The following is a 144,179-nucleotide window of genomic DNA, read 5'->3' as shown; positions in this document are numbered from 1 at the left end:
GAAACCACATACTTAACAGGTCATTATCACTGTTGCCAGTAATATGACAGAACTAGATGGTAAGTCATTTTTGTTGTAGCTATGATGGTGATGGGATCTCTGGCAGAAGGACATAAAGAAATATAATTTGGATTGAACAGAAAGTTTGCTTTCAGCTGATTATCATCCTCCCTAATGGAAGGTATTATGTGTGTGACTAGGGAAGAATGGCCACAAAGTTCTGTTCAGGTATGGACATGGCATTCGAATCTCTCAGCATGCCAAGATGTGCTCACTGGTGCAATGATGGTAGGAATGTTATGGGTACAACCAAAGTTTTCCAGTTGAATTGAAGGTTCACTCCAGAGGGGCCCCACATTTGATATTGTAAGACAAAAACCTCTGGCTGTGAAGATCATAGACCCCAGAGGGAAAGTTGCTGCTCCTGTTTTGTTGGATGATATGTAAGAGAAGCCATCTTGAAAAGGCTAAGACATGCAAGTATGTTTTCTTGAGATGGCCCACTGTTTTGTATGGTCTGTGATCTGTGAGCTCTGAGATATGTGGTCACTAGAGACTCAATCCCAGGATTGATTGATGCCCAATGATTCTTGGGCATCAGCCTACCATATTGAGCAAATTTCCTTCAGCTCAACATGAAGATGTCCTCTTATGTAGAATACTGTATAGACAAATAATGATCTCACAGCTACTGATAATGATTTTATAGAACTCTTTAGTTGACAAAAATAATCTCAAGCCCCCTATAGAATAAAGCTACAAGTAGAGCTCATATGCCTTCACATGTCACATTCTAATTATACTAAGATAGGAAAGCAAACTTGAAACAAATTTGTGATCAGGAAAAACATTCATTCTAGTTCAGGTCCATGGAAGAAACCACAGATGTGCATTAGATAAAGCAAGGCATGTGAAACCATTGCTTTGGACTTATAATGCTAGAATGAAATATGAATGATGGAATGAATATAGAATGAAACACTGTTTTGAATTTACAATCCACATCCTTCTGTAACTCCTCTTTTCTGTAAGACTTCATCCATGAGGTAATTTTATAGACAACTTTTGTCTAAGAAGTTATAAGAGGGCCAGAGAGGAGAAATAAAGTATAGCTTTTGGGGGCTCTGAATATGTCTGTTTGTTTATATGTATGTGCATACACAAATGTGTATGTATATGTACATGTATGTAGGTATGCATGAACACTTGTGGAATTCTTGACATAGATGGTCAGGCTAGCCATAGTTTGTATGTTTGTGTGGGTCTGTGTGTATGTGTATGCTTGAATTCTCCCTTTCTTCCTCTTCTTTTCTTGCTGTCTCACAAAGAGTTGACAAACTCCAAGCCTCTTAACTGATCAGTGAGGGGTCTGTAAGTTGTAGAACACAAAGCTAGAGTAGTTAGTTTTTTTTCCCTTAATTTGCTGCAGCTAACAGCAGGAGTTATTTGCCAGAAACCAGCAGTTTTTAGACACAAAATAGCAAGAAAGTAAAATTTCTAAAGGCCATAGTTTTGACCCCCAGAAAAATGTGAGAGTTACAAGGCCAGAGATCACCAGTCTTTGGCCTTCATCCAACCCAGTGTTGTGTTCCATCTCGGTACCTGTCATGCTGAGAAGGTCCCTGGCAGATATGATATGCCTATCAAATTGCATTTTAAAGATTTCTCTGTATGATCATCAATTGTTGCTTCTGTAGCTTGTTCCATGGAACTTTTTGTAGTGGGCAGTAGTTATTGTAGAGTCTTATAACCAGTCATATTTCTCATTAGAATAATTGACTATTGCTTTGTCATGCTGGCCCAATGATCATCCTTCAATGGGAGAAAAGATCAACCATCTCTATCATCCCTCTCAAGGTTCTGGAGTGATTGTGGAAGGGAGATAAGAAAAAGTGTAAGACATAGAGGAAGGGTGGAATGTGGCACACTTTCCACATGACACATAGCTGTTTTACTACTGTGAAGTGAGATCAGCTGTGAAGACCCACATGAAACCTTCACAAGACTGGGGCCATTGGTGTTCCATTTTTTTTATTAACTTGAGTATTTCTTATTTACATTTCGAATGTTGTTCTTTATCCTGGTTTCCGGGCCAACATCCCCCTAATCCCCCTCCCCTTCTTTATGGGTGTTCCCCTCCCAATCCTCCCCCCATTACCGCCCTCCACCCAACAATCACATTCAGTCTTAGCAGGACCCAGGGCTTCCCATTACACTGATGATCTTACTAGGATATTCAATGCTACCTATGAGGTCAGAGTCCAGGGTCAGTCCATGTATAGTCTTTAGGTAGTGGCTTAGTCCCTGGAAGCTCTGGTTGCTTGGCATTGTTGTACATATGGGGTCTCGAGCCCCTTCAAGCTCTTCCAGTTCTTTCTCTGATTCCTTCAACGGGGGTCCTATTCTCAGTTCAGTGGTTTGCTGCTGGCATTCGCCTCTGTATTGGCTGTATTCTGGCTGTGTCTCTCAGGAGAGATCTACATCCGGCTCCTGTTGGCCTGCACTTCTTTGCTTCATCCATCTTATCTAGTTTGGTGACTGTATACGTACGGGCCACATGTGGGGCAGCCTCTGAGTGGCCGTTCCTTCAGTGTCTGCTCTAAACTTTGCCTCCCTATCTCCTACTATGGATATTTTTGTTTCCCTTTTAAAGAAGGAGTGAAACATTCACATTTTGATCATCCGTCTTGAGTTTCATATGTTCTGTGCATCTAGGGTAATTCAAGCATTTGGGCTAATAGCCACTTATCAATGAGTGCATACCATGTGTGTTTTTCTGTTATTGGGTTACCTCACTCAGGATGATATTTTCTAGTTCCAACCATTTGTCTATGAATTTCATAAAGTCATTGTTTTTGATAGCTGAGTAATATTCCATTGTGTAGATGTACCACATTTTCTGTATCCATTCCTCTGTTGAAGGGCATCTGGGTTCTTTCCAGCTTCTGGCTATTATAAATAAGGCTGCTATGAACATAGTGGAGCACGTGTCTTTTTTATATGTTGGGGCATCTTTTGGGTATATGCCCAAGAGAGGTATAGATGGATCCTCAAGCAGTTCAATGTCCAATTTTCTGAGGAACCCCCAGACTGATTTCCAGAATGGTTGTACCAGTCTGCAATCCCACCAACAATGGAGGAGTGTTCCTCTTTCTCCGCATCCTCCCCAGCATCTGCTGTCACTTGAGATTTTGATCTTAGCCATTCTCACTGGTGTGAGGTAAAATCTCAGGGTTGTTTTGATTTGCATTTCCCTTATGACTAAAGATGTTGAACATTTCTTTAGGTTTTTCTCTGTCATTCGGCATTCCTCAGCTGTGAATTCTTTGTTTAGCTCTGAACCCCATTTTTTAATAGGGTTATTTGTCTCCCTGCGGTCTAACTTCTTGAGTTCTTTGTATATTTTGGATATAAGGCCTCTATCTGTTGCAGGATTGGTAAAGATCTTTTCCCAATCTGTTGGTTGCCATTTTGTCCTAACAAAGGTGTCCTTTGCCTTACAGAAACTTTGCAGTTTTATGAGATCCCATTTGTCGATTGTTGATCTTAGAGCATAAGCCATTGGTGTTTTGTTCAGAAAATTTTTTCCAGTGACCATGTGTTCCAGATGCTTCCCCACTTTTTCTTCTATTAATTTGAGTGTATCTGGTTTGATGTGGAGGTCCTTGATCCACTTGGACTTAAGCTTTGTACAGGGTGATAAGCATGGATCGATCTGCATTCTTCTACACGTTGACCTCCAGTTGAACCAGCACCATTTGCTGAAAATGCTATCTTTTTTCCATTGGATGGTTTTGGCTCCTTTGTCAAAAATCAAGTGCCCATAGGTGTGTAGGTTCATTTCTGGGTCTTCAATTCTGTTCCATTGGTCTATCTGTCTGTCTCTGTACCAATACCATGCAGTTTTTATCACTATTGCTCTGTGATACTGCTTGAGTTCAGGGATAGTGATTCCCCTTGAAGTCCTTTTATTGTTGAGGATAGTTTTAGCTATCCTGGGTTTTTTGGTATTCCAGATGAATTTGCAAATTGTTCTGTCTAACTCTTTGAAGAATTGGATTGGTATTTTGATGGGGATTGCATTGAATCTGTAGATCGCTTTTGGTAGAATGGCCATTTTTACTATATTAATCCTGCCAATCGATGAGCATGGGAGATCTTTCCATCTTCTGAGGTCTTCTTCAATTTCTTTCTTCAGAGTTTTGAAGTTCTTATTGTACAGATCTTTTACTTGCTTGGTTAAAGTCACACCGAGGTACTTTATATTATTTGGGTCTATTATGAAGGGTGTTGTTTTCCTAATTTCTTTCTCGGCTTGTTTCTCTTTTGTATAGAGGAAGGCAACTGATTTATTTGAGTTAATTTTATACCCAGCCACTTTGCTGAAGTTGTTTATCAGCTTTAGTAGTTCTCTGGTGGAACTTTTGGGATCACTTAAATATACTATCATATCATCTGCAAATAGTGATATTTTGACTTCTTTTTACCAATCTGTATCCCCTTGATTTCCTTTTGTTGTCTGATTGCTCTGGCTAGAACTTCAAGAACTATATTGAATAAGTAGGGAGAGAGTGGGCAGCCTTGTCTAGTCCCTGATTTTAGTGGGATTGCTTCAAGTTTCTCTCCATTTAGTTTAATGTTAGCAAATGGTTTGCTGTATATGGCTTTTACTATGTTTAGGTATGGGCCTTGTAATTCCTATTCTTTCCAGGACTTTTATCATGAAGGGGTGTTGAATTTTGTCAAATGCTTTCTCAGCATCTAATGAAATGATCATGTGGTTTTGTTCTTTCAGTTTGTTTATATAATGGATCACGTTGATGGTTTTTCGTATATTAAACCATCCCTGCATGCCTGGGATGAAGCCTACTTGATCATGGTGGATGATTGTTTTGATGTGCTCTTGGATTCGGTTTGCCAGAATTTTATTGAGTATTTTTGCATCGATATTCATAAGGGAAATTTGTCTGAAGTTCTCTTTCTTTGTTGGGTCTTTGTGTGGTTTAGGTATAAGGGTAATTGTGGCTTCATAGAAGGAATTCGGTAGTGCTCCATCTGTTTCAATTTTGTGGAATAGTTTGGATAGTATTGGTAGGAGGTCTTCTATGAAGGTCTGATAGAATTCTGCACTAAACCCGTCTGGACCTGGGCTCTTTTTGGTTGGGAGACCTTTCATGACTGCTTCTATTTCCTTAGGAGTTATGGGGTTGTTTAACTGGTTTATCTGTTCCTGATTTAACTTCGATACCTGGTATCTGTCTAGGAAATTGTCCATTTCCTGAAGATTTTCATGTTTTGTTGAATATAGGCTTTTATAGTAAGATCTGATGAATTTTTGAATTTCCTCTGAATCTGTAGTTATGTCTCCCTTTTCATTTCTGATTTTGTTAATTTGGACGCACTCTCTGTGTCCTCTCGTTAGTCTGGCTAAGGGTTTATCTATCTTGTTGATTTTCTCAAAGAACCAACTTTTGGTTCTGTTGATTCTTTCTATGGTCCTTTATGTTTCTACTTGGTTGATTTCAGCTCTGAGTTTGATTATTTCCTGTCTTCTACTCCTCCTGGGTGTATTTGCTTCTTTTTGTTCTAGAGCTTTTAGGTGTGTTGTCAAGCTGGTGACATATGCTCTTTCCTGTTTCTTTCTGCAGGCACTCAGTGCTATGAGTTTTCCTCTTAGCACAGCTTTCATTGTGTCCCATAAGTTTGAGTATGTTGTACCTTCATTTTCATTAAATTCTAAAAAATCTTTAATTTCTTTCTTTATTTCTTCCTTGACCAGGTTATCATTGAGTAGAGCATTGTTCAATTTCCACATATATGTGGGCATTCTTCCCTTATTGTTATTGAAGACCAGCGTTAGGCCGTGGTGGTCTGATAGCACGCATGGGATTATTTCTATCTTTCTGTACCTGTTGAGGCCCATTTTTTGACTAATTATATGGTCAATTTTGGAGAAAGTACCATGAGGAGCTGAGAAGAAGGTTAAGTCCATTTGGCTCATGACTTCTCTTAGTCTGTCTACATCTCTGTTTAATTTCTGTTTCCATGATCTGTCCATTGATGAGAGTGGGGTGTTGAAATCTCCTACTATTATTGTGTGAGGTGCAATGTGTGTTTTGAGCTTTAGTAAGGCTTTTTTTTTTTAACGTATGTATGTGCCCTTGTATTTGAGGCATAGTTATTTAGGATTGAGAGTTCATCTTGGTGGATTTTTCCTTTGATGAATATGAAGTGTCCTTCCTTATCTTTTTTGATGAATTTTAGTTGAAAATTGATTTTATTTGATATTAGAATGGCTACTCCAGCTTGCTTCTTCCGACCATTTGCTTGGAAAATTGTTTTCCACCCTTTCACTCTGAGGTAGTGTCTGTCTTTGTCTCTGAGGTGTGTTTCCTGTAGGCAGCAGAATGCAGGGTCCTCGTTGCGTATCCAGTTTGTTAATCTATGTCTTTTTATTGGGAAGTTGAGGCCATTGATGTTGAGAGATATTAAGGAATAGTGATTATTGCTTCCTGTTATATTCATATTTGGATATGAGGTTATGTTTGTGTGTTTTTCTTCTCTTTGTTTTGTTGCCAAGACGATTAGTTTCTTGCTTCTTCTAGGGTATAGCTTGCCTCCTTATGTTGGGCTTTACCATTTATTATCCTTTGTAGTGCTGGATTTGTAGAAAGATAATGTGTAAATTTGGTTTTGTCATGGAATATCTTGGTTTCTCCATCTATGTTAATTGAGAGTTTTGCAGGATACAGTAACCTGGGCTGGCATTTGTGTTCTCTTAGGGTCTGTATGACATCTGTTCAGGATCTTCTGGCTTTCATAGTTTCTGGCGAAAAGTCTGGTGTGATTCTAATAGGTCTGCTTTTATATGTTACTTGACCTTTTGCCCTTACTGCTTTTAATATTCTTTCTTTATTTTGTGCGTTTGGTGTTTTGACTATTATGTGACAGGAGGAGTTTCTTTTCTGGTCCAATCTATTTGGAGTTCTGTAGGCTTCTTTTATGCTTATGGGTATCTCTTTCTTTAGGTTAGGGAAGTTTTCTTCTATGATATTGTTGAAGATATTTACTGGTCCTTTGAGCTGGGAGTCTTCACTCTCTTCTATACCTATTATCCTTAGGTTTGATCTTCTCATTGAGTCCTGGATTTCCTGTATGTTTTGGACCAGTAGCTTTTTCTGCTTTACATTATCTTTGACTGTTGAGTCGATGATTTCTATGGAATCTTCTGCTCCTGAGATTCTCTCTTCCATCTCTTGTATTCTGTTGGTGAAGCTCGTATCTACAGCTCCTTGTCTCTTCTTTTGGTTTTCTATATCCTGGGTTGTTTCCATGTGTTCTTTCTTGATTGCTTCTATTTCCCTTTTTAATTCCTTCAACTGTTTGATTGTGTTTTCCTGGAATTCTTTCAGGGATTTTTGTGACTCCTCTCTATGGGCTTCTACTTGTTTATTTATGTTTTCCTGGAATTCTTTTAGGGATTTTTGCGATTCCTCTCTGTAGGCTTCTACTTGTTCTCTAAGGGAGTTCTTCATGTCTTTCTTGAAGTCCTCCAGCATCATGATCAAATATGATTTTGAAACTAGATCTTGCTTTTCTGGTGTGTTTGGATATTCCGTGTTTGCTTTGGTGGGAGAATTGGGCTCCGATGATGCCATGTAATCTTGGTTTCTGTTGCTTGGGTTCCTGTGCTTGCCTCTCGCCATCAGATTATCTCTAGTGTTACTTTGTTCTGTTATTTCTGACAGTGGCTAGACTGTCCAATAAGCCTGTGTTTCAGGAGTGCTGTAGATCTGTTTTCCTTCTTTCTTTCAGCCAGTTATGGGGACAGAGTGTTCTGCTTTCGGGCGTGTAGTTTTTTCTATCTACAGGTCTTCAGCTGTTTCTGTGGGCCTGTGTCTGGAGTTCACCAGGCAGGTCTCTTGCAGGGGAAAAGTTGGTCTTAGCTGTGGTCCCGAGGCTCAAGTTTGCTCATGGGGTGTTGCTTATGAGCTCTCCGTGGCCGCAGCAACTAGGAAGATCTGTGAAGCCCTTTCCGGGAGCTTCCGTGCACCAGGGCTCCAGATGGTGTTTGGTGTTTTCCTCTGGAATCAGTGATGTGTGCAGAGTGCAGTCTCCTCTGGTTTCCCCGGCCTGTCTGCCTCTCTGAAGGCCTAGCTCTCCCTCCCACCGGATTTGGGTGCACAGAACTGTTTATCTGGTCGGTCCCTTCAGGTTCTGGTGGTGTCTCAGACGCAGCGGATTTCCCGCTCCTGTGCCCTTATCCAAGGGAACCCAGAGGCCGTATACAGTTTCCTCTTGGGCCAGGGATGTGGGCAGGGGTGGGCAGTGTTGGTGGTCTCCTCCGCTCTGCAGTCTCAGGAATGCCCACCAGCCTCAGCGGCGAGCTCTCTCTCCTATGGGGTCTGGGAGCAATGAGCTGGAGGCAGGGAGCACGAGATTGGGACTCCTGCTAAAAACTGGAAGTGTCCGGTCCCAGAGGAACCTTGCCTCTGTGTGTCCGGAGGCCACCAGTCTGGTCGCCTGCAGCAGAAAAGTTGGTCCTACCTGTGGTCCCAAGGCTCAAGTCTGCTCATGGGGTGTTTCCTATGAGCTCTCCGGGGCGGCAGCCTGGTGTTCCATTTTAAACTGTGGTTCTCAACCTGCCTAATGCTGTGACCCTTCAGTATAGTTCTTCATGTTGTGGTGACCCCAACCATAAAATTACTTCATTTTTACTTCATAACTTTAATTTCACTTCTGCTATGATTTGTAATGCAAATATTTGATATGTGTTGAACTCTATGAGGGTTGTGGCTTTTAGGTTGAGAATTGCTATTTTTTCACTTTCTTTTTTATTGGTTATTTTATTTATTTACATTTCAAACGTTATCCCCCTTCCCAGTTAAGCCCCCTATCCCCTGCCCTGTCCCTCCTGCTTCTATGAGGGTGTACCTCCACCCACCTACCCCCTCCTGCCTCAGCACCCTAGCATTCCCCTACCCTGGGTCATCAAGCCTCCACAGGACCAAGGGGCTCCCCTTCCATTGATGCCAGATAACGTAATTCTGTACTACATATGTAGCTGGAGCCATGGGGCCCTCCATGTATACTCTTTGGTTGGTGGTTTAGTCCCTGGGAGCTTTGGGGGGGGGTCTGGTTGGTTGATACTGTTGCTCTTCCTGTGGGGTTGCAAACCCCTTCAGCTCCTTCAGTCCTACTTCTAACTCCTCCATTGGAATCCCTGTGCTCCGTCAGATGGTTGGCTGTGAGCATCCATGTCTGTATTGGTCAGGCTCTGGCAGAGCCTCTCAGGGGACAGATATACCAGGTTCCTGTCAGCAAGTGTTTCTTAGTATCAGTAGTAGTGTCTGGGTTTGGTGGCTGCATATGGGATGGATTCCTAAGTGGGACAGTCTCTGGATGGCCTTTCCTTTAGTCTCTGCTCTATTCTTTGTCCCCCAATTTCCTTTTGACAGGAGGAATTCTGGATTCACATTTTTTGAGATGGATGAGTTGCCCCATCCCTCAAATGGGGGTCAACTCTACAAGTTCTCTCTCCCCCTTTGTTGGGTATTTTGGCTAATATCATCCCTGTTGGGTCCTGGGAACCTCTTCAGTCTCTGGCATCTGGGACTTTCTAGTGGCTTCCCCCAAGTCCCCATCCCAAACTGCTACACACCTCTGTTGAAAGTAACTATTTTAGAAGAAAGGGCCAGGTACAGTAATTAGAATCTCACTGAGATTCCAGCCACTTCATCTTGCACCCATCTTTTATGTGTATGTAATTCTGTGTTTTATACTCATGAGGTTCCATGAGGTGCTAGAACATACAGGAAACATAAAATTAACTAATGTGGGAAAATCCATCAATGTGACTTTTAGGAAATTACCAACCTTATCTGTTTGGTCCATTTCAGGTTTGTTATTTATTTTATCCTACGTCATCGTCGTCATCGTCATCATCATCATCATCATCATTATCATCATCATCAATTTAGGATGCTTGTTTCTTCTAGTCTAATGAGAGAAAGAGAAAAGGTGTGGGTTTGGGTAGGTACGGGAAGTGGGAAGGATCTAGGAGTAGTTGGGAGAGTGGAACCATAATCAAATTGTATGAAAAATAATTAAAACTTAAATATTAAAATTAAAAACTGAAAGAAAGCAAAAAAAGCCAGAGCAAGGCCAGAAATTTTGATGTGTGCCTTTAGTCCTAATACTCTGGAGGCAGAGGCAGGATCTATGAGTTTGTGTCCAATCTGGTCTACAAAGGTAGGTCCAGATCAGGGATAGATAATGAGATCCTCTCTCAAGAGAAAAACAAAAAGACAGGGCAAAGTCAACAAAATGGTTCAGTGGATGAAACACGATTAGCAAGCCTGACCACCTGAGCTCTATCCTAGAACCCACGCAATGGTTGAAAGAGGGAACTGATCCCACAATACTGTCTTAGTCAAGGTTTCTATTTCTGCATAAACATCACGACCAAGAAGCAAGTTGGGGAGGAAAGGGTTTATTCAATTTACACTTGCTTGTTGCTGTTCCTCACCATAGGAAGTCAGGACTGGAACTCACACAGGTCAGGAAGCAGGAGCTGATGCAGTGGCCATGGAGGATGTTACTTACTGGCTTGCTTCCCCTGGCTTGCTCAGCTTGCTTTCTTATAGAACGAAAGACTACCAGCCCAGGGATGGTGCCACCCACAATGGGCTGGGTCCTCCTCCCTTGATCGCTAGTTGAGACAATGCCTTACAGCTGGGTCTTATGGAGGCATTTCCTCAACTGAGGCTCCTTTCTCTGTGATAACTCCAGCTTGTATCAAGTTGACACATAAAATCAGCCAGTGCACCTATGACATCTACAGACTTCATATCAATCACAAATTGCACATCACATGTGTGCACTGGCACATGTATACCCACACATATGTAACATCATACATAAAAGTTAATAAAATCATTTCAAAGGAGAGAAATTCATCAAAGAAGCCATTTCACAACTCAGTATCCCCACTCTAGTTCTTAAAATGTGAGCAGGATGAGCAGTTATGTGGCTGAAGGAACTTGGCACTCAGGACTACATGTACTTGGAATAGGCAAGCCTAACAAGGGACAATGTTCCTACACATGCAGCCAAATTCCCTTGATTTACAGTGTTACACAACTGACTTTAAGCAGTTCAGACAGATATTTGCATGTACACACAAGCACATTCTTTGAATGAAAGCCCATCATATAACCTCACTTATCCATGCAGGTATTGAATAGCTATAAATAAAGATTTGGTTATTTGGAACATTCTCAGTGTGTGTAAATGTATAGAGACCAATAAGAAAAAGACACATGAGGGACAAGACACTTGCAGTTGCTGTCCTCATGGAGAGCTGAAAGCCAGCTGCCAGGAGTGACTACACGCCTGAGAGCAGAGAGAAGGCCAATTTTTCTGCTCCAAGTGACCTGCCTGGTGGATTCAGGATACACAAAGGCAGAAGTCCTCTGGGACTGGGCCCTTCCAGTTTCTGGCTCTGGCCCGAACTTCTCTGATCCCAGCCCACAGCTCCTTCCTCCCAAATCCTGTGCCAGAGAGAGCTGATCAACCAGAAGTGTGGGCAATCCTGAGACTGCAGGGCAGGAGAGACTGCCACTTCTGCCCACCTTTGCCCACATCCCTGGCCCAAGAGGAAACTGCATAGTGCCTCTGGACACAGGAATATAGGAGCAGTCAAGCTGCAGGAGCGCCACGGTCCAGATCTGTACCCAGATCTGAATTGAACTGGTCAAACAGCTCCCTACACCCAAATCCCATGGGGAGTGGGGGGAGAGCTAGACACTGATGAAGTGCAGATACTCCTGTGAAACCAGAGGAGAATACTCTACCCACATTCCTGACTCAAGAGGAAAATGCCTTGTGCTATCTGTGGTCCCTGTGCACAGGGTCCTAGGAGAAATGGGGGCAGGACTCTTCCGGTTGCTACCCTCATGGAGAGCTGAAAGCCAGCCACTGGGAGCAGCTACATGCCCGAGAGCAGAACACTCTGTTCCCATAACTGGCTGAAAGGAAACATGAAAACAGGTATAAAGGAGTGCTGGCACACAGACCCACAGGAAGGCCAAGTCACCATTAGAAACAGCAAGAACAACTAACACCAGAGACAACCTGATGGCGAGAAGCAAGCACAGGAACCCAAGCAACAGAAACCAAGACTACTTGGCATCATCAGACTCCAGTTCTCCCACCAATGCAAACACTGGATATCCAAACACACCAGAAAAGCAAGATCTAGATGTAAAATCACATTTTATCCTGATGATGGAGGACTTTAAGAAGGTCATATATAACTCCCTTAAGGGAGTACAGGACAACACAAGTAAACGAGTAGAAGCCCTTAAAGAGGAAACACAAAAATCCCTTAAAGAAAAACAACAAAAACTGGAAAAAACAACAAAACAGGAGAAGTAAATGAACAAAACCATCCAGGAGTTAAAAATGGAAATAGAAACAATAAAGAAAACACAAAGGGAGGCAACCCTGGAGACAGAAAACCTAGGGAAGAGATCAGGAGTCACAGATGAGAGCATCACCAACAGAATACAAGAGATAGGAGAGAGAATCTCAGGAGCAGAATATTGCATAGAAATCATCAACACAACTGTCAAAGATAATGTAAAACAGAAAAAGCTCCTAGCCCAAAATATAATAAAGGAAATCCAGGACACGATGAGAAGATCAAACCTAAGGCTAATAGGTATGGAAAAGAATGAAGACTCCCAATTTAAAGGGCCAGTAAATATCTTCAACAAAATCATAGAAGAAAACTTCCATAACCTAAAGGAAGAGATGCCCATAAACATACAAGAAGCCTACAGAACTCCAAATAGATTGGACCAGAAAAGAAAATCCTCCCACAATAGTAAAAACACCAAATGCACAAAACAAAGAGAGAATATTAAAAGTAGTAAGGGAAAAAGGTCCAGTAACATATGAAGGCAGACCTATAGAGGACCCAACATTTTTGCAGCCTACAGAAAACACACCTCAAAGAGAAAGACAGACACTACCTCAGAGTAAAAGGCTGGAAAACCATTTTCCAATCAAATGGTCTGAAGAAGCAAGCGGGAGTAGACATTCTAATATCGAATAAAATCAACTTTAACCAAAAGTCACAGAAAAAGGTAAGGAAGTGTACTTCATGTTCATCAAAGAAAAAAATCCACCAAGATGAACTCTCAATCCTAAATATCTATGCTCCAAATGCAAGGGCACCTCCACACATAAAAGAAACTTTACTAAAGCTCAAAGCACACATTGCACCTCATACAATAATTGTACGAGATTTCAACACCCCACTCTTATTAGTGAGCAGATCATGGAAACAGAAATTAAACAGAGACAGTAACATAAGTTATGAATCTAAAAGATTTAAAAGATATTTATAGAACATTCCATCCTAAAACAAAAGGATATATTTTCTTATAAGCATCTCATTGTACCTTTTCCAAAATTATCCATATAATTGGTCACAAAACAGGCCTCAACAGATACAAGATGATAGAAATAATCCCATGCATCCTATCAGATCACCACGAACTAATAACAACAATAAAGAAAGAATGCCCACATATACATGGAAGTTAAACAACGCTCTCTACTCAATGATAACTTGGTCAAGGAAGAAATAAAGAAAGAAATTAAAGACTTCTTAGAATTTAAAGAAAATGAAAGTACAACATACCCAGACTTATGGGACACAATGAAAGCTGTGCTAAGAGGAAAAAATCATATCTCTGAGTTCCTGTAGAAAGAAACAGGAGAGAGCATACATCAGCTGCTTGACATCACGATTAAAAGCTGTAGGACAAAAGGAAGCAAATATACCTAAGAGGAGTAGAAGGCAAGAAATAATCAAACTCAGGGCTGAAATCAACAAAGTAGAAACAAAAAGGACTATACAAAGAATCAACAGAACCAAAAGCTGGTTCTTTGAGAAAATCAACAAGATAAATAAACCCTTAGCCAGACTAACCACAGTGCACAGTGTGTACAAATTAACAAAATCAAAAATGAAAAGGTAGATATAACAACAGAATCAGATGAAATTCAAAAAAATGATCAGATCCTACAACAAAAGCCTATGTTCAACAAAACTTGAAAATCTGGAGGAGTAGACAATTTTCTAGACAAATACCAGGTACTAAAGTTAAACAGGAACAGATAAACCAGTTAAACAACCCCATAACTGATGAAGAAACAGAAGATGTCATTAAAAGTCGCCCAACCAAAAAGAGCCCAGGACCAGATGGGTTTAGTGCAGAATTCTATCAGACCTTCATAGAAGACCTCATACCAATATTATCCAAACTATTCCACAAAATTGAAACAGATGGAGCACTACCGAACTCCTTCTATGAAGCCACAATTACTCTTATGCCTAAAACACACAAAGACCCAACAAAGAAAGAGAACTTCAGACCAATTTCCCTTATGAATATTGATGCAAAAATACTCAATAAATTCTTGCAAGCCAAGTCCAAGAACACATCAAAATGATCATCCATTAAGATCAAGTAGGCTTCATCTCAGGTATGCAGGGATGGTTCAATATTTGGAAAACTATCAATGTAATCCACTATATGAACAAATTCAAAGATAAGATCCACATGATCATTTCATTAGTTGTAGAGAATGCATTTGACAAAATTCAACATGCTTTCATGATTAAAGTCCTGGAAAAATCAGGAATTTAAGGCCCATACCTAAACATAGTAAAAGTCATATACAGCAACCAGTAGCTAACATTAAACTAAATGGAGAGAAACTTGAAGCAATCCCACTAAAATCAAGGACTAGACAAGGCTGCCCACTCTCTTCCTACTTATCCAATATAGTTCTCGAAGTCCTAGGCAGAGCAATCAGATAACAAAAGGAGGTTGAAGGGATACAAATTGGAAAGGAAGAAATCAAAATATCACTATTTGCAGATGACATGATAGTATATTTAAGTGACCCCAAAAGTTCTACCAGAGAACTACTAAGCCTGATAAACAACTTTGGCAAGGTGACTGGGTATAAAGTTAACTCAAACAAATCAGTAGCCTTCCTCTACACAAAAGAGAAACAGGCTGCAAAAGAAATTATGGAAACGGCACCCTTAATAATAGTAACAAATAATATAAAATACTTCAGTGTGACTTTAACCAAGCAAGTAAAAGATCTGTACAATAAGAACTTTAAGCCTCTGAAGAAAGAAATTGAAGAAGACCTCAGAAGATGGAAAGATCTCCCATGCTCATGGGTTGGCAGGATTAATAAAGTAAATATGGCCATTTTACCAAAAGCAATCTACAGATTCAATGTAATCCCCATCAAAATTCCTATCCAATTCTTCAGAGAGCTAGAAAGAACAATTTGCAAATTCATCTGGAATACCAAAAAACCCAGGATAGCTAAAACTATCCTAAACAATAAAAGGACTTTGGAGGGAATCACTATCCCTGAACTCAAGCAGTATTACAGAGCAATAGTGATAAAACTGTATGGTATTGGTACAGAGACAGGCAGATAGACCAGTAGAATAGAATTGAAGACCCAGAAATGAACCCACACACCTCTGGTCACTTGATTTTTGACAAATGAGCCAAAACCATCCAATGGAAAAAAGATAGTATTTTTAACAAATGGTGCTGGTTCAACTGATGGTCAGCATGTAGAAGAATGCAAATTGTTTCATTTTTATTGCCCTGTATAAAGCTTACATCCAAGTGGATCAAGGACCTCCACATAAAGCCAGCTATACTCAAACTAATAGAAGAAAAAGTGGGGAAGCATCTCGAACAAATGGGCACTGGGGAAAATTTCCTCAACAGAACACAAATGGATTATGCTCTAAGATCAAGAATTGACAAATGGGATCTCATAAAGTTGCAAAGCTTATGTAAGGCAAAGGACACTGTCCTTAGGACAAAATGGCAACCAACGGATTGGGAAAAGATCTTTACCAATCCCACAAGTGATAGAGGGCTAATATCCAAAATATTCAAAAACTTATGAAGTTAGACTCCAGAGAGCCAAATAACCCTATTAAAATGCATGGGTACAGAGCTAAAGAAAGAATTCACAACTGAGGAATATCGAATGACTGAGAAGCACCTAAAGAAATATTCAACATTCTTAGTCTTCAGGGAAATGCAAATCAAAACAACCCTGAGATTTCACCTCACACCAGTGAGAATGGCTAAGATCAAAAACTCAGGTGACACCAGATGCTGGCGAGGATGTGGAGAAAGAGGAACACTCCTCCATTGTTGGTGGGATTGCAGACTGGTACAACCATTCTGGAAATCAATCTGGAGGTTCCTCAGAAAATTGGACATTGCACTACCTGAGGACCCAGTTATACCTCTCCTGGGCATACACCCAAAAGATGATCCAATATACAACAAAGACACATGCTCCACTATGTTCATAGCAGCCTTGTTTATAATCGCCAGAAGCTGGAAAGAACACAGATACCCTTCAACAGAGGAATGGATACAGAAAATGTGGTACATCTACACAATGGAATATTACTAAGCTATCAAAAACAACGACTTTATGAAATTCATAGGCAAATGGATGGAACTGGAAAATATCATCCTGAGTGAGGTAACCCAATCACAGAAGAACACACATGTTATATACTCATTGATAAGTGGATATTAGCCCAAATATTTGAATTACCCAAGATGCACAGAACACATGAAACTCAAGAAGGATGACCAAAATGCGGATGCTTCACTTCTTCTTTAAAAGGGGAACAAAAATATCCATAGTAGGAGATAGGGAGGCAAAGTTTAGAGCAGACACTGAAGGAATGGCCACTCAGAGCCTGCCACACATATGGCCCATATATATTCAAACACCAAAACTAGTTAAGATGGATGAAGCTAAGAAGTGCATGCTGACAGGAACCAGATATAGATTTCTCCTGAGAGACACAGCCAGAACATGTCAAATACTGAGGTGAATGCAAACAGGAAACCACTGAACTGAGACTAGGACCCCAGTTGGAGGAATGGACTGAAGGATCTTGCGACCCCAGAAGAACAACAGTGTCAACCAACCAGAGCTTCCAGGGATTAAACACTACTCAAAGTCTATACATGGACTGACCCTGGGCTCCAACTGCATATGTAGCAGTGAATATAGCCTTGTTGGTGTACCAGTGGAAGGGGAAGCCCTTGGTCCTGCTCAGGTTGGATCTGCTGTGTAGGGGATTGAGGGGGTGTTAATGGGGAGTGGATGGTGAGAGGAGCACCCTTATAGAAGGGGAGGAGGAGGGGTTAGGGTGCTGGTGCACAGGAAACCCGGAAAGGGAATAACATACAAAATGTAAATAACACCCAATTTAATAAAAATGGAAGAAAAAAGTGAAAAAAAAAGACACACTTCTTAGGGATAATAGCTTCCTTCCACTTCATTTACGTCTTTTGAATAATTTTTAGCTCTCAAGTCTAAGTCAAGGAAAGCGGATCATATTTCCTAATTCATGCTATCAGATTAGAACAAGGAGAGCCAATATTCTTGGCAACTCTAAAGATGTGTGCCACAGATGCACGTGTGGCTCTGCTGCAGTAACAGGAAAATAGATTAATCTATTTGCTCTTTTCTTGTCTACAGCCTACTCAAGGCATTTCACTCATTCATTCATTCATTCATTCGTTCAGTACATTTTTTGGGTATAAATGTGTTTGTGATAAATGTATCTGTGTGCATTCAATCGAGTGTGTTCACTTATAGGCTTATGAAGTTCAGAAGAGGACTATCGAGTGCTTTGCTCTAAAATTCCCCACCTTATTCTCTTCATACAGGGTCACTCACTGAACTTCAAGCTAGCCTGGTATCCAGGAAACCCTGGCGATCCTCTTGACTCTGTATACCATTGTGTTGGGGTTACATGCACATAATGCCATGCTTGGATTTTTACTTGAGTGCTTAGCATTTGACTTTGGTCTTCATAATTGCACAGTAAATACTCTAATCAACCGTGCCATCTCTTTACCCCTCAACCAACTTTTTAAGGTTCCAATCAGAAGTATGTTTTGAATATTTACAGTGAGACAAGTAGCTGAAAAGTTGGACTTCTTAATGATGCTTCAGAAGTGTATAGTTTGAATTGTATAAATCATCATTTCTTCTCAGTTCTAAGAGACATCACACCCTCTGAAGCCAAAATGTTTAGTGCTTAAATCCTAACTGGGCCATGACCAGTGTCAACCATTGGCAAGCCATCTTTCTCTACAAGAAGCTTCAAGTTTCTGGTTGAATTTCAATTTCCAAAAGAATGCACATACTTGAAGCTGACTATATATTTATCCATTTCTTCCTAGGCTATGTAACAACACAGGTAATAGAGAGTTACTTTAAAATCTTAGGCATTTAAAGGATTTATATAGCTGTCTTCATCTATGCCCCAGACCTAAGGCTGTCTCACAGCCCTCTGGATCCAAAACCTTCCTGCAGAGAGCTGGTCTCCCATGAATGCTCTTGCTTCTAAGGCCACAGCACACAGGTGAGACCATTACTTTATTGGAATAACTTTGGACAGTTATCCCAATAACTGTCCAAAGAGGGACCTGTCAGGAGCGACTAGGGCACAGGAACCATGGAGAAAGTTGGGACACGATCCTTCAGGTTTCTATCTGTGCCCAGAGCTAAGGCTGTCCCTAAGCCCTCTGTACCCAAATCCTGCCTGGAGAGAGGTGGTGTCTCACAAGTGCTGACACATCTAAGATCATAGGCTCACAGGCTCACATCAGAAACAAGCTCCAGCCAGAGACAGCAAGTCCAAATAACACCAGAGATAACCAGATGGCAAGAGGCAAGCACAAGAACCTAAGCAACAGAAACCAAGACCACTTGGCATCATCAGAACCCAGTTCTCCCACCACAGCAAGTCCTGGATACCATAACATGCCTGAAAAGCAAGATTTGGATTTAAAAATCACATGTCATGAAGATGATAGAGGACTTTAAGAAGGACATAAATAACTCCCTTAAAGAAATACAGGACAGCACAGGTAAACAAGTAGAAGCTCTCAAAGAGGAAACACAAAAATCCCTTAAAGAATTACAGGAAAACACAACCAAACAGGTGAAGGAATTGAACAAAACCATCCAGGATCTACAAATGGAAATAGAAACAACAAAGAAATCACAAAGGAAGACAACCCTGGAGATATAAAATTTAGAAAGAGATTAGGAGTCCTAGATGCAAGCAACACCAACAGAATACAAGAGATAAAGGATTTATATAGTGGAGCATGAATGAAATTGGTTTTAAGTCTAACTTCATTGGAATGCTTATATTAGATCATTCTTAAAATTAAATAGAAAAGGGTAATTAATTTTACATGCAGTGGGAGAAGATGTGGACAGAATTAAAGGACTTACTGGAGATAGATTCATCGGGAGAAGAAAGGGGTAAAAGGAATTACAATTTGCAAAGCAGCAGGAATCCATACATTCATACTACCCAGGATGACAGTGGGGCCAACTGGAAATGACTCCAGGTATTTGGGCTCACAGGCCAATGATTCCTATGATATTCCTATCCAGAAAATGGAAAGATACTTCAAGGAACTAAGTATCCACTTGAATGAGTGTAGACAATAGACCAGAGGGCAGTATCAAATGTGGCTCATATTTTTTTAAACTTGTAATGTAATTTTAAGTCACTGAAAGAACTTAATGTAGTCAGTTTTTAAAATCCATTGTATTGATTTCTGTTGCAATTCAAGAGACTTGGCTTTCTGGTATGGTGTGCTTGTTTTAATAGCTTCTTTCCTGTATACAAGTTAAATAATTTACCTACTAGAAAGGTGCCTTAAATAAATGCATGGGATATATTTGTTTATAGTAACATAATATTTGTGGATGAAAACATTCAAGAACATATTTAAAATGTCGGGAAACACACATATCTCAGGATGTTACAATATTGGTATAAAAGAATCTCATTTAAAACCAATGTTTATCTTTAGTCATAAGGGAAATGCAAATCAAAACAACCCTGAGATTTCACCTCACACCAGTGCGATTGGCTAAGATCAAAAACTCAGGTGACAGCAGATGCTGGCGAGGTTGTGGAGAAAGAGGAACACTCCTCCATTGTTGGTGGGATTGCAGACTGGTAAAACCATTCTGGAAATCAGTCTGGAGGTTCCTCAGAAAATTGGACATTGAACTGCCTGAGGATCCAGCTATACCTCTCTTGGGCATATACCCAAAAGATGCCTCAACATATAAAAGAGACACGTGCTCCACTATGTTCATCGCAGCCTTATTTATAATAGCCAGAAACTGGAAAGAACCCAGATGCCCTTCAACAGAGGAATGGATACAGAAAATGTGGTACATCTACACAATGGAATACTACTCAGCTATCAAAAACAACGAGTTTATGAAATTCGTAGGCAAATGGTTGGAACTGGAAAATATCATCCTGAGTGAACTAACCCAATCACAGAAAGACATACATGGTATGCACTCATTGATAAGTGGCTATTAGCCCAAATGCTTGAATTACCCTAGATCCCTAGAACAAACGAAACTCAAGACGGATGATCAAAATGTGAATGCTTCACTCCTTCTTTAAATGAGGAAAAAGAATACCCTTGGCAGGGAAGGGAGAGGCAAAGATTAAAACAGAGACTGAAGGAACACCCATTCAGAGCCTGTCCCACATTTGGCCCATACATATACAGCCACCCAATTGGACTAGATGGATGAAGCAAAGAAGTGCAGACCGACAGGAGCCGGATGTAGATCGCTCCTGAGAGACACAGCCAGAATACAGCAAATACAGAGGCGAATGCCAGCAGCAAACCACTGAACTGAGACTAGGTCCCCTATTGAAGGAATCAGAGAAAGAACTGGAAGAGCTTGAAGGGGCTCGAGACCCCAAAAGTACAACAATGCCAAGCAACCAGAGCTTCCAGGGACTAAGCCACTACCTAAAGACTATACATGGACTGACCCTGGACTCTGACCCCATAGGTAGCAATGAATATCCTAGTAAGAGCACCAGTGGAAGGGAAAGCCCTGGGTCCTGCTAAGACTGAACCCCCAGTGAACTAGTCTATGGGGGGAGGGCGGCAATGGTGGGAGGGTTGGGAGGGGAACACCCATAAGGAAGGGGAGGGGGGAGGGGGATGTTTGCCCGGAAACCGGGAAAGGGAATAACACTCGAAATGTATATAAGAAATACTCAAGTTAATAAAAAAAAAAAAATAAAACCAATGTTTGTATAAACCAGCAAGAAAATGTCTTATTGTGTGACGCTTGATGTGAGTAAGAAAACTTTGAAATTACCTATGTATGAGCCTTGAACTATGTAAAGGTTGCCGGGTTTGTCCTCTTTTCTGAGGTAAACAGTAATGAGATTATTATTTTGACCTATCTTTAAATTTTAGGTTTGCGAGGATTTTTTAAATTTAACCATAACGTGCCATGGCCTAGCAATCATAGGGACAGAGATGAAACTTTGATGAAACAACAAATAAGTGAATTTCAAATGGTTGAAAATAATGAAAGCGTGCAGGATACTCTCAGCTTCCCACTGCTGAAGTCCCTAGTTGTACTTTACTTCACGCATTTACTGAACATCTTTCCCGAGGTAAGTCCCAAATGAGGCGTTTCAGCATACGAAGTAGTAAAGCTGGGAAACAGGTCCAAATGTGGCTTTCTGTTTGCCCACAGTACTGACTAGTTTCTAAACATACATCCATATAGGTCCAGTTTATTTCCTCTCGAACTACTATTTGAATTACGCTGATGAGTTTATGAATGAATATGAATATACATGACATATGGAAATGCCATGTTTACACTCTTTTCTGTATGCTACTATTGGCTTTTACGAAATCCTTTTTTTTTTTTTTGATCACTAATAAACTTGAAATGTGTACTCTTCTCTTTGGATAAGGTTCCTACTTTTCTCTCTCCAGCAGACATGCAGATGCTGGGTTGGCATGATAGTTAAGGTAGTATTGAAACTTGCTTGAGTTTCCCCATACCACATGACTCTATGCCACCATAGCGTTCCAAAATGTGTCTCCCTCTATCCTATGCGATTCTATGCCTGTATGTCCCAAGTATCTAGAAGAAATGCTATTAGTTTCTAATTTCACAAGTGTAGCCTCAAAGAGCTATTTGGTGGGACAGTGTATGTGTATGTGCATGTTTCCTGTATGGGTTCATGTTCATTTGGAGGATGTAGGTTGACATTGGGTGTCTTCCTCAGTTGCTTGCCACCTTATTTTTTATTGTACTGAATCAGAATCCCTGATTTGGCTATACTGGCTGGCCATCAAGCTCCCGGGATCCACGTGTCACCCCTTACCCCAGTGCTGATTTTATTAGCACTTTTTACCAGTGCTCTGATGCTTGAATGACAAGCAGTTTCCTGACATATACCCCTCTGCCTACAGAAAGAGTTCTTATTAGATAAATACACCTCTCCTTGGCCAGAACCCTTAACACAGAAGCCCTCTAGCATCCCCTAATTGTTACATCCTTACCTAATTTAAAGAAATTATTATTTCTCAAGTGAACCCAACTTTCAGGGCATCGTGCTTGTATATCCCAATAATGACACCAATCGATAACTGCAAATTTTTATTTAAGAAGCCAAACAATGATTCATTACAGAGTTTCTGGTCAAACATTCCATTTCACAGAGTAATTCAATACAAGTTGAGTTTAAGTGATGCAAACAGGACCATGTCTGGGAACAATCCAAAACGTACTTAAAAGATCCCCTTTGGAGTGTGTGGCATTATTCTGTATCTTACAGAGACTGTCTCAGATGAATGGAGTGGATTTCATATGTATCTTTGCATGTGTGTGCATGCGTGTACTTGTTTTTTTGTGGGTGTGTAAATGTGTTTGTATCTGTGGGACAGGGAGGGAGGGAGGAATGGGAAGGAGGGAGAGGAGAGGGAAACGGGGGGGGGGGCGGCAGAAGATAACAACCAGTGTCATCCTCAGGAGTTCCATCTATCACCTGTTTGGAGACAGGGTTTTACATTGGCCAGCAAGCTCCAGAGATCTACAAGCACAGAGATTCAAAGTATCTATCACTGATTAGAATTTGTATGTGATTTCTGGGGGTGGAATTTACAGCTAGAAGGCATGGGCTTTAATTACCTAGCTATCTCAAATGAATCTTGGAAAAAAAATCACTTAGCTATCAATTTAGTTCAGAAATGGTGATATACAAAGCACCAAATATGATGCATTCTGAAGATCCCATGAAGGGACAGTGAATGGGGAATACAGCTTTGCCTGATCTTTCCCTTCTTGCTATTTGCTCTTAGGCTCTTAATTAGTGTGAATTCATTCATTCATTCATTCATTCATTCATTCATTCATTCAGTAATTTGGTTACCAACCCTATTCTCATTTTCAAACTTCTCATATGACACATTTTATTACCAGTGCTTTGGTAATACAACTAAACTGCTATGAAATCAAACCAAACTCTCACCAGTGCTGCTCACAACCTGCCAACGGCTTCACACTTTGAACCATGGTTCTAGTTAAAACTGGCTTTCTGGGCTGCCTCTCCACACCTGTGCCATGCACTGGGCCCTGCAGGTCTTGTTACAAGGTATAGGGTATATGCCATTTCTTCTATTACAAAGTGTAACGAGGGTGAAAGGGCATAGTTCCACTCTGTTTTATCACCTGTCAAGAGGCTATACAAATCCCACACAAATTTACACCTCAGTTGAAACTATCCATTAGTGACCTTTGTGACTAATGAACTACTTTACATGTTTCAATCTTTCCTACTTGAGCACCCAATGCTTGGATCTCTCTTCTTGCTAGGTGCCAAGTTCTGTTTCTTCACTAACACTTTAGCCTTGAAAGCCCAGCACTACATTGATAATCATTCCTGTATAATTGCTTAGGGGCAACGTTGTAGATTCTCTTTGCTATTTCCCATGCTTGCTGGAGTGAATGCCACAGAGAACAATGGGAGTTGAGTTGAGTTGCTCAAATAGATTTTTGGTTTAGTGTCTTACTGCCTTAAACATATGATTTTAAGATAAAACTTATTATAAGCTTATTTTTGAGTAAATATTATAAAGAACAAAATTCTTAAAAGGTTTATTCCTACGTACTACTTAAATGAGAAAAAGTTCTGAACCTCCAACATAGCAAGCTCCATTTCCTCAGCAATGAGGTACTTGCACAAAGTTCCTCATGGCCTTTTGGTGTACAACTTTGTTTTTTTTAAAAAAGAAAACTACTTCTAAGGTATTAATTTGACATTAACGTTTGCTTATTTAAAATAACTACTGAACTTAAAAAAAGTAATTTGAATTGTAAACACTCAAGGATAAGCCTGTTTTAAGATCACATTAGTGTGTCACAGTAACAGAAATGCAAATCACATTTAACTTGTGGACTCAGGTTCTCCTATAATCTGAACACTGAGTTACTACACTCTTGATAGAAGTCATTAGGAAAATCCAAATCTTCATTTCTAGCACAAAGGTACCAGGAAATGATACACTATCAGGAAATCACACACAGTCAGCTGCTTTTGGTTTTGGTTAATCAGGTAGTTTAAAAATTATTATCCCACTAGCACCGTCCTCAGATTTGAGAAACAGAACTAGAGGACTTATTGAGGTATACTTTGTGGTACGTTCTGTAGCTTTTTCCATTGCCCCAGAACTAACCATGTCATTGAGGATGGATAGGTATAAATCACGCTTTGAAAAAATCAGGTAGCAGTTCCCATAGGTGACTAAGTATCACCTATTTTTGGCGTCTATAAAAATAATTGGATGTGGACTGGCATGAATTTCTCTACTTCACTTTTGCAGACTTTGATATACAAGGGATGTTATATTTTTCTAAAATTCTTATAATTTACATATCTAGAACAAATGCCTCTAAATTTGAGGTTATCACCCTAATTATCTTAATTTCTGAATTTATAGTGATAAAAATGTGAAAATATATATTATCCATCAACATTCATTTTCTTTTGTTGCATTGCTTTGCTTGATAACTTGAAGGGCATTTTATATAGTTTAATTATTTAAAATATATTTAAATATTTAAAAACATTTAATGCTATCTGATGGTCACAGTATTGGCTAAATAATAAAATTCAAAACTCAGTCAATTTGGGGGACAAAATTTGACGCCTACTTTGATGTATTAAAAAAATTTCTACAGTACATGTGCATTGGAGTTCAGTCCTGTATTCAAGATAGTAAATATATTGTTCGGTAGTTAGTCAAAACAGATATTACACATATTTGTGGCTTTTAGGAGGGCAGAACCAAGCATCTGAGATTTTCTTCTCTTTTTCTTATGTAGAGAAAACAAGTTTAACAAGGGGCTTGAAAAAAATTGCAATTGGTCTCCAACTGTGGATTTATTGTGAAAAGGAATTGGGTCGAATGTTCCCTTTGATCAATGTAATTTTCCTTGGGCACATAAGTTGTTCAACCTTAGTCTGGGTTGTAAAATTCATTGTTTTGTCTTTTAATCTAACCTTTGCTTAGAAAAATTATATATATTAGTTTTGAAAAAGCTTAATTAGGGCCAATTCCTTTGAAAGTTGCTGGTGATGTAATTTATAACAGGTTCCTTTACTCCATGCTGTAAATCTGAATACAGATACTGTCCAAACTGTCCTAAGAGAAATGTTTGAATTCACAGTAACAAAAGTTACAAAGTTTGTGCAAAATAGATTGTACACCACTGGAGTACATAGAGCTTGCTATAGTTAATTTTATGTATAAAGCTGCATTTCTTATCAAACTATTCTGTGCTACATTAAAAGCCTCTGGTTAAAGTTTTCTCTAATGATAAAAGTCAACTGTTAAGATGAGATGGTATGTTTGGGATGGATGTTGTGACCGATCACTGGAACCTTTTAAACAGCATATCTTCTTTGGAGCGCTTCAAGTTTTGCAATGCTCACATAGTAAACCAGGCTGTGCTCATTGTTCAGTAGAGAAGCAAAGAACAGCTTTAAAAAGAAAAAAAAAAACAAGAAAAAGGCATCATCAGTGACTTTCTAATCCATTTAAATTAGATACTTAATAAACAAAAGTGTTAAGTTCCAGTTTATAACTATAATTTGATGTCATTAAAATATTAAGCCATCTTGTTTAGAGCAAATTTTCCTTATTTTAAGGAACATTCATTTTGTTAGTTTGTAATTTAAATTACATATTTCGAAATAACTTTTCACCATAGTCTACATAATTGTAATCTATATACTTCATTATTTTTGCTTTGTTTTCACTTTTAAAATTTATTCTTGGAGCCTTCCATACATCTACACAATGAATTTTGATCACCTAGTCACTTCTCCTTCAATTACCTATGGACCCACCAACATGTTTCTCCCTAGATTCCTGTCTTCTTTTTAAAATTTATAACCTGCTGGATCCACTTAGTAATGACCATATGTGCATAGGTGTGAGGCGATCCACTGGATCATGGGAGGACACCAGTGGCCACTCCTTCCCTTAGCAGCTACCAACTGCCATACATATATTTATAGTAGATGGTGTTAATCTCTAGAAGTTTCTTATTGTTGACATGTGATAATTTTGCTATTTTCCCTGATATCAATTTGAATTCTATGTAACTTTAGTAATGATTCTTAATTATATGCAAGGTTATTTTTTCACAGTATTATTTCTTAAAATATTAACTTAGGTGATGAACTTTCCCATCTAGCTATTTTGATACTTAACACTGATCAAATTTCACAAGAAATTTCTGAGTTTCAATTTTAGTGTTTTTCCTTGTAAAACAGTCATCATTATACCTACTTGTGAGGATAAACTGAAACAAGCTTCCAAAATATCAGGCATATAGCCTAACATATAATTATATGTTCAACAAATGCAAGTCCTTTTTCTTTTAGTGTTAGAATATGCTGAAAGCTAAAGATGGAAGATTTTCAACAAGCAAATAAATTCTGGCAAGGAGATGGCTGGAAAGGACTTCTTACACATTGTTGGTGGGAGAGTAAATTATTCTAGCCATTAGGGAAAATACTAAGAATGAATGTTCCTCAAACAAACAACAAAAGCCCCAAGCTAATAAACTTGCCATTTGATCTGATTCTCACATATCTTAGTATCTGCCCATCAGAATTGGTTACCAGCCTACCAGAGATATTTATATACCCATGGTTCTAGCAACAGTATTCACAATAACTTTTGAGTTAAGCTAGGCAGCAACGTACAAATGAATGGATAAAACTAATGAAATCATTCATTTTCAGCAAAAACTAGAGAACTTGAGGGAAGCTAAAAATGGAATGTTAATGGTTTCTTTTTATATATCAAAGCTAAACAAAAATCAATCTAGAGATTAGGGATAATATTGGGAGTGGGGCAGGGAAAAAGATTGCAGATCCGAGTAGTGCACATGGATGGTGTGCATGGAAATATCACAAAGAAGGTAATTCAAACGTGTGACTAAATTACGGTAATCCAAATAAAAATACTTAAAACATTCTAAGAAGGCAGATTTGCTCTCATACTTTTTGCTTAAATTTCTTGGCATGAAAACGAAAAGGACCATGGATCAAAAATAAGGAAAGAGTCCATGCAAAAGGAGATAGCTAAGTTTAATTAGGATATAACTAGATTTGTACTTGGAAAATGGGTTCTGTCGAAACGAAATTACATTATTTACCAAATATGTTTCTATTGCAAAAACAAAAATTGTTTTTATTAATAGCGTGCCAATTTTTTAAAAACAATCCTAAATATGTACAAGCAAAAGGAGAAGGTATGAAGTCTAATTTCAATGCTTAGTTTGTTTTTACTCTACTGAAAGGTGTAAACTATACCTTGTCCCCACGAGAACACAGAAATCTCAGCTTCTTGATTGAGCGGCGCTTCAGCTCATTCTCAAGAATAGTTGCCTGCAGAGAGCGCACTTCAACAGCCTTTTGGTCCCATCCAGTGATTCTCTGTGTACACTCAAAAGCTACAATACAATTGGAAATGGCAAAAGAACATTTTTTTGTAGCAGTGATAGGAAAAACATACCTAAAGTTAACTATTAAGGAGCTCATAGTTCTAGGTTAAGTTAAACTCATCTGTTCTCCATCTTATTTTGAAGTCTACCATTTTGGACATTTGCTGCTTAGGGCTGGTTTATAGGTACTGCAGTGATGAACATTGACTGTCTAGATCTTTCACGTTTGTATCCATGCACTGTCAAGAACACAGACAAACCCGAGAGGGAATGACCCTGGTTTTAGTTGCTTGGATCAATCCATGGCTTTACATTTTTTCATGGTGTCGGTGAGATACCGTATCACACCAGATACAAATGGAAGGCTCCTAATATAGAAGTACAGCATGGAAAACTGACTTTTCAACAAATTCAAACAGGGATTAGGGATTTAGCTAAGCGGTAGTGTGCAAGGATTAAAGTTCAGTTCTCAGTCCTGAACAAAGTAAATCTGTTAAATAATATCTTATTCAAATAATGACTTTAGTAACCCTAATTAAATTAAATCTATTTTTTTTTTTTTTGCGGTAAGCAGAACTGACGGTAATTTTATACACTTAAGGGTTTTTCCTTCTGGGAAAAATGCATTACATTTTTGCCCTTTTAGACATGTTTTATAATTCCCCATGGCTTATCATTTATGAAAGCATAGCCCTCATTATGAAAAGTCCATATACTCCATTGATTCTGTGAAGTATTTTATAGCATAAGGAACAATACTAGTAAATGTTGAACTTTCAATTTTTCATCCTTTATGAAATTTACAGGGAAGAAAATTTCCATGTATAAAAGAAATGGTAACATTTGAAATGTCATGAATTTTAACTGAAGTGAAAATACAAAACATGGCACTGGGTTTGAAATAAGAATTTGTTAATCTGACTTTCTGTTTTCCTTTACTTTAAAAGAGGGAACGTCAGCATTAGTATAGTTGTCTTTTAAAAGAAATCTCCAATTTCTATCAAATGCTCTCAGGTACTCTTGCTTAAACCAAATTTACCTGCTATATGTGGACATTAAATTTACATAAAATAACGTATGGAAGACTACATACAATCTTAGAAAAGTACATAGCAAATACATAGTGTGAGTAATGTAGCTTACGTCAAAGAAAATGACAAAGCATTTATGATCCTGTTTTTTATTACAATTCAATCTACTCACCTGCATGAATTTGATATCAAAATTGAAATTAAATTTCTGTCACATTTTGACTAAGAAAAAATAGCAGTTCTTAAATAACTTCAGTAGTGTAATGTCAGGCTAGAATTGAAGTGGCCACAGAAAATATGAGGAACCAGTGACCTGACTTAATAGTAACAGGCCAATGAATTCAATTTTTTTATCCTATGACTGCTTTATTAAAATACTATTCTTCTCAATAGCCACATAGAGTACACCTTTCTAATCTAACAGCCTCTCTACTGAGTTGAGAACCCAGTGTATATGTCCTCATAGACCTGCCCCTACTAACTGAAATGAAACTGTGCTTTCTGAAATGGAATTCTGAAATAACGAAGTAGATAATTTTGGCAAATATATCTGCCATTCTTAAACTCTGACACATTTATTTGGGAATATAAGACATTGTCCTTGTTACTGAAAACATTAAGTTTAAAGACATGTAAATTTTACTCTAGGAAAACCTGGTTTTTGCTATTTGTAAACTGCAAGTTGTTGAAGAAGGAAACAGATTGAATTATTTCCTTGATATCAGTGTTACAATATGATATATGCTAAACAAAAAAGCATGTGTTTGTAGTGCTATGTGCTATTTAATGCATACATGTCTTTCAAATCCTACCAAGCTTTTTGATCTAGGTTAGAATTCTTCTTGCCTAAGGACAAGAGATGTTGTAGACAACGTTTAAGGTCCCTTTTCCATCTATGATCATCTAGCAGCTTGAATATTACGGTTCTACTTACTTTGCCCTTTGAACTTAGCTACCTGATTTTCATCTGTGACTCAAATACTTTCTAAGGTTCGAGGGATGGAAGCGACTCCTTGCAGATTGCCTCATTAGATCCTACTTCACATACCGTTCCCAGATGTATCAATATACAAGATATAACATGAGTCCTCCCATTTATGTTCTTTTGCCCTAAATTCATCAATTTGTACTATAAGCATTAAGTGTTTGTCACTTGTAATGGTTTTAAACCCTCTGTGAATTCTCTGTGAAAGAAATCAGAGCAGGTTTTCAGGACAATCCTTAACATTGACCATGCATAAAAATAATCGAAAGATTCTGAAGATACAATGTAATAAAACCTTATCATCCCATAAGAAAGTTGTTCTTTCAAATTGGTCACTAAAACAATGTGGATGTCATCTCTACCCACAGACATTTGAGATGGTTCTGCCCTCAGGACAAACAACCTTTCTTTCCTCTCTCTCTTTTCTATAACCCACTCTGACTCTGCAAACACACACACACACACACACACACACACACACACACACACACACACACACACACAGAGAGAGATAGAGAGAGAGAGAGAGGCACACACACAGAGGGAGAGAGACAGAGACAGAGAGAGAAACAGAGAAAGAAACAGAGAGACAGAGAGACAGAGACACAGGGAAGGAGAGAGAGGGAGGGGAAGGGAGAGGGAAGGAGGTGGGAGGGGTCATTTATCTTATTCTACCCTTTACTCTCTTTAATATTTTAACTATTTGTATATTTTATGTCCTCTTGTCACTAAATCTTAGGAATATACAAAAGAATCTCAAATTAGTGATCTAATTCCCAAGACCAGCAGTCCTGCACTGTTTATGGTTGTACTCTGAAAAAGTAGAGTTACACTCATATTGTCATCAGGGTAGCAACTTACAGGGATAAATGACTTCACACAAACACCATTCTATAAAGTGACCAGACAAAATAGAAGTACTTTTTTTAAAAAATGTACAAGACTTTAAATTTTCCCTCGGTGCTTTAAGAAAAGAAACAATCCAGGAAACTCAATTTAGGACATATTTATTTTTTATCCTGTTAAAGCGTCTCTGGATCGTTTGAGAGCAAAAGAAATTCTGTACATACCCGCAGAAGACGGTATGTCTTTCCACACGTCCAGGATCTTCTTGAGAAGCTGTTCATTTGCTTCCTCAGGGGCAGTTTCATCATTGAAGGACAGCATCACTCCAACTCCCAAGGAATCAGGTAAAAGGATGACATTCTGTGGTATAATGATTTACAGTGACTAAGATTATGTTTCATAAAGATCTGTTTGTGTCTAGCATTTTATCACTATTATGTTAAGTGAAGCAACTATTACTTTATTGGAGAGCAGAAGATGTTCAAAGTGCAGGGGGCAAGGTAACCTTGATAAGATAAATTAAACATTTTAAAAGAGTCGGTTTCCTTCATGGCTCAAAGCCATCAATTTTAATAGTCTCTCTTTTTTTATTTAGGATAATCATTTGGGGAAAAAAGGAGAGATGTATTTCTAACGCAGAGAAATTTCTTGAAATGCCACAAAAGTACTGTGTATTTTAATGGGAACCATAATACAATCCTGAAATTCAGATTTATTTCAGAAATTAAGCAATATTTTCATAATGAATGCATGACCCAAGCGATAAATCGTATACATAATTCTTGCTCATCAGCAAATTCAGGAAGAAAATAAAAATAAACCTCAAATAGCTAGAGCTTAAATATTTTAAGGGGCAACCTCTAATATTGTTCATGGCTTATTTTATTATATTTGTCCCCTTTACAATAAAATGTAGATGTTTTTCATGCAAGTCACATACTAAAATAGGCTAAATATAGAGTTCAGAAGTATTTGTTGCAGAATAAGGGAATATTAAGAGAAAACTAAGCATTTGTAAACTTCCAGATTCATAAATGGGACAAAATCTGTTTAGAGCACAGATATTATGACATTGATGGTATTTCTCCGAGAAATAGAAGAAATATGTTCTTCTGCTCTTTCTCCAAATTAGCAAGTTACGGCGGGAGGGGGAGGGAAGGTCAGAAACTATACTTGCCAAAGCCAGCGTACTCAGGCCAAGTGCTTGAGGCCATGTCTCAGCAACAACAATCCTCAAAACTAAAATGGGAATCCAGAGGCGAAACGCAATTTTAATGCGTTCCCTGGGTACTTGCATGAGCAGTGGAATCAGAAAACAGATAAGAAAGAAGAAAGAAAATGCAAGAAATACGGTTTTCTCAAGAAAATCTGTTTGTAATAAAGCGGGCCTGCTGCAAATCCGGACAGCCTCTGAGGTAATTCCCTTGCTTTCTCAGATGATTTCTGAAGAAACTGGATACTTTTCAGCACGTGGAGCTCTTCGGCACCACCAGAGTCTTTGTAATCTAGCACTTCTGAGAGAATAGTATTTTTAGGACAGTCTCTTTCAGATGACATCCTCCTCTCCTATAGAGTAGAGTCCTTTCTATTTTAGTGGGTCAAGACACTAGGGAATTTGTCTAAAAATATGTTTGCATATCTACGAGGTATCCTAATTAGGTCAGAAAATGATTTGTTACATATTTTCTCATTCTAGGCTCTATAGTTAATTAACTGTTTCTAACGCAAATATTTTCCCTAGTTATTATTTAGATCTAAGTGTCTTTTATTTTTCAAGCCAGTGAATCCTGACTGGCCTCAAATTTGCTAAAAAGCTGACACTGGTTGTATTTCTCCCATACTTCCAGGTAATGCGTGCACTGACGTGCCTGTTTGGTTTTCAGTAAGTGTAAACTTAAACTACCTTTTGAATATTCCTTATTGCTTCTGAGGAAAGGTTATCTGTTCTGATAAATCTAAGGGGGAGGAGGCTCTAGAGGCAATTTAACTGAAGACTAAGACAGTTATAGCACAGTTATTTGGTGGGTTTGGCTGAGGCTGTATTCAATATTTTCGCAGTGCAAACAGAGTAAACTGTCTATATAGGCAGCTACCAGATCATTAGCTAATGACTGGTAGCTTCATCTTTAAAGATGTCTTCACTAATGTTTTGATGCTTGGTTTCTGTAGTCTTTAAAATTGTATTCTTTAGAGACACAGATTATATTACCAAAAAGTTCAAAATATCACACAAATGGGGTGATTTAAAGTCCACACATACTTTGCTCATGGATTTTACATAAGGATAACCTGCTGAAATTTTTATGTTCAACAAACTAAATATCAAGAAAGAATGAAGCAAAAAACTGCTAATAAAGGCATTCTTTTTAAATATAAATTTCAACAGGAAAACCATCAATTCCATCATCAATATTTTGTATGATGCATTTGGTGGACTATGATGTTATGGTCAAGATCTTTACATTAATTATGTACAACCAATTCATGATTTGACTTTATTTACATGTTAAAAATTTTGGTGCCATTACTTTAAAAATACTAAATCTTTCCATCAGAAATTCTGGAATATAATGAATATAATAAATGAATTTTCAATTAATTTGCTATTATCTATAGTTAATGCAATAAAGAGGGGAGCACATATAACTATGTAATAGTGTTATTGATTTCTTAACAAAATGTATTCATATATTATGGGAATAGAAATACTAAAGTCAACTGAAAAACATCTTAGGACCAATTAGTATGAATGCACAAAGATGAATGGATAGTGAATGTAGAATTCAATGCCATTAAAAGGAGGCAGACCTCAATTAGTTCCACTTGATGGTGGCCAGATGGTGGTGTGGGTCTGAGATTATCAGATCTGGTTAATCAATAGAAGTCTGGATTTTAAAGGTTACAAAGTCATTATGGCCAAATAAAATCTGTCTGCAGGCCACATTTAGATATCAGAAGTATAAAATAATTAGTGAATTTTCCTTGTGTGTCAACGTTTTCTGACATACTCAGGTTCCATGTTAGATCTCTTCTGTAGTACAAGTTGTACCTTAAAACTTTTGAGAACTTTGATAATCAGAAAAAATCAAAGTGTTTTACATTAACTTCTAAGGATCTGAAGTCTCTTACATTACTTGGCAAGGTCACATCAGACATAACTTCAGATTCTGCATCGATGATGTGGTATCCATTAGCTGAGCTGAAGAAAATCTTCAGTGTTTTCTCAGAACCAACAGCCAGGTCAACTGTCACTGGCTTAAGATCATGAGTTGGAAACACCTGAAAACAAAAAAACAAATATGGCCCATAGGCCAAAATGACATTCTGACTAAGGCGAACTTTCCCTATTCTTTTGCAATATGTACAAGTTTATAAAAGTCAGATGGCTTCTTTGATTGAATGATTATGATCCTGGGGTCTGAACCTAGGGTTTTCATACAGCCTACAATGATCAAACTCTTACGACCCTCAGAAACAAATATGGTCTTGCTCTCTCATTAGCTGTCCTTAAATTCTTGCCTTGAGCTTCAGGAAATGAAGGAGCTCATCTGGTCTCTTAAACCGGTTCGCTGGATCAGCTGCCTGTATTTTTGCCAATATTCGTATATAGGCTTCATAGGACATGTAGTCTCCTTCGGAGTCTGCTGATTGATCAATGCATACTTGGTAAGGAATGAAAAAGGCCATACACATTAACCTCTGATAGACAGACTATACTCTAAGACTCCTAATGTTGATAGTCCAAGGAAACAACAGGCCGAACAGGATTCATTGCTGAGATCAGATGATGGAAAGGGCCGAGCATCATAGCATTCACAATAACATGGTCGTGCGGTGGGCATTAAGGACGGAGTGAGGGCTTGGACAGAACAGGCTAAATGAGCAGTTGGTACTTATCTCTTCCACTTCCATACTAGGTAGCACTGACAAGTCAGCAGACACCCAAGAATCAATCCATATCCCCAAGTTGACAGCTGAGCCAAGACCCAATTTAGGTAGATCAGATAAGGGATGCTATATCTGCCATGGTAGACTGTCTATCTAGTAGTCTAGTATCTATACGAGGAGCAGTCACACGCAATATCCATGATCAATGTATACATGCAATGTTCAGGCCCAAAAATTAGAACAGACAGATCCTGATGTAACATACAAATGCATTTCATGAATACCTTGATCAGGATATGCTCCTATCAGTGCTCTGTGACATTTGTATGTAGACCAAGTAGTTCAGTATCATTGAGACCATTTGTTAAAATCAGACTCTCAGGCCCCACTGCAGACCACTAACTCAGCCTGGGGTTGGGTCTGAGATCTAAATGTTTAACAAAATGGTCCCACTGATTCTGATGCCTGCAATAGGCAAGGTTAAAAACCTATGTGGGTTTTCTAAAAATCTATCTTATTTAAATAGGATTCTGGAGCACTCTATGTAATTTCTCCACAGCCCTCAGTATATGGAAGTGAACAAAACCAGCAGCAGTTTGTTTGGGCCACTAGATGGTTCGTTTCCATAGCTGATCCATACAAGTTCAGTTTCGTCAAGATATCAAGAACATTGGTGGGTCTACCCAGTATGTCCCTGAATAGTTCTATAGAGAAGCCTGTATCACATTAGAAGAAATATAGACCCCCGTTTCCTTCTCCCACCCGTCTATTGTTGTAATGATAGTTGGAATACAGTTCTTGTCTTCCTCCTTCTGAAGTAGCTTCCTTAGCATCATCACATCTCTTCTTACCTTTCCTCTGCTCTCCATCCCCCCACCCCCACTAAGAGAGAACACAGACTTTCTGTTCAAGTCATTGGGATGGCACCTGAAGCCTGTGTTTGGGCCTCTAGAAGAGAAGATCTTCATGTTGACTACAGGAAATGGGAGTGTGGAGCTGGTGGGAATGTCCTGTAAGGGGAAGGGTTGGGGAATTCCCTCAAACTCTCCCTTGCTGTGGCACCTGTGGATTGTCTAAAAAAGGGTTAAATGATAATTATTGACATGGTATATTCAAATTGCAATAACTATAGCCGAATGGTATTTATCTCCACATCTATATTTCAAACTACTATTTTGTTTACAATGTCTTCTTAAGAGAAAAAAACAGCATGACGTAAATGAAATGGCCACTCACTTTAATGGCAGTGCTTTCATTGAAGGATTTTGGTGCCCACGCATACAGGTGAATTGATGATTTCAAAGCAATTGCAATGTATGTTGTTTCTTCATGATGAACTATAATGGCAACATACAAAAATGTTATACCTCATAATTACCAAGAATAGATGGGTGTTTATTATCACAAACAACACATTAAGAGCAAAAGTTACATTATTTGTAGAATAGTCATACAAATCAAATATTTTTTAAAACAATAGGAATACAGATAAACTGAATACATTTAATACTCACAAAGTAAACTCTGCTCATATGAGCTCAATGGCTCCAAGACCATTCAATAAAAACAAACAAAAAACCCACAGAGCCTTAAACACAAAGTGCTGCGACATGTGGTAATGTATATGCAAAAGAATACAGTGGGTCACTCCCTCATAACATACACACACATTAGGGCAATATGAGTCAAAGATCTAAATGTTATTGCTTATGCTATAAAAGTCTATGTAGTAAACAAAAATAGCATAAATCTTAACTTTCTATATGGCAATGTATTCTTACATTGGACAAAATTTATATATAAATAATACAAGAAAAAATAAATTAAGCTTCGTCAAAATTTAAAACTTTTGTGCACCTTAGGGCATAAGAAAGTGAATCTGACCCTGGTAGTGTTCACCTGAAGGGCCAATTGTTTCCGAGTAAAATGAAGCTGAGACTAGAGTGGATTTGATTCAGAAATGGAAGAGAATGGGACAGTATTACTTCATAGTCATCGACATCTGAGAACAGAATTCAAAGGCCAAAGGGAGTAATTACTATGTTTACAGAGACATTCGCGGAGAAATACAGGACACAAAAACATTCGGTAGTGAAACTAGTGAAATATTAGTAGCAAGAGTCAACAGATCACAGAAAACCTCCTTTTCAGATTCACGATAAAATTTCCCAGTCAGCATTGAATGGGTTCATAGTTTATTGCTATTCAAAGGAGAGAAAACACCATACGCATCCCTGCAAGTAGCTGAAGATGTGCCAAGTGCATTTATAGTGAGGAAATTTAAATCAAAGACTAAGAGTGACTAGTAAAGGAAGAAAGAAGTCAACCAAATTTAATTCCCAGAGCAATTTTAGCCAATAGGTCTGAGTATCTAGAAAAGGCCTGGGAGATGTCTCCATGACAATCCCTCTGGGAATTTTTTCCTTTCCTCATCTTGTCTTTTGCAATTATGAACCTCTCCACGTGAAGGAACGCAGAAACTATAGGTAGCAATGTTCAATGTTTGAAATGGACTTACGGATACTGAAGTGTTCACAGCCAATCAACTTATCCAGAGATTTGCAGGCTTTCTCTCTCTTCAGCATTGCTTTCTGCCTTTTCTTACTTTCTGGATCATTATTCAGAATCTTGTTCCTCAGCCAAGTCAGATGATACACGCGAAGTCTGTTCTTGCGGCCTGGTAGGAAAACATGATGCTATTCTGATTGTTTTATTTTCTAGAAATGTGAAGGAGGAAGGCGCACTGCTCTTTAAACAAATGCTCATTAAATAAAAGTCACTTTTAAAAGCAGACAGATTACTAGACTCTTCTAATCCAACTCAAGAAACAGTTGGGTTCTACTGGCTACCTCTGTGCCTGTCTGAAGTGGATCTAAAATAATCCACTAGGACACATTCAGACTGTCTTTAGGAAGCAAACCCAACCACTGTTATTATTACAGAGCTTGTTTTTATATATTTATGATGCACGATGTTGTATTTTAATTCATGTAGGCATTGGGAAATGAGCATATTCATTACCTTAATTTAAAATTTTTATTTATGGTGAGTACATTCAAATTCCTATCTTCTGACTATTTTGAAATATAAAATGCCTTATTTTTATTACATTTACCTATTGTGCCATAGAACAACAAAATGTTATACTCTCATTTAATCTTTACCTATTATGTACCTGTTCTACATCACGTTTCTTTCCCCTTTCCTTTAATCCAGCCTTTGGCAGCCATCAGTCTAGTCTCAGTTTCTTTGAGACAATGTTTTAATTATTTCTTTTACTTTTTAAAGTTATAATATAATCACATCATTTCCCTCTTCCCTTCCCTCCCTCCAAGCGTTCCCTTACAACACTTTTTTCTCTCTTTCACAGCTATGAGGTAGTTGTCATTAATTGTTATGTCGAGATATGCATATACATGGCTATTCCTAATATATAAATAGAGCCTGTTGAGAATATTTTTATATCCTATTCATGAGTGAGATTGTCTTTAATTTTATTTTCCTAATAACTAAATCTATCAAGTTCTTATAAGAACTAAAAGTCCTATTATTGAATTTATTTACATTTTCTTAGCCATTTTTAAGATTGTTACAAAAGTTCCAATAATAAGAATTTTTTTTTGAGACCATGTTTGCCTCCAACACAGAGATATATCTTCCTGTGTCCTGCTGAGTGCTGAGATTAAAGTATGTACCACACTCAGCCTACAAAGTAAAATTCTTGATACAATTGATTTTACTGTGTTTTCATAGGGAAATGTTAAAGAGGGGTTATGGTTCCAAAAACTATACTTATTATCACTTGAATCTTAACTGGTAAACTACTGAATAACTTCATATTGCATCCTTGAAAGATTTTTTTCCACAGTAGCTTTGGAAGTCTCATCTGATAATGATATTTGTATAGTATTTGACACAAAAATATTTTGTAGGATGAGGGATACTTGTGTACAATTTACGGGGCCCTAATTTTAAACCCCAGATTAAACAGAACCAAATCACATTTGGATTAAGTTTACTATAAAGTCTGAGTCTAATGGGTTTTTTCCTCTAATCAAACTTTGATGTAGAATGTCCCATCAAGTCAGTGTATAATATGGCAATTTGCACACACACACACACACACACACACACACACACACACATATACATATATATATATATATTCCACATATATCTCATATGTTATGAAGTACAACACTCATAACAGTGGTTGGCATGGTTTTATTTGATGGCCAAACCTTATGTTAACCATTCCCATTAATTCTTTAGTTGTCTTTCATTTTCAGATACTGAATCCTGTTTAGTGTTATGTCTCAAACGGAGGACAAGGGCTAACTAAGGTGCTTATTAACATATCAAAGCAGACACAAGGTGCCAGGTTGTCTCAGCATTCCTGTGTCCTCCTGGGGGGAGCATATCCTGCCTATGGCCCTGAACTCTGCTGCTCAAGGCAGGCCCACCCTTCCCCCAGCTGCCCTTCCCTATATAACTCAGCCATTTTGGCTACATGGTCCTTTAACCCTTTTGCCTTTTGGCCTCTTGACTTGACCTCGTGGCTGCCACTCAAGGTCCCCCTCTCCCGTCTCCTCATAAGGCCCCAGTCATTCTGCTGGTCGTGTTCACTTTAGGCTCTCCCAGGTCTATGCCCCTAGCTAAGCTTTGTTTTGTATCTACAATAAATCTCTATATCATTGCTAGAAACAGTCATGTGCTCTGTTTACTTATCTTTTTCTATTCATTTAGTAGTCACACTTTAACACCAACTTACTTGCTTTTTCATTGTTAAGTTTCAGGCTCTGACTGATCAAGAGATTATGAAAATCCACTACTGTTTGGGAAAGGTGTAGGTGTCTTTAGGGCATCCATTCTTGTACCTAACCTTGTCTGTATGCCCTTGTAATGAGGTGGAGACAGGTACAATTCTCTCTTTTATCCAAATAGTAATTCATTTGTTTTTTTGTTGTTTCAGAGACATCAAAAGCTAGACGGTGGATATTGGTGTAGTCCCTTGTGCATGTGATTGAACCTCTGCAGTTTTAGAGACAACTCTGAAAGGAGCTTTGAAAGATGCAAAAGTAGTTTTCCTGATCTCTAACCTAGGTTATGTGAATCAAGATCAAAGAGATTTTGTTTAAATTGCAAATGGATATGAAATCACAGGTAGGAAATTCTGCTGTCCCAATTAAAGGTTATATTTAAAGTGCTTCCCTATGAACACTTTCACCTAAGAAAGCCTTTAACCTAGTTTGCAGTTCAATTATTCCACATAATTACTCAGTTAATTTTAGGTTTTAAACAAACCAGAGATGGTAATCAGCAAATTGAGCTGCTCCACGACTTGAATCTGGCGGAATGGTCTTCGTTTTACAAGTTTAATGATTTCTGCCTTTCCACTTCTGTCCATCAGATACAGATGAGATTTGGTGCCCAGCAACAAATTGACTCCTGTTCAGATATAGATGAGGCAAAGGGCTGTATTAGTTGATTGATTTTATTGGCGAGTATTCATTCTACAGAAAGGGGTTCACTAGGATGCATTTATACTTATCTATCACATAATTTAATCAAAGTCACTGTCATTACCCCTCCTCCTCTGTATTATTTTTCCTTCTCACTCCTTCTAGTCCCCTTCTATTTCCCAATAGTCTCAATTATACTTATAGGACTTTAAAGAAAAAAATCCTAGATTTTACATATAAGGCAAAATGGGATATTTCTATTTACACATTTGACTCATTTCAATAATCAGCTATAGCCTTTTTTCTTACACATGATTTTATTCTTTTTCACAGCTGAATAATACTGTCTACACATGTATTCCATCTTTCTTTACCCTTTATCTTTTGTTTTTTCTAACTATTTATGTGTAATTACTTTTGTAATTTTACCTTGCTAATTTGTGTAATAAGATGACTTTTATCATTTCGGGCAAATGTTTCTATAATACTATCTCAGGCCTTGTTAATCTCATATTATTCAACTAAGTATATGCCTATCAGAGTAGTGCCCTAAAATGTGTAAATAGATGTTCATACATACAAATATTCTATTTTCCTGCTGTCTAATGTGCCCTCTGAAATAAAGAATATTGCATATATCAGATCACTAATTTTTAATTGTCACAAACATGTCTAGAATCAATTGGCTCTTCTGACAGTTACCTTTAAGAAAATTTAGTCTATACATATTCAGTTAATTTCAATTCATTTTCTAGACATGAACTACACTTCTGGGTACTTGCCAGACTGAAGTGGCATATGCAATATTGTCTGAGCCACTAAATTAGCAAAACATTGAGGATTTCTTCTGAGGGCATCAACTATAGAGTTAAATTTGCTGGTTTCTATTTTTCATTCTAAAAACATGTCTTCTGTTCAATCACACATTAGGTGAAAAATCTACAAAGCATTAAGTTAGAAGTTGGTGTTTACTTTGGACCTCTCTCCTGGTTGTATTAAGTTACTTTTTAGGAAAGTACTATGAAAACAAGCTTGGGACAAACTATAATCTCAGCCCTATCGATATGGTCATAACTTTTGTAAAAAAAAAACCAGTTGAAAAAAATTGCTAAATTAAAAAATTTATAGAGAAAAATTATACATTCTCTAGACTTCAAAATTGTAACCCCTACAACTCTTTCTTGTAATAAGTATATGCTAAGTTAGAAAAAAATCAAATTCAAATTTTCAAATAGTTACAATGAAGTCTAAGTTTGTATTTCACTCTAGTTAACACATGCGAAAAAAGCATAAAAGTAGAAGACATTAATTCAACAAGCCAAATCAACCCTAAACAAATTACTATAAATTTGTTTCTAATGTATTGGTAATGGTGAAAAATGTTTTACTTCCACAAACTTTGAAAGTTTACTACACAAATATGGATTTACAAATATAATATGTCCCTGAGCTTGTGGTCTACCTGACTATGGGTGGATCCCGCCCCCCTAATTAGGTTGCCTTGTCTGGCCTTAGTGGGAGAGGATGTGCTTAGTCCTGCAGTGACTTTTATGTGTGGGGTTGAGGGAGTGATGATGACATCCAGAGGGTGAAGGTGGAACGGAGGGGAAGACTTGCATGAGGGGGCACTGGGCAGAAGGGCTTGATATTGGGATGTAAAGTGAATAAAAAAATAAATTAAAAAATCCTCAGTTCACGAAATCAAACTCACCCCACAGAGAACCACAGAAGATTTCATGCGAGAATTCCCTTTCATACGCATGGATTATTGGTTTGTTATATGCTGGAGAGACAGAGAGTGGGTTAACATTGACTTCAGATAATAGCTGAGATGTCTTTTCAGGCACCTAAATAAATCCAACATATACTGTAAAGGGTGAAGGTACTGAGACAAATCACTGGTCTATACACTAAATGTGCCAAGTATTTCCATCATGTAGATGTCCCTCAAAGTTTGGTTTCATTATTGCATTTCATCTTTTATGTGAGCTTTTGTAAATTCTTAACGCATTGGGAAATACAAATTATAGTGATTAAAATACATTGCTGAGTGTGAATGAGATTTGTGGCTTTCACAGTAGTGCAAAACCAAGAATTGAGTGAAGGACTAAACTTCTCAATAGCAGGTGAAGTCAAATCTTGTCACCAAAGAGATTGGGTGACAGGTGGGTATGATAGCAAGGGTTTGTGATCCCAGGAAGATCTCGCCAGTCTGATGAATAATTTTTTTAAAGCATGCATAAATCTCAATTTATACCAAATGAATATTCAATCTCTTTGATTCATCACACATCATGAATTATGGTATAAGCAAGTAGAGGCATTCCGCATTGAAAGATCACACCGGAAATACTCACAGTCACTCATAATGTCAGTATCCGAAGCAGAACCTCTGGAAGATGAGCGTCTGAGAGGAAAACCCAATGTTGGTTCTGCTCTATCATTGTTTTGCTCACCATCAAGGGAAAAGGATGTGATCTCCAGGGCAATTGAATCTGACGTCTCAGTTCCAGCATCTGATTGCTAAAAGGAGACCAAAGACCCAACTTTAATGTTTTTGTTATGGGTGACTTGAAAGTTTAAATGCCAAATCTATAATATATACATCCTTAAAATTCCATATCTACTAAAAATATTCAGCAGTATCACCTGAGAAGTAAATTTATTATTGAGGTAATTTGAAGTGAGAAATAGAAGGAGCATTAGATTGCCAAATGTACAATTTCAGATGTAATTTCTGTGAAAGTAGACCAGGTACTGTGCCAGTAAGCTTGATTATGTACCTGCATGAAGAGTTACCTCTGATTCAGTTAGAAGGAAAGCAAAACTTTTGGAAATCACAAGTTGTCTGGGTCAGAGAGCTGGTAAGTAGAGGATCTTAGTAAGGCTTGAAAGGAATCTGACCCCCAAGTATATGTGCCAAACAGTTATTTGAAGCCCAACATGAGGGTATTGCATCTGTTAGTTTAGAATATCTACAGAGGTGGGTCTCATGGCACAGGCATGAGAATATAATGCTGGCACATGGAAGGCGGTTGTCATGAGTCTTAGAAGCTCCAGGCTAGCATGAGCCTACAGAGATAGGCCTGATCCTAAAACTAAAACAAAACAAATACAAGAGAATAAAACACACCAAAAATACATGGCTTAGGAAAACTGATAGTAAGAAGAAGCTTTGGGGGGCGTGAGGTCAAATGAAAGATGGAAAACAAAACAAAAAACTGAAATTACAAAATTCTTAAGAGTATGCACACTTCACTATAAGTCTTGCATGCTTCCATTTAAGGAGTAGACACTTAAGGATAAAAGCCGCCAAACATGGCAATACTATGTGGAAATTTTATCAACTCTCTGTTGAGAGAACTGAATGTCAGGGGAAGAATTGGGAGTTAATTATTCAGGAAGATAAAAGTGTATCAGCCTAGATGCCTAGTAGCAGAAAACAAAAAATGTGGTATGTACATATATGTGATAAAATTTTATTCAGCCACAAAGAAAAATGAAATCAAAAAATTTCAATTTAATGTATGTTTGTGGAAATTATTATATTAATGGATACAATTCTACTCAGAAGCATATTTCCTATTCTTTATGATATACAGACAGGTCCTAGATTTTAATTTATATATCTACAAATATATACATATGTGTGTATGTACACTATAGAACTAGAAGTAATTGTGAATGAGTGGGAGAAAGATTTTATGCAAGAGTAGTGAGGGAAAATTGGTCAAGAGAGTACATGTGAGTTGAGAGTTAAATGGAGACAAACAGGATACAATTGAGGGGCAGAGGAAGGGCAAGAAGAGGAAGACTAACCAAAGCAAAGCAAGTATGAGAATGCTATAATGAAATCTATTCCTTTGTGTGCTATATAAAATGCTAATGGTTGCATAATTTTGTATATGTCCAAATGCTAGCAATTCACATATTTAACATGAAAAATTCCCATATTTGTATTCTACAGCTATAAAGAATTTTGCCAGTTCCTTGAAATACTATCCCAAGAGTATAACCTGACATAAAATGACAAAATAAATCAGGTTCTTTCCCTTGGAAGTACATAGGTATCAAATTGTACGTAGTAAAGATGCCATGTATTTATAATTTAAATAATTTCAGGATTTGAGGGAAAAAGGTTATAGTCCATGTTAAATGCTATAATGTTACATACATATCATGTGCTGACATACATTTACAAGAGAAGTATACTTTCATTACCTCTTGTTCATTTTCAAAATCTGGGAATACATGTTGTTGATCCAGTCCTGCCCCATCTCTATGGAATCCACATGCGCCATTCTCTCCGCTGCTTCCATTGACTTCCCTGTATCTGTTACCTCGTCGACCGCCCATGTGGCCTTCATGTCCTTCCTGGCTTCCAAAGGCTGCGCTTGCTCCACTGGCAGCTCCATGGTAATTGCTGGCTTCATTGTCTCCATAGGCTCTGAAAGCCCCTCGCCTTAGATCACGGCCATCATTACCAGCATTCTTCAAGATTCCCCCTCTGCAATAACTTGCCCTGGTAACAAAGAGGAATTAATAAAAGAAGGCCATTCAATACAAACACAAAACAAAGCCATAAAAGGAGAGAGAAAGAAAACTAATATTTCACACACACACACACACACACACACACACACACACACACACACACACACACACGTTATGTTCAGGAATGTTTTTGCTCTTTCTGAATGCTTTTGGTCTACAGACATGAAATATTCCCCAATGCTTTGCCAATACTAAACACTGAATTAACACTGTTAAGTCTGTGTAATCATTGTGGAGACAGAGGAAAAAGAAGTACATTTCTGCGTTGTTAGGTGCATATAACTGGGTAGCTACAGAAAAAGCTAATTTTTCTTAAATAGAAATTTACTAATAAATTTTTGTCACATTTAATGATCAACCCCATTGTAGTATTAGAATATTTCAGTATTTTATAGTATGCTAATTTGAACATATGCTTTCACACATTTCCATATGTAGCAAGAGCTCTGCTATAGACACCTTAGTCAACTACTCTCACCAGAAAGTTCATGTAATATAGGCTTCGAATGTTAGAGGATGAGTAAGAGAATCACATGATCAGTGTTTATAAGTACTATTTTTAAAATACCAGTATCTTGTTTTGCATGGACTACAATATTAAATATATGTCCCTATTGTGATCTTAAAAGAAAAGCTGTGTGAGAATAGAACATTTTTTTTATAGATTATTTATTTTGGGAAAAACTCGAAAGATCTTTTTGTAAGTTAACCAATGAAATGGATACTGACGATATTAAATTGATCTCATAGACATAGTAAAATCTCAACTCTCTGAGAAATGCTTAACTTGGCTTGCAAATAGTGGTAGAATACTTCATTTTTTACCCCATTTCTCATTGTGATTTTATAGGGAAAGGAGATTTTTGTGGCATTAATTTTTAAGAGAAACCTCATACAGTCTCTGCTATCAAGAAACTAATAAATAACTGAATTTAAATTGTATATGCATTTTCTAATACAGAAATATTAAATTCAGAACTAAATGCACTAACTTATAAAAATTTAAATTACAATATGAAACATTTACCACTATGTGATTTAAACACATTAATTTTCCAAAGCTCTGCTAAATTTTAAAATAAACCAAATATGCCAATAATTCTAAATTTATAAGCATCTACTGTATAATGAGAGAGACAAACTAACCTTGGCCCATTGAAAGCAGCACCACGACTATCACCTCTGTTTCGAAAAGACCCATCACTGTAGTGACGGTTACCATGGCCTCTATAGCCATTTGCCTGATGATTCATGTCATCATGGCCACTGGCATAGTTTTCTTCATAAGCATAATTTGAAGCTCGTCCATCACCATTAGCATCAGCATCATAGAGTTCAACATAATCACCATCTTCTTCATGTCGCCTAGTGGCAGGTGTAGGGTTTACCCAATCATCCCAGAAGACTTCAGAGAGTGGGTTACAGCCTACCCATTCGTTTGTCAAGTACACAGGGGGTGATATTTTTCCCACTTTAAATCCATCTGGAACCTGTGTGTACAAGAAAGGTTAAGGTAGTCTCTAATAGCTTCTCATTTTTTTTTTAAATTTAGATAGCAGAACTTTCCAAAATGACAAGTTAAAACATGTTAACATTATATTCTTTATTGAAACAAATGTCCACTCACTACATAAAGAAAATATTTTAGTGAAATGAGTTGCCCAAACCAAACAGTGTTTACTAGTGGACACTGTAGATCACAAGGCAACTTTACTCACTGTTTTATTAACCCTACTTGCCTGCTGAGGAGTACCTTTCATTTGATGCCAGACAATATGTTCTAGACAAAGTTGGTTATTTCCTTTTGTTTTATCCTAACACAAATATTAGGGTAAAGCTCTTGAAATACATAGGTTATTTTCCCAGTTTTGTCTGCATAGGCTATACACTATCTTAAATTACTTCAAATGCCTCCAAAAAGCAAGCAAATACAAATGCAATTATTATGGTAGGTATAGAAGTATGTATGTACGATACAATAGGGGTATTATAGGACAAAACAGCAACCAACATATTGGGAAAAGATCTTCACCAATCCTACATCTGATAGAGGGCTAATATCCACTATATACAAAGAACTCAAGAAGTTGGACTCCAGACAGCCAAATAACCCTATTAAAAATGGGGTATAGAGCTAAACAAAGAATTCTCAACTGAGAAGCACCTAAAGAAATGCTCAACATGCTTAGTCATCAGGGAAATGCAAATCAAAACAACCCTGAGATTCCACCTCACACCTGTCAGAATGGCTGAGATCAAAAACTCAGGTGACAGTAGATGCTGGCAAGGATGTGGAGAAAGAGGAACACTCCTCCATTATTGGCAGGATTGCAAGCTGGTACAACCACTCTGGAAATCTGTCTAGAGGTTCCTCAGAAAATTGGACATAGTATTACCTGAGGACCCAGCTATACCACTCCTGGGAATATACCCAAAAGATGCTCTAACATATAACACTAATGTTCATAGCAGCCTTATTTATAATATCCAGAAGCTGAAAAGATCCCAGATGCCCTTCAACAGAGGAATAGATACAGAAGATGTTGTATATTTACACAATGGAGTACTACTCAGCTATCAAAAACAATGACTTCATGAAGTTCATGACAAATGGATGGAACTAGAAAATAGTATCCTGAGTGAGGTAACCCAATCACAAAGAAACACACATAATATGTACTTGCTGATAAGTGGATATTAGCCCAAAGGCTTGAATTACCTAAGATACAATCCACAGACCACAGGAAGCTCAAGAAGAAGGATGACCGAAATGCAGATGCTTCAGTCCTTCTTAGACGAGGGAACAAAATACTCACAGGAGGAAATAGAGAGAGACAAAGTTTGGAGCCAAGACTGAAGAAAAGTCTATCCAGAGAGTGCACACATGATTCATCCCACATGCAGTCACCAAACCCAGTCATTATTGGGGATGCCAAGAGGTGCATGCTGACAGAAGCCTAATATAGCTGTCACCTGAGAGGCTCTGCCAGATCCTGACCAATAGAGAGGCAGATGCTTGAAGCCAACCATCTGACTAAGAATGGGGTCCCCAACAGAGGAGTTAGAGAAAGGACTGAGGTAACTGAGGGGGTTTGCAACACCATATGAAGAACAACAATATCAACCAACCAGACACCCCAGAGCTCCCAGGAACTAAACTAACAACCAAAGAGTACACATGGACAGACACATGTCTCCAGCCTCATATGTAGCAGAGGATGGCCTTGCTGGGCACCCACTGGGAGAAGAGGCCCTTGGTCCTGTGAAGACTTGATGCCCCAGTGTAGGGAAATGCCAGGGTGGGCAGGAAAGAAGGAGTAGGGGGAGCACGTACATGGAGGCAGGGGTGGGATGGGGTTTCTGGAGAGGAAACTGGGAAAGTTGATAACATTTGAAATGTAAATAAAGAAAATATACAATAAAATGGAAATTAAATAAAAGAAAATTAAATAATATGATCTGAAAACGCATTGAAAATATTTAGGGAGGCCTTTTGCTTATTCAATCAGAAGACAATATTTTTCACTAATATTTTATTTGTTTCATTATCTAAGAAATACTATTAAGCAGAAGTTGAAAATGTGACTTATACCTTTTGGTCATAGATTAGTCTGGATGTATCCATTTGTCAAATTACTTTCCTATATACTCTATTTGCATTTTGTGTGCTACTGGGGTTGAACCTAGAGTCATGACTAAGCTAGGCAAGTGCTCTACCACTAAGCTCTATCTTCAGCACCTCTTACCAACACATTTGATAAAAATGTTAATATACAATATTGTTTGCTCTTTCCCCATTTCCATTTTAACTTACAAATTTTGTATCCTGAATCCTTGCCCAACAATATGATCTTTTTATAAACATTTAAACTCTTAACTCCTTATGTGCATGAGTGTTTGCCTATGTAGATATGTATATCTTGTGTGTGCCAGGTACACACAAAAGCCAGATTAGGGTTTTAAGTCTCTTGGAACTGGAGTTACAGATGATTGTGAGTCATCAGATAAATTCTGGAAAACAAACCCTTGTCGTTGAAAGAGAAACAAGTGCTGAGCCATCTTTCCAGTCCCTAACCTCAGGGTTGGAAGGTCAGAAAGAATAGGTCAAACCAAACTGATGTTAAAAATAGAAGTGCATTATGATATAAACCTACATGGATATCAATCAGTAACCTCTGATCAATAGTAGAATAAGGCGGCGATGACTGGGACTTCCTCCTAGTCACAGGGCTGTCCTCCTCAGAAGATGACTCTACGGAATGCCAAAAGTACATTAGTAACAGCAGAGATTTCACAATTGTTTCCTTTTGTGTAGTGGATCAATTCAATAGCTCACTGTTTTTCCTTCATCCTTTGTAATTCAATTACAGAAGTATCACCTTATATTTAAAACCTAATGTGCCTGTGATCTTGTGTTCTGCTTTCTGCAGGCGCAAGTTTCATTCACGGTACAGACCTACAAGGTATTTTTGTCTTCAGTATTTAGTGTACACTTGATAAATCTCTGTAAGAGAGTAGACAGTAAAGCTAGTAAGCATGTAGACCCATTAGAATCTCTGTAAGAGGGTAGAGAGGAAGGCTAGTAAGCATGCAGTCCCATTAGAATCTCTGTAAGAGGGTAAGGCAGTAAGGCATGTAGAATCATTAGAATCTCTGCAAGAGGGTGGGACAGTAAGGCCTGTAGACCCGTAAGAGAGTAGACAGTGAGGCTAGTAAGCATGTAGACCCATTAGAATCTCTGTAAGAGGTTAGGCAGTAAGGCTAGTAAGCATGCGGACCCATTAGAATCTCTGTAAGAGAGTGGACTGTAAGGCATGTAGACCCATTAAATTCTCTGTAAGAGAGTAGACAGTAAGGCTAGTAAGCACGTAGACCCATTAGAATCTCTGCAAGAGGGTGGACAGTAAGGCATGTAGATCCAATAGAAATCAAAGATTAAGAAGAAGAAAGACTGAGTGCCAGTCTAAAGAGTAGGAAAGAGGTCCAAGATGTAATCTGAAGATGAAAAACTCTTGAATGTGTACTGCAATATTAAACATCTCCAGTTTTAACCCACTTAATATATTCCCAAATAGTTGAATAAAAATAAAGACTGAACTAATAAAAATTACAAAATTTAACTATGTTTCATGAAAATGGAAAGTTATGATTTGTGAAATAACTTTCTGCGGTAATAGAAATACTTTCTGTCTGTTCTACCCTCCATGGCCAATGAACATTTTGGCTACTGAGCATTTAAAGCACCTAAGAAATAAACCATTAAACATTTATTTAATTTTTTTGTTTTCATTTTAATAATCACATGTGACATGGCTGTTTACTGTCACATTGGCCAGCACAATTCCATTATGATGACATTTCTATTTAAAGTACAAATTCTTTTACTTGGTCAGTACAGGTTTTAAAAACTATGCTGTACTAAATAATAAGAAGTTTTAAAATTTCAGTGCAAATATTTAAAAGGCTCAGAAATTAGTGGTCTAGGTGGACATATTTGTTATAAGGAATGCTTATTTCTAGGTATATAATAGATAAATATCACTGCCCCCTTTATCTGTAAACTAAGTCTACATAGGCAGTCTAGACACTACAAATAACCCCCTTGCATTTGTAAATGCTGTTATCATTGAGAATGTTATATCCCATATCAGAGAATGTGCATTCTTGCCCTCTAATACTGTTGTAACCTTCCTACTTATTATTTATTCAGGAAGTAACACTGCATGTCTTTTAGGGTAGAAGTAGGCCTGTGATAAAGGTTGAGTGTTCAGTGATTTCTCTGGTTTGCCTACGGTGAGGTGATTTTTTTTTTCCTATGGGGAAGGCAAACCCACTGGGAATCTCACATGGTCTGTGTCATACACATAACAGAGTCTCAGCCCTAAAAGGTTTTGCTAGTATTTGCAGAGATAGTACTGCTTCCTTCTCTTATTAATATCAATGGATTATTTTATTTCAAAAAGGCAAGTGAATGGACCACAGAATTTATGTGTTTGCCACGTCTTAGCAAGTTTATAACTGACCAAAACAGAAGGAAAACATTCCTAAAATTTTGCCTGATCTTTTCAAAACAGGATTTTTATCAGAAAATACACAATGAAAACAACTGTTTTATCATATTATTCTCCTAAGCTGGACTAAGGTTTTAAAACTCAGATATTTGAATATTTGGTCTTCTATAGCTCCTATAATATAAATAGTTAACAAAAGTCTATATGCTAACTTCTTCACAAATAAAGTGAAGGCTTGGTGAGGAAATGTTCTTTAGTTAAACATGTCTTGCATACTTAAAAGTGGAAAATGGCAGGTTTTATGACGCAATGCACAGTTTTTGGATTTTTCATAATGTTTACAAATGTATAATAGATTTAAAGTCTCTGAAATGAAAACCACTGTTTGGAAATGATACTTGCAATTTTACAAGCTATCTTAGTATTATGTGATCAATTAATTTTCCATGTATTTTCAATAGAGCCACAAGTTTGTAATATTTCATCAATGTGTAATGTTGTACATGCCATAGTTTCAAGAGATGAAACCAAATGACAAAGAAGTCTGTCCTCACGATTATTTGACTTGATGTCATAAAAGTAGCCCTACTACACTTTGGCTAGTTGAATGCGCTTTCTAGATTTCCTGCCATTATCTATCTCCTCTGGGATTCCATTCCTCAGAGGCCCCACTGCTTACTCTAACTCCAAATCTAATCAACATCTTGTCTTAATATTACTTGGCCTACCTAACATTTTCATGTGATCCTTCTTGAAGTTCTTTTTTTTTTTTCTTTTTTCTTTTTTCCAGAGCTGGGGACCGAACCCAGGGCCTTGTGCTTGCTAGGCAAGCGCTCTACCACTGAGCTAAATCCCCAACCCCTTGAAGTTCTTTTATACCTTTGAAATATAAGCTGCTAATATTAGGCCTATGTTGAAACTTTCAGTTTTGAATCACCTGATTCTGCTTGAAAATTCCGAGGATTTAGGGAGTTCCTCGGTCTGATGTCCATCGGCTGCTGAGCTTCTTCCAAAAGAGCCTGCTCACAGACACTAAAATGAGAGAGCAAAGGTTTAAGGAAGGTATGTATATAATCATTATAAGCATATTGGGAAGTTTTATCTTCATCTCTTAAAGTCATCTCTGAAGGAAACTCAAACTAAACCCAAAGAAAGAAAAAAATTTTTTTCTCCCATAGATGTTATGTGAAGATATAAAGTCACAAGATTTAAAAAAATTACGTCATAGGGTTATGCTTATTATATATGTATTCTCTATCAACTGTCCATATTGTACAATATCTTTACTTTTGAATTTTAGTTGTCATATTGTTTTCCATGAATATTTTGCTATATTAGTAAGTCCAAATCAATTTACTTAAGGGCAAAAATTATTTGGAGCTGTGATTAAAACATATTTTCCCCTCCCCTTCCACCTGCTTCTGTGAGAGTGCTCTCACCTCCACCCACTCCTACCCCATCATCCTGGCATTCCCCTACACTGGGGAATAGGGTAGAGGGTTTGAGGATCAGAAACTGGGAAAGGGGATAACATTTGAAACGTAAATAAAGAAAATATCCAATAAAACTTTTTTTTCAGCAGGGACACGTGTCTGTGCGTGCATGCGTGTGAGAGTGCGTGCGTACGTGCGTGGGTGTTTGTGTGCATGCAACTAGAAGTAAAAAAAAAGTCACACTGCATATGTGGAAGTCATAGAGGCAATTTGTGGAACATGATTTGCTCTTTTGACTGTGTGCATGTTAAGGAACTGAACTCAGGTCAATATTGGGATTGAAACAATGTGCTCTTACCCGCTGAGCCACCTCACTGACTCTGTCTTAATATCTTAATACAAGGAACGGTCAATAGCTATTTGCTCAATGACTGACCAAGTCAACATAGACTAAAGTTCTCTCCACTGTGAGTTTAGTCTATTTTAAAAATTACATTTCCAACAGAAAACTGACTTATGGAACATAATCTTTGAAAAATCACTGAAACCAAGAATGCTACAGAAATTAAAACTATAATAAAGTTTCTATGCGCATATGTCATCTTATTAATATGCGATCTTATTTATAGGACAATGATTCATATGTATGATTAGGACTTCAGAAAACTTTTCAGCTTTCTCATTCTGTAGCATTAGCTTCTGCATTTATGAACAATTTCTCTTTTATTATGTTGTACATGTGAGAAAACTCACCTGACATGTATTAAATCCTACTGCAAAATGGATAGTATCAAATAAATTGTTGTGATCACTTCTATTAGTATATTATTAAAATTGTTAGGTAATTATTGAATTGAGTCACATGGACCAAATATGAGCAGTGTTACTGGAAGATCTTGCTATTGGGTCACTGCAGTTAGGTTTTTAAATAAAAGCCAGTTTTGCCAATGGCTATGATGTTAGTGATAATAGAATTTTTGACCTCACACAGAAATTAATGTCAAAGAAACAAAATTTTGTTTTTTTTCAGTCTCACAGTTACTCACAAATAATTTTAAAACAGTGACACATACCTTGGAGAAAATTTCACACGATGTGTACGATTCCGGTTGCAAGGCATAGGAGCAGATCTCTCTTGGACCTTAGAGATACAATACAATGGATTGATAAGATTTATTATCATAAATTCCTTTGAGTTGCTAATTTATTAGAAAATTACTTCCTTCACATATATTTCCCAAATATCTAACTAAAAAACACAGTTATTATAAACTGAACTTATTTTTAGAGTTATAACCTTAGAACTAGTTAACAATAATTTCTGGTGGTTTCTTAGAACATTAGCAGAACATTAGCATAGAAGTAGACTCTGGAAAATATGTAGTCAAAAGTTTTCTTGTTATTATTGAGCAATCATTATCCCAGAGAAGGATAATGGCTCTTCTAAAGTTGTACAAACTAAAATCATCTAATTCCACCTTCAGGAGCGGGATTTCTCAATTCAAGGCCAGCCTGGTCTACACAGAGAAACCCTGTCTAGAGAAAGCAAAAAGCACCCCCCCTCCCCCAAAAGAATTTAAGTTCAAATTCATATCCTTCTAAAGTAGCTCTACATTTTCTAAGTTATCACTCACACATAAAAATTCAATATGGTTTCTTTTGGAAAGTATACCGTAAATGATGTTCTAAATACTTTTATCCTCTAAGTCAATTATCTTGGGTTTTTATACTCCTCTACTCATCTGATGGAGTAAAATATTCAAGAAAGTTCACATCCAAAGGATGTGGCCTTACATCAACGAAATAATATTCCTTTTTGTTAGCAGGGCAGGCAGAGCCACAGAGTGCTGCCTTGTCACATTTAGTTTTAAAGGACTATATTTACTCCCAGTAATTTTCAGCTATGGCTCCCCAATAGGCCATCTGACATGTAATAAGAAAGTCGCCTAGACTCTTTGGAGAGACAATTGTATCATGTACTTTTAAAAAAGCTAGTATATTGTAAAAAAATAATTCCTAGAAACTTCACTTAGACTTTATATATTAGTTTGCCTTATGAAGTGACTTATCTAAGTTGTCCTTTTATTTCAATAAATAGATCAGTGAGAACAGCACTGTTTGTCTTTCAGGTTTGGCTAATGAGTCATTCTAGATGTTTTGCACAACGCAAGATAAGCATCTTCCTTAATAACCATTTTCTAATTTCAGGTTAAACAACTGGCATTATACTCTAGGCTTTTATGAACTTTGTCTCAGGAACTTTCTATTTTATTTTTATTTTATTTCATTGTTATTTTCATTTTTATTCATATAACTCTCCCTATGTTACAAGGCTGTCCTAAAATTTCTGAGTTCAAATGATTCTTCTGCCTCTGCCTGTCCTGTAGGTGAGTTGGGTATGTACTGTCACCACAGCAGGCTCAAGAAGCTAAGTGACACAAAAATCACTAAACATCTATAATGGAAAAGTAGAAAAGACCTGGCTTAATATGAGTTGACATTCTTTGGCATGAAAAATGGAAGAAGGAAAATAATTAGTGAGAATTTCATATATTAAGACACAATACATTCCAATCCAAACATTGCTCATTGAACGTCTTGGTCTGTGTCAAACTGAAGGTAATGACTACCATCTGGGAATACAAGCAAGGCCATGTGTTAAGGCAATAAAGAAGGCACCATTGACTATTCTCATCAACATAGCCCAACTCATAATCCCTCTGTAAATATTTAGTATTTATAAATCCATAATCTTAGTCACACAAGATTTTGTTTCTGAGAAACTACATTGCAAAAGCATTGACAATTTTTCATAGTGGACTTCAGTGAAGTATCTTGTGCTGATTCTGTACCCTCACCAGAGCAAAGTCAGGGCTATTTATTTATATACTAAATAATTCCAGTGCACAAGAAGAATTGGGAATGTTGGCTGTTATGAACGAAGTCATGATAATGCTACCGTCTTTGCATAAGAAGTGAACTTAAAACACCAGTCCCAAATACATGTTGTAAATACTGTATTATTTGATGTGATCATCAAAATGGAAGTCACCCTGACATGTAATCGTTTAATTTTTCCTGTGTTAGAAAATGAGTCATAGACCAATTGACTTAGATCTGTGATAAACAGTCCATCAGGGATAGACAGAATTAAGGTAAAAGATGTATGATCATATGCCACAGTGAATACTCACACTTTAATGTGAAATAGGATATTTAAAAAATTCCTGAAACGCCTTCTCAACTTGATGAAAAAAACCAAAGTGAGTCCACTTGTCAGCAATGATAAAAGCATGAGCTCTCAATGGAAAATTAGAGCGTGTAAATTAGTATCTGTCAGTGAACACTTGACAACTTATGAATACTCAGCTACATTTGTGGTAAACATTGGTAATGCTGTTAAAATGCTGTTCTGATATTGTGAAATGGAATGTAAACATTTGGGAGAATCTATATACACAGTGAAGTGATGTTTTTCAATAGATGAATAGATGAATTTAGAAATCATGTATAAGCAGAATCTCTATTCAGAGTACAAGACAGGCTAATGAATTTTTGTGGATGTGTAATATTTTACTAATACTACCTTAGATTTTGTCTAGTTTGGGCATGCTACCAACAAATTTGCACAAGTATTTGAAGGAGACTCTGAAGGAAAATCCACACCAGTCACTATCTGAAAAATTTATACCGAATTCCTCTTTTTAGCTAACCTCTATGTACTAAGCCAGCTCTTACACATATATTTCAAGCACATATATTTCAAGCAAAGCAACATATGGCCACAGATTGAATTATGAAGTAGTTATGAATATCCAGATGTTTTCTATTAAACAAGACAGATTAAAAGGATTTGAAAAGGGGAGACAACGGCATCTGTATAATAATGTTTTTGGCAAAATAAATATTTTTCACTTATATTTACTTTTATTTTAAATGTATTTATACCTTTTTGCTTTTAATTTTCAGTAAGTTAGATAGTGAATGACATAATGGAAAAGCTTTCCAGAATTCTCAATATTTAAGATTATAAAGGGATCCTGAGACCATTAAGTTTAAGAGGCACTTTTCTAGGTACTTATTAATGTCATAACAACTCATACTGAGAACTTTACCTCATTTCCTGTACGATTTGGAGCGTATGGTTCTATTTGGACTTCAGCCTGAATTGAATGAAACACTTCATCATTGTCTGATGAGTCATCATCGTCTCTATCCTTTGAAACAAAAATAATATAAATATTTAAATCATTATGAGTGTGCAAGTGATAAGAACAACAGAATCATCTTATTTTGTAACCATGATGAATAATTTCCAAAGACTTAAAAATTATTTAAACCAGCAGTTTCTAATAACTTTTGGTTAAGGATCCCTTTAAAAAATCTAAGGAAAGGTACAGATTGCCTACAGAAAACTGAATATAGACACACACAATTGAATCCATTTTTGGGTGAACCGCTAGGTTCCTGAAGCTTATCTCTGGGATCCAGATTAAGAATCTGATTTAATGCTTGATTAACGCATAATCACAACAAAACTTTTCACATTTAGTAAGCTGGTATAACTCCAAAATGTTGTCCTAAGTAGAGGAAGATGTGTGATACAGAGTACAAACATTCCTTGAAAATTAAGCTCCCAAAGTTTAAGAAATTGTTCAATCAAATGAATCAAGCACTGTTATCTCCCCACATATCATGATGAACATATATGCATCTTTCTTAGTGGTATGGCAAAGCACTCCTACGTGTCTATAAATTCTGATTAAATTTCACATATTTCAAAAGAACTGTGACTTTTTCTGTAGTATAAAGAATTTTATTTCCTTTAAGTATTCAATAAGGAATGCATATATAAGGATACGGACATCTGTGTGAAAACCTAGGCTCATCGGATGGCTAACAATTACTAGTTGACTTATTTCTATTTTGAAGTAGCTTCTCACATACATATTGAAAACAGTGACAGTATGTTCTTTGCTGCTAATATTGGGCATATTTCCAGGAAAAAAACAAGTCTTGTTCACTAATGCAAATCCCATTATCTCTAATTGGTTTAGAGAGCTCATTGAGAATAGTCATTAGCAAGTTATATGCCTTATTCCTGGCCACAGAGCATGGTTTCGAACTCATCTGATTTTCTAGCTCTTTATATTCTGGGAGGAATGTGTCCATTTGCTTTTTTGGCACATTCCCCTTTCACTTTTTAAAATCCTTTCTTATGTAAATGTGCCAGGAAGTTACCAATCGCTTAATTGACTTAATGTGCACAAACTCAAATTATAACTTATCTAGATATTCAGGAAAGGTTCACTTGTAATTACTACATCAGTTATTAAGTAGAAGTGGTTAACTAATTATCAAATAACATTTCCTTTTATATAAATGAATACTGAAAATTATTAGAAAACAACTGCTTTCCTAATCTATACTGACCTTACTAATTTGCTTATTAAGCCTATAAACTATTCACTGTCAAATTAATAGTGCTAGATAAAACTCAAAAAAGCCTGTCAAATTTTAATCCCCCACACACGGGAGCTCTGAAGTTTTATTGACTGTTCTTAAATGAGCAGTCACGTTCCACTTCTTCTGTGGCCTGTGCACAGGCACATTAGGAAGACAAGTTATAAATATGGCAATGAGTTTTGTCTTCATTTCAAAAGAGATGTATTTACTTTTATTTTGTTTTATTTGTAAGGGTATTTTTGCCAAAATGTATGCCTGTGCCCCATGCATGCGCAGTTTTTGTAGAGCTCAGAAGAAGGTATCGGATTGTCCAGGACTGGAGTTATAGATGGTTGTCGGATGTCATGTGGTACTGGGAACTGAGACTGAGTCCTGTGAAAGAGCATGCGCTCTTAACCTCTGAGCCATCTTTCTTACTCTTACATTTGGTTCAACTTAAAAGTCCCAAAGTGCAAATGAATGCAGTTCACACAAATAGTACAGTCCTTCATTCTATGGCAAGAAATAACAGATAAGCAAGCAACTTGAAACTGGAAAAAATGCTATTTATGTGTATCTGCCTACTTTAATTCATGTGTGCCATATGTGACAGGAACCCATGGAAGACAGACGATTACAAGCTGCTACAGGCTGCCATGTGGGGTTCTGGGAACTGAACCTATGTCCTCTGCAAGAGCAGTAAATGCTTTTATCTGCTAAGCCATCTCTATAGCCCCAGAAAGTTACTTATTAGAGAAATAAAAATTGGAATTTTAAATTAGGATTGTTTCAGCAGTCAAAATAGTTACTTTAAGTGTTTGTATGCTATCCATTTACTGGTTAAGGGAATAACTGGAAAAAGTATAGCAAAGCAAAATAAAACCCTAATAATTAAGCCATGACTCCTATAGAGATACATTAAACCATTAGTTGTATTATTAAAGCAATTTTTCCTCTTTTGATCACAATTATCTAGAGATTTCAGAATGATTCATTGGAAGTGCAAATTAGTAAATCTTTGGTAGAACATGGAATATTTGGTTTTGTTTGGTTTCACAGAGAAAGTATGCAGGCAGTGACTAGCGTATTTTCTCAGCTTTCACTCAGGAAAAATATCAAAAATTTCTTACATTTTCAACTTCCCTCAGTTGCTCTTCATGCTGATTAAAGATTTCCTCCCATCTACGCTGGCGCCGTCTCCTGCTGCTTTCTACATCTGAGCATTCAAAATCTTGACGTCTCCATAATGCCTTTGCCCTGAACCTCTTGGGTGTTAGTCTTTTTACTATTGCTTTCTTCAGGCTAGAAACTCTTGACTTTTTCTTCTGTACTGCTTCAGGTTCAGTGTAAAACCCGTTGGTGCACAAACTTTCCAACAAGATTTGCAGTGGACCAAGTGGTTTTGAGGTAAATGCGTTTGGTGCTCGAAGCAAGTCTCTTGATAGTCCCTCTACCAGTGCTTGTACTGCACCAGCTGCCCTTGAGGCCTCCAGATCCCAGGCCTGTGCCCGAGGTGCCTCTTCATTTTGTTCCCCTACTGGAATTAGCAGCTGTGTGTCCAGATGAAGAGGCAAGAACACATGATGGTTCTGGGACTGTAAAGGCAGGAACACCCGGGCATGTACTTGTATTACCTCAGGATCCTTCTCCTCAACCTCAGCTTGTGGAGGCTCAACAGCCTCTTCCTGCACCTCAGCTTGTTCAGGTTCCCTATTCTCCTCTGGATGCTGCTCAGGGACTCCATTCTGCCTCTGCTCTTGTTCAGCGGCCTGGCCCTGCCTTTGCTCCTCAGCTGCCCTGTCTTGCCCCTGAAATTCTTCTGGCACCTGGTCCAAATCTTCAGGCTGTTCCGTTTCTAAGGCATCATTCTGGGCCTGCTGTTCTCTGGGTATGGGGGCCTGTACCTCAGGAGAACTAGCTTTGTTATCCTGACTAGGTGGTGACGTGAGTCCCCAAGCTGCTTTGCTTAGTTGGGGAGGTGCCCGAATCTTTTTAGCTAGAGGCGTAGCTACTGTTGCTTCAACCTGTACTGGCATCAGCACTTGAGGGGCCACATGTAGATGCTGTGGTAACTGAGCCTGCTTTTGTAAAGGCTTAAGTGTTTTGTCCTGAGAATGTAGAGGCATGAACATCCTGGCTGCCTCCTGCAGTTGCTGAAGCTCTTGGTCCTCTGGCTGTTCTTCATCAGGTAACCACCTTGGCTGAGGAGGCTCTCCATGCAGGACTCTGAGTGGTCTGCATCGGCTGCTGGTTGGCACTCTCAGAAGTTCAGGAGTGCAAGAAGGTCCTCTAAAATAAGCATACAGAAGAATGGCATATAGTGAGTGTTCACTGGAACTAGGCCATGCCTGAGAATTGCTTTCATTTTTAAAAGACAGACCCACCAACAAAGACAACAAATAATTCTGTCCTCGTTCCTGCAAGGCCTGAACTATTCAGTAGGTAATTTGCAATGCTGCTGATGGGTTAAATCCTTACAGTAGGTTCATGTTCTACTTGATCATTCTACTGATATGTGCCCTTTTGGAATAGTTACAAAAATTCTCACTGTTTCCTTACAAAATCTCATACAGAAGCAGGTGAGTTTTGTTTGTGTTTGGTTTTGTACCAAACAGGATTAAGTCGTCTTGGGCAGAAGACAAAAAAGTATTAAACCTACTGTCTTATGTAACATGCTATCATCTAATTATAAATTGAGTTTTCCCAACACACCTGAATCTCCTTGTGATGTATTGTTCGTTAACAGCTTCTTCTCCTTCGAAGGCCAGAGGTATTCCTTTTGTGTGAAAAAGAGAAAAGGAAGAAATGCAAAAACAGCATTTGGCTCGCCTTAGTGACTTCGCGACTTTCTATGGCTCAGGACAGAGTGAATTACTATGGGTAAGAAGGTAAGAAGTAAGAGAGATCTTCAAATATACTTTGCTGGTGAGGTTGACAAGTGTCTAGGCATAGTTTTAAAGCACAGTAGAGATATACTTCAGGCAGATTAATTTCTCTGAATATAAGGAAAAACATCCTAGCACTCTGATGGCTGCTGTTGAGAAAAGGAAGGAAAAAGACAAGAACCACTTGATGGTGTGGATTTGACTTGTAGAACCATGAGCGCTTGAGCTGCCCTATATGCTCACTGATAGTCCTGAGTCTGCTCCGAGAGAGGCTTAGTTATGTGTATGACCCCAAGCCAGGAGTGACAGAAACACCTTGGCTTGCCCCTGACGTTCTTACGCGCTTTTCCCTTAAGTAGCCCACCTTGACAGAGGGGTGATCTACATGCAAGGTTCTAAATAGTCTGTCTTTACTTGTTTTATGTTTAATATATTTAATGCATTCAGCTTCTCTCCTGTCAACCAAGGTGCTATTACTGAAATGTGGCATCTTACAAATGGGAGAGTTCTCTTCTGATTCCCTGTGTTAAATTGCCTAGGACAGCTATAATTGCATTTGTGGAGAAATCGCCAACTAAAGGGGACTTTTTCTGTAGATAACATTTCTTGAAATCTTACACCTCTAGATTTCAGCAAATTATGGCTGATGTTCCTCTAGCGATTTGAGAATGGGCTGTATGATGCTGGTGCCCATAACATTATTATCGGAGGCACATAAACAAACTGCGTAGCTCCCCATTCAGGAAGAGGACATATAATTTTGTGGACAGGACAAACAATGCTGCAGTCACTCCTACAGTTGATTTAATTTTAGTGTGCTTTCTGTCACTTTCAGGTTCTACACTTGAGGCCCTATCTATAGTCCCTGAAATTAAATGCATGCATTTCTAGAAAATATGAAATATGAGCTTCGTCAGTATTTTTCTGCACATTGATTAAATCGTATTCTTACTTTGGGGATCAGTAAGTGTAAGCTGACCTTTGTGTACATAAGTTAGCTTCTTTAATCATATCTCAAGTTTGTGATTAGGTCATAAATGAACTTCGTAGGGTATATACAAATTATTTCAAAACTAAATCATTAAATTTGCAATTATGAACACATCTGTCTCCAAGGAGTTAATTAAATTTTTTTTAATTAGAAGTTCACTAAAATAATATAGCCATAATCCCAAATTCTATTTGAATATGAGGCTTTATGTTTTATAAATATGAATACTTAAATGGTATCACAGGAATAGCTTAATAATCTCATAGAGAAATGCCCCCAAAAGAGGTAATTGAATGAACTAGTGACATACAGCGCTAATAAAATGAAATGTCAAAAGGCTATTGAACTGTCATAGATGTGTCTGATCTACTTGTCTACTTGCAATGGAGTTAAGGATAGTTATGGGCCACAACACAAAGTTGGTGCGAACTGAACTTAGGGCTTTCTATCTGCTGAATCAACTCTCTAGTGCCACCCCCATCCAAAACTAAATTCTTAAACAAGTACTTTAAAACTAAAAGCAATAAATAAATGTATATCTTATCTCTACGATACAAAACTTGATAGTTTCTACCTTTTCTCTCTCTCTTTTGGATGATCCCAGTAAGGTGCTTGGTCAATGACTCCACAACACGTCGTTCATTTTTTATATCGTGGACAAATGGGTGATGAAGCATGTTTCCAGATGTAGGACGAAATAGGAAATTTTTTATCATGCAATTTTCCATGAAATTCTGGAACTTACGGGACCTGAAGGAAATGAAACACAGAGGTGAATGACACTGTTTACCTGCTGCGCTGTTCCTACCCCAGTCCTGTGCAACTTTCAAGGTCAAATATTCTGAATGACTTGTTAGAACTACAATTGCCTTTTCAATTAGGAAATCTCCCATGTCTTAACAAGATACATGATACAACGATGTCATGTAAACCTCAGAAATAGAAGTTAAGTCAACAGACTTCTCTACTTAAGACTAGAAATTTCGATGACTCCAGCAACAGGTGAATGGTAAGGCTCATGTAATAAGATGGCAATTAAAAGATTAAACGGGGCATATGATTCCTAAAGAAGGTGTTGATAAACAGTACGCTGTAAGCTTCTAAAATAACACATGCAAAGAGATTCAGCTAAATCTATGTTGAAACAAGAATAATCACATCAATGGAAACATTTTTTTATAAAATACTAAATCAATATGTTTAAGAAATTCCTTTTTACCATCCACTGGATTTGACTGTGGGAGCAGCTTCCCGTAGAATAACAAAAAGGGCTTCCAGGGGCTGAAGGTTACACAGAGCTGTTAAGGGAAACAGATACATTTAGGAAGAACATGAGTAACTTCCGAGCCCACTGCTCATCCCACACTCTCATTCATATATAAATAGTCACTAAGAGAGGAACAGATGAATAAATGCAGAATAACTAACAGCAAAATTTATTTTAATAGCAACATTACATTAAGCCAGTGTCTTCATTACCTGACCTAACAAATTAATAAAAAATTAAAAAAAAACAGCTGTTAGAAAAATGGCCAACAATATTAAAACTACTTCATATAATATCCAGGAGAATTTGAAAACGGGGACATTTCTGGTGCAGATGACATTAAATTGTACTGCTCTACAGGCGGAGACTTTGTCCATATTCTGTTTTATGCAAGGCAGAAGATTCACTCAGTCACAAAAAAAAAAAGGCAGAGCCTAAGGAACACATCTCTTCGACTTATTCCCTATGTTATGGTGTTTGAAAGCTGCTACAAATCTTCCAGCCTTCATGTAAACGCCCCCATATTGCTTAAGTGTCCACCTATAACATATGAACTAAAGAAGGCCCTTATATCCAAAAGGTTCAGTTTTTTTTTTTTATTGTCAAAGCACCCTGTCCCTGTCTCTGCTTCTCTGGGACACCCTGATGATGTACAATAGATCAGAGGATGATAATTTTCTTACCTAAACCTTGGAAGACATCATCTGATAATTGTCGTTTTGGAAAACTATACTCTCTGAGATGATAATTATGATAACCTAGAAGATTGCTACAGTTAACTTGATGAGTATTGTTTGCATGCAGAGTTCATACTCCAGGCGAGTAAGGATAATAGTGAGAAATGTTTGTTAGGAAGGCGATCTAGAGCTGCTTATGACTAAGGCCATTCTCATTGCTTCTTAGGCAGGATCGCCTATCTCCTTGTGAGTTCAGAAGCTCCTGGCCATAACCTATCTTTCCAAAGATTGTCATTCGCAATCTCAATGCAGAACTTTTCTGCCCTCCTACTGAGTCTGTTCTTAAATCCCTTTTCCTTCTATGACTTAAAATCTTAAAATAAAATTTATGCCAAATTTCATATTCTGAATTTGAAGAGATGAACAAAGAGGTAGACATCGAAGGTAAGACATAAGAGACATAATACAATAAGACATAGATCACAAAGACATTTGGACATCATTGAAAAACTACCATTTATGATTTGGTACATGATATGACATATGGGTAGCCAAATAAAAGCTGACTGTTACAAATGGTAGCATCATATTCCAGAGAGACAGATTTGTACAGTGTAGTCTCACAAACTTTGAAATACATCAAGTGTATCAAACACTTATACTTACGAGGAGCGCCTTCAGCCATTTCAATAGCAGTGATTCCCACAGACCACACATCACTCTGAAAAAGATAGCAAGAAACATATTAAAATGGGAAATTAGTATTAAGAGTCTCAAAACCATTTTGGCTGGGGTTGGATATCAATTCTACAACCATTTCATGTGTTTCTAAAATGAAGCTTCATTATAGACTAAAAGTTACAGGAAGACATTATTTGAGTCTATGACTAGCCACACTTCACTATACCATAGGTTCATGTGGAATGATAGTCGCTGAATGGTTGTTCATCTTGCATGCATTTCTACTCATGCTACACTTTAAATATAAAAAATAACTTTTTATAATGAAGTCTTAATATTAAGATCTATGTGTGACTAAAGTGACTTAATTCTGTGTATCTCAATTTCATTTAGTATAGAATAAATATATCTTAACAGCACCTACTTCATAGGATATGTACATATATACACATATGCACATATGATATATAAATATATATTCATATATGTGTATAAAAATGTAAATACATTTACTAGACAGATGTACTTGATAATTTATAAGTTAAACATTGATATATAAATTATGTTATATATAAACTATATTTGTTGAAATACTTCTTATTAATTATTAGATACACATTTCAGTAGCTCCTGTAATACAATTAATGGAGCGTAGAATAACTATGAAGGTCTTACAAAGTATCTTCACCATCATTAGCTGTACTTCTTTTTTCAAATTATTGAAAGGGGCTGGTATGTTAGTTCAGTGGGTAAAGACATTTGCTGCCAAGCCTGCTGACATGAGTTCAGTCCTTAGAATTCACATTTTGAAAGGAAAGAACTAACTTCTGCAAGTTGTCCTTTGAACACCACATGTGTGCTTTTACACACACACACACACACACACACGCAGGCAATGTAAATGTAGCTCTAAAAAGGGTAAAGGGCACTTTAGTAGCAGTGCTGGTTGACTTTTTTTTTTTAGATCCAATTGATAAGATATAATTGCCCACCTAAACATACAAAGCCCAGTACCATCCATCCCTTAAGAACATTGATAACCTGTAAATACACAGAGCAAGATCTTTACGTCAGCCTCCATTGTCCTGCCACCGAAATAACACTTTTTTTTTTATTAACTTGAGTATTTCTTCTTTACATTTCGAGTGTTATTCCCTTTCCCAGTTTCCGGGCAAACATCCCCCTCCCCCCTCCCCTTTCTTATCGGTGTTCCCCTCCCCACCCTCCCCCCATTGTCCCCCTCCCCCCAACAGTCTAGTTCACTGGGCGTTCAGTCTTAGCAGGACCCAGGGCTTCCCCTTACACTGGTGATCTTACTAGGATATTCAATGCTACCTATGAGGTCAGAGTCCAGGGTCAGTCCATGTATAGTCTTTAGGTAGTGGCTTAGTCCCTGGAAGCTCTGGTTGCTTGGCATTGTTGTTCTTAAGGGGTCTCGAGCCCCTTCAAGCTCTTCCAGTTCTTTCTCTGATTCCTTCAACGGGGGGTCCTATTCTCAGTTCAGTGGTTTGCTGCTGGCATTCGCCTCTGTATTTGCTGTATTCTGGCTGTGTCTCTCAGGAGCGATCTACATCCGGTTCCTGTTGGCCTGCACTTCTTTGCTGGTTGACTCTTAAATAGTTTACTCTAGTTTTAGAGCCTCGACTTACAGATAGCTTAATTTTGCTTTTTAAGATATTGCAAGCATAGTTTTCCTTTAATTATTTTGAGATTAAATAATAAAAGCAAGGGGTTAAAGTACTTAGAGGACTCCAACATTTATACCAATATAAAGCATGGCACCTTGAAGAACATTGAGTTAAGGAACTTTATTCCTGTTATCTTCTTAGCTCCCAATGTAGTGCCAAAACCACAATAAGCTCTCAGTAAATAGTTCAGTTACAAAACAAGTGAAGAGGATTGGAGGGAAAGGCAAAGAGAGGAAATATAAACTGATCTATTTCAGATATTGAGTCTTGTGTGCTACGAGATTGACAGTTGAGTGAGGGTTCCTTTTTCTAGTTTTTAGCATATGGGGAGCTTTGTTCCTTTTCATATTAACTTGTAATAAACAGTTGCATACATGTATGCATATACATGCATTTCAAATAGAAATTGCAGTAGAAATGTTAATATACAGCAAAAATGGTTCTTTTCTATTCCATTGATTTTCTGTGGTTTTGGAGGTCAACCAAATGCCAAGGATTGCCTCCAGTACAGCAAGTAATGAAATTATTAGTTTTAGTTTTGAACTTATAAGGATTAATTATTTGTTTTACACTCATTCTTTATGTGTGGAACTGGTAATAAAATTTACAGCTTCATGAATGCCAGACTTTCTAACACTGACCTGTATCATCAGTCCTCTTTGTCACTCTTAATTATGATAAAAACCTGACCTCAAACTCATTTTGTAGCTCAGACAGCCTGAATACTCCTGTCTTAGTTCCAAAGTAGTTGAGATTGCAGTCTTGAGGCCTCAGTCTTGGCCTCATTTCAATGAGTTTACAAATTCCTCTGGTCTTGGAAGTTAAAATTCCAGTTGAAACCATCTAATATATTTTTACAAAGAAGTTGCCAACAACATGAACCAGATATTCCCTCCTGATTCTGAGACAGTGCCAATGTTCTACTTTGTCTTCATTATTAGAAAATATTATTCTTATTCATACTATGAAACCACATATAGAAATAGAGGCTACTATTCCTGATTAATTGTATTTATTCAAAAGGAAGATCGACTTTTTATTCTTTTATCATTCAAATTAGGTGTAGCTGAGGCTGGAGAGATGGCTCAGTAATTAAGAGCACTGACTGATTAATCATGAGGACCAGGGTTCAGATCCAAGCACTCCAGGTGCAGGGTATTCTATACTGTTCTGTCCTCAATGGACACCAAGACATTATATCTGTGTACATTCACACAGACACACACATACACATAAATAAAATAAACCTTAAAACATAAAATAAATGCAGACATTTCCCTCCCAACTTTGAATCCTCCCTGTCGGAATTCTCATACTCACTCTGTAATCATAGGAACGTCTTGGGTCCTCATCACAATGAATCACCTCGGGGGCCATCCAGTACGGTGTACCAATGAAGCTATTTCTCCGTCCATTTGTTCTGCTCACTTGGGCACTCACTCCAAAATCCACTACATATGTCAAAGTAATTAATCAGGAACACAAATCTCAGTAACTTATTGCTTTAACTTGGAAAGGCAATACAAAAGCCACAATGGATAACAAATTTTCTTTCTGGCCTGGAAAACTTTACCATGAAGCCTTCTCCAGGAATACTGGGAAATGGGCTTTAGCTGCTATTTATGTTGGAAAGAGACCCAACAGTACTGTTATAAATTTAATGTAGGTTTGGATAAGTGTTTATCATGAACATTAAAAATAAAGTTTCACTGGTTACTAAGATGTGGCATATGGCATATGTAGAGCTTGGATCTGCCACCAAGCTGGAGGATGAACAGCACTGTGGGCCACATCTTAGCAATGTCATTCCTGTTAGCAGCTAGGAAGCTTCATGCATGACATCGGGAACTCCAATCCCAATGATAAGGAAAAATGAGCTTCCTGGTTGAAGTTAATTTACTATAGATGTCTCCTGAATTAGGTATAACTATTATCTGGGCTATCTATAGCTTAGCTTTATTCTAAAAATATTTATTTTCCCATTCTTCTATTTATTTTCCCATTCTTCTGTGGATACATTGTAAGAAAATATTTAGCATGGTATCCTGAGAAACAGAAAATGCTGAAGTAGACTGGGGTTATTGATTCCAAAAACAATAAGACAGGGATGAAATATGAAGTAGATTTTCAAATTTATAATGGTTTCTGGGAATCTGGAAGACAGCAAACAAAATAACTGAAAAGCAGCTTGAATAATTTAATGGAATCAAAGAAAAATGGAGCAAAAGTAATAGTTCAAGGCAGTCTTTCAGAAAGCATTGAAGAAGAGGAAGAAATATTTCAAATATTTTTGAGGATTTTTCTTTGCTGTAAACTTTCATTATCTAGACTTTACAAAAGTTTATCTTTACATAATAACTCAGTGTTCTTACTCTAAGAGCCAAAGTTAAGAGCCAAGAAATATCTATGTAGGCCATAAACTGGTGTATCCCATACATACAGGGAAAGGAAATGGGTAAAATCTAGAAGATGTAATGGCAAATCCAGGTTTTTAAAAGGTAAAGAAATTATGATAAGATGAAGAGTTTAAAACACAACAATAAAGCCAGGTGAGGTGGTGCACACCTTTAATCCCAGCACTAGGGAGACAGAGGAAGGCAGATCTTTTGAGTTGGAGGCCAGCCTGGACAACAGAACTAGTTTTAGAATAGCAGGAGCTACACAGACTTTGTTTCAAAAACAGCAACAGCAGCAGCAGCAGCAACCACCACCACCACCACCACCACCACCACAACAACAACAACAGCAACAACAAACTCAGTAGTAGAGTAATGTGACCTTTCTTTAATTACTCAAAGAAGAGATTATGTAAATTATTATTATTTTACAATGTCTTTCCAGATGTCACTTTTTTGGCTTATCATTATGTTTGCCTTCTGAAATATTGTGTTCATGTAGATTGTTTAAATCATGCTAGCTGATAAATCTAAATTAAACTGTATAAGGCTTATGTGTCAAACAAGCCTGATTCAATTCTAAGCTAACATTACAATATTAACATTAAGTGAATGGACTTTGAAACAGATATTTCAGTTACTCCGTACTTGTAATTTTGTTTCATGTTACATATATTTGGGGTTACCAGCAACGTGACTAAAGCTTATGAATATAGGATGCATCTAGCTTGGGCATGAAATATCACTGTTTTGTATTTGAGTATAACATCTATATACATTTTATGTATTTCCATATAACTTCTTAAAATTGTATTGCTAGTTTTGTAGCTTATGCATTCAAAACATGATACATTTTCTCAAAACTACTGTTATTTCATAACACACAATTACTGCCTCATTTGTTCCACAAGTATTCAATAAAAATATTTGTAATTAATGACAAAATTCTCTATTTTGGTTCTGCTTATTTAGCAAAAAATGAGAAATTCAGAATTTGGTTTGTATATTACTGAAGCATCACTTCTGATCAATAAAATTTCGAGGAATAAATGCAAAGAAGCCAATTACGTTTCAGTAACTGAAAGCTACTTCATAGTCTTTAAAGTATGACTTCAAAAAAATGGGCAATCTTTTAAAAATGATTAATGCCTACCATGATTCAATCACTGAAATATATTTGACGGCTATCTCTAACGTAGTATAAAGCAGTAAGTGACCAAAAAGCAAAACTTCCTTCATAATTAAAGTTGTTTATCTGTAGTTTCAAAGGAATAATTAGTCATTTTTTTTTTTACTTTCAAGCCATCTCCCTGCCAAACAAAGTTTCTAGAAGACCCAAAGAACTCTGTTGGCACTGATATGTTCCAGGGCAGTCTTAGCGCCCTGCCACACCTAACCGACTGCAAGAAGGAACTTACCTATCTTGACTTCAGCATCCTGGGTCAGTAGCACATTCTGACCTTTGATGTCCCGGTGGATTACTTGGTGCGCATGAAGGTGAGCTAAGCCCTGTGCATATACACACATATTTTAAAGTCAGAGAAGTCTCTAATACAGTTGTTCTTATTCAGACTTTTTGGTAGTGCTTTAAAGTGCTTTGAGGAAAAACCCTTTTGTTAAGAAAAATGGTCCACATTTGGTTTTTTAAACAAAATTCTTTAGGCTGGAATGACTACAACCAGTTCCCAGAAATACTGCTTTTTGGCTATAAGGAAAGGAAAATATATCAGCATACTCATGAAAGGAAAAGAACACCGAAAAGTAATATTTATATAGATTGCAAAACTTTCTCCTCCTTTATAGCCTCTATATTTCTGAGTAGGCATGACAGTAAAGACCTGGACATCTCAACTATTAACTATTTTGTTCTGTTCCTTATCCAAACATTTGTTTAGTCCAAAACATTTTCTTGTGAGGCCTGCAGGCCTAGAATCTGAGGAAATATGGAAATTCATTTTAAAGTGTGTACAATTTGTGTTGGCTTACCATGTTGGCTCCAGCCCATTCACTACTGAGAACCCCATGACCTGGCTAAACCATGACATGGTATGCAGTATTATGCTTCCATGAGATCATGCCAGAAACTAGTTGGGCGTTAATAATATATTTATTGAGCTTTTATTCTGTGCCAGACATTGTGCTAAATATTTACTAAGTTGTCACAGAATCCCGTTGGGGAATATGCTATCCTCCCATATTATGGATAAGGAAATTGAGAGCCGGAGGAAGCAAGAAATTGATTAAAGGTCACAGAAATTATACATGATGAATTAAAATCCAAATTTGGTGTATGATTTGTACTCTTAAAACAGTTCCACTGCTATTAGAAATATATCCAAACAAAATGAAAAGATTGGCATTCCAATGGTGTTGGGGGTTCTCCAGTTTATAAATATTCTTTTTTTGGGGGGTGACCCTAATGACTTATCTATTGAACACCAATGGAATTTGGCTGACCAAGAAGCTCATTGCTTTCAACTAACTAGATGTTAGACGTTACAGAAAAGTTTGAGCCTATATATATATATCTTTTAAAAGGATGCAAATAGTTTGGGGCCACACTGTAGGACACTGACATTTACTGACTAGTCCTCATCTTAATCTATGATGATACTTCAACACTTAAAAATATAATTCAATATTAAAATAAAATAATCATTATTAATGAAACTATATAAGAAATTAATAAACTTTTATTAAAACAAAATATTAAACTTTTAATATTATAAATATTAAAAATTAGCTTTCTTGATCAATATACTATCTAGGGAGCTTTCCACTTTTCATGCTCACATAAATCTTGCCCCATTATATATTATAAATGCTAGTCTACACAGGTTTTGCTGCAGTCCAGGAAGTAAGAAGATATATCACATGTGTGTTTTACATCAGATGATACAGGGTGTACTGACTGGTTTTGTGCATCAAATGAGACAAGCTGGAGTCATCAGAGATAAGGGAGCCTCAGTTGAGAAATTGTCTCCATTCGATCCAGCTATAAGTTTTTTTTCTCAATTAGTAATCAATGGGGAGGACACCCATTGAGGGTGACGCCATCCTTGGGCTGATGGTTCTGGATTCTATAATAAAGTAGGCTGAGCAAGCCATGTGAAGCAAGCCTAGGAGCATTAGCTCCTGCCTCCAGGATCTAGCCCTGCATCAGTTCCTGTCCTGACTTCCTCCAATGATGTACTATGATCTGGAAGTGGAAATTAAATAAATCCTTTCCTCCCCAACTAATATATATATATATATATATATATATATATATATATATATATATATATATATATATACATATATATGTCAAGCCATGACATTCAAGGTGTTGATCTCAGTATTTTGGTCCTTTAGGTTTCCTTATCCATGGGTTATGTCTAGAATTCTTAGCTATGCAGTATTTTAGAGTTATATAGTTATATATTTAGAGTTAGGTTCTTTTAAGAAGAGGGACAAAGATGATTTGACCACTAACCTGAAGGATTTCTCGACAGATGTAAGCGATCCAGTCTTCTTTTAAACTCTGATTTCTTGTCATCCTCACTACATCAGTGACAGAGCCTGCTGCACAGAGCTCCATTACCATCTGCAATGGAGCCAGAAAAGCATCAACTATTTTAGAAAGTACAGTAGTGGAATGAGAATTTGTGCAAGAAGGTAAACCAGGAAAGACACTGGAAGGTTTCACCAGCAGGTGGGATTTCAACTAAGACGTCAATCACAGTGTTCTTAGGTTGTAGTTTGACATATTTAGAAGAAAGGTCATTCAAGTTTATGTTAAATAAAATAAGAACAAATATCCTTGGAAAAAGTTTGGGAGGAGGAGAAGCCTGAATGGTGATGGGAGTGGAAAAGAAAGAAACAGATGTTTGAGAGACCAGTTTGCCTGGATATGGAAAGAATTTATAGCTTACTGAGATTTGTTTTCATTTTTTAGTGGGCCAGAACGACTGAATGAACAGAGGACTAATATATTTGATAATTGAACTCAATATTTCCAATAACTTTTCATATTGCGTGAAAGGTGTATTTTGTAATATTTATGAAAATATAGTATACACCTAAATATTGAGTAAGTAAATATTAGAGCTGTGGAACAATATTCAATAAAATCACACCTATTATTTTCAGAAAATAGAGAATTCTAGTGACCTGAACATTTGAGAAAAACAGGGTTGATTTGAAAATTTCTCAATTTAGCGATCCTAAGAATATCATTAAACTAGCAGCATCAGTATCATTTATGGACTTACTACAGGGAACACATTTCACACACATTCTTGACCTGTATGATAGAAATACCAGCAAAAGAGGGCCAGTACTGTGTTATAGAATGTTCTCTAGAAGATTCTGAATCATGCTAAAATGGGAATTTCAATGTAATGTGTTGTAAGCATTTCTATAGTATCAATGGCCCCATTCCCTAAATCCATTGTGTACAATGTAAAAGAACTTTTAACGGACACCAGAAGACCCCCCAAAAATCCATTATTCCAGTTTATGTCCCAAATACTTTGTTTCTCAAGGTATCGTTAACTGAAATACATTATCTAAGATAGTGGAGCATGGGAAAAATTCAAGTGACTATGGCGTAGTTTTACTAGACTCCATTTAGTTACTGAAATTTATGTCTTATTGATCTGACATTTATAATAGTCCAGGCACAATGTCAAATCAGTGAACCATTTAGCTGTACTTATGCACAAGTGCCCATACATCAGAACAACTAAAACTCGGTATGTCCCTGTCAACTGCTAATTCAAGTTTATATTCATCCATTTCTTATTTTGTAGCCCATCAAGCCACCTGGATACCAGCAAAAAGTACAACAGCAAAGCCATCATTTAAAATTTGAATATTCAATTAACAGTGTTCCTTTGTGTCTGTTTACTTCCCACCTTGTTTGATAATTAAGTTTATTCTTTCCATTTCTTATATCACGCTGTCTCAAAGAGTCAGAAAACATTTTGCCATACTATCTTGAACAGTTGAGGACTTAAGTTTTCTAGTAGGAAAGCAAATATCACACCTTAGCTCGTTCACTGTGTTTGATTTTCCTTATGAAATAAGACCAGGGGCGAAAATATAACATACCCAAAGTTGGTGCTGATGGCCAGGAGGATTCAGCTTGAAGAACGCACCATAGAAGGTCACAATGTTTTTGTGGAAAGAGTACTTCCTCAGCAGGTTGAGTTCAGTCCGAAGATCCTCTTCTTCATCCTAAAGAATGAAAGCAGAGCTTTAAGCTATGCAAATCAGTGGCGATTAGTCTCTAAAGTAGAATGTATTTACAAAGGAAAATACTATAGAATTAACAGTTAACGGAAATCTTTTTATAAAATTACAAATTAAGAGCAAAAGGAAAGAGTAAACTAAAGATCTCATAATTCAGAAGTTCTTAAAAATCTGACTCAAGGACAGCAGCACTGGACGTTAAGAAAGTATTCAATAAATGGTGTAATATATTTTTCTAATTTCACTGAGATGCAATTCATATACCGTATACTTAAGTCACTTAAAATATAACACCCTGCTGTTTAAGTAACATAGCTATATATTAATAACATCACAGTCAACCACAGAACATATTTCCTCTGAAATGAAACCATAGCCTACCAATTCTACCACACTCATCTTAGGTCTGAGAAACTACTAATTTGTATTCTATCTAAAGTATACAAATGATATTTTATAATATGTATTCTTTTCAGACTAGTTAATTTGACGCTTATGCATGAAATAGCCATTCATAAAATATTAGTAATTCATTAATTTAGGTTTACAATCAAATGATGGGCACTAAATGTTTTGGTAGGCATTCATGCCAACTTTCTTAATGTACATGTTTGCAGTTCATTCTGATGAATCTGGGATGTTGAATATTGTAATGAAAAGCCAAACTCATTTTCAACAGCAGTTGCATTTTTCCTTAGAAAATACATATATAGGAAGTTCTGACTGCTCCAAATTCACCAGTAGTCATTATATCTGTTCTTTGAGAGTGGAGTGACAATATCATGTGGTTTTGACTTATAAACTCCTGGGAAGACAGAGTTTCAGATTATTTTATCAATTTCTTATTGGCTGGTGTGTTTGTGTTTATTGAATAATTTTTTCATGCTCTAATGTTTCATGTGTTCTCTAGGGCACACATATGTTTTAATTTTGATAGAGTCCAACTTATTACCGTTCTATTGTTAGTGACTTTTGTTTCCTATCTATTCATCAGCAAATCAAAATCACAAACATTTAGCTTTATGCTATTTTCTAAGCATTTTATAGTTTTAGCTCTTACGTTTAGGTATTTGATCCATTTTCAGTCCTTTTTCTGTTGTACATTTATAGAGCTTAGGGCGGAATGTTGTGATTAGCCTTTAATACATTTTAAAAGTATGAGCTCATCTGATGCTAATATTTTAAAATAAGTTTATAACAAAACTTTGCCTAATCTTATCAGCTGTACATCATGCCTATGTAGCAAAACAAGTAATGATTTAGTCTCTTTCAACATTTAACATGTTATTGTTAAAAGGTTGCAGTACATGTTCTCTCCGAGTTGTGTATACTAAAAAGGTAGCTAGAGACTGAAGTGATAAATGCATAATACACATATATGTAACATACGATATTACAATACCTACAGATAGGCAAATGTAGCATTTATTTTACTCTAAACAATTACGTATTTTTCTTTCAAATTTTATACTAATACATAGAACACATCTAACTAGGGAAGTGAATACTTTTATATCATTTGGCAGCAGTGTAAAATTATAAAGAATAGATATATGGATCTCATGCTTACAGGGTGGAGTCAGATGTTTAAGTATTCTTTTTTAATGAATTATCAATTTATTGAACATTGAATCCACCTGATTAGATGAGATCAGTAAGGTGAAAGGCAGTTTAAAGGGACAACTCTATCAAAGAGAATTTGACCATAGCCAGAAAAGAACATCAACTCTGAGTGTTGGCACACTTCTCTTTTTAACCATTGACTCCCCACAGTAAGAAACCCATTTCTCACACTGACTTTAAAGATACAGTAGAAGATAGGAACCCTGTCCTATCTTCACAGAAGATCTATGAATGTGCCACTAACACACTGTTTAGCCAAAATAGTCAAGCTGATTTAGAGATAACTGATTAGCTAGCAATGATGTTCCTTTACCAAAACATAATCGTAGAATTCAAAAGACAGAACTTAAAAAAAATAAAACTTTCAAGAGTGGGTTTCCCACATGAATGTAAACTCTCCCAAAGCAAATAAATGAAGATCAGATATGTTTGGAAAGCATTAGTGTGTTTGCCACTCTCAATTAAAGGGAAGTTGAGCTTGTAAGAAACACACAAGTACATAATATCCATCAGGCCAAGTGGGTAATTTAAAACTCTCACACATCTCCCAGTAATATGATGCTGCAGTGTTTCCTGGCTCTGAGCCAGTTGATCCCAGACTGGCCTGAATATCCTGCTTTTTGTCAAGAGGCAGCTCAAGGATGCCAGAATTCCCTTTGTAAATTCACCACTGCTACAACCACTACCACCACCCCCTTAATATGGAAAGAATACCAGAAAAGTTTTGGACACATTAATTTTTTATTAATATAAACTTTTGAGAAAAGTTGAATCAACCTAACAAGTCTATTTTACATTTTTTCTTGTTTTTTGGTGGATTTTTGATCTATGAAAGCTGCTTCCTCTGAATAGGTTTCTACCATTATGATACATTATAAACTAAAAGAAGCCTGTTGTGTAACAGATAAATCATGAAGGTATTTGGTAGTGAGTTTTTTCATATACCTAGAAAGATTCTAAATATGTTTGTGTTGATAGAAAGGGTTATTCTTAATGTACTTGTCACTATATTTATGAAGGCATGAAGGCTGAAAATAACTGAACCTCATTTATTTGACTCCAGGAGAGAAAGCTAGAAAAATTGTATCAATGAAATATATTGATATGAACAATCATTTTTGTTTTAGGCTTATATAACATTTTGATAGAAAACTAAGGTGTTAGAAGAAATACAGTTCCGTATGCCTGAAATTATTCTGAAATCAGTGATTATTTAGACAAGGTATGGACAAATATGTGAAGAGTGTTAGGACGGCTTTTGCAATATAAAAAGCAGTCATTCATTTGGCTAAAATACAATGATGTTTATGATCATCAGAACTGGGCAATGGAGACTTGTTCTAAAGAAGATGTGCACCATATAAAAAAGTACTTTGTGAAGGTCAATTTTAGGAAAAAAAAATTCTTGGTCTAGTCAGTTCTTCCTTTATTGCCAGCCAATATGAAGGCTCTATGAACTATAGACATACTCATTTTCCCCTGCAGTCAATAATTGCCGTGCAAAGGCTCTCTTCTTTGACAGATGTCAGTGTTCAACTCTGATGAGTAAATCTATGCAAATAGTAGTAAGAGATACATGTTATCATTTCCACCACGAGCGGTTTAGAGGGAGCCCATGTAGAGATAACGCAATGGATGAACTGAAAACTAAAATCAAGGGCAAGACTACAGAGGTGCCGAGGAAGACTATACTCACGCTGTATCTCCATCCGACAGACTTTCGGTATTTGTTCACTCTCACCCGCTTTCCTATTTCAGGCAAAGGAGTCTGAAAAAAAAAAAAAACAAGAAAAATATTATTAGTTCTACTAGTACACTCTTACAATAACTTATGCTGAAGTACTTTGTGCTATTTTAGCACTGAATTATAGATGAATAAAACATCATTCCTTTCTTGCTTTGCGCTAATAGTATTAATCTAAAATTTCCACTTCTTACAGCATGTGTAAACTGGTAACAAATTTATGTTAATGGATGTAACTGACACATTAATGGGAGAATTTGCAATAGTGAAGTGTTATTTTCCTTTTACAAATGCAGATAGTAAATATTAAACCTCTATTGCCCTACCATGACTTTTAAATATTCAAGGATATAAAATATGGTTCTAGAGCTCCTAAGTTAAAATGAGGAAATAAATATTTTATATAATCTTCCTTTAAGAAGCAGTGAATTATTTGGGTGCTATGTTTTTATAAATCCACAAAACTCCCAAATCTTCTGAATCACACATTGATTTGCAACATATAAATAAGGGTGAAGCAAAAGTACCCTTCAGTTTCTTCACTAATTGCAAGGTAACTTCATTGTACGGTACAGTAGTTCCATAAAGCTACATAGTCTTTCGAGTATTTTTCCTTTGGGATAAAATGAAATAAAATTTTCTTAACTTCTGTTATATTTGTGTTAATATTATCTTGAGAAAGTGAAGTACTAAAAAAAAAAGAGAGCAGAATTCAGTCTGTCACAAATTCTTTGACAACAGATTATGAACTGTGACACACTTTTATAAATGTTAGCAGGAACAGTGCCAATTAAATTCTCCCTCTTGCTTAGCTGTCAGAAAACATATGAAAAATGTGCTTCTCTGACAACTTCTTTCCTTCTACCTATCATTGGGAATCTAATGGCCTCAATTCGCAGAAGAAATTATTTGAGAAAAAGTATGACAGAGCAGAGCAGTATTAACACAATATTAAAGGACATATCTCCTTTGCTATCCCCGCCTATAGATAATCAACTGGAAATAGAGGAAGATATTTTCCCAATAGGTTTATAATATCAAATATTTATAATTTATGGTACGCGTGAAGTATTTTTAATGTGGAAATATAACAAACCAGTAATTGTAATACATTAATAACTGTGATTACAAACCTATAATTATTCTGGATTAACTCACTAATAAATGAAATCATGATTTCAAACTAATGGTTTTGGTGTTGTTTATGCCCTGGACAGTGTATTAAGGGAGCAGAATACAGAGAGAATACAGTATTGATTACCTTCCGGGCATTCATTACTTTAATAGCCACGAAAGAACCCGTCTTTTCATGGAGTCCCTGAAAGAAAGGAAATTGATGTGTCAACTGTTTGCTATTTACTCAGTTACTGAGAAACTAAAAAAGTAAAATATAATTAAATAAAAGCAAGGACATAGCATTATAAAGGACATTATAAAATGTTATCAACATTTAAATAAATCTAAAGCACTTCACTGAAAATGAAGCAAGTTTATTAAGTAGATTATATCTTTATGCTTATATTAAGCCACAGACATAATGTATCATCTAAACATACTGTTTATTCAATATAATTCATCGTCTCAATTTGTGTTTCGCTTAAGAATTCAGATGAACGGTGCAAATTTTCAATTTAAAGTAACATAAATAGAAGATATTTTACTGTACACTTTTTGACCTGCATGCATATAGTACTGCGCAAAGATATCTTCCTACTGAATATTTCTTCTACAATGATCACTGATAAGAGTGATGTATACTTAATTCAACAGACATGTTTTAATATGTCTTGAATCACAAGAACCACAAATCTTATGAAATAGTTCTGGAATATTTTTTCTTACTAGAATCATAATTGTTTCTAATAAATGTAGTCTTAGCCTAAATGCATATCATAAATTTTTAATATAGTAAAATGAATATACAGTTTTTAACTTAGATATTATTTTGTGGCTGTTAATTTTCAAAAATATTTCATGTTGTGGTAACAAAAAATTCTTCCCAAGTGTTATTATGTGTAAGTTGAGTAGAATACAGTATATGATAGCAGAAAATTATTCGTGGACAGTAGTCTCCCAAATTTGAATTTCACCTTGTACTCCAGATTGTGACCTTATTTGGTCTTCCCCGAATTTCTCCATAGGCACAGCGAATTACAACTTTCCTTTCTTTGATTCTAAGAGGTTATTCATGGGTCAAACTGGTATTCTGTTTGTGCTACTATTCTGTGCAACACAAAGCATTCGGCATACTAGAAAAGATATTTATCATACATAATCTGTAAAATTTTAACTATATCACTTTCATACTTGTGAATATACATTAGTGAAGTCACTGAATGTCTTTAAGTGCTGGTATTCATTTTGTAAAGACTTTTTAAAACATATTCTCTCAATCAGTGATCAGGGAATGACTCTCATTTCAAAATTGCACAGCTTTTTGTCAGCCAATTACATACTAACATGGTGTTTCAAGAAGTTATTCACTATCCCTGAAGGAAAAATAGACCTTAGGTCTCAGAATCACATAGTAGGTTAAGAACCAACAACTGCGTCTAATGCATACAAAAATACATAATTAAATTGCTGCTATTAAATAACATTTTAGAGTTCTCCCTTGTACTCTATTTTTAAAGTAACAAAAATAAAAGATATTTTACTGGACACTTTTTGACCTACATGCATGTAGTACTGCGCAAAGGTATCTTCCTACTGAATATTTCTTCTACAATGATCACTGATAAGAGTGATGTATACTTAATGCCTTATTATGAAGTCATTTTAAATTCAGATAATAGTTTCAAAAATAGCATGTATTACATGATCACAGTATAAAAATTAATACTGGCATGATACTCCTTTAAATTGTATTACAGTTTATTTATGATTTTTATTGTCAACAATTTTGTATAATGTACCTCAGCTTGTATTTATCTCATGCTTTTTTTGTAATTATTTTGAGATTACACATTTGCAGGAGAAGAACAAATAAATGGAAGGTTCTCTCACCCCATATACAGCATCACATATTTTACAACTTAACAATTATGAGGTAGTGACCTTGATCACTTAATGTAAGACTCCTGAAGTTTCTCCACTACCCATTCCTTGTCATACTATAAGTCACTGGAAGTTACTGACACCAACTTTGAAGGAGAATAATCTTATTTTTGACTAGCTAGTTAGAGAATCTGGAAGGCACCTTTTGGAAATAAACTAATTGTTCAGTAGTGCCATCTTGTGGCTTGCCGGTTATGTGGAAGCTGCTTTCTGCCGAGAGCTGAAGGCAATTCTATAGTGAGAGGAGGGCAGTATTTGTAATGTGGGTTAGGTATGGCCTTTTCTCATAATTTGTGCTTTATAAAAAATTAAATACGTGTAAACATTGCTAAGAAAGCTGATAGGTTTTGTACTCTAATGTAATCAGAACTGTCATCGATGTACTAAGTATTGAACAGCCCCAAATTATAAAGTAGATTTTGTTGCTGTTCACTTTTCCTATAGAAATATCAACAATATACAGGGACCCACTGGTTGCACTGGAATAATAATATTTCTTAAAATATAAAATAATCAAAACGTACTTGGCAGATAAACTGTCTGGAGTCATAAGTTTTAAGATGTGTATACTTATAACAGGGAAAAGAAAATTCAAGGATTCATTACTCATAGTTTTGAATTTCTAGTAGAATTGGTTAATGGGTTGGTTCAGAACGATGAAAATAGGCTACCACAAAAAAGACGTTAATAATATCCTAAATAACTATCCTAGCAACATATAATGCTTTCACAACTAAACCTGTATTATTTGCACAGAACTATTTGAAGTAACTCAAGAGAAAAAAATAAATCCCCCAATGTGTTAATTTCAACTTGGCAAAGATTTGTGTTCTTAATTAATTTGGGTAATCAAATAAACAGCATTATTTAGTTTGCTTCCTCCAGGATAAGCAGAGTTCATTACTGTGCTGTTAGTCTTCATGAGCTTGAAAATGAGTACCAGCAATTTGAATGTATCTTATTAACTGAAAATACTACATGCTCCTAAATTTAAGGCTGATCTCACACCAAGACATGCATATATAGTGTTCTTATATACATGTATATTTCTTTAATTGAAGACTAAATCTTGATATACATAAAACATGTATATAATTGTGAGAGTTACAAGAAAATGTGTATTCCTTCTTAATGTCCAGACTCCTTCGATTACTTTGGGAAGTCAAATTACTATGCTCAAGACTAATTACACTTTGGGGAAGTATCTTGAAAATAATAAAGTAAGGCTAATTTAAACGCTAAAGTTCCAGAAGTAAATATAAGTGAACTGATAACTACAGAAGAAATTCGTGCGTCAGCAGAGTCTAGCTCCTAACTGCCCAATAAGTCAACCATCTTCCCAAGCTTTTTTTATTTTTCCATTCTATTAGCAAGCATTTCTTCAGTGTTATTTTATAACACTCCCCTACATGTTTGGGGATGTTCAAGTGAAGGTGAAGACCTCTCCTAGTTATTCACTGATTTCTATTAGAGCAGTTGGGAAAGTTTCTTGGAAGAGACAGTACAGATGCCAATTGGAACATGAATCCGGCACAGTATTTAAGAAGACTGGGGGTTAAATGGTGGTCTCAGGTGCATAGAACTTCATAAGCACGTGTTATCAGGCAATGCAGAGAAGGAACACTCAACCATTAAATGGGAAAACGTTAGGGATTGGGGGGAGTGGCCATACAGCAGAAAACTGAACATGGAATAACAGGGTGCACCTGCTTTACTCACAAGCAAAAATGTCAGTGGAAAAAATAATAAAATCATGCTGAAAAGGAGAGAGAGGTCATCACTGAGAGACAACCCATTAGTTGTGTACTTCGACTGCTTTTTGTGAGCTAATAGGCTGATGCAAACCTCAAAATTGGTAAGGCACTGAAAAATCAGCATTGAATTGCAGTAATGATCAATTTCTTGGGGATTATACATTTTAAACCATAACAAATGATTTAAAATAGCAGTTGTGACAGCTGTGTTTGTAAAATCCATCATTCTGCAACAGTTAATTACTATGTTTTCCCCTAGAAAGAATATAGGATAGTTCTTGATGGCCTTGTAATTTTCATTAGACAATTTTTATATCATGTAGTTAAAGAAATTGTTGTGGAAAAACTGCCTCCTCTTCAGTCATTCATTCAGAGCCCCTCCAGTCATTTATTTTGCTTTTAGTTGGTAAACTGAAACCACATAATCTCCATGGCATTCTTTTTTAGTTGGATTTGTGGTGGAGAAAGACCACTGAGCTACTCATGATAGTTGAGTCCATTCTATAACTGTGTGGCTTCCTTTGACTCACATAGTTTTGTCCTTTGTCATCTATTTTGGTCCCTAGCAAGAGATCGAACTGATCCTTGAGGGCCACCACAAGGCCAGCCATAAGCACTGTCTAGGAGTACTTGTTGAGACACCATGGCCAATAGAATAGCTTCTACCAATAGGTCTGTCCAGAAACAAAAAAGCAAGTGGCTGGTTGAAGACTTTCCTTTTAATCATGTCCTCTCTTTAACTATCCTTTCAGACTGGTAACAAGGCTGCTGTTTCTTACATGGATAGCTTCTATTGTTTGCTTCTTATCCTTCCATCATCACAAAACAGCTGAGGAAGCCCAAAGTGATAGATACATTCAGAGTAATCAGTGGAGGTGTGATTAAAACCAGCAACGATATGGCAGAGATAGAGGGCGAGAACTGAGGACTTATATGAAATGCCAATCACTCTTCAAGAAGGAGTTGTACATAGGACATTTGGAAAGAAACAGGAATTTATGAGCTTTGATTTTTTTAAATAAATTTTAAGAAACTCAGCTATGTGATATGCAGATATTGGATAGGTGATAATTAACACATGACCAAATTATCAAGACACACCACACACCCATTTTCATTCTTACAGAGCTTAGTGTCCTGCATGAAGACACACCGTGATCATGACACTAAACTGAAGGTGGCCAAAGAGTATTATGCAGGATCTATTATCCAACATTTGCATGAACATCTCATTGCTACAGTTTTGTAGAGTCATGTGTATCAAAATTGAAAATGTCTTATAGGTGTGATCCCTCCCCTCCATCCTTCCCTATCCAACCCTGTTAAAGAAAACTCAGAATAGACAGATGCAAATAATTGTGGCTAGAAGCCAGTTAGTGTTTGAAACTAAATAAATAGTATTTTAAATTTAAGGCCTTAGGATTTAAGACTTCTACAATCAAATTACAATTGCAAGTTAAAGGTGAAGATAAAAAGGAGTCATGCTTCTGTTAAAAATTCTAACAGATTTTTTTTTTCGGAGCTGGGGACCGAACCCAGGGCCTTCTGCTTGCTAGGCAAGCGCTCTACCACTGAGCTAAATCCCCAACCCCTCTAAACAGATTTTTTAAAAGACATTACAAATATTATCTATAAAACAGTTGTTACTTACATTCCACTATGAAGCTATGTCATATCTTTGTGTAAAATGAGGGTAGATTTACACTCCAGTTAATTAACATAAATTTAAATTATATAATCACTTGATACTCTGTGTCTGAGATCTCATACATTCCTTTCATCAAATGAATTATTTACCTAGATGACAGATTTTTAAAGGAAATTTTTTATTTTTATTCAGTTTCGGGGTTACAGACATTCAGCAAAGGTGTATTGGGCTAAATCGACTCAATTTCTGACTGACTCTAACAGAAGGGGATGGGCCGAGTGGGGAGTGACGGTGGGACACAAGATAATTTTTATGCCATACAAATTAGTAGAAAATTTAGAGAGATCATAACACCTAATAAGCACTATAATACACTGAGATTTTAGACAAAGCCTGTTAAATGCAGCCGTGTTGCTCGGTGCTCCAGGAATCCAAAGAGCATTAATTATCAGTAGGTGAATTTCCCTTCTTCAACCCTGTAATCATCTCTGTGGTTACACTGTGAGGCCACTCAAAGTTCCATGCAATTCTCTTCAGTTAGAAAGCCTCAAGGCTTGGAAAGATATGTGCTCGTCCATGTCAGAGGGCAGGGGCCTATTAAAAGGAAGCGGTGCCAAGGCTCTTGCCAAACTGACACAAGGGATACAAGGTTAGTCTGTCAGGGAATATTGCCTACTCCTCAGTGGTGCTACTACACTGAAACCTTCGCTAAATATGCGATACATACCCCTTGTGGTTCTATTGAGTTCAGAGGTGCGAAGTGTTGAGAACACCAAGTGTTTCATCTTTCTTTGGTAGCAAACCATCCAATTACAAGAACCTTGGCTGGCTTAGCAAATGGATTCAGAGTGAGCGAGATTTTGCAAGTAAAAAGCTACAGAAGCATCAGAATAACCAGACAGACTAATGTTTTTCCTCTTCCAAAAATCTGGGACAGTCATGGTCATGCTTTAGTACAACTGTGAAATAGTCGGAAGAGGGCCTTGGCGGTTTCAGTGGCTTTGTAGCTTAGGATCTGCCCTGTAATTTGAGGCAGTTATGTGTGCTTATACAGCAGCTTCAGCTGACTTTTATTACCCTTGTTATTACTCCTGCAGGGAAAAATAGGTCAAAATATGAAGTAGCATCATTTGCAAATGGAGCTGCTCTCTCTGACACTGCACCGCTCAAACAGCAAATTGTATAAAATGGACAATAAAGTTCAAAATCTGTGGCTAGAAATATATGGATAGTGGCTACTAGGTAACTAAGACATGTCTTCAATAGACCGTTATGCGATAAGCCAGGTCTAGAGGTGACAAAAATACAAAACCATTGTAGTTCATTCTTACAAGTAGGTGGCATCATAAAACTTTCAATGTTGGCCATTAATACAAATGGAAACTCATAGCCTGCAGGCATGAAAAGTTGGCTGAGAGGCTAAGAACCTTGGCTGCTCTTTCAGAGGACCTGGCCTTGGTGTCTCATGCCCATATCAGGTGGCTGACAGTTACCTGTAACTCATAGCTCTAGGGATCAAACACCATCTTTTGTTCTAGGTTAATATCTGTATATTCACACACACCACAAGCAAAGAGAGACACGCAAGTCTTTAAAAAATACTCACAGTCCATAAAGTAGAACTTCATATGTTGAGGAAACTATCATATATTGGACTAGGTCCTACAAATTCTCAAAACCACTGCTCATATTCCCAAATATCACTATTCATTAAAGTACAGTGAGAACATGCTAAAAGAAATGATACCTATAACTCTGTGTGAGTGTGCTTTTAAGCCTATGACTTTTTCCTCTTGGAAGTTCTATACATTATAAATACAAGAGGAAATTCAGGTCCCAGAAGCTACTTTCCTTTTCACAGTCTTTTCCTCCCCTCCCTTCTCTGTCACTATTAAGCTACTTTTTCTCATTCCAAGATCACAGAATTGTTACTTTTTCTTTTCTTTTTTTTTAAAGGTAAGATATCTTTGGACTTAACCATGGAACAGTGTATCAAGGCATGGCCAAAGAAACACATCTTTTCTAAGCAAACAGGTTCTAGCCAGAATGGATAATGCTTCACCACAATGTCACAATGTTTCAACATAAACTGCTTTGTTTCTGCAATGCATGAATCAGTTAACACTCACACAGAATGTATTCCATCTGTTCTGACAGATGTGAGGGGCAGCGTCTCCCATTCTATCAAGCAGCACAACCAGTGTAAGGAAAGCACTGAAACAGCTGGCTGATGGGGGAGGGGAGGGGCACATCAGCCCAAAGCACCAGCTTTGCCTCTACAATCTACCCACTGCAAAGGAAATCCTGAACTCTCCTAGCTCTCCCAATAGAGGTTTAAACACAAAAGACATGCGTATGACTCTATCGTCAACAGGGCGTTTATGACTTCAAGAAAAGTTTTTATGCGCCCTGTGCAAGATATTTTACTTAAGAGTACCCCAAACAAGAAGATAACTCAGGACAATTAGTTAAATTTAGTAAGGCAATCTGAAAAAGGAAGGTAATCTGAGACACTGGGATAGTCATCTAAAGGAGAAACATACTGATGTGAAAATATTCTCAGGTTGACAATGAAGGACCAATATATATATATATATATATCTTTTGGAGCGCAGAGAGGACAACTTGGCCTTGGTGAAATTTTTGACATTTTTTCTTTTCTCCTTCAAATTGTTTCATATTTTTCTATTATATTTTCCACTACTAATCCCTAAATTTGTTAATCCATATAGCCAGTGACAGAAATAACAACAGATCAAAAGCCCAGTCCTAGAATCACTTCCTATTCTGGTGTTGGCCTTTAGTCTTTTAAATTGTCTCTGTGGATTCTTTCTTTTCTATTTTTTTAAATTATTGCATATCACCTTTAAATTATTCATCAGGCCAGATACATGACATATAAACTACTAGTGTCAAAAACTTGAACAAAACCGCCTTTGCAAGTAGACTAAATAATGTCCCTCCAGGTAAGTTAATTAACTATTCTAATGATTCTAGCAATATTTTGTCCAGACCTTCTGCAAATATTTATGAGTTATGCTAAAAATAAATGTATTATTTGATATGCATTAAATTTCAAAAGCAAAAAGCACCACTGGATTAGATAAGGATCTCATCCAAGAGGCTCTTGAGTTTATATTTAAGTAGTCATTTGCCTACAAATTATAGACATAGGCATGTGTTCCATCTTCAAATACATCATAAACAGTTTTGGTGCATTTTGTCATTGTTTTGTAAATTTTATTGAATTTAGCCAGAATATCTTTTGTATGATATGGATCCCTAAAATACAATTTTTTTATACTTAAGCATACAATCAGGTTTTAAAAATGTCCCTCATATGCCTGACAAAAATGGTTATTCTCTACTTGTTGATAGCAGAATTCATCATAGTTCAAAGAGACCAAATGTTGTAATTGAATTCTTAGCAATTTTTCCCAACTTCATGTATATAAATTCTGAGACAAAGGTGAAAGATTTCCATTCTAACTTTGGATGTACTGCATTAACATCTCCTTGCAATTTTACTAATTTAACTTCACTTATTTTAGAACATATTTTCCATTCCTCTGAATGCAAGTTCTTATATTTTAATATTAGAACAATACTTTAAAAATGATGAATATATTAAACCTCTTATTGCTTATGGAAACCAATGTGAGCGAAGAAAGCAAGTCCATTTGAGGCTTCACAACAGAGATAAAAAAAATCATCTGATTGTTTTCTTTTACTAAAAATGCACCTGACTTTCATTGTTAGGAAGCTGTACCACATAGAATACTCACAAAGCCAAGGATTCTTTGAGCCTAATTTTTTGGGGGTAGGGATATGCCCATGAATTTTCCCAAAATGCCAGTCCTGGCAAGATATAAATAAAGGGAAGATTCTGCCATGGACTTTGTCCCAGGCATGCTAATAAGGCTACAAGACTAATTATTTTCTCCCAAAACAATTATTTTCTTTCTTTTTAGAAAGAAAGGTGGCAAAGTTAGGATGGTTTATTTTACTTTTGTGCTGCTCTGATTCTTCTTTATTCCAAATTCTTTAACTTCTGGGCCAAATTATAGCTTTTTTTATAAACTGCACTGCACAGGGCTTCGCCTCTCGTGTGGGCCTAAGCATTTGTTGCATGCCTGAAGAGCTAGTAGAACATGCTCCTGTGTTTCCACTTCCACAGACAAAAAAAAAAAAAAAAACCAAAAAACAAAAAAACAAAAAAAACAACAACCAATAAACAAAACAACAACAACAAACCTCGCTAAAACTACGTCTGGGATTTAACTCAAAATATTTTGTCTCCAAGGGTCTTTGCTGGTATTAGAGTCATGAGTCACTGTCAACACTGCAGTTTAGAGGTTGTTCTTACTGTCATGTATTGTATACCTTTATTTAATTGTGAACTATGACAAGTCCAATAATACAGCCTTCATGGGGAAATACGCAGAAGACTGAGCTCAAGGGCCTCCTTAATTGACCCTCTTTTCTCAAATAATAAATCTTCTCTCCTCAGAATGTGCTTCTCCTTCCCACTGCCTCCAAAGTCACTATTCTCATCCTACAAACACAGGTAATGAGTGAGATACAATGTTTTATTGTTACCTTGCTTTATTTGAGTTCTTGAAAAAAAATGTTTCATTGCGTAGGTGCAAAGGAGCCCAAGTTGCAGTTTCAAAGCCAGAGGTGGGAGGGGGGACGTCTCATGTGAGGAGACTGAAAATTACAGTTGTATTTGGGAGAGTAGAAGGGGATTGCTCTATGGTCTCACTGGGTAATTTAGGAGGCAGAAAGTGTCAAATATCTGTAAGCTGCCTTCCTGACACAGGAGTTAGGAGAAAGGGATGCAGAATGAAAAAGGGAAGGAAGAAGAGAGGAGAAAGAACTATAGCAACCTGATAAAGATGAGATAGGTTTATTAAAGTATGAAAGGTTTGACTAAACATTAGAAAGACAATATAGAAAATGACAATTTGGCATATATGTATATGTGTTTCCTAAGCTAACCCAGCCATCTGAAGTATGGTTAGTCTGAATAGAGGGTACAGCACCTGAAAAAATTTCCACCAATAGTATTTATTCCACAACACAGTTGCCTCCTTAACTTCTGTAACCTTAAAAAAACATCCCTGCTATCTTCCAATGATTTCTTTTCATGCTTTTTCACAAATGTAATTATCATGATGCAATGACTTGGGTTGGACTGCATAAGATTTCTCTATTCTACTATCTCACCAAGTACCTATTTTTCCTTGTCTACCATCTATACAATATTATTCTCTCCCTAGGCCTGTCCCCAACATGAATGTGCTATAAATTCTCTTGCTACATTCTATCTTTTTTTCGATGTTCTTTTTTTTTCTTTTTTTTTTTCTCTTTTTTTCGGAGCTGGGGACCGAACCTAGGGCCTTGTGCTTCTTAGGCAAGCGCTCTACCACTGAGCTAAATTCCCAACCCCACATTCTATCTTTTTAATGGTGAAAAACTTTGCTTTCAAGCCAACCACATAAGACTTCAAAACAAAGTATAAGCTTGCTGTCTATGTACTATATAGTCCCATGCTGCCAAAAATGTATTGCCTACTAGAAATAAGTTTAGAAAATTTGCTGAGAAGCATTAAAGATGCTGTAAATACAACTCTCCCTACACCAGTTCTAACATCTGCCAGTAATTGTGTTCATCATAAATGTTGACTTAGGAAAGTTAAAGCCACAAATACATCCAGTTTGGAGCCAACTTTTTCTCTACATAGTTTGTTTGTACATCAAATGATCCATATCCTGGTACCAAAATATTCTGTGACACATCTTTATCCTTTGAAACACATCTCTGGATAATCTCAGTCAAAGTAAAATCATGAGGAAGAAAGTATGTCTGAGACTTTTAAAATATTTTCTTTCTTCCTTTTAGATATGGGTGATGACTTTCCTGTAATCCTTGCTTTGTGAAATGTCTTATGATTAGGTTTAATTAGTGCAGGATAATTATCTCGTTTGCTTTTCTTTTCCTGTTTGAAAATTTCGTGGCTAATCAGTGAGAAAAACTTGGATTTTAAAGAAGGCCCTAACGATGACATTTATATATTTTTCCAAACTTGCTTCCGATTAAATTCAAATTCACAGTTAAACTGTTGTAAAGGAAAAGAATTTATTTTAACAAAGACTCAATTACATTTTCTTTCTTGTGTTTGTCTGCATTGTTTTGTTTTTGTTTCATTTCCTTTTATTTGCTTTGAGACAGAATTTCCCTATATGGCCCCAACTAACCTAGAACCAACTACATTAGCCTCCTTCTGATGGCAATATTGCACTGGCCTTAACTAGTAGTACTGCAACAGTGATTGATCATATCTCACCATATTCACAGTCAATGTTAAAGGCCTCTTGTTTATCTTGACTATAAAATTATTTCAATAATTATTTCCTAGCAAAAAAGCCCACTTTGTATGCTGCTATCTTATTTTCTATGCAAGGCTAAAGATCTAAGCCAAGTTCATAACAAGTATAATTACTAGCACTAACAATTACACAAAATAAGTTTAAAATCTTTATATTTACAGTGTGCTATTTTTTGACAAGAGCAGCATCATTAGTCAGTGGAAATGGTTGAATTAGTTTAACAAATACTGACATTTAAAAAAATTTCCACTTCTTTCCCTATACAGACAGTATCTCAAAATAAACTGTTTAAATACAAAAGGTAAAACAAAAGACACAACAGAGGAAAGCTGGTCGTTTATCTATTTCTTAGTCAGGGTTTCTATTCCTGCACAAACATCATGACCAAGACGCAAGCTGGGGAGGTAAAGGTTTACTCAGCTTACACTTCCACATTGCTGGTCATCACCAAAGGAAGTCAGGACTGGAACTCAAGCAGGACAGGAAGCAGGGGCTGATGCAGAGGCCATGGAGGGATCATACTTACTGGCTTGCTCAGCTTGCTCTCTTTCAGAACCCAAGACTGCCAGCCTAAGGGTGGTAGCACCCACAATTGGCATCACACCAATTACATTTGTGAAAAAGCATGAAAAGAAATCATTGTGAATACAGTGGGGATGTTTTTAAGGTTGCTAAAGGTACTGAAGTTAAGAGGGCAATTGTGTTGTTGAAGATATCAGAAGTTCTTTAAGATCTATGCGATTGGCTATGTATGATTTGTAAAGTCACTGAAATAAGTGTATTCATCACTAGAAACCTTTCCTGCAAAGCACTTATAGGTACTCCTTGTACGTATAGCAAGGTCAGCAAGAGAATGTGCTTGGCCTTGCTTCTTATTATTTCTTTGTTGACATCATCATTTCACTATCGTTTCTATTTTGTGTATGCTTGCGTTATGCTTAGGAAGGTAAATCCAGGTCTGTAAAACATAATTAAGAAAATTACATAAACGCATTAAGCATTCCCATTTCCCACTGATGCAATCAGTGACACAGGGTGCTCTCCTTCCCCTAGATGAACGAAATCCATTGGAGCAAGCCAATGTAAAGAATGCAAGGGAGTCACGGATTCAGAATACAGTACTCATTCGTCTTAGCTTCAAGCTCTTTTCTTAGGCATAATCCTCAAAATGATGGCGACTTTTCATTAACTCATTTCTCTTCTTCCCATGCTAGCATGGGAGCTAATCCCCAGAAAGCAAAGTAAAACAATCTTTAAAAAATATAAAACCGATACGTCTTTTTATTTTTCCCACTGACCAAAATGTCCTGGGTCAGCCAGATTCCCATTTTTGCAACCTGATACATCATTTCAACCAGGTGGCTCCTTCTTGACCCAGGCACTGTTATATAGGCAAACAGATGTTTCTCAAATTTCACGTGACATTATCCATTCCACCTGTTTTGTGACAGATGATTTACTTTCTGACACTTAAACAGTTCTATTCCCCCATCACCCTGCAAATCAGTTCACCTCAATGGAGAACTGCCTTAGCTTAATGAGATTCTAATCCAACCCCTTCAGTTTATACACACATAAACAAAATACAAAAACCGAAAGTAACCTTTTGATGTCACTTGGAGGAAGTCTGTTACTGGTCAAGCATGATATTATTATGCCGATGGAATCTCAGTATCCATGTTTTTCTTTATCAAATTATATCTGCTATTTTTGTAAGATGGGTCTTTCTATGTTGTCCAAGAGGACCTCAAATTTCTGGATATAAGCAACCTCCTTTCCAGCCTTCCTATTTGTTACCTAAGAAAAGGTGTGAACACTACCGTGAGCTTGGCTTTAGACTTTTACATTTTTAGCATTTTGGTTGTCTGTTCTTAATTAATCTACACATTTGTCTCATGTCTTTATTTTTCTTATTCTTTAATGTGTTCATATATGAGTACATCATTTCCCCTCCCTCTTCCAAGTTCTTTTGTGTTCTCACACTTTCCCCTAAATATTCATGATCTCTTATTTATTAATGCTATATAAATATACATGAACATATCAGTTTATGATTATAGCCAGCTGAATCCCTTCAGTGTTGCTTACATGTACATATGTTTGGGCTGACCACTGCAACTGGATGACCCATACAAGGAGAAGCCTGATTCTCCCTCTCCCTCTCTCAGAAGCCATTAGTTTCTTGTAGCTCTAGGGCTGAAGCAATGTAGAATTTCCCCCATCCATATTGATAAGTCAACTAGTATTATATTTCAGGTCAACTTTAGGCAAATGTATTGTTGAGATTTCATGGATGCAATTCCCCTGACATATATAAAAAAATACTATCTCACAGCAAATCTCTGAGTTATCTGACGCTTCTGCTCCTGTAACCTAGACTGACTTTGAAATGCCTGTCTTCCTGCCTTTCATTCCCAAGTTCTGCGAATATAGGTATATGTCTCATGCCTTGCTCCCTGATGCACAATATGCATAAATTTACTGAGTTATAATCTGGATAGGGTTATTAAAGGATAATTTACATTTATAAATTCTGCTCATCTAGTGTACATTTTTATGAGTTTTAGTAGATATATGTAATCACGTGATCACATATTATATACATATTATGTTTTTACATGTCATATTCATATATACATATTATATACATATATGTTTTACTATATTATAGTTCTGATAATTGATTTATCAGTTAGTAGAATTTTCTATTTTATTAAATCTTTAGATTAAGAGAAGGACAATGAAAAGCATTTTCTTGTCTTTCATTTGTTGAAAGTTTTCTAATAAATCAGAGTCCATTTGTTGATGAGGAACAGAGAGTAAAAGAGGGGAAGGGAGAGGAGACAAAGTGGTTGGCCAATAAATAGGGAAATAGGGTCAAACAAAAAAGATGGGGGACAACAAAAAGAAGAGGGGGAGGCATACAAGCAAAAGAAGCGGGAGATGAGTTGGCACCAAGAATGTGGCCTGTTCACAAATTTTCAAATATCAGTCTTGACTATTAATTATATGACATATAATTTATATACATATATACATATACATATGTATGGGATTTGTAATAGAAATGAGAAATACGACAAATGCAGCTAAGTATGTTCCTGCCTATCCATAAATACATGGAAATAGTTTTAAAACATGTTTTGCTGGAGTTGTAATAAAACACCTACCACCAGCCAATGATGAGTCCTTCTGATTGGGCTTAACTAATTGAGAGTTACTAAAAACAATTAGCAGTTCTCTGTAAATTGATATAATACCATCAGAGTTTTAATCTGCTGCATGATGATACTCCTGCCAATGTTGGATGACATATATGAAGGTGGACTCATAAAAATATAATATACCTGAGGTTAGTAGTAATTATTAATATATAACTATAGAATATGTATAATATATTGTATATAATGTATAATATATGTCTATAATATGTGGAGTTCTAACATGGAAGGCTTTTCTCTCAGAATGAATCACCATCATTAAGTGATGCCTGATTGCAGTTATTCATACACTCACTCAGAAGGCCAGAAAGGCCCTCCTATTCTAGTCTCTGATTCTATTCTATTCTATTCTATTCTATTCTATTCTATTCTATTCTATTCTATTCTATTCTATTCTATTCTATTCATTATCTTAGATTCTTAGACTGATTTTCTTTATTCTTCTATTTTGTTTCTCATTTCTTGCCTTGATATTGTACATATTAATATCACAAAATACTTCCAATCCTCTGACAAACAGCAAGAAGTGAACTTCTGAGTTCCTTCTTCCATATCTTTGATAGCTGGCTATGAGAATCTAGATGAAGCTTCTGTTTCTTACCCAACTGCCTGCACTTTTAGAGGATTAAGACACCAACCAACACTGTTTTCATTTTTATTCCTGGTTTAAGTTAGTATACCAAATAATTGGTTTCATTATAGCAGTTTCACGCATGCTTTTGTCTTACTCTCTCCACTCCCTTCCTATCATCCTCCCTGCTCTCCTGTTGCTGGACTTGTTCATTCTGTAACAGCCTCTGCATTCATTGCACATGCATTCTGTCACCTTTCTTTCTTTCTTTTCCCTTCAAATTAAGATCTGTTTTCCGAAGAGTAGAATAGAACAACAAAATGAGTGTTGCCTACAATTACTGAAAATGAATCTCTTTGAGAACTTAAGAACCTTTATCACACAGCACATTCATTTAAAGTACTATGTACCAGAATGTAGTGAATCTGGACTCAGTCAATGAGGGTGAGGGTTAAGAGAAACATAAGTGACATATGCTAGAATCCATATGGATTGGAGCTTTCTGTGGCTCGAATATGTTTCATCTGAAGCTCATTAACTAAATAGAATATTATATTCATGTGGCTTACAGATGTTAATATTGCCTCAGTTTCTTGCTAGGAATATATAAAACATTAGTAGTAGCTTGAGGCTATGCATTTTGAATGATATATTCAGCCAGCATAAGCTAACCAAGAATTAATTTATCCAAACACGTGGTTTAACAAACATTCTTTCTCTTATTACATTATTTACTCTCAAATGGAGTCATAAAGTTGACAGGAAAGATGGATGAATATATTTGGCAAGAAAATAACAAAAGTCTTTAAATCACCTCCAAATTATCTCTTTGTAAATCTTACCACGAGAGCTTACAGCTCTTTCTAACACTACTGTCAACTTCTGCCCTTTCTGAAAATTCCTGCCCAGGTTTCCAGATCTGAAAGTTCTGCAGAAACGTTTAGTACATTCTAAGCCATCATCACAGAGAAATTTACTGCAGAATGCTGTTACACTACTCCAAACCAGTGCATTAAGCTGCCATCACTAACTTGCCAAGAAAGAACTTTGTGAAGACTGTCCCAAAATGCTACTCGACTGTGTATTAAGATGTAAGGAACAAATTGCTTAAGTTTCCAATTCACTAACAGAATACATATGCCACGCAGAGAAAAGTAACTAATTCTATAATCAAAACCAGGGCTGTGTGTATTTCTAAACTTCTAGGGATTTGTGGGAGCAGGAAAGTCAGGGTGTTTGCTTTTATCCATGCCCAAAGACATACTTTCATGGTTTATAATTTATTTTCATTGTGAAGGAGAGTTTTAAATTTCTTCATCAAACCTATATGTTCTAAGAACTTAACCTGGAAATTTTTATGCTTGACATGGGCGAAATTTTGCCTAGTTCATCCTTTTCCTTAGATTTTTCCCAGAATAAAGAAGACAATCTATACTTTTCTTTTCATGGGTTGTTGGAATGTCTAAATAATGATAAATAGTTATGATTTCTAACTGCATCTTTGCTTTTGTGGACGTGAGTCTGTGTTGTGTATGCGTGTTTGAGTATGCAGCCCATATTCATGAGATTGGGAAGGAGATTAAGTAAGTTTTGCCAAATTATCGTGAAATTCAACGAAAAATGTGCTTATCTTCTGTTTAGTAGTTGATTCTAACTGTAGGTTATATGTAAAATGGGAGGATGATAGCAACTTCAGGGATGGAATACAACTAAGAAATGTTGTTCAGCAATGCCTCTCCCACTAGGTGTAAGCCCAGAATGAGAGCATCTGTTAAAGCAAGCTTCCTGCTTCACCCAGTTGGCAATCCCAGCTAGCTGTGTTTGTTTCAATATTACTGGAATGGACCAAGAGTTCTACATTCCTAACAAGTTTCTGGATCATACTGATGCTCTTGGTGATCGCGAGGCCTGACTTTGAGAATGACAACGTAAAAGGAATTAATACATGAACATAGAATCTACGAATTTGGCTTAGCCAGATGAGAAGGAGCAAAAACACAGCTAAATAACCACTCCCGTTATTGGATTCCATTAGTTGGATGGTAGATTTCCAAAGGATGTAAGGGGGTATTCAAAAACATTTGAAAGACACTGCGGCCCTCCATCCTTTACCATCGGGGCTGTTAACGTCCTGGGGTTTCATAGAAGTTTCAACAGATTTCTAGTAAATCTGAAGTGACTAGATTTTAATTTTGCCTTTATTATCTGCCAAGATTTTAGCACTGGCTTCTGGGCTTCCCTTAAGAAAGTGGTCCACATGCCACTTAAACTGGTTTCCTTAATTGAAAACATTGGTGATGCTGTAGGGACTAGATGTCTAACATCGGAAGGGAGGAGTAAGAACAAGAGTTCATGAGTCTGGCTTGGTTTAAATCCTGCTGCTTAGATTTGATATGTGCTTTAATCCTCCTTTTACATGGCCAAATATGAAAAAGAAATAGTATTAAAGTCCAAGGCTCAAGTTAACTGACCAAAAACCAACTGGACGATCCAAGAATGGATTAATCAGAACCACGTTTTAAAGGGAACATAGTCTCTGAACTATATGTACTCTGAAGACATCTAGACAAGCAGGCTTTATTGATAACTGGAAAGAGATTTAAAAAGGGACAGCAAAAGCCATGGCTTCCAACATCAGGAGTCCCCCAGTTCTGTTTCTAGCCACAACCAGAACTTCACCTTTTCTTTCTTTATCAGTCAATTTAAAACAGCTTCATCTACATGACCAAGTCCCTATTTTCTCTGTTCTTCAGCTTAAGTCCTTAGCCTATGACCACTTCAACATTTTCCATCATATCAAAGAAGTCTTACAGCATTTGGCCCAAAGGTCAACTCCCTTTCTACCAGAGAACTTAAAAGGCTCCATAACTCTAGATGAGGTTCAGGTAAACAAATAAAATAGCCAGTGCAAGGAGATTGAGAAAGTTGTTTCTCCACTGACTTAATGCAGCCTGTTTTCCTGAACTGACAAATAAATTTAAACCATTGCTTTGAATATACAGTGTGTGTTGTCTCTTCTCTGAATTGGTCGTATCAATCAGCTGTTCAGCACTTTAATTTAGGGGGTAGGATTATGTCCTTCAGTCTTTCTTTGTTTCTTTGCATTTAAATGAAGTTGGGTTAGTGGAGGGTCATTCCAAGTAAAGAGAATTGAGCCCATAAAAGTGAGAGAACCAGGCTCCCTCCATCAAGGGCAATTGGATAACCTCTACTTTGCCTTCATCCCCAACCCCTCCCACATAGCCCTTAAGGATCTTTCCTTTTACAGAGGTGCTACATCTGGCTTTGCTTTTCTTGGGAGCAACTCCCCTTGTTATGGAATTCTCCCTCTTCCTCTCACACAACCATCAGAAATAATTTACTTGCCTTGGACCTGTTTCCCTTGAGATTAAGATGAGAACTATTCCCATTCCCTAAACTGTTAATCAGTGGATTAATGATTGATGCACTTCTTAATTTATAAAATGCCTATAAAATGTGATTCCTGGTAAGATGACCTAAAATGCATAAATGTCCAGTAATGTAGATGTGGAAAAATGAAGTAAAATGTTCTGCAGGAAATAATTTTGGACTATCCTCTTTATAAACCATACCATATCGAGTCAAATGTATGTTCTCAAAACTTACACTTAAAGTATTCTAGCTTCTGAATAAATCAATAAACCCTCCCTACAATTTCTAGTTCATATCTGAAGTTCAACTTAGCAGTAGTAGTTCCCAAATGGAAACATTTTCATGTTGACCTTGGGCATGTGTATGTGCAAACTGGTGTGTACTCCAATTGACAAACTTACTCAGTATAAAAATAAAGGTATTATACTCCATCAGAGGGGTCCAAGTCCAAGACCTCCTATGGCTCTGGTTACAACATTGCCCAGAGTTTCTTTATTCCTATCAAATTGTGGGTTCCTCTAGAAGGAATAAAATACTGAAACCTCCTCCATTTTACATCATCCATTCGCCCTGCATTACTGCCTCCTAGTCCCAGACATTTCTGGCATTAGCAATGTAAACAGATATTTTAAACCAGGGCAGGTCAGACTACCCTACTTTCAAATCATCATCATCTAATAAGCCTAGGACAAATTACCTAAAATTTTACATAATAATACATAACATATGGAAATAAATGTGGTGGAAAATGGCTGTAGCAAGCCAGGAACAAATTTCTTTCCCATATCTTCAGTTTCTTTCCAAAAAAAAATCTGAAGAAAATTCGTGGCAGTCAAAGTTTTTCACTTCACTAATCACTGTTAGTATCTCAATAGGAAAGAGTCAGGAGAGAAAATTCAAAGGAACAGCAAAAATAATGTCTCAAGGGAACGACGCAGGAAATGGGGTAACACGGCAAAGACAGAACTCACTTGGTCTCTCTTTGAACTGCTGTACATATCAATAAGACTCCTGGAAATAAACTACTTTATACTGTTTACTCGTGGCTACTGCTCAGAAGATCTCATAGAAACATTCAAATCACATCTAATTTCTGAAGGATTAGACTTCCCTGGTGTACTAACAAGAGCTAGTGCTATGGGCGCCTGCATTTACATTTTCATCGTTGGCAGTCTGGTACAGAAGCAGGGGGAAAGGGAGCTATTTCACCTTCACCTCTCTAGATCACTGCTACCTGAAAATCAGAGTATCAGTGAGTATCTGGAAACCTTGAATGTGCGAATTAGCAAAAGAAAGGAACATGTTTTCTAGAAAGCATGAGGTTTGACCTCCTTACTTAATGTGACCTTAAATATGTAATTTCCCTGCTGAGGACTTGGGTTTTTTATTTCTAAATTAGTGGGAGACCTATCATGTCTAAGGAATCCTTTCCACTCTGACCTGCAGTAGAGTTTGATTCTTTCCCAACTACTTAAGCTTTCAGGGCAGTAATTTTTAATTTCACTTTTTTTTTTTTTGGTTCTTTTTTTCGGAGCTGGGGACCGAACCCAGGGCCTTGCGCTTCCTAGGTAAGCGCTCTACCACTGAGCTAAATCCCCAGCCCCTTAATTTCACTTTTTGGATTATGGTATAATTATATTACTTCTTCCTCTTTCCTCTCTCCAAGCCCTCCCATATGTCCCTTAAATTGCATTCCCACCCTTTTCATTAATTGTTAGATGCATATATACATGCATCCCTAATATAATCTGTTCGGTATATATACTGTTACTTTTATGTTTGTTTTGGGGGATGACCGCATGCTACTGTATAACTATTTACTGTGTCCTTCCCTGGGGAAAACTAATTCTCCCATTCTGAGCATTCCTTAGTTGCCTATAGCTCTAAAATAAGCTTGATACTAAAGAAAAAAATAATTCCTTGGTCATTTTCCCCACCTTCAGTAATAACATTTTGAACAATTCCTAGCATGGGTGAAAAGGTTTTACAAGTTTTTTTTCAAGGATAATAGCAACAACTCCATTTCATAGTGATTTCCCCTGTCCCCATTGTTTAGTAAAGCTGAGCCTAAAGGAAGTTAAGTGACCCCCCTCCTAGATATTCCACCCATGAAGCTATTTATCTCATAAAGTTTTACATTCAGACCTGTGTGATATCGAAGTTTGTGCTCCCATTGTGGAACAGGGGAGTAGAATAAATTTAACTACAAAAAGATGAGTCAATATAAGCATTTGCATTAGTTTTTGTTAGGGACATGAAATTAAATTCATGAAACAGTTGTTGTTCTAGAAAGAACTCTTATTAAAAACATTAGTCTCTCTTAAGTTTAAGTGTACACACACACACACACACACACACACACTGTCTAGTTATTTGGAAGAAAACTTTTGCCTTTGAAACTGTATAGTGTAATATCAATAGTATGTCTAATTTATTTCTGCTTTGGATGGTTTCAAAACATATTTTGTACTGGTCACTTCACTTTTGAAATGGTTTACATAAAATCTATACATTTATTCTTTAAAAATGCCTTTTCTTTGAGACAAAAATGTCATCCCTAACTATTGACCATTCAGAACAAGCATGTCATAAACAAATAAGTAATTTCTCACAAAGCTCCCCATGTTCCCTGTAACATGCCACATAGTTTGGCTTCATCAACTTACTAAAAAGATAATTCTTTAATTCTCCATCTTTATCTGAAAGGCCCAAATTTTGAGACTTAACAAATTAAAGGGAAAAAAAAAGAATCTTACAAAGGTTGTATACAAAGGAGCCTTATCATAAACACCTTCTGAGACACCAAGGCAGAACCTGCCTTTTATCACTCACCTGCCAAGCAGGAAGAGGCTTCCTTTTTGTTTTAACAAGTACCTGATAATTTGACACTGCATAGTTAAAAGTGAGGGCTTTTGTATGCCTAAGAAGTGTTTCAAATCTGGCTTAGCAACAACCTACTGCATGACTTTAGGTAAATTATTTCGCTAGCCCTCCATTTCAGAGATAAAATTAGAATCACAAGTTACAGGGCTGAAAAAGGGGCCCAGTGGGTAACTGCTTGCTGTCAAGCCTAAGGCCCTGAATTCAAGTTGTACATGGTAGAGGGAGAAACTCTATTCCAGCAGGTCATTGTCTGACCACCACATGTGTATTACAAACACACACACACACACACACACACACACACACACACACACACACACACACAAATGTCACAACAAAACTTAAAGAAGAAAAGCAAGTAACACTTATAAAACTACTTAATGGTGCTGGTATGAAAAAGTAAATGTTTTAATTTCCACACAGTATACAGGATATCTGCTATATAGTAAGTAATTAACGTTATGTGAATTTTATTGCGTAGAAATCAAAACCTTATTTTAACTACATATAACAGTGATGAACTCTCAACTTTTAAATTAAAAAACAATTTTTAGGAAGCACTAGAAAGAGAATTGATGGTAGTGGAAAAGACAATGTTGCTCAGGGTTCTTTTCTCCTTCCCCTGGGTCGCAGCAATTCTCCACATGGCATAACCAATGATGCCACATCAACTCAAGACTTCCTTTTGAAATCTTCATAAAATCTGTGGGTACTCTATTTGTTTTGGAGACTGTGAGTTGCACTTGAGGGAGCATCTCTGGACCATGCTATTGATATTTTGAAGTAGGTGATACAATGGCTAGAAGCATTGCTGATAGTCTACCTCCATTCTCTACTATATACAAACTAATGGCATCTTTGTATGTGTTAAGATAAAGGTTATAGTACCACGTGTACACTAAGAGTGATATATCACAATGCTAAGAAATGGACTACATCAGATTGAGTTCTAAACAACACTAATCTTTCTGGGACTGGTCTGTCTCATCTCTGTCATAGAATATATAATCTTTCAGCAGAAGAATAATCAACATTATTGATTTACAGTTGTTGCAATCATATTAAGTGATTGCACTCACATCTGGTGCAGTTAAGCTGGACAAAGACCAATGAGCTCAATAGCCTAGAGCCCTGTACTTGTACAGTAAGAAAAAAAAGCCACAGAGTAAGTAAGAGTGACTTTGATTGTCTTTTCCAGTCTAGTAGAATGAGCAGACCAATGTTCTCCTTGCATGCCAAGGTGAAAACTCTCCTTCGCTTGACTCAGCCCTTCGGAGGAAAGAATTACTCACCTGGACGTAGTGAACCCTGACAGCTGCCAGCAACGAAGCCTAGCTACAGAGCTCCAAAAGAAGCCCAGGACAACATTTGTTATATGCAGGGAGGAGTAAGCAGCTGTTTTAGGCCTAGAAGACCAACCCTCTCCACCCTTTGGCAGCAGTTTTGAGTTAAGCTGATTCAGCATTCCTTACCATATCATGGCAGGTTGGTAAGACAAGACCCCTCTTATTTCTTAATATAGGGCTAACAGACAATAAATTTGTGACTAGGTAAAGCTGGCAGGTAAAATGTAGAGCTTGGTCAGCTAAATTCTAATTTCAGATGGACAACAGTGCTTGTAATATAAGTATACACCTTTGGGCCACACTTGTGCTCAAAATTATTGTCTGCTCAATGAGATTGAAATGTACGTGAATATTCTGCATTTGGGAGGCAAACTGGCCTTAAGTCCTTTTAACACACATGCCTTTGTTTGTTTGTTTACTCCCTACCTGATCAACAAGGCCTTGAAATATAATATTTAAATAAAAAAACAAAATAATTAGCCAGCAAATTTGATTGGCATAATGCTTCTGCAGACAACACTTAAAAGTGATGTCTGTTATCTAGATTTTATGGATGCTTTTTAATAGGAGACTCAATTAGGACTCAGCAAAGGTGTTTAGATTACCTCTCATTCTTCTTACTTTAATGCAAACAGAAAGCAAGTCCTATGAACCTACAGACACACGCTCACGGAATAAGGCTTGATTGTGTTATCTCATGTATCTATCAAGTGTGTAGCAGTCTAGAAAAAAATAAAACACCTACAGAATTCCAAAGAAACTAGTATTTGAAGAGTTGTGTGTGTGTGTGTGTGTGTGTGTGTGTGTGTGTGTGTGTGTGTATGTTGTAGAAAAGCTGGTCTTTTTCATTTTATAACGCTGAAGTACAAACAAGTAACATTATCCAGACTGATAATGATCCAAGTTATCTTCAGAGGTATACATGTGCATACATGTACATGTATGCATGAAACAACAATCAAAGGCGAAGGAGGCCACGACTTTGAAAGAGGGCAAGAGGGTTGTATGGGAGCGGGTGAAGGACAAAAGGGAAAGGAGAATTGTTGTAATTATATTATAATCTCAAAAAGTAAAAAGTTAAAAAATACTTATTGTCCTATTTTTATAGTGCCTGGAAGGCCTTATAACTGTTCTAAGAGAATCATGGATATAATTATTTTGCTCTTGTTTTATAAACATTGTATTGCATATATTCATTGACCATATTTAAACAGATTCTTATAAACTCTCAACTTCATATACCCACACATTTCATTGGAGGGACTTGGGGAATGTTTAGGTTTATCTGCATAGTTCTAGCCTCATAATCCATCTAAGGAGTCTTAGGGCAGGAAGCTGACAGTGATTATTCTTCTGTAATCTCTTGAGTCTAAACATTCAGATTTGGGTACAATAGAAAACATCTATGTTCCATTTCAGTCAGGCTATATATACCAGGTGCCAACAAACATTTTAAATAATTTCCTTCAAAAAACAGTCATAAAATTAATTCTATCTGTGTAGTTTCAGGAGTAGTAGTGTTTCGTTGAAGACACCAGTCAAACTTGTTTCCACAATGCACTGGTTGGATTCTGTCCTCTACAAAAATCACTACTCCATTTTAGGCGTCAACTAGTTTTCACCTTTTTGTCTATGCTGACTATTTGTGTCACTAGTGCAGCTGAGGACTGAATATACCTACCTAATGCCAAGTATGATATGTCAAAAAAAGTATTAACGGGTCATAAATCAAGCATACATAAACACACACACACACACACACACACACACACACACACACACACACACACACAGAGGGGGCAGGGTGGAGGGAGGGAGGAGAGACTGTCTTTGACTAATAGTATTGCAGGACCTTGGGGCTGGAAAAGCATCTAGTAAATCAAGACAAGTTTGTTATCAACGAGGAGAGAGGAAGTGAGAAAGAGATAGGGGGAGGAGTGGGAGGGAATAAAGGGAGAAAGAAGTAGGGACACAGAAACAGAGCTGGTAAGGAAGGAGAAGGAGAGCTGCTAAAAAATTTATGCTACTAAATCTTTTAAAGTTTACTATTTTGGGCCATTTAATTTCTTTTAAAGCATAATAAAATTTAGGATAGTTCAGAAACTGGCGAACATTGGTAGAAGGTGAAGGGAAGCAAGAACTTGTATGTTCTTATTTATATGTGTTTTTCTTTCTAATGGCTGCCAATTTTCCAAGTCAGGAAATATTTGTACATGTTCTAGACATCTTCCTGAAGGTATGAAGCTCTCTTGAACCATCTTATTTGGCCATGCCAACAACACTACAGCAAACTACAGTACCCTGAGAAAAAAATACTCTTTCAAGTGTCCTAAATGACTCATTCAGGAGAGAGTAATAAAAAGCAGGGCTAATATTTCCATCCTTTGGAAATATTTATCTCTACACAGTACCATCTTTTGAAATAAAAGTCAGAATAGAAAGTTACTTATGTGGTATAATTTGAAAAGCTAAGCTGTTTTTAGTAATGGCTTTGCAGGGTGTCATAGGGCTTTTCCATCAAGGTACATCTGCAGAGAGCTACCAGTAAAGTGTCATTTCAGAGGAGGTCACTTCTGCACATGTGCTTTTAGTTTCAATCGAAGAAGTACATGCTAAACACCATTTGTATAAAGTACCGTGCTTGTTCCAAAGAGTACAAAAGTGATGAATATAGATTTTCTGGATTCACAGTGTTTTTTTTAAATTATCTCTTTGTTAAATGATAATATTTAAGGTAAAGAGAAACATAAATGTGGACAATAGAAAATGGAAACAGGAAATGATTCCTTTTTATTTATCCCTCATGTCTTTCTATTCCAGCCATATGCAATTCACTATATTGGGTACTCCAGGATAGTCAAAATAGAGAAAAAGTACACTTGAATCCCTGCTTTCAATAGAACTTGTATAACAGTTTTAAAGACTAATTACTCTTTAGACATGCACTCCAAGCCTTCTGACTGGTTTTCATCACAACACTGTTTTATGTCAAGGTGGGAGGAATTTGGCTGATTACAAAACTCTTGTAGAGGTTAACCACTAGGGAAAGCTCAAGCAGTAAGTTCTGTTGAAACATGCAGTCCCACCTGATTGGAACAATATAAGGATATTTTAAAACAGCACACATCTCCTTCTCACCTCCACGTCTGCAATGCCAACCCCCTCCTGTCTACCTCCATGTTTCATCCTTTGCCACTGTGTAACCTTCCAAGGGATGTGTCGTTTTTTTCCTGTCTTTTCTGGGAGAAATTATGTTCTTAAGCAGAGAAAGAGGGGTCCTTAAATTTTGTTCAGTCTAATCTTTATATGTGCTACTAGAAGCATATCTATTATGAATGCACACATCGAAACATGTTTATTTTAGTTTTGTTAGTTTTGATCATATCCACGCCTCCGCCGACTCCTTCTGTATCTATTCCTACTTTACCCACTTACATGTCAACCATCATGCCCCTCTTTAAAAGCCCATTAAGTCAAATTTCTATTGGCCATGTATTTTTGGATATGTTCCTTTCCACTGGGACATGAGTCTACCGTGGGCTACACTCTTAGGAAAAACTGACACTGTCTCTTGCCGCAGCTATCAACTGCTAATAGCTCCTCCTCTGAATTTTCTTACTGAAGATTTTCGTTAATAAAAAATTCAGTTCTCGTGGCTGGAGGGACGGCCCACGTTAAGAGCACTGACTGCTCTTTCAGAGGTCCTGAGCTCCAGCAACCACATGGTGACTCACAACCATTTGTAATGGGATCTGATGCCCTCTTCTCACATGCAGGTGTACATGCAGATAGAGCAGTCATATAAAAGAAATAAATAAATCTTTAAAAATTTGAGAACATTTAAAAAGAAAAAAAATCAGTCAATGGGCTAGAGGGATGGCTGAGAGGTTAAGAGCACTTTGCTCTTCCAGAGGTCTCAAGCTCAATTCCCAGCAACTACCTGGTGGCTCATAACCAACTATAATGAGATCTGGTGCCCTCTTCTGGCCTGAAGGCATACATACATACATGCAGGCAGAATGCTGTATACATAATAAAAATAGATCATAAAAAGAAAAAGAAATCAGTTACCTACAAGCCCCTAACTCTACATGATTCTTCAGTGTTTTCCTTTTACTTGGGGGGTGACCAATAATAGGAACAGTAACTGAGGAATGGTCCTGGACTCATGAGTAGAACCTTGAGCACTAGATAATAGGAAGTGTTATCAGCAAGCATTGCTGTACCATTCAATGATTTCTAGGAGTCTGAGGAGGAGTGCAGATATGAACTTGAGCACTCTTTAAAGCCTACCTCTTTGTGCCCATCCAGTTCTGAAATTCAATTAAGTTTCAGACAAAGGTCCTAAGACTGACAGTCTTAGTGCTCATCAGGAAGGAAAAGAAGTGCGTTCTAGGGACACATTGCTAATGATCTTCATCATGACCTGAGCTTAATTTGTTTTTTGTTTGTTTGTTTTGTAAATATGGTTATTTTACACTTGGGGCAAACCGATACTTATTTTCCCTTGATATCTAATAGAATGTTTTTAGTCTAATTCAGACATGCTAAGAAGACTGCTAGGAGTACACACTTATGGACTAGGGAAATGTGGGGTTTCCTCTGAAATGTCTAATTTACTACTTTAGTCAGTTTGTTGGTTATTTTTTCCATGTTCACTTCCCTCGTGTGCAAATAGGTAAGGTGTTTACATCACAGTGCTCTTATGAGATGCCAAGGCAATAATGGCAAAAAGCCAGGGGCAACGTAAGAACTAAGGATGTGTTTAGACCTGGAGGCCACAGTCTCTAAAAGTGGATAATGTTAAAGTCACAAATCATAGTATTTTTCTCAAAGTCAAGAAAAGCTGTCCTTCAAGGACTCATAGACCTGTGCTTTTTCATCATGGCGGTGTTTTTTCTGTTTGTTTATTTAACTTGGAGTTAATGATTTATACAAAATGTTGCTGGCAGTGCTTAGAATATAATCAATATTTTCCCACCTCAAAAGGTTTCTGAACAATCCAACCTTCTTTTTTTCTAGTCATAAAGGGACTGTGCCTAAAAAGGCAAACTTAAAGAAGCTTTCTTATTTTATAATAAAAGATGCCCCATAAGACACCATGGTGCCATTATTTCTCCAACTTAATAGCACAAAATTCACATCTAATTTCCTTTTCCTTTCCCCATGCTTTTGTAGAGGGGCAATTTATTATAATATTGGTGTAGATAAGCAGAGAAAAATAAAAACTGCAGCCTGAAGTCCTGTTTGTGTATTTTGTTCGCTTTTTATATTTTCATTTGATTTGGCTAATAGGTTTCTTTGTAATTTTTTTACCATTACTGTTGCTGAATAAAATATATTTCTAAGAACCTCCACTTTCGTGTTTACACCACTCACAGAGTTACATTTGGTACTACTCGCAATAGTATCTTAGACATTAGTACACAAGTGTAAAACGTTGAGAAGCCCTAAAACCAATTCTAATTCCTTGTTTCAATAAAGCAAGGGCTATTTTATAAAGTGTCTAATGGCATGTGACGGTGACCTAGTGGGAAACTACTAAAGGCTAAAACAAAGCAGAAACTCTTGATTCTTCAACCACTTTAACTGAATTTGCTTTGGGAGTATGACTGATTTTATACATGTGCTTAAGACTTGCATATCCTTATATTGACTACATTAATGATCTTAGAGGAAAACTTCATGCATGACTCGTTCTTCTGTAACTATAATACTACTTCTTTCTTCAAGATTATTTGAGACACACAAGTTTTGATAAACCAAACTAAACCATGCAACCCTAAAATTCAGATGCCCACCTCCATTCCAAGGTTTGAGGGTTGCCATTGCCAAGATAGAATTCATCATTCTTGCTTCCTCTTAGCATCATTCCTTCCTCTAATATGGGGTCCCAGTTAAGTAAGACAAGAAAAATTGCCTCCTAATAGGTTTTGATTATCTTACTACATTCTACTCAATTCAATATATGGTACATAATATGAATTCAATAACTTTTGGAAACTTTCATCATGAGTGGTTTAAATATTCAAAACAATGTATATATGTATATATACATATACATACATACATACATACATACATACATACACACACACACACACACACACTTTTAATACTTCTTTTTTTTTTTTTGGTTCTTTTATTCGGAGCTGGGGACCGAACCCAGGGCCTTGCGCTTCCTAGGTAAGCGCTCTACCACTGAGCTAAATCCCCAGCCCCACTTTTAATACTTCTTATGTTAGGGCAGTCTCATGTTACTTGGAAAAGACTAATACTTATACCAGAGGCATATTATCAAAAAGAAACCATGGCATGGGAGGAAGGTAGAGTCATGGCCAAGCTCTGGAATTGGGATGTTGTATTAGGAAGGGACAATAGCTTGGTATGCCTATGGCTTTGATTAATCTTCAGCTTCAGCTCCTGCCTTAGAGGCTTGCAATGTATGATAAAATGCCCAGTGTTGTGTTCTCTGTGGGCACTCAAGTAATATTTGTTGGCTGACTGAATTGAGCTATATTTGCAAAATGGCAAGGATGTGAGGAAACTTTCCTACCTAAAAAGAAAGCATTCACAGTGCTAGACATTTGGTAGGCAAATAAACAGTATAATTTCAGCCTAAAAGGAAAAAATATTCACTCTCCCATCCAATAGACCTAGTGGCTAGGCAACTCAAATGTCAGCACCATATTTTTGGAAATTAATTTTAAATATCATAAATTGTATGTCATCAACTTTGAAGACATTTCTTTCCTTCCTGTCTTTTCCCATTCCTTGCTCCAAATTCAAATGCAGAAAATGCAGCTAATGAACCTAAATCCCACCTGTCTGGTAAGGTTTGCAACCAGTAGCAGTGTTTAAGAGCCATACATTAGACAGCCTTTTAAAACGAGTTTTCCACTATTATTGTTGCACTTCCGGAGTAAAAACAGGTCAGGGATTTGCTCGGGACTATAATGCCACATTATTATTTTCCTGAATTAACTTTCTGATTACCAAGGGGAAGATTTCTTCACTCAGATCTGCCAAGGATCAACATCCATGGTAAGTTTCAGTTTCAGAACTACCTACATATTACACATTTTTACTGAATTTCAAATGAGTTTGTCTTTGCTTGAAATGGCTGCCTTGTCTCATTTAGTTCCTTTTACTGACTTCATCACATGCCAAAGGCAATGGAGGAGCAGACTTCAGATGTTATCAGTTCAGCTGAGAGTTCATGAAGATTGTGGTCATTTTGTTCACTCAGAAAGTCCTGTTGCCTGCTTTACTTTGCTAATATCATGTTTAGGCGAGTTGTGTTACATCCTAATACATTTTTGCATTCTTAGCATCCCTGGTGCCAACTAATGACATAGGTTATAGGCTATTAAGATGGCTTAGTGGTTACAGGAGCTGGCAGTATAAGCCTGGTGATCTGAGTTTAATCTGGAGAGCCCTTATGAAGGTAGAGGAGAATCGTATTCTACAAAAGTGTTCTCCAATCTTCATATATACATCGTAGTACACAAATGATGCTCCATCCCCCCAAGAGAGATAGCTGGGCATAATAACAGCAAATCAGTGTTTCAGAAAATAGATTGCTTCAACAATGCAAGCTAAAACTCAAATTTTTTAAGAATGAAACATAATACTAATCACAAGCTATGAACCTAGTAGTTAAAGGTAAAGTGAAATCTACCATTTCTAACCCTACTTGGGGGAAAATGGAAGAACAGTACTTCTCCAAGAATGAGGAAGGAAAAAGAAGTCCACAATTTCAAGTCAAGTTTGTAGTGACAGAAATGAGGATAGAGTGAGAAGATAGGTGTCTAATAAAAAGAAAGAACGGAAAAGACTTAGAAGGCAGAGTGCGACTCAGTCTTTATTTCAATGTGCACAGACCTCAGCAGACAGCTGGAAACCTGCCAGAGAAGGAGACCTTGGAACCAAGCTGGAAGACATCGGAGAGACTTCAACCAAAACAAACAACAGCAGGGGATGTGGTTGGCTGCACTGAAAAAGCGCAGGGCCCTGTGAGTCACTCTCACATTAACTTTGAATGGTATCCTATCTCCATTTTGTTGTATAGGTTAGTTATGCAATGTCTAATACAAAATATATTTACATATCTATGTAAAACACAGACATGTTTTTATAACTGGAAAGACAATCTAGCAAAAAATATGGACTAGGAAATCACCCAATATCTTACTAATCTAATAATTTAACTCAATATTTCTCATCTGCACATTTAGCATAACTATAATAAGGATGTAAGAGGAATAATATGTAATTTAGCACACTATGTATACTTCTGTCATTTTACTAAATACTGCTTCACAAAATAGTGAAGTACCAAGTATAAGGTAACTCCTTTTTTTATCAATTCCAGTGTTAGTTCTTCTTTTGTGTGAAATCAATACTAAAAATAATGACAGTAATAGATGTCTTAAAGGAAACCTACGATATGTCAAACATTCTATAAACACTGTTCCTACAGTTTCTTCAAAACTTACAAGGTAAGTATGGTAAAGTCTACTTATAAGGTAGACTTTTTAAACAAAAATATATATATAGTCAGAGGTAAAAAATAACTGATTCAAGGGCATAGCACTAAGTACTAAATTAGATCTGCCTGGTTCAAAGGAGCTATGTCCTCACCAAAATATGCTAACTTTACATTGCAAGGAGTTTTTCTGTGCTTCTAATCTGGAGTATTTATCGTAAACTTCTAAAGGTAGAATTATTAGTATAAAAAGGATACTCAGTTTAAAATTAATGACAACTTAATCATGTCATTTTCTATGATGGTAGTATCAATAAACCTTTTTGCAAAAAAAGTTAATTTGAGGTATAATAAAAATGGGTCATGAATGACAGAGAAATCTTTATGTCATATATAGAGCTTTACTCATCAATATCTTGGGACAAATTTTTCCTTAGAAAAATCTGACAGTGAAAATAATCTTCTATCCATGGATCTGAATAGGTTCCTATAAAAATTCTTGGAAGTTGATGTATCCCACCATAAAATGAATAGTTGCTTCATGAACATTCATTTAAAAGAAATTTATATAAACTCACGTTAGATGAAGATATAAAATCAAGAAAGAGAATCACTCCTAGCGTATTAGCAAGAAAAAGCTAAATAGTATACAAAATATATTCACAGTTTTTGAATTCAGAGAGAAGGCTCAAAGCAGCCCACAAGTCTTAAGTATGAAGAAAGGCACCCCCTTCAAGGAGAAATTAGTACTGAGCATGCGCTCATGTACTGCTACAGTGGGAACAGACATACCAATGAGCACACATGAAGAAATCCTGTATTTTTAGGCGATTTATGAAAAGTCAGGCATGAATTTGGCAAAAGGCAAAAGTCTTGGGAAGCAGACATATAGGCATCTCTGTATTTATGGCACAGAGCTAAGGAAGAGACACCAGCACAATGAGGAGCACTAGAAAGTAGACCAGTTCCTTTATTCCAAAGGAATAAACTCCCTACCTGGAGGAAAAGGCAGAGAATTCTATTCATTCCTAAGTACAGATAAGGATCCGTGGCAATAGGAAAAAGGTAAGAATGACAGTCCTCTCTGGAGAGAAGAAAAAACTAGTTTGGAACCCAAATGATGTAAAATATGTCAGAGGCAGAGGAGGATCAGCTAAGAGGGAGGCTGACATAGAAAAGTAGAGAACTTCCCCCTACACTCAGCAAGGGGTTAAACAAAAACTTAGAAAGAATACTATTGGGTGGGGCAAGAAAGAGAGAGGGTACACACACACACACACACACACACACACGTGCATATACATGCACATGCACAAGTACACACACATACACAAACACACACGCATACACAAACACACATTCAACTTCAGAAACTATGGAAACCAAGGGGAATGGAGTGACATGTTTATACTGCTGAGAGGAAAAGAACCAGAAAACATCAACCCTGCTTCTATGCCTGTGAATATCTTTCAGAAGTAACAGAGAAGTCAGGCATTTCATTAGTAGAAGCCTCAAACTACAAAGAACATAAAAGTCTTCTGTCTTAAGCTCTTCCTACCAGATATAAAATTAGCTCTTCATAAAGAAAATTCTAGAAGTTGCTAGACTAAAAGTTGATATAAAAAAGCATTTATTTTGTTTGGTCTAAGGAAGTTGACAATGCAAGTCTCCCAAAAGTGAATATAGAAACAGTGAGCGCATTCAACATAAATAAACAAAACACAACTACAGGATATGTAAAAGTAGAATTGAACACCATCCACTATATCTCTCAAATAAAGTGTAATGGTATTCATTGACTTACATCAACAAAAAAAATCTATATTTAAATCTTCATCGTGGGTGAAATTTATTAATTAAATACTAGCCTCAGAGTTTTTAAAAAATAAATTATCATATATAACATACCTTTTTCTCTTCTTGTTCTTCTGGTGAGGACATCAGACTCCTGATGAATGTTTATTTAATTCTTACCTTATTTCCAAAATTTGGTGATGGAGAAGACTTTATACTTCTTAGTCAGAAGAATTATACATACATATACATTTATACACACAAACTCAGGAATTGAAATATGTATAGACCATATGCATATTCTAAATGTGTCTGTCATCAAAAAGGTATTTTCCTGCCCATATATAAGGTGCATTATCATTGGATGGAGAGGCAAAATTGAAAATGGTAACAAATAGGAAATGCAACACAGCATAAGCAACACACTTGGCTCTGTGCCATTTATAGTTTGTAGATAATCAATTCGGCTTATATGTAAGATCGAAACTATCTGAAGGGAAAGAAATGGTTGTACTTTTGATGATCACTTTCTCTGCTCCCTGTGCTCTCTAAGCTTCTTTCTACACTTAGGGCATGGTTATGTTGCTATTGCTGGTATGTGGACTGTGGTTTGGTGCAAAATTTTAAAAGCATCTTTTACACTAGTGTTGGCAGATACATGGGAGAAGAGCTCTACTGGAAGATGTTGCTCCAGACAAGTCCTCATAGAGGGTACTCTTGTCTGAATGACAAGAGATATTTTCTGTAGGTTTATAATAGGACATTGCTACACTTTCAGTAAAAACATGACCTGTAGTCAGTGGGCAGTAGCGATTAGCCTAGGGACAGTGATAATGGTTTTAAGGAAAAGGCCTTGGAATAAGAAATACTTCCTTGTATAGAACCTTATATTTAATAATATTATAAGATAGAGGAAGTATAAGTTTATCATATTTTAGAGTATAAGAAACAGGCTTGACTAAATACATGTCAGCCCTTAATGCTGTCATACAGCCTTTAATGTATCAATATCCTTGACAACACTTCATATTTATCCCCCTGATATCAGATTTTAACTTTCCAGGAAGTAGGCCAACAATGATCCTCTCACCCAAATAAACTTCCATGTTTTATTCATCTATATTGCTATGAATTTTCTCAGAGTTAATACATGACAATTAAAATTATGTTTGTGTGTTTACTTACATAACATATGTGGATATTTCAAACAAAATATAAATATATATGATATGTAATTTTTCCATATTATAACCCCCAGAAGAATAGGAAATATAGTTGGTTCAATCTTTAGTTCATCCCAAGAGATTATTATAGCTCTTGGAATATCCTTAATGTTTAATACATAATTATTAAATAAATATATCATTTTTTGAGAAATTCTTCAGCACACTTTATACATTTATAGAGTCATGTGAACTAATATGGAAAACTATGAACTTTGCCTTTCAACAGTAAACCATTAAACTTAAAGTTCAATATAGACAACTAAAACACTGATGATAATGTATTATAAAACAAGTGATATTATTTTGGTACATTCTACTTTTTTCTCCTTTCAACTGAAGAATTTAATTTTTGCTATTTATTTTACATCATATTTTCATTGGTTCAACAGATTTTATAATTATTTTCTTTTGCATTAATAAACAAGACATTTGAGATATCAGTTATATATTTTAACATGATTCACCTCTCATATTGATGCCTTGCATTTGACTGTATTTTATTTGCATTCTCAGAATTTGACTCACAATTACTGTTGCTTTTATGAAATAAAGCATGAATAAATAACCCAGCTCCACTTACCAAATAGATTCTTCCATAAGTACCGAGACCAATGGTCTTCTCTAGTGAGAATATTCCAGTTGGATCCTACAAAAATTAGAACAAAAATGATCAGTTTTCTTGAAAAAAAAATCCAATCTGCATTGTTCCTTTAGAATTTACAAAACAAAAGGCACCCTGAAAACATGTGCCCTGATGAATCCATTTTTTCCAAAAGAATGAGTAATAAGGTCCTTAGATTAAGTATAGTCCTTCATTAAAACAAATACTAAGAAATTATGTAATTAGACTGCAAAACCTTAAGATAGGGTGGGTATTCCTTCTTCCATTCACATTTGTTTCAATTGAGTATCTTTTCATGGCACAGGTTATCAATATTCTCTTGATTCTTCATATCAGAACTATTAACAAACTATACAACTCTAGGTAACTCATTTATTCTCTGGGATTCTGTTCTGTGCTATGCTATGCTATGCTATGCTATGCTATGCTATGCTATGCTATTCTACCACATGTGTAAAATGAATGCATTGCATTGTCCTCAGTGATTTCTGACCTCTTAATATTTTATAGGAAATATATTAGATTCTCATCTGAAAATCCAGATGTTTTCACAAGACTGACAAAACTATTTTCAATGCAGCAATCCAGAATCCTTTCTTAAAATAATCACCCAGTGAAGTGGTGATTATAAGCAAGTAGATTAAGGCATATCTCTATTCAAAATAAATGATAGTTTATTTTCTGTTTAATATATGTAATAACATTTATTAAATGTTATTTAAATGACAGTTTTTAGAATTTGAGAAGCAGATGACATTTGCTGTCTGGTATACGACTTTTGCTGTAACTCTGCAAGATTTATTGGAAAAAGGTAAATAATGCAGCAGTTACTAAGAACCAGCTTTTCGGTACTATTAATTTAGCACAGTTCTTTTAAAGATATCCTTGAGAAGTATATTCACCACAGTAACAATTCAAGAGAAACAACGTATAAAAATGCATTCATTTTACTCATTCATTCATTCCTTCATTCCTTCCTTCATTCATCTATTCATTCTGTACATGTGTGCCATGGTACACATGTGGAGGTCAGAGGACAACTTGCAGGAGTCCATTTTTTCCTTTCACTGTATGAGTTCTGGGGATCGAACTCCAGTCTTCAGGGTTGTCAGCAAGCACGTTTACCTGCAGAGCCATCTTGCAGAGCCCACTAACTTCTTAAAACAATTAAACAAGTTAGCTAACTGTTATTAGTAAATTTGTTTGATCGTATTTCTGTCCTTCATCAATGAGCATATCTTATATTGAGATTTTAAGTGAAGAAATGTACTATTGAAATCTCAGAGCCCTTACTTTAGTTTTGCTAATGTTAGAAATCTTGTTGTTTCCTATTAAAAAAAATCGTAATGACCTTAATACTCACTTTAATTAAAATAAAACATTTTAAGTTTCAAGTTTTAAAACTATATTAAACTTAGCATTGATGTTATTGTCAATCCTTATCATTTGTAATATATTTTACAACTAAATTAAGATAAAAGAGGGAAAAACTGTGCTGACCTGTAAATTAATGCACAGATTTTTATATCACATTTTCTATTTTTATTCAGCACACATTTATTCTGGACTGTAATTTAAGAAACCCAATTGCTAGATCTTATCTCAAAAAAGAGAAACAAACAAACAAACCAACAAGCCAAGTAAACTTATTTCTGAGCCAGAAGCTGTTAAGCAATTTTTAAAAATATTTGTCAAGTAGTTCTATATATCCGAATTATATTTAGCAAATTAAAAGCCCTAATGAGTTGCCCTTGCAAACTGGAATTTAAGAGCTGTTTTTTTCCTTCTGATTAAGAAGGCAAGAGTGAGCCCTTGGCTGGCTAATTTCCTTAAGGGTGTGGAAGAAGAAAGCAAACCAACCACTAGGAGGCAGTGTTTGCTGGTCAAGGAAGACTCCAAGTCTGATCGCTAAAGCTGAATATGCCTATGTAAAGGAGGAAGAAAAAGCAATGCATGGTTAACCACAGTACTTTTCAACCGTGCTTAAATTTACTTAAAGGTGAGGGAACGTGTTCCCCTGGTTACAAAGCAAAGGAGGTAATAAACACTGTGTAAGTACATAAAGGGAGATTGCACAGGATTTTCTTTCCCTATTTTTAATCTTACAAATAGTGTATATGTACATATATATATATATATACATATATATATATATATATATATATATATGTATATCTACACATACATAACGGGTAGTCTCTAAAGTGTTGCCTCTAATCAGATAAGGTCTAGAGTGAAACTCAGTCAGTGGCAAGGGTGTGCTTCACAATAGACTTAGAGAGGAAAAAGTCATTGTAGATCACTACGTCATACTCCATGCATAGATTTTCCCTCTATGAGACTTACTTAGCAATCCTGTTTAAATATAAAGATTTTTTTAGGGCTAATATGAAATTATAATATCAGAATTTCCTTAGACTATTCTTTTAAAATATCCAGAGGATTTTCAGTTCATGTACCCTGTTGTTCTGTGCGCACTGTCCTACAGACAGGGAACATGGCTCAGAGAAAAATAAATTGAATTACAATGTCAAGCTGAGGCACTATTCTACTTGTAATGGATGGTGTGCTGGATATTTCAAAGCTTGGGCACTTGAAGGCAAAATTGCTTCCACACAGCCGCTAACGACTTGGTAAAGTGGCTCGTCATGGCCAAATGCTGAAGTCAAGGTTTGTCTTCTTACTGAAAACTGGGAAAACTGGAAGGTATATTTAAATATAAACTTAATGTAATTCAAATATAGTGTTTGGATCATGTACTATTTCAGATCACCTCGGCCCCCACTGTTCTCAAAGACTGTCTAATCCTGACCCCAATATAGATTAGGAGTACACATGGCAGTGTCAAATACCAAGGGCAAAGCCACAAGGAATGTCATTACTATACTGGGCATAGAAGGCTTGGGGGACAATCACAGTGAAAGACAAGCTAGATTTGGAGATAAAGAGGATTGAATTATGCAGGCTTACTAGTAATACATGGCCATATATAACAAATCATAAATTAATAGAAAATTAATAGAATAAATAAATTATAAGTACACCCCTTGTATGGGGTAAGCAAGGTGAAGCACTATTTTAGAAAGATGTGTGAACACATAAAGCACTGCAATTCTCTTTTCTAAGGAAGCATACACCACAGATCTTTGTATTTTTCTTCTCCTATAGAAAGTTTAAAATCTACTTAAAAATTGGGAAAAGTTACAGCCTGTCATTAATAAGTATGTTTGTGTGGTGGCCCATATCTTTAGTACCAGCACTAAGAAAATAAAGGCAGAAGAATAAGGAACCCAAGGCTAGTGTCAGCTATGTGAGCAGTCTGGAAGGAAGCCAGAGCTACATGAGTCCATGTCTTAAAAACAAAGAATAAATATGATGGAATTGGCCTACTCATTGAGAATTGTATTGGCTTTCTTATTTTATGTCTCTAAGGCCCTATACAAAGGGTTTATAATTATATCACAATACAATCTGCAATTGTGAACTTCATGTCATTTTCTTCTCCTCTGTTTAATGCTCTTGGAATAAAATCTTATCTAATTAAAAATAACACAGAAATATTTTATCACTGTTTGGTTATTTTGTGCTATGAAAGAGCGTCTTCATTGAAGACCAGGCTATTCATAGCTCACACTAGCTTCAAACTCATGATCCCTCTACCTCTAACCTCTATGATTCAAATCTCTACCCCTTTCTTTAAATTCCAATCTGTATTCTTGTACAAGCTTGTACTACCCCGGGGTTTCTGGCTTCTGGACATTAAACTGAACAATGACCAAGAGTACATAACATTTAAATCTCAAATCTATATTTAATTCTATTTCTATAGTCTGAACAATATGTGTGTCTATGCTGACATGTGCCTATATAGTATGGGGATTGAACCCAGGACTCTGCATGGTAGCACTCAATCTACCGATCAGGCCGACCACGCCCAGGCCTCCAAGACTTTTTCATCAACATGGCGGCTCAAAGTTCAGTGTCCTTTAAAGGACACTGCCTAGGCCATTTTCTTTACTTGAACATCTCTCCCTGTCATCAAAATGCAAACTAAATTAACTATCAATTTCTCTATTCCTTTCTTTTGAAGTCCTGAGGATATGTTAAATGTCAACAAAACAAAACAAAAAACCTCCTATACCTCAGTGACTGCAGAAACCATGACTTTAAATCTCTAAGCATTTGATATAAAGGAAATATTGAAGAGCATGCTGCTCTCCAGCTATATTTATTTTCTTGGAATTTGAATCTGGGAAAGGGGAGAGTTACCCATGATTTGCTTAGATAGCACAGAAAATGACTCTATTATAAAATTCTGAAATATAAAAATTTTCCCAAATTGAGCCTTTGATGATGATTTAAAATGAGGGAAAAGACCATTGGCACCCTATGCTTTTTCGTCTTTTCCATATGCCTCAACATTAAAAAGCAATCTCCTCTTGCTCTTCTGTAACCACTGCCACCCTCACCCATCTGGAGAACACTCGAAAGATCTTGCTTATCTCATGGACTCTTGTCAGATCAGACCATCCCAAAGCCAGAGCCACGTCAGCTAATCCAGGGAATTTAGTCCTATTCTTTGGGCTAAATCACACCTTTACTTTTTTACTTTGTTGTTCCTTGGGGGTTTGGAATTCCCTGGGCTACCATTTCTCTAAGGTCTTTTTCATCCATCCACTTGGTCATTTTTTCTAAAGCAGTTCATTTCAGTTTGTCCACGTGTGCTTTCGCCACCGACCTCACCCTTCCCCCAGGGCAGGCTGGGGAGGGGAGGAGCCCACTCACTGCCTTTACAGTCTTATTTAGGATCAAATCAACCTTAATGTGAATAGGAAAATTCTGCTCTGGCGGAAGGGACTCCAACTGAGGTCTCCATAGTCCAGAAATCTCATGCATACCTCCTGGAAAAGAAGTGATTTCAGCTGTATCTGGGAAGAAAAAGAGTTTAAGTTTTAAATTCTTTGGCCTTATTTTACGAAGTTGCAATGATAACCATAATTCTAATAGTTGCTCTTCAACGGTTTGTATTGAAATATGTTCTTTTAATGACTGATAACAGTTTGCTAAAATATTACCTGTGTACATCACCCCCTCACCACACACCATTCTAATGTAAAATATTAAGGGAGGTTTGGGGAGTGTCCCGCTTTTAGGGAGGCAAGTATCTGTCATCATTAACAACACGTATCTTTAAATGCCAAACATACACAAAATTAATTAAGGCAAGATGACTTTGAATAGTCCTATAACCTCAAGGTTAATATGTAGCTTTTCTTGAGGCATGGAGGCCACTGCCCTGAACTACACATGCTTGGCGACCATTCCAGCCCAGAGCCTGCTAATTTCTCCTTTGGAGAATCCAGGGGCCCTTTGCATTCAAAAGAGGGTGCAAGTGAAATGCCAATCTAAAACGGGAACTTGAAAAATGAATTTGGGTGGGATCCAGTATCAGCGAGAAACCAGATGCCATTGAAATAAACGGTGTTGCCACAGTGGGCTTTAATAGCCCACCAATCAATTTCAACTGGGCATTGACTAACAGGAGACCCCGTACATGATAACCACGAACAAAGTTATATTTCATTATCTAAGAGAGATAAAACACTTTTAAAAATTAATACGCTTGTACAGAATTCCGCTCCTTTCCAAGAGGCGTCGAGTTCTTTTCACTCCAGCAGTATTTAATCCAGAACCTTCTCCTGGTGGGGGTAAAGTTTTAGAACCTGCTATTGCAAAGTCAGAGCAGCGTGATGCTTACGTTTCTATTTTCTGTGCTCATTGCATTCTTTACGGGAGGGGGGAGGGGGGCTCCGCCCATAGGTAGAGATCTCTGTTGGTGAAAGAAGTTAAGTGGGGTGGTCCGCCACTTGTCCTTTCCGGGAATGCTTGTATTACAGGTACCCATGCGCTGCTAGACAGCTGCTAGACAAAGCGGGCTCTATTTAGAAAAGGCCCCACCCTTTTTAGGACCCACTTCTTTCTCCCCAACCTCACCCGTTCCTTTGCGTTTTGTGGCCTTCACCTCAGCCAGGAGCTCCGGGATGATGATTCTGCACAGCAGCTTCCCTGGCCCATCCTAAGCCACAGCCCGTCGAAGTCCTGGCCTAGGCTGCTGGAGGGTGTGGACTCTCTTCCCCAGGCTTTCTAAGCCACAGAAAGAAGCTCACAAGGGGGCGATGGCCCGGAGTCCCTTACTTACCGGCAAGTGGCCGAGATCTGTCACCTCCTTGTCCCTCCAACTCCCAGGTCCTGCCATGGCTTCGAGAAGAACCGCGCAGGAGACCGCGTCCAGCAGGCGCGCTGGGACTAGGTCTGGAGTGAAGGAGGAAGAGTTTTGGGGGTCCCGGGAAGGGAGGAGGGGATGGGAGAGAGGAATGGGGCGGTGGGTTTGTGGTTCGGGGAGAGGAGAGGAAAGTGGAGAGGAAAAGAGCCAAGAGCCGAGCTGGAGGAGGAACAGGGAAGCCGGAGTTTTTCGGGAGGCGGGAAAGTAAGTTTGGCTAAGGGAAGAGAAGAGAGCTCTAGCGTCCGTCCGTCCGGAGACGAAGAAGCCAGAAGGGTGCTCCGCGGCGAGAGCGCAGAGTGGCCCGGGCAGGGTGCGCCTTTGAGGGTGAGGAGGGGGGCGGTGCAAGGCGGAGGGGCCCGGAGGAGCTCGAAGGGGATTGGTGGAGCGTCACGTCGCCAGGTGGGCAGCCGCGCAGCAGGGAGGCGAGCCAGGGGGGCCCCGGGGCAGAGGGAGTCTCTCTAACGGTCTCCAGGCCAGCCTCTAGCCGCCCGCACCCCGCCCCCGGGTCCTGGGCTGAGCCCGCAGCCCGCGCCCCCGCCCCCGCCGGCCACTGTTCCACAGGAAACTTTTTTGCTAGGCAGCTGCCAGCCCCGGAAAACCGGTCCCGCTCTGCGCCGCTCCCAGCCTGGGCCCCACGGCTCTGCCACAGTCCAAACAACCCGCACCGTCATCCCACCCACCCACCCCCACTCCCCATTCCCCACCCCTCAAGAAACACTGTAACTTTCCTAGTGATCTGGCTCCTCTTTCTCATCCCCTGTCATTTAATTGCTCCATTGATTGAAGAAGGAAAATCAGGAAAGCGAGTGAAACGATTTACCCACAGGATTGGGGATCAGACCTGGGTATGCCCCCCTAAATGCACACTGTGAAACGGAGACCCTAGGGCTGCCATGACTCCCTTCTTCCAAGCCAGTAGAAGGCTGGGGTAAGGCAAAGGGGACAAAGTTTCTTGGACCCCCGGGAGCCATCTGCAGCTCTCCTCTAGCCCAGGGGCTATTTGGTATCTGGCGGAGGCTGTTATTTTGAAGCCATACCTGGGAACAGGTGTCTAGGGCAAGAGACACAGGCTCCCTCTCAGCAGCCCAGGCTGCCCCCAGCCCCAAGTTTGCAAGTTTTGAGCTCTTAGTGAACCCAGAAAGTTTCTGCTTGACTTCCAGTCTTCAGCATTCAAGTCCGGGTTCATTCATTCACTCATTCATTGCAAAACTTTTAAGGGCTCCGGAGCTGTGCGCCCCGGTTTCCCCACAAAGCGCAAAGAGGCTGACACTTGGTGTCTACAGTGATTTAGCCTTAAGTAAGTTGCCCCTTGAAGCATTTACAGAAAAGGGGAGCCAACGCGTAAAACTAACCGCATTCTAAGCTCTTCCGCGCTACAAAGAACACTTTAGAAAACGTCCTGAAGCTCCTTACATTCCCCGGAGCCAGCTTAACTGTGTGGCTTCGCTTACCCGAACTCCAGGTCCGAATGCTATTAGGAATTTGTTTCCTGTTTCTTTTTTTAATGAACAAATTTTGTTACCCATCCTAAGAAGATTTATATGAATAATTCCTCCCGGTGGCCTTTGGTCATTTTGACCTAGCTTTCTAACTTTCGTAATTATTCTTCTTATATGTTGGTGGGTTGTGTTTATTTTGTGTCTGTTTCAACCGTGGAGTTTGACTTCTTTCGGATCCTTTATCTCATAGGCTCGGTGAACTCTGGAATGGCTACAGTTTATCCAAGGAACTCGGGTCTCGCTCCTTAAAGATTCTCTGTTAACAGTTACAGGATAACTAACCAGTATCTCTTCCAAAACAATAAAACAAGCGTAGTTTTTCCTGAATCGAATCTTCTTCTTATACCATTGCAGAAATTAAACTTTCAAAGAACTAAAATCTTAATAACTCTACCATACAAAAACCTATTTCTTTAAAACAATTTAAGATTTCCTGAATGACCAGTAAAATGTTTCTGGGTCTGATGGAAGTGAAAATTGGAAATTTAACATTTCATAACTTAAAAGGGAAGACCTGGCTAGTTTATAGAAAATTACAATTTTTTTATGTATAGCTTGTTTTAAGACATCACGGCAGAGAAATCAAGAAGTACAATTAAAGAAACTGAAGATTACTGGGAGAGAATCTTTGTTAAGGGGGAAACAAGTTCACACCTTGACATTTTTACCTACATTGCTGTCTGCGGAGGGTGCTGGGAAATGCCCCCAGGCTGTTTCAGCCTCCTGTAGGCAAATCCAGACCAAGAAAGAGAATCCCAGTTGCATACTGGAAAGCTACTGCAGGCTTTTTGACTCCATAGGACTAGTTAATGTGTCTCAAAAGGACTCCTGTGGAGTGACAAGGAGAACCTTGATGTTTAACCAGAACTCCACTGGAGAAACCAATATTTTTTTAAGTTAAAATTTCAATGAAAAAGGCCAGGATGAATGTGGACACTTTGCCTTTTAAGATGGCATTAGGGGGATTTTGGAGACTGACTTGGAGAAAGCCAGCCTGTCTACTGCATCAGCAAGTAAACAGATAGCAGCAGAACAGGAGGCTCAGCTCACACCACAATCTTGAGACAGAGCACCTGTTTTCCAACTTCAGCACTTCTATTCCCCTCACCCCACAATCAGCAGTTTCTCTATCCCCTTCCCACGTGTTTCTCCACCCTCGCTCTCCTTCATTCCCTTCCTCCTTCCCTACCCCCTGACCTCAACCTCCATAAAAGTAATCCTACTTTGTCCAGAGTCCAGGAATTTGTCAGATTGTGTTTTACCCAGAAATACTCTTCCTGCCCACATTCTAGGTCCCATGTTTTTTCAGACTCACTTCCTCGGCCTTTTTAAAAACTTTAGTTTTTGATTTATTTTATAACTAGATTTTATTGAATGTTTACCACTGTGTACCACACTGATGTCTTTGCACACATTACTTCCTTAACTTTACCAACATTTTCCTAATTTATTAATTTATAATCTTCATAGTTTAATTAGGTAAATTGAGGCAGAGACTGAAGAATTGACTTGTTTGTAACCTCACAGGTAGTAAGTCATTAGAGGATCCTGGCTTCCAACTCAGGCAGTTTTGCCTCCAGAGACTTCTGGTCAATGACGGTGGAAGGCCTGGGGCATATTTTGAGACTCTGTGAAGGGGAGCCAGATGCAAAAAAGCCCAAGAGTACGTGAGATCCGAAGGGAGTCATTATGCCTCTGGGCTATCTAGTTCCCCCTTCCTCCTTTCTGTCCTCAAGCCCTCTGACCAGAAATATCTTGAACTGTATTTAAAAAAAATGGAACCTAGTCACTACGTAAGCAAAGCCAATGACTATCAGGGCAAAAGAACAACGGGAGGAGTACCTAATAAGGAAATTTCATGAATTTGAAGCTCAGGATACGCCCAGAGAAGTCACAAGCACCCTTATGTGTCCTAAAACGCCTCCGTTAGAAGACTTGCACTGGTAGTTGAAATTCCACCCTGGATGGGATGTGGGCTCATGAAGCACAACCCCTAGGCAAGGAACTATTAGCAGTTGTTGACTGCTGAGAGAGGGTGAACCAGTTATCTTCCTGGGTAAATCTCCTAGAAGTTTGTCCAAGCTCTAGTAGAGGTTCTACACTCACGCACTCATGGGCGGCACTAATTGGAATCACTGAGTTATTAAGAAATGGGTGTATGTCCTTCTTTAAAAGGGGAACAAGAATACCCTTGGGAGGGAATAGGGAGGCAAAGTTTAGAACAGAGGCAGAAGGAACACCCATTCAGAGCCTGCCCCACATGTGACCCATACATATACAGCCACCAAACTAGATAAGACGGATGAAGCAAAGAAGTGCAGGCCGACAGGAACCGGATGTAGATCTCTCCTGAGAGACACACCCAGAATACAGCAAATACATAGGCGAATGCCAGCAGCAAACCACTGAACTGAGAACGGGACCCCCGTTGAAGGAATCAGAGAAAGGACTGAAAGAGCTTGAAGGGGCTCGAGACCCCATATGAACAACAATGCCAACCAACCAGAGATTCCAGGGACTAAGCCACTACCCAAAGACTATACATGGACTGACCCTGGACTCTAACTGCATAGGTAGCAATGAATAGCCTAGTAAGAGCACCAGTGGAAGGAGAAGCCCTTGGTCCTGCCAAGACTGAACCCCCAGTGAACGAGATTGTTGGGGGGAGGGTGGTAGTGGGGGGAGGATGGGGAGGGATAGAGAAGGGGAGGGGGAGGGATTAGGGGGATGTTGGCCCAGAAACCGGGAAAGGGAATAACAATCAAAATGTAAATAAGAAATACCCAAGTTAATAAAGATGGAAAAAAAATGAGTGTATGACATTGAGAGGGAGACATAGTGGGAATTGTCTTGGAGGAATTGAAGAAGAGAGTCTACTTGATAAAGATTCATTGTCCTCATGGATGACATTCAAAGAAAAAAATAAGAATATTTTAAAGTGCCATTAACATGTCTTCCAGAGAGTTCTTTGGCTAGGCATAAACTTTATTCAGGGAGGACTTAAAGGAGGCTGTGTTTATGAGAAACTCCTTAGCAGATGTGTCACCTTAAATGACAAGGTATCAGTTAGTTAGGTAGCTCAGTTGAAAAGAACAATGTAAAATTTAGGTGGAGGATGAGGTTGATCTGCCATGGACTCAATGTGTACATCTTGATCCTCTCGGGTCTTTGATGAGATCTCCTCTTTCATCGGTCACTGTAAATTTTAATAGAGCAACAAATTCCAAGTTTGAAATGCCATGTTTGTAAAAAGGACCACATAATTTTTTTCATAGACTTGGCTAATGACAATAGGCTTAAAAGAAGAATAATACTAAAGGCACAGGTATGTTTCATGAAAATGATTTCAGAGATTCCAGATCCCTATATAAGAGAAGCAAGATGATCTAAAACAAAACTTTTCCTTCACCCATGCATTTAATAGCTTGAATATATACTAGTAGATATATAATGTTATTTTTAATTTTTGAATGTTATAAAGTGCTTTATTAAAATATTAAGTACAATAATCCCTCATTTAACTTCAGAGAACATGTTTTAAATCCCTGGTAGGTGTCAAAGCTCAACGCAATTACTGAATCCTATACACATGTATTATTCTTTTCCTATGGTTGATACCTAAAATAATGTTCAACTAACAAATGAAGAACAATAAGAAATTAAAAATCACTAATCATATAAATCAGTTATTTATAGGAATTTTCTGGCCAATATTTTAGAACCACAGTTCACTAAGTGAAGCCATATAAAGCTACTGAGGATTAATAATGACTACTGTAAAGAAAAGGTCTGTTGTTTAATACGTTTCCTCTAAGACTTCACTTCTAAAAACTTCTATTAGCACAAGTTTATTATATTCAACATAGGGTCCAAGGTAAGAATAGTGAAGCAAGGGTATATAACACTTCTCTCGAAAAGAAGAACCATATATATATATATATATATATATATATATATATATATATATTTCAAGTCACTACTGGTCTTAGAATCATCGTGGGGAAAGTAGAGAATTCCCAGGATGCAATTCATAGAACTCAAGAAGGTTAACAAGGCAAAGGGCCCAAGTGAGGATATCTCAGTCCCACTTGGGAAAGAGAACAAAACAATCATGGGCATGGGGGGGTGCAGAGGGAGGGAGGAACTGGGTGAAAAAGGGGACAGGGAGGGAAGAGGAGAACATGATCAGGTTTTGGGGGGTAGCAGGAGTGAAGCCCTGAGGGCCAGCAGAAAGAATGGAAACAGGCAACTTCAGGAGGTAGGAGTTGGTGGGACCCTCTAGAATGTACCAGAGACCTGGGAGGTGAGAGAGTCTCAGAACTCAAAGGGAGGGACCTTAGATGAAATGCCCTACAGTGGGGAGAGGGAACTTGTAGAGTCTACCTTCAGTAGAAAGAGAAGACATCAACTGGAGGGTGGGGTTGCCATCCCACACTCAAAAACTCTGACTCAGAATTGTTCCTGTCTGAAGGAACTGCAGGAACAAAAATGGAGAAGAGCCTGAGGGAAAGGAGGTCCAGCAGCTGGCCCAAATTGGGTGCCAGCTGAAAGGGAGGCCCCAAGGGCTGACACTATTACTGAGGCTATTGTGTGCTTACAGACAAGAGCCTATCATGGTTGCCATCTGAAAGTCCCAACAAGCAGCTGAAAGAGTCAGATGTAAATATCTACTTAAACCCAACCAAAAGACAGAAGCTAGTGACCACCATGGTTGAATTAGGGAGAAGCTGCAAGAAGCTAAGGAGGAAGTGAACCCAGAGAAAGACCAGCAGTCTCAACGAACCCGGACCCCGAGATCTCTCAGACCCTGAGCCACCAACCAGGAAGCATAGACCAGCTGGGATGAGGCCCCTGACACAGATTCAGCAGAGGACTGCCTGGCCTGGCTTCAGTGAGAGAAGCCGCACCTAACCCTGGAGGGACTTGAGGCCCCAGGGTATGAGGAGGTCTGGTGGGATGGGGGTGGAGACATTCTCCTGGAGACAGGGGGAGGAGGTTTAGAATCAGGAACAGTCAGAGAGCAGACCAGGAAGGGGATGAAAGCTTGACTATAAAACAAAAAAGATTTAGAAAATAATAAAAAGAAGTTCCATACATGTATTATCTGTGTCACTATTTGTCCCTTATCTTGGAATAATTATGGGGAAGCATATATATCTGAAAATCTCAAGAAGTCCTAGCAGGGGGAGAAAAACTCTGGCAAAGGCTGTGCTTAAAGACTTGATAAGCTTCTGCTTGTGGAGATGTCTTTGCAAGCTTCAGTTTCTACAGCAGTTCTGACCATGTTTTTTTTTTTTTTTTTTTTTTTATTTCCTATGTGCTCCTCCTCTGGGGATAAAGCAACAATGCACACACTATTTGTCAGGCTAAAGGTCATGAAATGTGCCTTCTGACCGTAGTTTGCAAAGCTTCTGCTGCTTGTCATGGAATGCTCTTAAGCTCAGCCTGATTTGAGCTATGCTTGTTTCTAAAATGGGGCCCTGGAAACCTGATCCTGGATGAACATGGTCACATTGCTATTGAAAACTGGAATGCTACACTTAAAAAAGACATCAATTATTTTATAAGAGACTTAAACTAGTATCACCAAAAACAATAGCCAAATTTCTGCAATTTGTCATCAAGCTTCCTTTTCTTCTTAGCCTTTTACATTTTAGAATACATGCCATTCTCACCCTTGAATTCCTAGCCCAGCAACTTCAGGATAGTGTCATACAGACTGACACCAGAACATGTTACTATGAATCACCAATGACTCCTGAGCTGTAGAAACTGCAAGTGTTTAAAGTTCTAGGATGATCTAATAAGCCTGTATAGGTATTGTCATGTTCCTACTTTAAGTGAGCTCCCTGACTTCTGAAAGTTTCAGACTTAATAATCTCGGTTTGGCTTGAAATGCACACCATATTGACAACAAGGGTCTCAAAAAATATCTCTTGAAAAATGAATTATAGTTCAAAGCTAAAAATCTCATATTTTTAAAAGAGCAAAAGCTGACAGAATTCTAGCACCAAACATTAAGAAATTATCCATCTATGTAGAAAAGGGACTTATTATAAAAGCAGGATGATTATCCTTTGTCTGGAGCTAAAAAGAAAAGATACAGGAAACTTACAACATTGTTGTGGGTACACTACATATTGATATAAGGAAATATTAGTGCAAAATTTTACTAATTATAATGTTTGGGAGAAGCACTAATGATAGCATACACACACACAGCACAAATAGATTTTAAAAAATAAGGTTTTAGTTCAAAATCAGAAGATATTTATGCACATATATGTAAATATCCATAAATGTTACTCAGCAGATATATGGTATGTAAATGTCATCCCAGATGATGAAAAAACAAGTTACAACAGACATGTATATTTTTTGATCAATGCCGTAAAGTATGTCAAGTTTATAAAATATTAATATTGAGAAAAATCAACATGGTAGACAAATGCTTAACCAAACTATATAAAAGGCAGAGATACAATATCCAAATTAACAAAATCAGAAATGAAGTGGGGGCATAAAAAGACACAGGGAAACTCAAAAATCATTATGTCTTACTTCGAAAACCTGTATGCTCCAAAATTAGAAATGGGTGATTTTCTTGATAGGTAACAACCTACCAAAGTTATAGCAAGATCAGGTAAACAATTTTTAGGCATATAATCCCTAATAGAAGCATCCATTAAAAATTTCCCAACAACAAGAACAGCAACAAAAAAGCCCACGGCCATGTGGTTTTAGTAACAAAAGGAACACTGCAAATCTATGTTTTAATTAATCATTTTATTCGTTTACATTTCAAATGACTTTCCCCTTCCTGGTTTCCCCTCCTCAAAACCTCCATTCCATGCCCTCTCCCATCTGCCTCTAGGAGGGTGCTCTCCCACCTACCCACCCACACCCCCACCTACTACTGCCCCACTGCCCTAGTGTCTTCCTATGCTGGGGCATCAAGCCTTCACAGGACCAAGGTCCTCCCCTCCCATTGATGCCAGACAAGGTCATCCTCTGTTACATATGTAGCTGGAGCCATAGATCACTCAATGTATACTCTTTGGTTGGTGGCTTAGTCCCTGGGAGCTCTGGGGTGTCTGGTGGGTTGATATTGTTGTTTTTCCTATGGGGTGGCAAACCCCTTCAGCTCCTTCAGTCCTTTCTCTAACTCCTCCATTGGGAACCCTGTGCTCAGTCCAATAGTTGGCTGCAAGCATTTGCCTCTGTATTCTGTCAGGCTTTGGCACAGCCTCTCAGGAGACATCCATATCAGACTCCTGAAAGCAAGCACTTCTTGGTATCAGTAATAGTGTCTTGGTGGCTGCATATGGGGTGGATCCCCAGGTAGGGCAGTCTCTGTATGGCTTTTCCTTCAGTCTCTGCTCCACTCTTTGTCTGAGTATTTCCTCTAGACAAGAACCATTCTGATGGACGGCGCCTTTCAACCATCTCAAAATTTTTAACACTGATTTATTTGTTTCCACTTTAAGGACTTCTACCAGTTTTCCTGTATTTCTTTAAGTGATTTATTGATAAACTCCTTAAAGTTCTCTATTATCTCTATCAGATGATAATAAAGGTCAGCATTTAGGTCAGCATTATGCTTTTCAGGTGGATCCTTGCTGTGGTGGGAGAATTGGGGGTCTGATGTTGCCAAAATACATTAGCTTCTGTTGCTTATGTTCTTGTGTTTGTCTCTTGACATCTGGTTATCTCTGGTGTTAACTGGCCTGAGTGTCTGTCTGGAGCCTGCCTCCGGTTTCCCTGGTTGCAGTTGATCTCCTGGGAGATCTGAAGACTGTTGAGTGGTTTGAGGGGCAAACATGCAGATCTGTCCCTGTGGAGGTACAGACCGGAAAGGAGATAGGGTTCCCATGGAGAGGAAGGGTCCAGCATCTGCTGGGCTCTGGGGGGTTCCTTTTGGGTGGAACATCTCACCTGTGTCCTTGGTTGCAGTAAATCTCCTGGGAGATCTGCAGACTGTGGGGCTGTGAGAGGGGTAGGCAGGAAGGCCATTTCTTTTATTATAATTTACTATATCACATACTGTTTTAAATGTACTCTGCACACAAAGAAAAGGTAGGTGGCCCAGATTTGAATATTGTTCCTGTCTAACATCTCTCTGGCAAAAGGGAAAGTCTTGATGAAGTGTTAGAGTCAAGAAGATAGTTGAGTGAAATAATATGTAAATGGTTAGGGTCTCATCCATGAGAGAAGATAAATAATTTATTTGAAAGTTGATTGAAAAGAATTGCCAGATCATATGTGCTAGACATCTAATTCATTTTCTGTTATATATCATTTAAATGTCCTCACCTCACATACATTGAATTGTTTCATTGTTACACCAAGATAAATCCACTTGATGATAGCATGTATTCCCTGCAGGTGCCCATTAGTTCCTCTCCATAATAAAATGATGCAGTTCTTTTTTTCACTTCAAATTCCAGTCCAGAATGCCCAGTAAGCTCACATAATACATGCAAGAGGAGTAGATGGCAAGAAATAATCAAACTCAGGATTGAAATCAACCAAGTAGAAACAACGAGAACTATACAAAGAATCAACATAACTAGGAGCTGGTTCTTGGAGAAAAACAACAAGATAGATAAACCCTTAGCCAAACTAACTAGAGGGCACAGAAACAGTATCCAAATTAACAAAATCAGAAATTAAAAGGTAGACATAAGAACACACACTGAAGAATTTCAGAAAATTATCAGACCCTAGTCCAAAAGCCTATACTCAACAAAACTGGAAAATTTGGATGTAATGGATGATTTTCTTAGACAGATACCAGGTACCAAGGTTAATCAGGATCAGATAAATGATCTAAATAGTACTATGACCCCTAAGGAAATAGAAACAATTATTAAAAGTCCCACTGGTGCCCAACTAGGCCGTCTCTGCTACACATGCAGCTGTAGTCATTGGTCTGTCCATGTGTATGCTTTGGGTAGTGGTTTAGTCCCTGGGATCTCTGGTTGGTTGGTATTGTTCTTCTGGGGTTGCTAGCTTCTTCAGAAAAGTCCTTGGCCCTGCCAAGTCTGAACCTCCCCCTCAGTGTAGGGGAATGTCAGAGTGGAGAGGCCAGAAAGGGTTGGTGTTTGGGGAGGGGGAACACCCTCATAGAAGAAGGGGGAGTAGGGATGGGATAGGGGGCTTTTGGACAGGAAACAGGGAAAGGGAATAACATTTGAGATGTAAATAAAAAATATCCAATAAAAAAGTCTTCCAACCAAAAAAAGCCCAGTGTTTTCGTGCTGAATTCTATCAGATCTTCAAAGAAGACCTAATACTAATGCTGTCCAAACTATTCCACAAAAATAGAAGCAGGAGGAACACTACCTAATTTGTTCTATGAAGGTATATTTATGCTGATACCTAAACCTCACAAAGATCCAACAAAGAAAGAGAACATTAGGCCAATTTCCCTCATGAATATCAATGCGAAAATACTCAATAAAACTCTCACAAACTGAATCCAAGAACACATCAAAATTATCATTCACCATGATCAAGTAGGTTTCATTCATCCCAGGGATGCAGAAATGGCTCAATATACAGAAATACATCAACGTAATCCACTATATAAACAAACTCAAAGGGGGGAAACACGTGATCATTTCATTAGATGCTGAGAAAGCATTTGACAAAATTCAACACCCCTTCATGTTAAAAGTCTTAGAAAGATAAGGAATTCAGACCTAAACATAGAAAGATATACAGCAAACCAGTAGCTAACATCAAACTAAATGGAGAGAAAGATGCAGCAATTCCACTAAAATCAGGGACTAGACAAGGCTTCCTGATCTCTCCCTACTTATTCAACATAGGACTCGAAGGCCTAGCCAGAGCAATCAGACAACAAAAGGAGGTCAAAGGGATAGAAATTGGAAAGGAAGAGGTCAAAATATCACTATTTGCAGATGACATGATAGTATATTTAAGTGATCCACAAAGTTCCACCAGAGAACTACTAAAGCTGATAAACAACTTCAGCAAAGTGGCTGGGTATAAAATTAACTCAAACAAATCAGTAGCCTTCCTCTATTCAAAGGATAAACAGACTGAGAAAGAAATTAGGGAAATGACACCCTTCACAATAGTCCCAAATAATATAAAATACCTCGGTGTGACTTTAACCAAGCAAGTTAAAAAGCCATATGTTAAGAACTTCAAGTCTTTGAAAAGAGAAATTGAACAAATAACAGTAAAGATCTCCCATGCTCACAGATCTGTAAGTTTAACATAGTAGAAATGGCTATCTTAACAAACGCAGTCAACATGGTCAATGCAATTCTCATAAAAATTGCGACAGAATTCTTTACGAACCTTGAAAGAATAATACTCTATGTGGAAAACCAAAACCAAACCAAACCAAAACAAACAAAAACAAAAACAAAACAAAAAACCCAGAATAGCTAAAATAGTCCTGGTACTGGCATAAAAATAGACAGGTTGATCTATGGCATCGAATCAAAGGCCCAGAAATAAACTTATCATACCTACAGACACGTAATTTTTTGCAAAGAAGCCAAAACCATCCTTTGGAAAAAAGAAAGTATCTTTAACAAATGGTGCTGGTCCAACTGGATGTCTATATATAGAATAATGCAAATAGATTCATGTGTATTGCTCTGCATAAAACTTAGGCCCAAGTGGATCAGTCACCTCAATTTATACCCTAAAACACCAAATCTGATAGAAAAGAGAGTAAAGAATAACCTTGAACACATTGTTACAGGAGACAACTTCCTGAAAAGAATACCAACAGCTCAGGAACTAAGATCAGCAAACAATAAGTGGGTAAGACAAAGGACACCATCAAAATAGCAAAGTAGAAGCCTACAGAATGTGAAACGATCTTCACCAGTCCACGTCTGATGAGGGCTAATGTCCAAAATATATAAAGAACTCAAGAAACTAGACAACAATAAACAAGATAACACAATTAAAAACTGTGTACAGATCTAAACAAAATTCCTGATAGAGGGATCTCCAATGGCCTAGAAGAAATGCTCATCATCCTTAGTCATCAGAGAAATGTAAATCAAAATGAATCTGAGATTTCACATTACACCCATCAGAATAGCTAAGATCAAAAACTCAAGAGACAGCACATGCTGGGAAAGATGTGGAACAAGGGAACACTACTCTATTTCCAGTGGGAGTGGGAGTGCAAACTTGTACAACCACTCTGGAAATCGATTTGGCAATTTCTCAGAAAACTATAAATAGTTCTACCTCAAGAGCCAGGTTTACCACTCCTGGCCATATACCCAAAGGACACTCCTCGATACAACAAGGACACTTGGTCAACTATGTTCACAATCTCTTTATTCTTAATAGTCAGAAACTGGAATCAACTTAGATGTCCCTTAACTGAAGAATGAATAAAAACATGTGGTACATTTCCACAATGGAGTATTTCTTAACTCTGTTAAAAATGGCGTTGTGAGGTTTACAGGCATATGAATAGAACTGGAAACCTTGTACCCACAATTTATCTGGCCTACAAGATGTTCAGGGATAAAAATTGAGCAGAAATTAAGGGAATGGCCAATGAACAGCCCTCCCAGCTTGAGACCTCTGCCATGAGAGGGAGCCCACTCCTTACACCATTAATCATATTCTGTTGTACTTGCAGACAGGTGCCTAGCACAACTGACTTCAGAGAGACTTCATCCAGCAACTCATGGAAATAGATGCAGAAACTCACAGCCAAACATTAGACAGATCTTTGGGAATCCTATGGAAGCAGGGGAGTAAGAATTGAAGGGCCCAGAAAGGTAAAGGACACTACAAGAAAACACATAGAATCAACTAACCTGGACCCATACGGGCTCATAGAGATTGAACCACCAACCAGAGAGCATGCATAGGACTGACCTAGGCCCTTTGCACACATGTGGCAGTTGTGCAGCTGAATCTTCATGTGGAACTCCTAACAGCAGGAGTTGTCTCTGACTCTGTTGCCTGCCTTTGGTTTTCTTTCCCCTAACTGGGCTATGTTGCCTAGTCACATTTGGAGAAGGTGTACCTAGTTGCCTACTGCAACTTGATCTGTCAAGGCTGGTTGATATCCATGAGAGAGCTCTCCTTCTCTGATGTAAAATGGAGATTGGAGTAGTGGAGGATGGGAGGGTAAGGGAGACTGGGAGTAAAGAAGGAAGGGATAGCTCGGTTTTGGATGTAAAATAAACAAATTAATTAATAAAAATGAAATGCTTCCAAAATAACCCAATTCTCACCTCTCTCTCTCTCTCTCTCTCTCTCTCTCTCTCTCTCTCTCTCTCTCTCTCTCTCAAAATGAAGTGAACTTAGAATATTGATACAAAATGAGAAGAGTTGGTGAGATGGCCTTATTTTTAAGAGCCGGTAGTACAGTCCTTCCACTGGATCTGACTTTAGTTCTCACCACAGATACCTCACAACAGCTTGTAACTCTAGCTCCAGAGTGATCTGATGTTCTGTTTTGGTCTTAGTGGGAACCTGCGTATATAAGGTATACACTCACACACACATAAATAAAAGTAAAACAAACCTGGGAATGGTTCTTCTTGGAGATATCAAACATTTCAGAGGAGTACTATTCAAAAGAACTTCTCAAATGTTTGAAAATATTCTGTATCTATGTTATACAACCATGATCCCTAGTAGAAGCATGTGGTCAAGTACTTAGAGTGCTAGAATTTAGGCATTAAAAATGTATTTTGCTTTAAGATAAATTAAATCTATATGGACCCATAGTGATAGTAATCCTAATTTAAGATATTAGATGTTCTAAACATTATAAAAAGGGAACAAAAATCTTAAGCAGAACTATTTTAAAAGGAATATGGAGCAGATTCTTTATTCTTGCCTTATGATTCAAATTATTCACTGATGTTTTCGGTGAGAACATGAAAGGCATGGATATAACTTTTCTTGATGAACCCAAAGTTGGCAGAATTACTCACTAGCTTACAGACTTATGTATTTTTTTCTGACTGTGGTCAGAGACAGAAGGCAGTATAACTAGAGAAGTGATCGGCCTGAGTCATGAGGCAGTCTTTAGAGTTAGTTCAAAAGAAAGGGACCCAAGGCCAGAACAGGTTAGAGGAGAAAGGCAATAAATTGGGCCTAAGTTTGGGAGTCAGTGAAGCAGAAAATCTGAGAAGATAAAACTAGAGATGAGACTGGGGATGACAGGAAACTGGAATGATGAATTAGCAAGGGGTTAGGAAAGCAAGGCAGGGAGCAGATTGAAATGGAGACAGAAATAAATGCAGAGGAAGAGCAGTTCATGTGGCTTTGCACTCTTTGCTCCTCCCGTTTCCCCCCTCCAGAACGGTTTGCATTCTCCATGGGCTTTAGCTGTCGTATCAAAACTGCAGGTCTGGTTTGAACAGTATCCCACTGTGCAAGAGCCTAGACTTACTGTCTTGTACCAACACAATTATATTTCACAAAGTTATGAGGAAAATCTTGAAGCTGAGGTTAGAAAACAAGGCCCCAAAGATGGAATTTGAGAAATGCAATGTAAACAGGTAATATTAATCTGGTATTACAGTCATAACACAGGCCAATAAATTGCTCCCAGGACTATGCAAGTCAATCTTAGGATGACTTGCTGTTTCAGAGAGTTACATTTTAAAGAAAGCATAGCAGGTTCTTAACCAAGAAAAGATGCTGAGTAATTTTGAAATTGGGTCTTATTTGGAAATGATGGGTAGCATTTTGAAGAGAAGGAAGGCTTGGGGATGTACAGAAGCTGTCCTCGGCTGTTTTTAATGGGAAGTCATAAAAGAAAAGAATGAACACACATAGGTTACAAACAGTAGAAATTTGGAGTAATTAAGGGGAAATGTTCTCACAATTGTCACTGTAAATAACTGTTTTCTAAAGAACGCATTTCTCTAAAACTGGAAATACTTCGTGCAGAAACTAGATAAACATCTGCCTTGAACTTGCATTTGAAAATACTGTGGGTAAAAAGACAAGTCAAACTAAAGCAACTGTGTTTTTCTGATTGTTTGGGAACTATGATATTGTTCTTTGTGTGTGTGCTGCATAGTACGGTTTGAGCTGTTTATTCAGAGGGCACTGCGGTTCTATTTCTAATGCCCGGACATGTACTATCCTTACTTAAGTCACACCCTGGAGACTACATTTTATGTAGGGTCACAGAACAAATGCTACACTGGGCTAGAACGAAGAGGCATAACTGGCTATTTATATATATGGAGCAAGCAGCAAGTAATGCAGACATCGCCACCACTCCTTTCCTCTCCCCTTAACCTCCTCCCACTTCAAGGCATCACCGTCCTCTCATCACAGTCTGCAAATGCCTACTTCAGTCTTCTGTTTCTCTCTTTGGGATATCTAACAGTAAAGAGCGTCTTTAAGATCATCTAGTGCATATGGGAGGGAAGTGAGTGGTGATTCACCTTTGGAAATGTGCTGTAAGTCCAAACGAAAGTTGTAGGACGTGTTGATTCTTTATCTTTGACTCCTTCTTCAGAGAGAGGTGCTTGCCCCACCTGTTATCTGTTTTCTTTCATAGTGGTGCTATTCTTTCAGACATTTTCAATTATACTTTTCATGGCCATATATACTTTTATTGATTTTCAAACATGTTAAATTGTACAAGAAAGTATAGAAAAAATGGCAGTTTGCTCTGATCCTCATCTTTTCCCACTGAGATAATAAACATTAAAGCTTTGGGGGTTTCATTTCCATAGCTTTATTTTTAATTACACTAATATACACAAATATATCCAGATATAACTTACTATCCTGTAGTTTGCAAGATTGGGAGGATATGAATATACTGTATTTGTTGTCAGTGATTTCTCCTATTTCATATAAATTATTGACATCAATGTAATATTTTAAAAATGCAAACAAAGATTAATAATTTGACTATATTGAAAAATAAAGTTCTGAGTATATGTAAGAAAATTCCACAACACATAGGACCAATCATTAATATCCTCAGTATATAAGAATATTTACAAATTAAAAAGAAAATAAACTGCCCAATGTAAGTACATAGATTTGGAAATTTATAACACATAAATGAGAAACCATTTAGCTTTATTAATGGTTCTGGAAATACAAAGAAAAGGCTAATTTTACTAAAAAATTAAAGAAGTAGCAAAACCTCGTTGTAAAATACATTGAAGCAAAACTATATAGAGGTATAGATAAACAAGAACAACAACAAAACTTTAGCCTAATCTTTAGACATATATTCCCACTCTCTGTAAAGTAGGTATTCCAGGTAACAAAAGTTATTGCATACTTAAAAACACACATAAACTCTTATTAGTAGATATTTACAATACAGTTAATACATATATAACTTTACTACTTTTTTCATTTAAAATTTCATGGATATTTTACTAGTTAATCTGCCAAAATTCAGCTCTTTGTTTTTTAATAGCTACATCATATTCTACAACCTAACTCTCTCATAAGGCATTCAAATTATTCAGGGGTTTTGAAATATTTTTCAATTTTTATCTTTGTCTAGGGACAGGATGCCAAGAAATTTTCTTCCTTCTGCAATAGCATGTCCTTCTTGGTCACTGTTCTTTTGTTGCAAATTGACATCATGATCAAATCAACTCTTATTAAAGAAAATATTTAATTATGGGATTTATAGTAAAAATTCTGGAATTTTAGTTTTTTTAAAAAGACACAGAAATATTGTAAGAATATGTTTTTGTTTGAACCCCCGGTGTGGGTATAAGAGGCAGCTGACTATGATTTACCTCATGTTTTTATAGAGGCATGATTTTGCCATCTGTACATAGTATCTGCAATTTTGTGATGTTTGGAATTCTGAGAAATTTCCAGAGGGTATATAAATGAATATATAGGTAGTATTGGATAGATAGTATTGGTAGTTATTGATTGTTGTTGTTGTTGTTGTTGTTGTTGGTGGTGGTGGTGGTGGTGGTGGTGGTGGTGTTGGTGGTGGTGGTGGTGGTGGTGGTGGTGTTGGTGGTGGTGGTGGTGGTGGTGGTGGTGGTGGTGGTGGTGGTGTTGGTGGTGGTGTTGGTGGTGGTGGTGGTGTTGGTGGTGGTGGTGGAGGTGGTGGTGGTGGTGGTGGTGGTGGTGGTGTTGGTGGTGGTGGTGGTGGTGGTGGTGGTGTTGGTGGTGGTGGTGGTGTTGGTGGTGGTGTTGGTGGTGGTGGTGGTGTTGGTGGTGGTGGTGGAGGTGGTGGTGGTGGTGGTGGTGGTGGTGGTGTTGGTGGTGGTGGTGGTGGTGGTGGTGGTGTTGGTGGTGGTGGTGGTGGTGGTGCTAGTAGTGGTTGTGGTTTGTTATTAGTTGTGCTCAAAGAAAAACAAGACAAAGAAATTAGATTCAAGGATTTCTGTCTCTCTCTCCTCTCCCTCCTTCTTTCTCTCCTATCTAGTGACAGGGGTTGAAATCAGGGGATAAAGGCTGGGAAAAAGAAGAACCCACAAAATATCAAAGAACAGCTTCAGGACTTTCTTAGAGTTTCATAGCTTTAGTTCATTACCATCATGACAGGAAACGTGGCAGTACATATGGCGGTACACATAACACTGGAGTAGTAGCTGAGAACTACATCCGGATTTGTAAGCAAAGAGGGAGAGAAAGAAACAATGGGACTGGTGTGATCTTTTTACAACCTTTAAACCCACCTCCAGTGACTCACTTCCTCTAACAAGGCCACACCTCTTAATCCTTCTCAAACAGTGCCACTCCCTGGTGACTGAAAACATTCAAATTCATGGGCCTATTGGGGGCAATTCTTATTCAAACCACCACAGTGTTCATTGATACTCTCATTGTTCAGTTATTGTTTATGGAATCATTCCTATGAAAGGCTGTGTCACAGCAGACCACCTGGTTCTGGCTCTTATAATCTTTCTGCTGACTCTTACTAGATGTTCACCGAGCCATAGATGCAATAGTTTTGCTGCTGGTATACCTATTGTGATTGAGCTCATTACAATACATTGATCTTTTTATCGAGTCCAGTTGTTGATTTCTGTAATAGTCTCAATTTGCTGTATAAAGAAGTTCTTTGATGAGGAGTCATAGCTACAGTTATCTGTGGGTATAAGGGTAAGATTTGGAATGTACTTGCAGAATTTTGTTGGTCTTGGAACGATGTTGTAGTAGATTCTCTTCTAAGATACATGGCCTTGCTAGACTCAAGCTTCTGGCTATAATTTTAGTATCAGGCATGATTTCCCTATAGCTGTTGGGTACCACAATCATGTCAGTGCCACTATTGACCTTTATGAATATCTTGTCACACTTCTCATTGCTGTGGTTCATGGGTGTCCTAGCTTAGTAGGCCTATTAATATCTTCCCTCCATTGACAGTTGCATAGAACTTTCTGGTAATACAGAAAAGGTACTTACAGAAAGATGATTTCATGTTAGATACAACTTGAATAATCCAAGTCACATTTCCTACATTTTCATCAATAGTAGCTTACTTTCAAATTCTAGGTGGAATTTAATGGCTATAGAAATAGTCTATATTGTCCTAGAAGTTATATATACATATATACATATATAGTTATATAGTTATATATATATGTATATCCTGCATTTTAATATCAATTACTAAATAAATTTCTAGAATGCTTGATGCAAACCTATTCCCACTAGGTGTTTGCAAAAACAATTCTTATAACTTGAATGCTTTGCTCTGATAGATGTACCTCCCTTTCTTCCTTTCATATTTCCCTTTCTTCCTTTCATATTTCCATGCTGCTTTTCTCCTGTGCAGAACTGTAAACACACCTGATTATGGAGAATGTATTTTTAATAAATTGGTATGGATAATTTGTATTTTAACTAATACCAACAGAAGAAGTGATTTTTTTTCAAGGGCATAAGCCATAATGGAGTACAATTATCTTCAATTGCTTCCCTTATGTATGGGTTTATTGGAAAGGTGACAACAATAAAAAGGGGGCTTAAATAATGTGGGAGACAGAGCTCCAACTGACCATCTTTTGTCACCAAATGAAACTTCCATTACTTGGACTGGGTTACGTCTAATTGAGTTGTTGGCCAAAGGGTGCCACGGGATCACCAAGCAACCTAGGCTGTTGCTAAGACAATAGGCTACTCTGCACAAACTGAAAGCAAGGGTCCCATTGGTGAAGATAACACTTGTGCATCGCATTAACATGAAGTCCTTAAGCAGTTGCTTTTATGTAGCTGTCACCCCTACATTTTAGCATCTTTAGTATAGCAAGGTACTCTACATGTTACCAGAAGAACAACATAAGCACTATGTCACTTACAAATCTCTTGTTCTACAATTGTGTCCTGCCTGCAAAATATGCTGGAGCAATGGTGACTGAAAGCTTGCAGGAGTAACCAACCAATGGATGTCTGATTTGACTTAAGGCCCACTCTATGAGATGGAACCCATACCTGATACAGCTTGAGGGGCCAAGAAGTAAAGACTAGATAACCAAGGGACCTACGCTAAAACCAAATACTTCTGGTGAAACAATACAACAGCAACAGCAGCAGCAGCAACAACAAAACGTAATGATAAAGTGACCCCTAATCATATTCTGCTGTACACACTGACTAATCAACCATCATCACAGACACTTCCTCCTGCAGCATATGGAGACAAATATAGCAATACACAACCAGCCAACACACAGGCACACAGGCACACAGACACACAGGCACACAGGCACACAGGCACACACACACACACACACACACACAGAGAGAGAGAGAGAGAGAGAGAGAGAGAAAGAGAGAGAAAGAGAAACAGACAGAGACAAGCAGAGAGAGAGAGAGAGACAGAAAAAGATAGAGACAGGGAACAGAGAGACAGAGAACTTGGAACACACTCAGCCTTAAATAGGATATCCCCTTCAAATCCTTCTCGGGGTCCAGGATGCGCCATAGAACAGAAGGCAGAAAGAGTGTAAGAACAAGAGAGAATGAAGTACACCAAGAATACAAGACTCTGTAATTCAACAGGAGCAAAGACTGAAGCAGCATGCACAGGGTCTGTAAGGATCTGGAGGGTCTTCACAGGTCTGCATGTAGTTTGGTTTTCAGTTTGGTGTTTTTATGGAACTCCTGAGAGTGTGAACAAGTGGGTCTCTGATTCCTGTGCTTTCTCTTGGGCTCTTTTCCTTCTGTTGCTTTTTCTTGTCCAACTCCGAAGTGACTGTTTTGTTTTATTTTATATTTTATTTTGCTGTATTTTAATATTATCACTTAGCAGCCTGTTCTTTTTTAAGGGAAGGTGAGGAAGAACTGGTAGGATTAGAGGAATGGGCAATTATAATCAGGATATAGTGTATGTGAAAATAATCTATTTTCAATTAAGTGGGAGAAAAGAATAGAAAAGGAAAGAGGCATATTTCAAGGTTTCCCATTTGTTCCATTTCTCTAACTTCAAATTCTTCCTTTCAGCTCTATTGCATGTGACTCCACCCTAGCCTCGTAACAGACTGATAAGACTTTCACTTAACACAAAGTTGATGTTACCATTTTGGTACACCATCCAGTCAGACTAAAATAAGGATTATTATTTTTGTATGGAGTAAGCCTATAGCAGCTTACTTATAGACCATTTTCATGATGAATTGATTGCCAAGTATTGGACAGTTTTTCAAATTTTAGGCAAGATCTTTGTCTGAGTCATATTCACACAACCACTAGAACTGCCATTTAGGACTACTTCCTTGGTCATCCTTAAAAATCTTATGTTTCTAATTCATAGAATATCACTTGTGATAATCTGCTTAAAAGATGACTGGTCATATGTTAATATTTTTTTATTTTTCTCATTTGAGTCATGTAGTGGTACTATTAAAATTTCTGCTTTTCATTTAAGACAACTCATGTCCATAAGTATTAAGTTGCAAAAGGAGAATGCAGTCTTAGATCTAATTTTGTGAAACTTCATAGATATTATCTTTTATGGCAGGGGTCAGCAAACATTTTTTACACATGGTCAGATAGGCAAAACTGTTATGCTTTCCAGGCCATATAGTCTTTATTGCAATTAATTAACTATGTCATTGTAGCTCCAAAGCCACCTGCAACAATTCATAAGTAAATAAACCTAACTGTTCATGTGGAACTTTTTGCAGACACTGAAATTTGAATGTCACAGAATTTTCCCTGTACTGAAATATTATGCTTATTTTTATTTTTTCAACCACTTAAAATGTAAAGCCATTTTTAGCTAGTGGATCATCGAAAAACAGGTGGTGGCCAGATTTAGTGTGTACGGCCATAATTTGCCAGCCACTAGTCTATGACATCTTAGTTTGCAGAGTGCATACAAACCACAAACCTAATGAACTTCATCTACCATCATACTTTTTCTTAATACTTCAATATAAGTCAGTCATCCAGTCACACATCTAAGACTTTTCTGCAACTACTTTTTTTTCTATTCAATGCCATATATGTGCCGATTTTATCTGGCAGCAGTTATTCCCTTTCTAAGTATCTAGTCAAGTATTCAAGCGTTCGTTGAACAAGACTGTATTATTGGATTCTTTATTTTTTTTAAAAACCTGGCTCTTCTTTATTTCTCACACTTTGCCAAAGATTTGCCCACCTTGCCAACACTTGTTCTATAACATATCCATTCTCCAACAGCTGGGGGGCATCTTTTACAAAACAATTAGTGTGTCTTATAAAAATAACAAATTTGTGACCTTTTAATGTTAAGGTGATTGAAGGATTGTATGATTGTTAACAATTTCAACAATGGGCAACTTTACTAAAAAGCTCTAAGACATGGTGCATGCCAAGAGATGTCCTATTTTCTATTCCTGATCTCTTTAAACACTGTTATTTGTCCTGAGCTTTTCTACTCAGAGGTTAAAGGTAGCAAAGGCCTTGCTTTTTGTTCTCTAGAATAATACCTTACCCATAGGAGATACTCGTCTGTTAGACTGGCCATGTTTCTAAGTTTCCTTGCTACTGATGATGCATGTAGCCACCATGTATGATTCATACCATGGTTGTTTAATTACAACATAAATTAATGCCCACCTAAGTGTTTCCATCTTTATGTATTTTATTTATTTAAAATTTGTGTATTTAAAATTTTATTTATGTATTTTGAATGTGCTATAATATATTCTGATCTGATTACTTCACATCTATCACCTCCTCCTATATCACTTCCTGTAACCTACAAACCCAACTTTACATTCTTTCTCTCTTACTTTGGATTATTGCTTTATTTTTTTACAGTCTAGTCATTGCCCACCCCAGTGCCCCTTCCCACAGTTCTTCATCCCATTCCTCATCACCCTGTCTTCAAGAGGACATTCCCCTCCCTCCCACACCGGACTTCACTACTCCCTGGGACTTCAAGTCTCTGGGGGGTTAGACACATCTTCTTCCACTGAGGCCAGACCAGGAAGTCCTCTGCTGCATATGTGTCAGGACCTTGGACCAGTTCTTGTTTGCTGTCTGGTTTTTGGCTCAGTGTCTGAGAGTTCTCAGGGGTCCAGGTTAATTGAGGCTGCTGAAGTTCCTAGGGTCACCCTCCTCTTCAGCTTCTTCCAGCTTCTCCCGAACTCAAGAGGTCCTTGACTTCAGTTCATTTAGTGAGTGTGAGTATCTGCCTCTGTCTCAGTCAGTTGCTTCTTGGGCTCTCAGAGGCCAACCATGCCAGGCTCCTGTCTGTAAGCACACCATAGCATTAGTAATAGTGTCAGGCCTTGGAGGCTCCCCTTGATATGGAGCCCAAGTTGGGCCTTTTCACTCAGTCTCTTTTCCATTTTTGTTCTGTAGTTCTTTTAGACAGGAACAATTCTGAGTCAGAATTTTTGACTATGTGATGACAACTTCATCCCTCCACTTGATGTCCTGATGTCCTGTCTTTCTACTGGAGTTGGATTCTACAAGTTCCCTCTTCCACTGTTGGGCATTTCACATAAGGTCCCTCCCTTTGAGTTCTGAGAACCTCTCACCTCCCAGGTCTCTGGTAATTTCTAGAATGCCCCCTTCCCCCAGGTTGCATATTTCTATTCATTCTGCTGGCCCTCAGGGATTGTCTCCTGTTTATCCCCCATATATGATCATGCTCCCCTTCTCTGAACCCCTTCCCTTCTCCCACCCAGATCCCTCCCTCTCTCCCTCCTGTGATTGTTTTCTTCTCCCTTCCAAGTGGGTTTGAAGCATCCTCATTTGGACCCGTCTGCTTTTAAACCTTCTTGAATTCTGTGGATTATATCCTAGGTATTCTGTACTTTTTGGCTAATATCCACTTCTTAGTGAGAACATACCATGCATGTTCTTTTAGGTCAAATGCCCTGCAGGACCCTACCAAACTCTTGATGAGGAGGAAAACAGAAGAAGTGGTTTCCATGTTGTTCTTTGTCAAGCATATTTGTGGTTGCCCAGAAAACTCTTCCCCAAGTCTGGAGGTTCATGCCTTGGAAGTTGCTTTGAGGATTGTGGCTTGCTTACTGTTATCCTCTCACAGCAGCAAAGAAGCAAGTATTTCCCAGTATCAAGGGTTAAGTTTTACATTACAAGCACATTAAAGAAATAATTGGTGGAGGTAAAGAAGATTGCAGCTTTGGATATAGTTTCTCTAGTGATATGCGTCATTCACTGGAATATCAGATTTAGCACTATTATTGCTCCTGTGATAAAACCTAGTCTTACTTGACAAGATAGACTTTGTTACTAGTTCAGTAAAAATAATTTTATAACCAACATAAAAGAAGTCAAAGCATAGGGCTTACCAGTGGTAGTAGAATAGAAGTGTCTATGGAAAAATGAAAAAGAAAACATAAAAGTAATCATGCAGGAATGACGTCATCATTTTGCTGAGTAGGATAAAGGAGGTACCTACAATACTTCCATAGACTGATGCACCAGAATAGTATTTTGGTTTTTTGGAAAGAAGGTGAATTTGTTCATTTAAGGAACATTTATTGATATCATTGCAAAAATATAATAAAATAATAAATTATAATATAATTGCATCTACTATATGAAAATCATTAGACAAACAAAGTAATATCATATATTGATAAGTGATTTTTAAAAAGGGGTAAAAGAAACCGGGTACTGCGAGAAGAGAAATTTACAAACTAGGACATATCCTCACTTAGTTTAGCAATAGAATAAAGACTGGAAGAACATAAAAATGGATAATACAAGAAGCTTTCCTTGT

The 144,179-nt window shown here is 37.4% G+C and overlaps 1 protein-coding gene across 3 annotated transcripts; it reads right to left on the bottom strand.

Annotated features, from left to right (window-relative positions):
• Window positions 1–22,618: 22,618 nt before the first annotated feature.
• Window positions 22,619–119,882, bottom strand: Nrk (Nik related kinase). Of its 3 annotated transcripts, XM_063280008.1 has the most exons (29): window positions 119,427–119,882; window positions 113,186–113,251; window positions 78,094–78,150; window positions 76,785–76,856; window positions 73,325–73,450; window positions 71,706–71,816; window positions 69,649–69,739; window positions 67,155–67,285; window positions 64,132–64,186; window positions 62,741–62,819; window positions 62,096–62,271; window positions 60,358–60,421; window positions 58,776–59,934; window positions 56,316–56,417; window positions 53,274–53,341; window positions 51,705–51,799; window positions 48,911–49,008; window positions 45,903–46,246; window positions 44,424–44,724; window positions 42,560–42,725; window positions 41,914–41,985; window positions 40,045–40,188; window positions 37,259–37,417; window positions 35,973–36,077; window positions 34,372–34,514; window positions 33,982–34,131; window positions 31,077–31,212; window positions 27,860–27,999; window positions 22,620–26,014 (listed from the first exon to the last, which is right to left on the bottom strand). In XM_063280008.1, the coding sequence occupies exons 1-29, from the start codon at window positions 119,481–119,483 to the stop codon at window positions 25,919–25,921; spliced, it is 4,563 nt and encodes a 1,520-aa protein (XP_063136078.1). In that variant the 5' UTR covers window positions 119,484–119,882; the 3' UTR covers window positions 22,620–25,918. The 3 variants fall into 3 exon arrangements, with proteins under 3 accessions (NP_001398520.1, XP_063136078.1, NP_001178726.1); NM_001411591.1 differs by lacking the exon at window positions 34,372–34,514 and having other exon boundaries at window positions 22,619–26,014; window positions 35,977–36,077; window positions 119,427–119,803; NM_001191797.1 differs by lacking the exons at window positions 34,372–34,514; window positions 64,132–64,186 and having other exon boundaries at window positions 25,919–26,014; window positions 35,977–36,077; window positions 67,151–67,285; window positions 119,427–119,483.
• Between the last annotated feature and the right edge of the window lie 24,297 nt (window positions 119,883–144,179).

Source organism: Rattus norvegicus, chromosome X (assembly GCF_036323735.1).
Source record: "Rattus norvegicus strain BN/NHsdMcwi chromosome X, GRCr8, whole genome shotgun sequence".
In the NCBI taxonomy this organism is placed as follows: domain Eukaryota; kingdom Metazoa; phylum Chordata; class Mammalia; order Rodentia; family Muridae; genus Rattus; species Rattus norvegicus.
This window is presented reverse-complemented; position numbering and strand designations above follow the sequence as displayed.

What these genes read in the sequence shown, in the direction of transcription:
- Nrk (XM_063280008.1), bottom strand. Translation starts at nt 119,483, where the DNA reads ATGGCAGGACCTGGGAGTTGGAGGGACAAGGAGGTGACAGATCTCGGC. An exon ending in AAGTAATGAATGCCCGGAAG is followed by an intron (nt 76,857 to 78,093) that starts GTAATCAATACT and finishes TTTTTTTTTCAG; the next exon opens with ACTCCTTTGCCTGAAATAGG. An exon ending in CCAAAAGAGAGAGAGAAAAG is followed by an intron (nt 60,422 to 62,095) that starts GTAGAAACTATC and finishes TTCACACAAAAG; the next exon opens with GAATACCTCTGGCCTTCGAA.